Source organism: Triticum aestivum, chromosome 1A (genome assembly GCF_018294505.1).
Source record: "Triticum aestivum cultivar Chinese Spring chromosome 1A, IWGSC CS RefSeq v2.1, whole genome shotgun sequence".
Lineage (NCBI taxonomy): Eukaryota > Viridiplantae > Streptophyta > Magnoliopsida > Poales > Poaceae > Triticum > Triticum aestivum.
In genome coordinates, this window is record NC_057794.1 from 495,732,037 (window position 1) to 495,876,215 (window position 144,179).

Sequence of the window (144,179 nt, forward strand, 5' to 3'; positions counted from 1 at the left end):
GAGTGTTCTGGGCCTTGCCGCATATGGCATTTTAAATTATCCTGAATATGTAAGATAATTATTAAGAATTATTAACCGTTGCCATTGTAAATTTGCTTCAACGGCGAGCAGAGCGCATGCAGGGCCGCCAGAGCAGAGCGCGCCGCGGCTGCCTCAATGGCAAGCAAAACACGCGGACGGATGTGAGCAGAGCGCGCCGCGGCCGCCTCAACGGTGAGCAACCACGTGGTCAACCTTCTATCATCAATAAATGTTGATCTTGTTTCTCGTCACATTGCAGATTACAACGCAATAAGTAATTGCAAATCTGTTCACACCTATCAAACTAATATGTGCTCACACTTAGCACCGGGCTATAGAGATATATTATATATCTATAGTGACCTATCATGGCAATTATATAAACCTTGGGATCCTTGTTTTGCTAATTTGTAGACTATATTTTTATTGGTTATTTTTAGCTTAAAAAAATTAAATAATGATTGACTTGACCTGTCATGGCGATTATATAAACCTACTATGTTTTTATGGGTTATTTTTCCTCTAAAAAATTAAAGAAGGATTGACTTGACCTGTCATGGCGATTATATAAACCTTTTTCAGGTTGCATGCAGGGTATAGGGGGCTGGGCGTTGATACGTCTCCAACGTATCTATAATTTTTGATTGCTCCATGCTATATTATCTACTGTTTTGGACTATATTGGGCTTTATTTTCCACTTTTATATTATTTTTGGTACTAACCTATTAACCGGAGGCCCAACCCAGAATTGCTGTTTTTTTTGCCTATTTCAGTGTTTCGGAGAAACAGAATATCAAACGGAGTCCAAACGGAATAAAACCTTCGGGAACGTGATTTTCTCACCGAACATGATCCAGAAGACTTGGACCCTACTCCAAGGAGTAAAAGAGGAGGTCACGATGGTGGGGGGCTTGCCCCCCTGCCTCGTGGGCCCCTCGGTGCTCCACCGACGTACTCCTTCCTCCTATATATACCTACGTACCCCAAACGATCAGAACAGGAGCCAAAAACCTAATTCCACCGCCGCAACTTTCTGTATCCACGAGATCCCATCTTGGGGCCTGTTCCGGAGCTCCGCCGGAAGAGGGCCGTCATCACGGGGGGCTTCTACATCATCCTAGCCCCTCCGATGAAGTGTGAGTAGTTTACCTCAGACCTTTGGGTCCATAGTTAGTAGCTAGATGGCTTCTTCTCTCTCTTTGAATCTCAATACATAGTTCTCCCCCTCTCTTGTGGAGATTTATTCGATGTAATCTTCTTTTTGCGGTGTGTTTGTTGAGACCGATGAATTGTGGGTTTATGATCAAGTCTATCTATGAATAATATTTGAATCTTCTCTGAATTCTTTTATGTATGATTGGTTATCTTTGCAAGTCTCTTCGAATTATCCGTTTGGTTTGGCCAACTAGATTGGTAGTTCTTGCCATGGGAGAAGTGCTTAGCTTTGGGTTCGATCTTGTGGTGTCCTTTCCCAGTGACAAAAGGGGCAGCAAGGCACGTATTGTATTGTTGCCATCGAGGATAACAAGATGGGGTTTCTTTCATATTGCATGAATTTATCTTTCTACATCATGTCATCTTGCTTAAGGCATTACTCTGTTTTTAACTTAATACTCTAAATGCATGCTGGATAGCGGTCGATGAGTGGAGTAATAGTAGTAGATGCAGAATCGTTTCGGTCTACTTGTCACGGATGTGATTCCTATATACATGATCATGCCTAGATATTCTTGCTCAATTCTGTTAGTTGCTCAACAGTAATTTGTTCACCCACCGTAGAATACTTATGCTCTTGAGAGAAGTCACTAGTGAAACCTATGGCCCCCGGGTCTATTCTCATCATATCAATCTCCACCACTTTAATCTTGCTTTGCCTTTTACTTTGCCTTTACTTTTTACTTTGCATCTTTATACCAAAAATACCAAAAATATTATATCTATCAGATCTGACTCTCGTAAGTGACCGTGAAGGGATTGACAACCCCTAATCGCGTTGGTTGCGAGTAGCTATCGTTTTGTGTAGGTACGAGGGACTTGAGCGTGGCCTCCTACTGGATTGATACCTTGGTTCTCAAAAACTGAGGGAAATACTTACGCTACTCTGCTGCATCATCCCTTCCTCTTCGGGGAAAACCAACGCAAGCTCAAGATGTAGCAAGAAGAATTTCTGGCGCCGTTGCCGGGGAGTCTACACAAAAAGTCAACATACCAAGTACCCATCACAATCCCTATCTCTCGCATTACATTATTTGCCATTTGCCTCTCGTTTTCCTCTCCCCACTTCACCCTTGCCGTTTTATTCGCCCTCTCTATCTATCCTCCTTCTTTATTTGCCTCTTTTGCCCGTCTGCTCTTGTCTGCTCGTGTGCTAGTTTGCTTGCTTGTCGTTATGTCTGAAATTGGGGAAGTTATCGCCAATATGGGCGATAACAATATCATGGAAAATTCTGATACTCCTGCTAAAGAACCTACCATCTTTCATACAAAAAATTATGTGTTGGTAGTGGTAATATTATTGGAAAAGGAGTTATTCAAGATTTCTTTACTTGTGCCGGTGCTTTACCTTCTATGGGTAGTGTAGTGACCCGACCCAAAATTGGTCAAGTCTCTGTGTAGCTGTACCATCCCAAGATCATGCTGGCACACACAGTACAATGATGAAAAGATTCAAAGTTGAATCACACCTGAATTTATTACACGATTCTCATATCGAGTCTTTATTACAATAGAATAAATTCGGCCGAAGGCCAACTCATGAGAAATAAACTAAATAAAGATGCGGAAGCATAGACGAATAGCGAGTCCATCCGACTCCATAGGGCAATCGCCAAGCGTAGATCGTAGCCTCACTCCTGGTCGGAAAACTCCTCTGCAACATAAGACGTTGCAGCCATGTAGGTCAGCATTTTTGAATATGCCGGCAAGTCATAGAGAGAACAACAATAAAATATCTAACACTATATGCAATTTGGCTATGGGGCTCTAAGTTTTATGTTCTTGCGAAAAAGCCAATTTTTCCCTATAACAAAGGACTTGCTTGCAATTACTACAAAATGTTGGTTGTTATTGAGATGGTTCCGCCAACCAATGTCTCATTCCCAATTATTAAATGACCCCTCAATTAATTTAGTTCGGTGTTGAGATTTCCAAAATACTCCAATTTCCAGAGGCTCATTTGTCCATAACCGGGGACACGGCTAATCGATTAGGTTGTTACTCTGTAGAGTCTTGTGCACTTTACCCGCAAGAATCGTTCCCTCCTTTATGTCCTCGCACTGCCTGGTGTTTGAAGACGGGATGAACGAAACAGGGTCTTCCATAGAGTTTCTCTGAGCACTGCCGGTACCCATCCATGTCCTACCGTTCTTCTACATCTGCTGGCACCGTCCGTCCAGAGTCACGCCTAGGGTCAACCCAGCCAGAGCCCATAATGGCTTGCGGCTGCACAGGTAAGCTTCCGGTCAAAGGGTATCCATCCGTCTCTTCGTGGCTGGGTGAAGCTTTCCGCAAGATGTCATGGCGCACCTCCATGCATCCCGGCCATCCGCTGGTTCCTCCAGGGTGCCCGTCAACCGTCCTCCACCCAGTAGTGAATTTGAAGTCCATCTTGAGCTTGAAGTCATGGGGTTGTCATCATCTTGACTCTCACATCTCCCTTATGAAACACTCAACCAACCCCGTCTACGAGCATAGCAAAATAAACTACATCGTCCCGGGCAATGGTAACAAGGGGAAGTGGGTTCATCCTACCTCATGATACTACTCAAGAACATAACTTAAAATTCTCCTACTGCATGCATGGTGGGGAGGAATAATTCTAATGCAACAAAATCATAGGTATTGTAAAACATGATCAAATAACTTGCCTGACTGACGGTGTTCAAACGCTAGTGACTCGAGATAGCAAGCTTCGCACTCCGGAAATTCAATTGAGTCAAACAATAGCACAAATAAGTATTTCACTAATGACATATCAACAAACTGAAGGAAAACACACAAGCACTCAACCCAAAATCAAAGAAAACTCGAGGAAAACAAAATCCAGGTTTCCATCACATCAAGCTACAACAAAGAAATAGTTTTAACCTACTAACACTTTTCTTTACAGATCCAAAACAATGGTTTTACTAACTAACATAAAGGAAAACAACGTACAAACTAGGTGCAAAAAGATTCAAACCAATATCTATTATAGAACTCCTGGTATACCTAAAACAAAACTATTAAGAAAATAAAATAAAACTTTTTATTTTGCTGTAAATAAATGTTCACTATCTGTAACTACAGAAACTAACCTAAAATAAATTATAACATAGGAAAAATAAAATTTAAAAATAACTAGAACAACAGAAACTAACAACAAGCTAAATAAAGTAGAAACGCTTGTTTTCGCATAAAAAGTATTTTTAATAAAGACTAAAAATGCCCAAATAAATTCCTACTGCTAGACAAAGTCAAAACAAAGCAGTGACAAAAAGAATGACTAAAAAAAATCCTAACTCAACTTATAGCAGAGAAACTAATCTGATTAAAACTAATATAAAACAATTTTTAAAAACCTAAACATGTCCGAATCTAATTTCTACAGCAACTATAGGAAATTTGCAAACTAGAGGAAAAATAATCAACTAAAAATATTAAATAACTTAAAAGATATAGATTTTTCAAGACTGGATCTATTATGTTTTAAAAACAAAAACTAAAATAAAACTAAACAAAGCTAACGCGCTAATGGGCCGAGAGGTGAGCGATCGGAAACTAAATAGCGTTCGGGCGATAAATAGACTAAACCGTGCACGCGCTTGATAATAGAAAACCGACCGGTTCGATCTAACTAAACCAGGTAAATAAACCGGAAACAAACCGTGAACTAAAACCGGTCTAATAAAAATAACCTAACCCTTCGCTACTCTAATCTAAGCCGTGCCTTGCAGATCGAACGGTGGAGGGGGCCGGTGGCTTACAGCGGCGACGATGAACGACGGCGGCTCGGGCGACGGTGGCGGGGGGTCCTCCGGTGGTCCGGGGCGGCGGCGGAGTCGTCGGGCGGGTGCGGCAGCTCAAGTGGAGGTCGGGGATGGAGTCAGGGGAGCTCGGGGACGACGGAGGTGGTTGGGGCGACATCGACTGCTCCCTGGTGAGCTGCATCTCCGGCGAGCGGCGGTCGAGCTCGGGGGCGACGGCTTCGGCGGTTCCTGGGTGATGAAAAGGTGTCAAAGAGGTGCGGAAGGTAGTGGAGGTTCGGGTGAAGGTGCTGGGAGGGGCGGAGAGGGCTCACCGGCGTCGGGTGTGGCGGCGAACCGAGGCGGCGGCGGCGAGATGCGTTTGGCGACGGCGGTGGCTGTGGTGGGTTTTGGAGTAGGGTTTTTAGGGGAATCGATAGAGGAGGCCGAGTGGTATTTATAGGGCACCTTCATGGAGTAGGGGGCGACTCGGGATCACGATCCCGAGAGGATCGCGGTGTTGGGCTCGCTCTGCGCGTGCTCCGGCGCGGCGTGTCGTGGGCGAGGGGTTAGGGATAGGGCGGGCCCCGCGGGTCAGTGGGACAGAGAGAGAAGGGGGCGAGCGGGCGACCGAGGGGAGAGGGGTTCGAGCGTGCGCCGCGCTGGGGCAGGCCGGCTCGGTTGCTGGTGGGCTGCGGCTCAGCGCTGCTGGGCCGGCTGGCCTAGCTCGCGCCTTGGCCTTTCCCTTTTTTGAATTAAGGCAGAGAGGGAAAAAAATAAGAGAAGTCTATAATATTTTTATATAGGACATATATATATCAAAATTCTTAGGGGAATTAATCCTATAGCATGGACATTTTTATAGAGGCAAAACAGAAACTAAAAAAAAAACATTTTTTGCAAACTCCAAATAAAATTCAAATTTGAATTCAAACCTTTTGGCAATATTTTCTTTTGACATTTTTGGAGTGTCATGTTAGCTCCTCTCATACTTTTTCTCAAGTATTTGTCAGGGATATTGAGGTAGATTTTTAAATGCCAAGTTGAATCCAAATTCAATAAAAATTCAAAAGCCTCTGAAAATTTCCAAATGCCACTCAATTCAAACAAAATGCATAGATGCTTAACTAATAATTGTAAAACAAACCAAATTGAAAATTTGGGATGTTACAGGTAGTTCTATCCTTCACAGAACTAGTAGTCTTGTGGACGCTATTCCCATGCTTGTAGTTGAACTTGAAAGACAATTCATGCACATGCATCCTTCTATACAAAGGATTTTTTTGGAATTTTCTAATATTGAGCATTCTTCTGTTAAGCGTGCCGCTACTATCTTTTTGGCTCGTGAGTTTAGATTCATAATAAAAGAAGCCAAAGAAATCTTTGCGCATTATAGGGTGGACGCTTGCCGTCCTCCCATAGAGGCTATCCTCTTTGATCAAGAAGAAATAATGCATTTTCAATCTCTAGATTATGTTGCTTTCAATGAAAATCTTAGAAAAAGGGTTCCTACAAATGTTTTAGTTGATAGAATTTCTGAACTTAATGATGATTTGGCTATTCGAAATAATGAACTAGGATATTCTCTTGAATATAGGCTTACAAAGTTCTGTCAAAAGAATGCTTATAATGATGAATTGGTTGTGCATTATGAAGGACCAAAGGAGGAACCTATACCTCCCAAGGTTGATCTTGGGGACTTTTGTCCCGTTAAATTTAGTCCTTTTGATTACTTTTTCTTGCCTCAAAGAAAACTTGCTGCCGAATGTAGAGAATATGAAATGAGTTTTAATAATCTATCTTACTATTATGGCAATACCTAGATCTATCCTCGCTTTTATGCCTAGCTAGGGGCGTTAAACTATAGCGCTTGTTGGGAGGCAACCCAATTTTATTTTTATTCCTTGCTATTTTCTCCTGCTTAGTAATAAATAAATTATTTAGCCTCTGTTTTGGTTGTGTTTTTTGTGTTTAATTAGTGTTTGTGCCAAGTAAAACCGTTGGGAAGACTTGGGGAAAGTCTTGTTGAACTTGCTGTAAAAAAACAGAAACTTTAGCGCTCACGAGAACTGCTGTCATTTTTATTTGAAGAGTGCCATTTAGTTAATTCTTTTTGCAGATGATTAGATAAATTCCTCACGTCCAGCAATTTATTTTAGAATTTTTGGGGTTACAGATCTTGCGCTAGCTACAGATTACTACAGACTGTTCTGTTTTTGACAGATTCTGTTTTTCGTGTGTTGTTTGCTTATTTTGATGAATATATGGTTAGTAAAATAGTTTATAATCCATAGAGAAGTTGGAATACAGTAGGTTTAACACCAATATAAATAAATAATGAGTTCATTACTGTACCTTGAAGTGGTCTTTTGTTTTCTTTCGCTAACGGAGCTCACGAGTTTTCTATTTTGAGTTTTGTGTTGTGAAGTTTTCAAGTTTTGGGTGAATTATTTTGATGGATTATGGAACAAGGAGTGGCAAGAGCCTAAGCTTGGGGATGCCCATGGCACCCCCAAGATAATCCAAGGACACCAAGAAGTCAAAGCTTGGGGATGCCCCGGGAGGTATCCCCTCTTTCGTCCACTTCCATCGGTAATTTACTTGGAGCTATATTTTTATTCACCAACATGATATGTGTTTTTCTTGGAGCATCTTGTATTATTTGTTTCTTTGTGTATTAGTATGCCACAATCATCCTTGCTGTACACACCTTTTGAGAGAGCCATACATGAATTAAAATTTGATAGAATACTCTATGTGCTTCACTTATATCTTTTGAGCTATGTAGTTTTGCTCTATGTGCTTCACTTATATCTTTTGAGCTAAGTAATTTTGCTCTATGTGTTTCACTTATATCTTTTGAGCGTTATAATTTTTCTCTATGTGCTTCACTTAGATCTTTTAGAGCACGGTGGTGGATTTGTTTTAAAGAAACTATTGATCTCTCATGCTTCACTTAAATTATTTTGAGAGTCTTAATAGCATGGTAATTTGCTTAATAATAATATGCTTGGTATTCAAGATTTGTGAAACTTTCTTTTGAGTGTGTTGAATAATAAGAAAAGATTGAAGCATGATAATTGTTTTGAGATATGGAGGTGATAATATTAAAGTCATGCTAGTTGAGTAGTTGTGAATTTAAAGAATACTTGTGTTAAAGTTTGTGATTCCCGTAGCATGCACGTATGGTGTCGTGGAATTGTCACGGCAGATGTCCTCTTGCAAGGACTTGATCGTGGAGCCATCGCAACTAGGAAGCTTAAAGGGGTTAATCGGGACAAAGGACACGCAAGGTTTATACTAGTTCAGCCCCTTACGGTGAAGGAAGGCCTACGTCTAGTTAGGTTGGGTATTGCTTGAGGTTTTGATGGCTAGGGAGCAAGATACACTATGCCCGGTTTTCGATTGGTTGTTTCTTACCTAAGCCGCCAGCGGGTCGTCCCCTTATATACACGGGTCGACGCCCTACAGCTTATAAAGTCCCGGCCGGCTCATAAACAGTGTCCGGCTCGGTGACTAGTTACTTCTACCTTACAATACAAGTCATGCCCTCATGGTGGTTTATCACCATGAGCTATAAATCACCTGTGGGCCTTTAGACCCTTTACTGAACCGCCATCTTCACGTCTTGGTCTTGGGCTTCAGATGGGCTTATTTTAGTACAACCCGGCCCCTCCTGGGCGGCTTACGTAAATAGTTATATCCCCAACATTACGCCCCAGATTGATTTGAACCGGTTCATGTCAATCTTTGAAAACCTTATGAACTGGCCTTTAGTCTTCTGTCTTGTGTGAAAATTGTAACCCGCCGTGACGTCATCATCTGGATCCGGGTTAAATCATCGTGATGTCATCTTCAATAAAACTTATATTTTAATTCGTCATATCCTCAATGGATCTCTGCCTTTACTGACCCTCCCGAAAATCGAGGCGTCGGGGCCGCTGGATAATGATGTCTTTGGTCTCCTTGTTTCTCGCGCCGTCTCGGTCAGTCTTTCCTTATAAATAGGGCGACCTAGGTCTTCCATTCTTCCCTCTTTTAGTCGTCTCCTTCCTCTTGCTCCCTTTTCTGCGACCCGAGCTCCGCCGCCGTCGCCGCCGTCGAGCTCCTTGTCTTCACCAACTCAGGCCGCTGCATCGACCTGAATCTGATCAGAGAAACGCGACGAACCTCTGCCGCAGCTCCGCATCTGTAAGTCCCTTTTCCTTTCTGTCTTAGATCTGCATTATAGTGTTCATCGAGTTCGCCGGTGTTCATGCCGCCCGCGGCGAACCCTTGATGTATTTCATCTCCAATGACCTGTTCAGATCGTGAAATGACATAGAGCTGCTGCGGTGACTGTTTCATGCTTATCTCGAACACAAACAGATCTCTTTTCTTTGTTTAGAGGCTTCCTTCGAGTGCATGAACTTCACTGTACTGTTTTTTAGGTCTAGAAATTTTTCCTTTCCAGAGCATCGTTTGATCCAAAGTAATATTTGCAATTTGTGAAACCTGTTTGCTCCACACTTATCCAAAAACTGCGTTTGTTGATTCTGTTTCAGCCATAGTAGTTTGCGTAACCGGTTTAAGATAACACCGGCTGTCAGCACCGCTTGCTTCTGGCGACTTAAGAAAACCTTAATCATCTTAATACCTGCAGCTGTTAAACATTATCATATAGTTACCTGTATGTCATTAGGCCCCTTCTTAAGCCGCTATCCTAAATAACCCAATAACGCTTATTCTCCGGGTTATAATAAACCGGAAAATTTCCTTTATCTTGTAGTAGGCTTTCAATTTACACAATGGCACCCAAAGCTGTTAAACCTCCGATTACCTGCAACTAGGTCCCATCCATTGTTACAGAGAGCAAACTATCCGAGTTTGTAAAGTCTGGCCATCTGCCCAAGAAGGACGTCATGTCTTATCGTGCTCCTGACCCGTCTGAAGAGAAACCTCAACCCAAGGAAGGGGAGGTGATCATTTTCACCGATCACATGAGCCGGGGATTTGCTCCTCCCGGTTCAAAATTCTTTAGAGACATTTTGCACTTCTTTGACTTAAGACCTCAAGACATCGGGCCCAACTCCGTGTCAAATATCTGCAACTTTCAAGTTTTCTGTGAGGTCTACCTTGGAGAAGAACCCAGCCTACTTCTGTTCAGGGAATTGTTCTATTTGAACCGGCAGAATGAACGGGCCAACGGGCCCAGTCTGGAACTTGGTGGCATATCAATTCAAAGGCGGAGAGACTACCTGTTCCCTTATGCTGAATTGCCAAGTCATCCAAAGGACTGGAACCAGACATGGTTCTACTGCCAAGATACCTCTCCGGCTGGCGAAAATCCACTGCCCGGCTTCTGCGCATTGCATCTTGAACCTACTCACCCGCTGCCGGATAAGTTGACAGCTATTGAACGCCTGCCACTCACCCCCAAAATCAAGAGGATTAAAGCTCTTTTAGGGAACGGCTTAGATGGCATTGACCTGGTCCGAGTCTGGGTTGCTTGGAGAATAATTCCATTAAGCCGCCGCCCCGGCTTAATGTGTAATTATTCAGGCGAGAAAGATGACCCTCAGCGTCACAGCCCTGACGACTTACCAGACGACGTAGTGGAAGCTACAACTCAGTCCTTGTTGAAGGAGGGCATAGTGAATAGTAACGCCTTCGGCTTATTACCTTTTTGCCAGAAGAACCTGGCCCCTGCAGTAAGTTTCCAGCCGTCGGGTTATGTTTTATCATGTTAGGCTGTATTCTTATGCATAACCAGTTATAACCTTTTACAGGCAAATGATAACTTCTGGAACATGCAATATGATCATGAGGCGGCCAAGAAAGCCAGGGCGGCCAAGAGAGCCGAAAATAAAACCACCAAGCCCACCACCTCAAGGAAAAGGAATCCAAGCACCTCTGAGCTGTTTCAGCTTGATGATACTGATGATAACGAGGAAGAGGTAACCTTTGAATTTCCCTTCCTCCTTTATTTCTACCTTACTGATGCTAACCTTCTTTCAGGAAGACACGGGCAACAGCCAACCCGTCGAGGAAGAGGTAATTGTAATCTCCTCCGACTTCGAGCTTCAGCCGCGTCAGAAAATTCGAAGAGTAACCCGAAAAGTAAGATTTTCACATCCTTTGGCTTACCAAGATCCTGACTTTCTTTTGAGCGACAGATTTATGAGAGCCGGAGGCAGACCTGGACCAGCAAAGACGCGGAACTCTCCTCCGGCTTACCTGATGTGACCAGGAAACGCTAGGCTGAGGTTATCTCCGATTTACTCCTTCTTTTTCCTTTGGCGGGCTTCATTTGTTAGCCTCTCAATTATTCTGACTCCATCTATCAGGATATTTCACCTTCCTCCGGTGAGTCTATGCAGTCCAACATGCCAGCCTTCAAAACTGCTCCCGGGTAACATAAACTTGTTGTACCTTATGCCTTATTTTACTCATATTTGTTGTATTTAACCTGTCTACCTTTTCCACAATGTGCAAGTAAAGCCCAGCAAAAGGGCAAAAAAGAATAAGCCGCCCCAAGAGCTGGTTGTGATTGAACCAGAGCTGGGCACAGCTGCTCCTGACACCTCTACTCACGAGCCGCCGCCTCAACTGTCTCATGATGTTCCTATCTCTTCCTCTGACCTGCCTACTGAGCAAACCTTCAACGATTCTGGTAACCCAGAGGCTCCTAGCCCCGCCAAGAAAAATTATCAGGAAGTTGAGATTCTCAAGACTCAGTTTGTTGAGCCGGCACAGCCATCTGTACTTGCCAAGTGTTCTAAAGAGGAATTGGTAGAACGCCGAAAAGCCAAGCTGGACGTCACTGACTATACTCATTTGAGTATTGGAGAGATCGTCTCCGGCTATATCAATCAAGTACAAAGCAGCCGTGACCTAGAAATTGACATGGTGAAGCAGATACAACAAAAATCTGAGGTATGACTTATGCTAGCTTACTTTCAATCATACTTACTATACCAGCCCCCAAGTCTATTGCTTATGAATAAATATGTTGTAGACTTAGAAAAATTGTTAGAGCTGCTTGCCCGGCTTAAAGAAAAATACTTGAATCGGATGTAACACAATACCTTTAACTTGCGATATAGATTGGCCCCCAAGTGCCAAAAATCTTTGCTTGCAAGGTATTTGGGACTTAATATCCAGGACCGGCTTAATAATTTAGAAAGCTTCGGTATACATTAGCCCCCAAGTGTCAAGTATCTTTGCTTGCAAAGTGCTTGGGACTTAATATTATTTACCGTAATTTTGACTACTATCCGGTGCAACGCAGGCCACCATAAGTAAATTTGAATCAGAGATTGCTGACTTGAAGAATCGCCTGGTAGCCCAGGAAAGTGAAATTGAAAAGGCCCACTCCAAATTTGAATTCATGTCTCTGAACAAGAGAAGCTGAAGCAAAATTTGAATCGGAGAAGAAAATTTGGGCTGATGAGAAGGCCGCACTGGTGACCCGGGCCGAGACAGCAGAGGCATCGCTTGCGGAAGCAACGACCGAACTGTCCGACCTAAAGCGCCAGATATCTTGAATGGTCTCAGAAATCTTTGGTGAGTGACTTACTCAAACCTTAAACACTGCAAAACTCCTTGAATGACCATTTCAGTTGTCTCCTCTGACTCACCTTATGCCTAAAAACACAGGCCCCAGGAGCACAAATCTCAAGCAGAACATGGTGATCAAGCTGAAGGCGGTTTATACTCTGGTGGAACAACTCTACACCGGGTCACGACGTGCTCTGGCCGTTGTGGCTTTATCAAATGATGTTCCCTATCTCCTGCAAGATGTGCTGAAGCGGCTTGCTGTGCTACCTCAGCGAATCCAAGAGTTAAGACGAGCATCTACAAGAGTCGGAGCTATAGCCGCATTGAGCCGGGCCAAGGCCTGGCTTCCAGAACTAGACCCCGCTGATATTGCTCTTGGGTATCCAAGTTTAAAGGAAGATGGCACCGTGTTTAATGATAAAGATTTCACCGCCTGTGTGAAGGATATACATCCGGTGGCTACTCTTATTGGGAACGATACTGACCTCACCAAGTGTCAGCCAGGTTATGACAAGGAGAATCGGAGAATCCCCACGCCGCATTATGACGATGTCAGCTTGATCCCTCCAACCCGTAAGCACACCTTTGCTCCTGAAGTCGACCCAACTGGTTTAATAGATGATGAAGCTGAGTTTGAAGCCTTGAGTGGCATTGACTGGGCCTCATCATCCTTCCAGGACAAAGCAGCCAGCGGAGAGACGGAGAAGGATAACCCAGAGGCTTCAAATCAACCCCAAGAGTAGCTTGTCAGGCGCCACCTGCTTATGTCATTGTAGAAAACAATGTTGCATCATTCAGACTCGGGGAGTCTTGTAACAAAGTAAAAGATACCTTGAGTTTTGCTATGCCTTTGTGCATGCTTATGGCCCTTAATAGTTGCATAAGCCGCCGCCACTATTCTCTTTGTAGTTTGTATGAATCCGTTATGTCTTTTGCAAAAATACCTTGCATCGCCCTGTGATGATTACAACTACTTTTCTGGCTTATATAAACCAACCCCCGAGGGTAAGTTTAACTCTTGAAAATTGGCACATACAAGTTCACCTGGTACTTAACAACCTGATGTAACCAATATTAATCCTGGAAGATTGTAATGTATTGTATTTTCAAGAAGGTCACAAGATATGCAATGTTGACACTTGTACAATATGATGAACAAATTCAAGGGTCTCTGATTCGAATACGATCAGTGAACCGTTCCAAAGGGGTTGAGCTAAGATTCGGATACGACTTGTTATCCCCCAGTGGCTGTGGCGATGCCGATCAAGTGGGTATCGATAGCTATGTTCTCTTTGGTTCGAATACGACCTATGTTTGAACAGGAAGCCCCCAAGTGACCATAAGAGTTGTTTAATGACGCTGATTCGAATACGACCCTTGTCAGACCCAAAAGGGGTTAAGCTATGATTCAAATATGATCAAGAAGCCCCCAAGTGGGTTTGGCAGTATGTCGATCAAGTGGGTATCGACAGCTATGTTCTCTTTGGTTCAAATACGACCTATGTTTGAACAGGAAGCCCCCAAGTGATCATGGCTAGATTCAGATATGATCATAAACCAGACCAAAGGAAAGCCGGATTCAGATATGATCCGCTTCTCCTTGGTTATCTCCACCACCTAACAAAGAAAACACATAAACCTTTTTGGGAGTGGCAAAAAAGGACAGAGGTCCTGCTTTATTGATTTATGTAATATACATAGTATAAGTATATACACATTAGAGCCGATGGCTCAAGTATAATAAGGCCGAAGATGAGCGATATTCCATGGCCGACGGGTCTCCTCCTCCGACTTACGTGAGTCTTTGTATTCCCGAACGTCGATAAGGTAGTATGACCCGTTGTTGAGATTCTTGCTAACCACAAAAGGTCCTTCCCAAGGAGGGGATAGCTTGTGCATGTCAGATTGATCCTGGATGAGTCGGAGCACTAAGTCGCCTTCCTGAAAGGTTCTGGACTTAACCCAGCGGCTGTGGTAGCGACGCAGGTCTTGCTGGTAAATCGCTGAGCGGGCTATTGCCAAGTCTCGCTCTTCATCCAATAGGTCAAGTGCATCTTGCCGAGATTTTTCATTGTCTTCCTCAACATAAGCCGCCACACGGGGTGAATCATGACGGATGTCACTTGGCAGGACTGCCTCTGCTCCATACACCATAAAGAAAGACGTGTAACCCATAGATCTGTTAGGTGTAGTATTGATGCTCCAGAGTACAGAAGGTAACTCCTCCACCCAACACCCCGGCATCCGCTGTAAGGGGACCAAGAGCCGGGGCTTGATACCCTTCAAGATTTCTTGATTAGCTCGTTCTACTTGACCATTTGATTGAGGGTGAGCTACAGCTGAAACGTCAAGCCGGATATGCTCTCGTTGATAGAACTCTTCCATAGCTCCTTTGGAAAGGTTAGTATCATTATCAGTTATGATGCTATGTGGAAAACCAAAGCGAAAAATCACCTTTTTCATAAACTGGACTGCTGTGGCTGCATCACACTTACTGACTGGCTCCGCCTCCACCCACTTTGTAAACTTGTCAACCGCCACCAAGAGGTGAGTCTTTTTATCCTTAGACCTTTTGAAAGGCCCAACCATATCAAGCCCCCAGACTGCAAATGGCCAGGTAATTGGAATCATCCTTAATTCTTGAGCCGGCACATGGGCTCGTCGTGAGAATTTCTGACATCCGTCACATTTACTAACCAGGTCTTCCGCATCAGCATGAGCCGTCAGCCAATAAAACCCATGACAGAAAGCTTTGGCCACAAGAGATTTTGAGCCGGCGTGATGACCACAATCGCCTTCATGAATCTCATGAAGGATCTCCTCACCCTCTGTAGGTGACACACAACGTTGAATCGCTCCAGTGATGCTGTAATGATGTAACTCGCCATTGACAATTGTCATGGACTTGGACCGCCAGATGATTTGTCTTGCCAAGGTCTCATCTTCAGGCAATTCTCCCCGGGTCATGTAAGCCAAATAAGTCACTGTCCAATCCGGGATAACGTGGAGAGCCGCCACCAGCTGTGCCTCCGGGTCTGGTATTGCCAGATCTTCCTCTGTAGGTAACTTAACAGAAGGATTATGCAAAATATCAAGAAAGGTGTTAGGCGGCACCGGCTTACGCTGAGACCCCAGCCGGCTTAAGGCATCAGCCGCCTCATTCTTCCTTCGATCAATGTGTTCCAGTACGTAACCCTTGAAGTGTCCAGCCACAGCATCGACTTCACGACGGTAAGCCGCCATAAGGGGATCTTTAGAGTCCCACTTGCCTGACACCTGTTGATCTACAAGGTCTGAGTCTCCTAGGCATCTTACCCGGCTCAAGTTGATCTCTTTGGCCATCCGGAGACCATGGAGCAGGGCCTCATACTCAGCTGCATTGTTAGTGCAAGGAAACATAAGCCGGAGCACATAACAAAATTTGTCACCTCGAGGGGAAGTTAACACAACTCCAGCCCCCGAGCCTTCCAACTGTCTGGACCCATCAAAGTGAATAATCCAATAAGTGTTATCGGGCTTCTCCTCAGGTGCATGTAGCTCTGTCCAGTCGTTGATGAAATCTACCAAAGCTTGAGACTTAATGGCAGTACGCGGTACGTATTTCAGACCATGAGGCCCGAGCTCGATGGCCCATTTAGCGACTCGTCCTGTAGCCTCTCTGTTCTGAATAATGTCTCCCAAGGGGGCAGACCTTACCACATTTGGTATTTAAACACATCACACACCACTGTACCCATACATATTTTCGGGCCGCATGCAGTGTATACAGGGTCTTCTGGCCGACCAAGTCTCCCTTGTGCGGTTTTTTTGTGATGACACGCATATCTGTGGGCTCCCCGAGTGTATATATATATCATCCCTTTGACTGATAATGAGGGGTATGTGTTGGCCATGAATAGATTCCTCCTAGTTCGTGTTAGGGCCGGTCACCGTCACATGTCGCTCAACCAAAGCTCGAGCTCATGTGTTGTCAGGATTCCCTCCCACATACTTGGATTGCTAGGTTCGACCAACATCGTATCCTGCGTATCTCGTTTTTAACTACCTTGCCTTCATGGTTGTTGTCTGTATCGAGAGGTAGGCACCACATATAAATTGTACATTATTCTATATTGAAAACACACATCACCCCTTCTCAACGTACATCATTTTGGGCTGCATGCAAGTGGTGCTGGTTTTGTGGTACCTCTCGTGTGATTTTTATGATGGTTCAATCTATTGGCCTAAGAGGTTTATTGACAACAACAACAACTGTCGTTTGACCAAATGGTAGATTCATTGGTCCGTCTTATGGTAGGTCATGGCGATATGCATGTATGACCAAAGTATCGATCATTACGTGCATCCGCCCCGCTGACACGAAGTGGGGGGTGGTGGGCCAAGCATCCTAGCTAGGTACGACATTATGTCATTATAGACACACACACACACACACACACACACACACACATATATATATATATATATATATATATATATATATATATATATATATATATATATATATATATATCCAACGGTGCTTTTCGGGTTTGTGAGGCAGGTGTCACCAAAGTTATGTGTTGTGTATTTAAAGTTTTAAACATCCCTAATATTCCTACATATATTTGGCCACTTCCAGGTGGTTCTTGACTTCTGGCCCCTCTCATTGATCTTTGACGACGCGCCCAACCGTGGGCCACGTAGTCAAAGTTGTGCATTGGAATTTTGAACATCACAGACCACCCTTTTCACTCATATATATTTGGGCCACATGCTGGTGTGGCTCTCTTTTGACCCTCTCTAGCATTGTTTTTTTGCTGCAAAGACTCTGATGACGCTTAATGGACACGGGTGTAATATCTTAACCGTGTGCAATACAAGTGAGCTGTGAATCACCATGCCTGCGCAAGCACGAGCAAAGGTGGAGGTACTGGCTCAACCATGTGCGATGCAAGTGCGCTGTAAAATCACCATGACCGCACAAGCGCGAGCAAAGGGTGGAGGTACTGGCTTAACTGTCTACGATGCAAGTGCGTTGTAAAAGCACCACCTGTGCAAGCTAAAGGCGGGTAAGTTTATTTGGAAATTAGGATGAACCGTGTGCGATAGACTAGCTAGCTAGAAATATAAAAACAAACTACCCGCCTTGAGCGTTGCAAAAATCGGCGGTTCCACACCACTTTTCCTTATTATCATAAACACATATTGTTATTGGACCGTGCATGATCTTGGGCACTCCCGCCCCGCATCAATTCCTTTAACCAAATTTTAGTAGCCGTCGTACTTCAACCGTCGCCCACACTCCTCCAGCACCGACCTTATAGTAAAATTGCAGTAGCCGAGGCATTTGAACCGTCGCCCTCCCTCGTCCACCACCATCTCCACCCACCGTTACTAAAATTTTCAGTAGTCGCGGCGTATCCTCAACCCCCCCCCTCCACAGTCCCCCACCCGTTCCTCCCCCCCTTGAACCCTAGCTCGTGGCCGCCCCCGCCAACCCCTACCGGTCTGCCCTTTCCTCCTAGCTTAGATAATAAAGTTTAAGTTACCTAGTGATTCCAATACCGTCGCCAGATACTCCCTGTGAGTTTTTAGATGAGGCCTGCGGTATCCCTCCTCGCCAGATCCACATCCCCTGCTCCATAATGTCGCAGCCTAAGTTCGGCCATGTACCCCGGGAGCCCGACGAGCGTTCAGCCAAGAAGAGGTTAATCATGGCCTCTCCGGCGGACGTTGGCGAGGTGGCCGCTATTCGCCCCGACCTATCGATCCCGGAGCAACAGGTCACCGCGGAAGGCGGCGAAGACATTGACTACGTTGCCATACCGAAGGCTTCATGTCAGTGGGCTAGCGTATTACTGTATCTCGGGAAAGCTGGCTACGACATCAAGCTCGTCCACAACGACGACTTCACGTGGGCCATGTCGCAGGTTAAGTGGTCCATCCCCAACCCCTCTGGTTCAACTGCCGTCGATCTCTTTGACGGCCCTGCCACTGATCTCCTCCACCAAGCGGTCAAGGATTTGCGAGCTTTATATGCCATCGAGCCCATTTTGTCATTTTCGAAGGACACGTTCTACGGCGGTGGCTTGGGATCCTCAATTGCCAAGTCAGATCTCATCAACCACGACCGCGACCACGACCACGACCACGAGGAGGGCACCCACAAAGGTTCTTCCAAGGTGAAACAACCCATCTGTGACATCAGAGAGCGCACCATGGGTCTGTGCTCTTCCAACTAGAAGGATCCCGGCCATGAAATGTGAGGCAACATTCTATCAGCAAATCTTACCTTTTCTAGCTTGCCAGCCCGTACCCTTTGTTGTAGTAGCATTTGTGGTGTGGTGCTTAAACTGTGCCGTATTTAATTATTTCAGTTATGCAGAAATGTATTGTTTAATGGGGCTATGTGATGTTTAAGTATGAATTGTCCACTTCAGTTTCACGAATGGCTATATTTGGTTGTTTATAGTGAGTAGATGCCTTGTTTATCTGTATTTGGTTGTTAGGTTGGTTGGAGTGAGCATTTTTTCAGTTATCGAGCAGATGCCTTGTTTATATGTATTTGGTTGTTAGTTTGGTTGCAGTGAGCATTGATCCAGTTATCAAGCAGATGCCTTGTTTATCTATATTTGGTTGTTAGGTTGCTTTTTTAGTATTTGTCTAGTTATCAAGCAGATGCCTTGTTTATCTATATCTGCTTGTTAGGTTGGTTGCAGTGAGCATTTGTCCAGTTTTCAAGCATATGCCCTGTTTATCTGTATTTGCTTGTTAGGTTGGTTGCAGTGAGACTTTGTCCAGTTTTCAGTGTCTATATTTGGTTGTTATACTGGTCATTTATGCCTTGTTTATTTCAGTCATTCAAAATGTGTTGTTCATTATGTGCAAGTCGGAATTGTGCCGCTCGACTACATCAATACCAGTTTGAACGGCTATATATGGTTCCAGTTATTCCTGGTGTAGTTAACACATGCCCTTTATTTCAGTTTTACACATTTATCCAGTGTGATGTTTAAGCATTACCTACGTTTTATTCATTTTCAACAATACCAGTTTGAATTGCAATATTTTATGGTTGTTAAGCCTGCTGTCGGTAACATTACCTTCCATTTTATATCTGCTTTAACAGCATGCTAAAACCAACACAGTAAAGCTATCATTTGGAGATGATGTTGTTTATCTTTGCTATATTTGTTTGATGTTAAGGTTGTTGTACTTATCATGCCTTTCCACTACTTATGTAGGACAACAACGGGAGTGGCCACCATTTTCCACCGAGGTTAGCTTCATCCCTTGGCTTGTACTCCCCCGTCGTTCCATAATGTAGAGCATATAGATCCAGGCATGGACACTTCTTAGATTCTAATATTGACTTGTTGCTTTTAGGTACATATGCCCTTGGAAAGGATCCACGCATCGACCCTTTTCGCGTATGGGGCAATGAGATATTCATGAACAAGCATTAAGTGAGGAAACTGATAAGGATTATTAGCAAAAAGATACTAATGGTGGCAAGAAAATTATTTGTTTACACTCTATCCAACACAACAGTGAGCTATAGGATGGTAACTACAAACTCTGCAATCTTCTCTTTTTACTGCCCATAATGAGTTGTTAGACAACAATGTATGAATCTTTTTCGTTCGCAGTGGTTCCTGAAGCAGTTCACTCAAGATTAGCTCGCAAAGTACATGATTGGTGGACACACAATGAAGGTCAAAGTCTTTGATCCACACTACAATGAGCATCAAGAAGTCGTAATGAGGACAGTGAAGGATGGACGGGCAGCCATCACAAGGGGTTGGCCTAGATTCCTACGCGCATTACGCATGGAGGAGGGCACAATATAGGCATTCCGCTTCACCTTCTCCAGCGACCAGAATGTCTTTCACCTCTCTCTTTATAGTCTTTAATTAGTACAACTGTGGTTCATCATTCTTTACTTGGTGCTTCTATAGTTCTTCAGTATATGTACCTGTGCATCGAATTATGCATTCGTGGTTGAACCTATATTTGTAACAAACATGGTTGGATATGAAATAAGTGATTGCCTACTTTCAAATTCAAAGCATGTGATTTTTAAATTAGGGATTAATTAGGGATTAATTGGGAATTAATTAGGTATCACACTACACACGATTTGCGAAAGCGAAATGTCTGCGATAGACGTGGAGATCAGAAACGTTTCTAGGATCTCTATGTGTGCGATCAATCTCCATTGCACACACGACATCCTCTTGAAAACTGTTTTCGTTAGGCCACCTTGCGCAAACGTTTACCACATAAAAACTGTGTGTGATGGACAATCTTTGCCACACAGTTTCTTCTATGCACCGTGTGTGATGCATTCAATAACACAAACGATAAAATTGTTAATATCGTGTGCAATGGCAACACTATCACAAACGATTTAACGGGGAAAATTGTGTGTGATGTACCTGTGAACGGAAACATTTTCCTTTGAGCGACTATGTGGGACGTATATACGAACGAAAACATTTAGCGGGGACTCACTTTGTGGGATGTACTTGCGACCGGAAACAATTTCGATTGTATAATTGTATTTTTTTTAGCTCTACTGTACGTATTTCCATATTTGAGCGCTCATCGGTCGCACACGACCTCATTTTGCCAAGAGTGTGTGCTAGGAGGGAATATCCCCGACGGTTTCTGGGTCATGTGGGAAGGACCCCCCTATCGCCGTCACGCACTTGGCGACGGTTCTGAACACCGTCGTGGAAAGGGGTTAAAAAACCGTTTGTATAGCACCAACACGTACCAGTGTGATAACCCGCAAGTATAGGGGATCGTTTGTAGCCTTGTTCGATAAATAAGAGTGTCGAACCCAACGAGGAGCTAAAGGTAGAACAAATATTCCCTCAAGTTCTATCGACCACCGATACAACTCTATGCACACTTGACATTTTCTTTACTTAGAATAAGTATGAAACTATTTTGCAAGAATAAAACTACGAGTACTTTGCGAGAATAAAACTATGAATAAATTGCAAGGTGATAAAAGTGGATATCTTTTGTCAACAAGAAAGTCATTTGTCCCTAGGCAACCGATAACAAGTACCGGTAATCATTCTTGCAATTCTACATGAGGGAGAGGCATGAGCTAACATACTTTCTCTACTTGGATCATATGCACTTATGATTGGACCCCTAGCAAGCATCTGCAACTACTAAAGATCATTAAGGTCGTGAAACCCAACCATAGCATTAAGTATCAAGTCCTCTTTATCCCATACGCAATAACCCACCTACTCGGGTTTAAGCTTCAGTCACTCTTGCAACCCACCATAAGTGAATCATGAACGTACACTACTAGGGAAAAACCCTAGTAGTAGCACTTGTTTTATAGCTAGCAGTAGCGCTTGTACGAGCGGTACCACTAAGGTGCTACAGCTAACTAGTAGCAGTAGTGCTGGAAAGGGAGCGCTACTACTATACCTAGTTAGAAATAGCGCTTTCATTGGGAAAGTGCTACTGATAGTAGTAAGTAGCAGTTGCGTTTCTTCTGAAAAGCGATGCTGCTAACTTTTCCTGTATTTTTAAAAATACAGCTTATTTTCATTGTGTTTTTCTATATAGCACTTTCATCATATGATTTTATGACCATGATTAGTTATTATATATAATAGTGGGTGAAATGAACATGGAGCAGATTCAAGTGGAGGCAACATGTGGTGCATGTCGAAAGTACTACTCTAATCCAAACTTGATCTAGTTTGGATTAGTAGTACTTTCGATGTGCACCACATGTTGCCTCTACTTGAATCTAATCCATGTTCATTTCACCTACTGATATATATAATAACTCATCGTGCTCATATAACAACTTAGCATCATGCATAATCGATCATAATAACAAATAACTCATCATTGGTATCATAATAACAAGTCATACTCATCATCATTTACAACTTCTACTCGATACAACATCATCATCATAGTCATCTAACCAATCCTACATAGTTGTTCTTAGCACATGATCATGAGTATTAGCTAGGACCTACTACCTTCTCTTAGGTAAAATAACATAAAACAAGATAGGCCCTGACTCTCCATTATGGAAAATGGAGATTATCATGTGTCCAATTCTTGCCTTTGGCACAATGTTGCTTCCAAGTACCTCCTTATGACTGTCCATACATTTTTTCCATTCTTTGATTTTCATGTCTTCATTGGTTTTAGAAATCCGATATGGACATGTGTGATTCATAGGATGACCTGGCAGTATGTTCAAAACATCATGGCGACTATTCTAAAACATCAGATGAGGCACACAATCCTTCGGGATTTTCTGTTGAAAAACATAGTAATAACTTCATAGTTAGCAATGTAGTTCAGTTATAGAAGAATTTATGCAAAACATGCACGGATGTTGTAATAGTAAAAAATCTTACCATGATATCTCCATGGATGTTATCGTAGTTTAACACGTGCACTAGTGGCACGTATTGACCATAATGTGGAGGAGTTTGATAATAGATATTGTAATTCTCAAGATCAGTACAAAATGCGATCAGATGATTTTTCTCCTGATAGATTAATTCTGATCCATCGGTGTAGTAGGTTCTGTCTACAATCTTCCGCACATTGTTTGAAGAATGAAAATAAGCTGTCAATGAAAATAAGTTGTCAACTATTTTGAAATAAACAATATAAATTAGTTAATAACTATGTTTGAGAAACTCACATAGCGGTAGAATTGGAAGCATGTCAACAGGGACCCAAATGTCCATATTGTCTTGGTCGATGTTAGGATCACCAAGATCCATGGTGAGAAGCATACCCTCATAAAAACCATACATCTTGCAAAGTGCTTCCCAATTTTTGCAACCAAAATGGGTTACACTCTCAGAATTGTACAGATTTACTTCAAAATCCATACCATGATGGGTCCTTAGGTGAATTTTCTTTTTTCGAAATTTTCATGGCCTTCAAAATCCATCCTCTCCAAGACATAGCGTCTTGCATGGCTTGGGATAAGCTACTCGAATTGTAAAAGATGAAAACTACATGTTTAAATAGTTGAAGTCATGCTTAATTACGAAAAAACACTTGTCGTTGTTGCGTACCATTTCAACATTGAAGGTCTCCTGGAGCTTAATGCTGAAGTGCCGACCTTCGTCCAGGTGAGGCCTGTCGCACAGACCCCGGTCGTCGTTGCACCAGTCAGACTCCCCCGGGAGACTTTCGTCGTCCGATAACAACATTTCCTAGGTTCATAATTCAAATATTAAACTTGTACAATTCATTATATGTACTACAAAAACTAAATTAGGTCATTATTATTCATCACGGGTTGACTATCGGTCTATCTAGTCTTTTTCTTGAAAACTGTCAGCTCGTGTGGTGTATACATTTGACCGTTGGTGATGATCGCTCCTCCTTTCGTCCCCGAGTGCATTACACCAAAATGTCTAGCACACAGGAACGAAGGAGAAGCGACCCCCACGACAACAGCCGGATTTTTCGTCCTCTCATATATGGTGGAGACTCTCACTCATTGATTCCTCTCTGACGTTTGCAACTATCGGTGATGGTCATTCCTCCTCCTTCCCCTAGTGCATAACAAAGGTCTAGCATCCCGAGAAGAAGGAGAAACGACCCCCACGACAACAGTCGGGATTCTTCGTCCTCTCTCGTATATGGTGGATACACTTCCTCGCAGATTTTTCGACCGTCGATGATGGAGCCTCGACAGACTTAAAGTCAACCCGAAATGTTGTTTAATTATTTTTCTAGAAAATCAAGGCCACTCTATATTTCCTACATATTCTAGCACAAGTCATGCCAGAATTCACGGAAAAATCCGGCATGACCTTTGCTAAAAAAGGACATATCGAGCGCCTGAAATTTGCCAGAACAGAAATTAATCAACACTACGGCAAAACATAGGCCACTCGGAGATGTAACCTGCAAACATGGCCGGCCACTTGGGCAAGCACATATCCTATTTGAGCAACACAAGATATATATGTTTATATCTACATACACCTAAAACACCTAAATTCTATTAACTACACCTAACTAAAAACCTACATTTTGAACATGATTCGATCGTAACTAGGGTTCATACTACATTGTTCTAAGATTAAACACCTAAAATACCTAAATTAAATTAACAACATGGGGTGGTTGGTCTCACCTCGATCGAGGTCGGAGGGGGTCGGTGACGAGGACGACAACGGGGATGATGTAGGGGCTCCTTGATTTTTGCAAAAAAAATATAAAGAAAAACATTATTATCGTCATCTTAGGACTTAGTGAAAACCCTAAATCAAAATATAAACAAAAACCTACATTTACTAAAAAAATCCTATTCTATTCAAAATACCTACATTTAATTATTCTTTTTAATTTCATATATTTTATTCCATTCAAATTTACTTATTCAAATTTTCTAAAAATTTCCTATTCTATTCAAGAGACTTACATTTACTTATTCTTTTCAATTTCATATTTTATTCTATTCAAATTACTTATTCAAATTTGAGGGGGGGAGGAGAGAGCAGGAGGGGGAGGAGGAGGAGGGGGCCGCCGGAGAGGGAGGAGGAGGGGGAGGAGGAGGGAGGACCTTGGGGGCAGGAGGATGATGACGACTGAGGAGGAGGGACGGAGGGAGTACGACAACGGCGGCCATGGTGATGGAGGCTACAGAGGCAATGAGAGAGTGTGAGGAGGAGGAGGGGGAGGAGGGAGGGACCTTTGGGGGGAGGAGGATGGCGACGGCGGCGACAGAGGCGATGAGAGAGTGTGAGGGGGAGAGTGAGAGGACGACGCACGTGGGCCAGTTTGGATAAAGGCCCTTAGTAGTAGCACTTGTCCGTAAAAGCGCTACTGCTAAAATCTATAGCAGTAGCGCTCTCTGTAAAAATGCGCTACTGCTAAAATCTATAGCAGTAGCACTCTCTTTTAAAGCGCGCTACTGCTAACGCTAAGCATGTAAAAATTTGAAAAATACATTGGTCATCAATGATCTTTTTGTGTAGAATCTAAATTGTCAATAGGAATCTTCTCCGGTTTAAGAACCGGCGAAGATTCCTATTGCGGCCACAGATCCTACACATAGAGTTCAATAAAGACCAAGTGGTTGTGATGGTTTGAGAAGCACCATATTTAAGGTGGTAAAAATTCTATTCACGGAGCGAGGTGGGACTAAACTTTGGTCTTATTTGGAGGGGACTGAATTTATCAGTAGCGCTGGTCAGGGGAAAAGCTCTGTTGCTAAGATCAATAGTAGCAGCACTTTATATGCATGAGCGCTACTAGTATCCCTAGCGTACCTGGAACGGTCTGCCAGTTTTAGTAGTAGCGCGTTTTCTAGCTTCAGCGCTACTGCTATGCTCATATTAGCAGCGCTCGTACTGCCCAAGCGCTACTGCTATTTAGCAGCAGCGCTTCTTTTGTAAAAGTGCTACTGGTGAGCTCCTGTGTATAAGCATTTCCCTAGTAGTGGTATTGCAACACCCTACAGCGAGGACCCCTCACGTTTGCGCGAGACAGAGGGCACCATATGACAGCACCATAAATAAAATATACAATCATACCAACCAAGATCACGATTAACCCATAGGACAAAACGGATCTACTCAAACATCATAGGATAACCATAGATTATTGGGAAATAATATATGGAGTTGAGCACCATGTTTAAGTAGAGATCACAACACGGAGAAGAGGTGTTACACCTCTTCATAGAGGGGGAGAAAGTTGGTGTTGACGGTAGCAAGATTGTTGATGTAGATCACCGTCATGATCCTTGCCCCGGCGTCACTTCGGCACCACCGGGAGAGAGGGGAGAGAGCCCCCTCCTTCTTCTTCCTTGGCCTCCTCCCTAGATGGGAGGAGAGTTCCCCCTCTGGTCCATGGTCTCCATGGTGGCGGAGGGGCGGGAGCCCCTTCGAGATTTGATCTCCCTCTCTGTTCTCTTCTGTTTCGCGTTCCCTAGATCTGGCCCTCCACGGTTTCTTAAATTCCCGGAGATCTGTAACTCCGATTGCGCTGAACTTTTTACACGATTTTTTCCATAAATTATCTTTCTTGCACCAGAAGAAGGGCACCAACATACCTTCAAGGAGCGCACGAGATACTTGGGCGTGCCTGGCACCCCCAGGCACGCCATGGTGGGTTGTGGGCACTGTGGGCCCCTGTTTGCGTTCATTCCACCTCCCAAAAATCATATGTATTCCAAAGTAATTCTCCGTAAATTTTTGACGCGTTTGGACTTCGTTTGATATGGATTTTCTGCGAAACAAAAAACATGCAACAAACAGGAACTGGCACTGGGCACTGGATCAATAGGTTAGTCCAATAAATCATATAAATTATTGCCAAAAATATGTAAAAGTTGTATAATAATGGCATGAAACAATCAAAAATTACAGATATGACAGAAATGTAACACCATCCCCAAGCTTAATTCCTGCTCGTCCTCAAGCAGGTAAATGATAAAAAGAGAATTTTTGATGTGGAATGCTACCTAGCATAAACTTGATCATATATCTAATCATGGCGTGAATATTACGACCCGAGTGATTCAAAGCAATGGTCTATAACTTCATATAAAGACATCAATACTCAGGCATCCCAACAAACAATCATGTCTTTCAAAATATCAACGCTAAAGAAAGCTATCCCTACAAAATCATATAGTCTTGTCATGCTCTATCTTCTTGACACAACGTATTTATCATGCACAATCCCGATGACAAGCTGAGCAATTGGTTCATACTTTTTAATGTGCTTCAGCTTTTTCAACCCTCACACAATACATGAGCGCAAGCCATGCATATAGCACTATGGGTGGAATAGAGTATTATGATAGGGGTAAATATAGAGAAGACAAAAAAGTAAGAAAGTCTCACATCGACGCGGCTAACCAACGAGCAATGGTGATGCCCATCAATCGATATCAAAGCAAGGAGTAGGGATTGCCATGCAACAAATGCACTAAGATCTATAAGTGTATGAAAGCTTAATATGAAACTAAGTGGGTGTGCATCTAATCCTATAATGAAAAATTCCCACTAGTATATGAAAGTGACAACATAGGAGACTCTCCATATGAAAAACATGGTGCTACTTCCCTAAAAAAACATGGTGCTACTTTGAAGCACAAGTGTGGAACTTTGCATGACCCTTCTCTCTTTATTTCATTTTTTTTATTTTTTTTTCTTTCTTTTCCTTTTTTCCTTTTTTTCTTATATATATTTTTCTCTCATTGTCCGGAGTCTCACCCCGACTTGTGGGGGTATCATAGTCTCCATCATCCTTTCCTCACTAGGGCAATGCTCTAAAAATTATTAATAATGATCATCATACTTCTATTTACTTATAACTCAATATTACAACTCGATACCCATAACAAAACTATGACTCTATATGAATGCCTCTGGCAATGTACCAGGATGTGCAATGATCTAGCATAACAACGATATCAAAAAATGAACAAGCCATGGAAGTATCATGCTAGCTATCTTACGATCATGCAAAGCAATATGACGGTGAATGCTCAGGTCATCAAAACGGAAGCGGTGGAAGTTGCATGGCAATATATCTCGGAATGGCTATGGAAAGGCCATAATAGGTAGGTATGGTGGCTGTTTTGAGGAAGATATAATAAGGCTTATGTGTGATAGAGTGTATCATATCACGGGGTTTGGATGCACCTGCGAAGTTTGCACTGACTCTCGAGGTGAGAAAGGGCAATGCACGATACCGTAGAGGCTAGCAAATTGTGGAGGGTAAGAGTGTGTATAATCCATGGACTCACATTAGTCATAAAGAAGTCATATACTTATTGCAAAAGTTTATTAGCCCTCGAAGCAAAGTACTACTACGCATGCCCCTAGGGCGATAGATTGGTAGGAAAAGACCATCGTTCGTCCCCGACCGCCACTCATAAGGAAGACAATCAATAATAAATCATGCTCCAACTTCATAGCATAACGAGAGACTATACGTGCATGCTTCAGGAATCACAAACCTTAACACCAATATTCTTACTAACCACAACTGTTTACTAGTACCTCCCACATATTCCATCTCTATACACTACTAGGGAAAAGGCTAGCAGCAACACGGGTTCTAGGTATATCAGTAGCACGGGGACTGGCGCTACTAATAAGGCGCTACAGCTAACCCGTAGAAGTAGCGCGTGCACACCCGCGCTATTGCTATACAAGTGTAGCAGCAGCGTGCTTCGTGGAAGCTCTCTACTGCTAATAGCTCTAGCGTGCTTTGCCTGGACACGCTACTGCTACTGTGGCGCTGCTGCTAACTTTTCTCCACTCGTTACTGCTAATTTTAGTAGTTTTTGTTTTTTTTCCTGCATATTTGTTTTGTATTTGAACAGGCTTTATACAAGAATATTTAGCAGATATAAATGTCATCATGATACACATACAAATGGCTGCGAGACCACAAATGTAATCATAGCATATACATACAAATAGTCTCATCATCATCATCATCCAACACAAAGTGGTATCTTGTCATCATCTCGAAAATAGCGATACATGCAAGTCTCGAATACTTGCAACTACAATGTCATCCATCTAAACAATGGTATACGCGAGAAGAGCTATCACTATGAGTGAGAGCGGAACTATGAAGTACATGAGGAGGCGGTTACGAGTCCTCCCTCGCGCTAGCGTGAACCTCAAGTAACTAGCTTCAGCTTCTTGTCTGGTTTTGAAGCCTTTATGGCTAGCGCCCGAGACCCCGTTCACTTGCGCCTGACACTCAGGCCACTCGTTGTACACCCCCGGAACCTTCCCTTTGTACACGACATAGCACCGCCATCTCGCCATCAAGAAACTAGGTACCTGTTAAAATGCATGTTCATCAAGAGGATGTACAATCATATGCAACAAAATATATTAGAGTAACATGAAAAAGAAAGGGTAATTAGCAACTAGCTGCAACATATAGTACGCAAACTAATTAACTAAAGGTATGCAGGTCATCATACCCAAACAAACAAAGTAGCGTTACGCAAGTTCGGCAGGGACCGTGGACATCACAAAGTTTCATCGCTACAGAAAGTATACAAGTTCAACCGACACATATCATCATCATCGGCATCGTAAATCACTAGAAGTTCCATCCTTCCATATCATCAAGGATGGACACTAGCTTCTTGAACGGCATGAGGTCTTGACGTTGAATGCCTATGCGAGTTCGGACGTCAGCTCGCGATATAGGGTCGTGGTGGAACATCCCCTTCTCATCGACGACTTCTTTCATGATGATCGTCGCAATGTCCCTTTGGATGCGAAAGAAGTTATCTCTAAGTTTATAATCCGCTTCTCCATGAGATTCTAGCCACTTGTGGATATGTTCATCATTTATGCTTGTCATGCGAAGCTTTTGGTGATCCGTGTTGAACTCAATCATGAGATGGAGGATGTAGAATCCATCCTTCTTGCTTGGTTTCGGGACATGGATGGAGCAGAAGTTAGTTTTATGCGCGAAACCCATCTTCTTGTTCCTTTGTTTCCTGATCTGCATGTGGCCACCTCTAATGCTGAAGCCTTGGAGAGCATCATCTAGAATATTCATTATGTGGGTGTAGTCCTTCTTCTCATAGTCTCTGGAAGGGTCGAAATACACGGCGTGGGAGACTCACGGGTAAAGAACGATAAGGACGGCGCGCCCGTTGCTGCGGGGAAAAGACACCTCAAATTATTCTCCATATGAGCGAGAAGGAATGATTGAAATGTACAAATGGGTTGTCTGGAACTGACTTACTTTGGATGATAAGGCAGGAGGACAATTTCCTGGTCCTTATTCTGTACCATGAAGTTCTGGAGGTAGTCCCTAGCAGTTTCACGCTCAAAGTTGCCGAGACTCAAGAAAGACCCGTGCATGTAGTATAGATCCGCCACACAGATTTGCGAGACTTCTTCTCTCTTCATGACGGAGCTCATATGTAGCGCAAAAAGGCGGACGATTGTAAAATCGAGCTGCCTTGTCAGAAACATCTCAAAGATATGGTCAAACCGCAGGAAGAACACCTTCGCGGGTCGTGTGTCGATGTACCACTTCCCCTCAGGCACACGAGCCGTGTATGTCGGATATCCTGGATCTTTCTAGGCTAGTAAGCTTTTCTCAGTCGACAGCACATGGTCGTGCAGTCTCCTGAGATCCCCTGATAGTGCCTCGAGCGGTTTCGACGGTAGTATCCGCTCGCCCGTGAGATGGAACATGGCCGCACCTTTCACGGGTACACGCTCTTCAGAATCCATCATCTGGCTGCTATGTGCTCTGGCTTGTTTGGAGGCAGCTATCTTCCCCGATCTCTTCCTGTCTTTTTTCTTGGGCACACCTTCCAGACCCTTCCTTAACCCCTGCCCTAGTGTTCCCGGGCTAAGCACTATATGACCCTCGGCTAGTTGAGCCTGTGTTGAGGCGGCATCTTCAGGCGTGTCCTATGAGGATTTCATGAAGAGAGACTTTTTGCAATCCCTGCTACGACCTTCCTGCCCGGGCAGATCATCCATATCCTCATTAGCATGCTGATAGCCCGATTCATCATATGGTTGACTCATCATATCTATGTCACATTCATACGCATTTGTATTGAGGAAACTCATTGGGCCGACCTCCGTCTCATCATCCATTCTATGTTCTACAGGACCGATTACATCAGCCGGTACCATTGCACCCCCTTCATCACGTCGTCCACCGCTCTCACCCAGCACTACAGGAGCTGGTTATTGCGTAGGCTGGGTGGTGGTCTCCGCACATGGGTGTTGATGTGTGGTTATTGGTGTGCTTGGCCGGCTCCAGACGAATAAGATTCTTCGGCCATAGCAGCACCCAACCCTTGCAGTTTCCGATCCGCGGTGGGGTCTCGTCGTCCTGTCCCACAGGCTTTACTGGAGGAGGCAAATGCTCGTGCCCTGATTTCACACTGGACAAGTTAACTCTTAAGTGCCCAGTGGGGATCGGGTGGTTGTGGAACATGGGCTGCAACGGTTTCATTATCATCCCCTTTTCCACGTCCACCTTTTGGCCTTTGATCAAGTAGAGTATGGTGCACGGGGTTTCTTCGGCCTGCAAACACATGTCTGTGGCGTAAAACATCTGAAAGGCAACGAAAATGGAATATTCTATGTTGGTGTGACATGTAATTACCGTGATGGCGTCGAGCTCAGCCAAAGATGAAGGCACACCTAGCACGCCAGAGACTGAGGACGGGCTGCTATGAGCGGGAGCGACTGCGAGAGGAGGCCCGGTTGCGTGATCAAGTGATGGTGCAGTGGTGTTGTTGTTCATGGAGTTGCTCCCGACGAAACTGGGCAATGGGAAATCATGTACTGTCTTGTCTGGATTTTCCTTGGTCCAGTTGATGATAGCTGGAACCAAGTTAGTAGCGAAATCATTTCTGCAGGCAGTTACAACTGCATTGATTGCCTGCAGTAGCAACTCATTTTTCTCCTCGGCTGTTTTTTTCGTATCCTCAGCTGCTTTTTTCTCGACCGCAAGCTTCACCTTCTCATCGATGTCGGCCTGACTAAACTTCTTTTTCTGCTTCTTGGCCTCCGGGCCCTTGTTGTAAAACACCTTCCACGTGGCGTCGTCTCTAGCGACGTGCACACGACCATATTGCGGCCGCTGGTCCAAAGGGAGTGCCTTAAGTTCGTTCAAGGCCCGGTTGAGAGGGGTGTCCCACTTGGGCCTCATCGGAGAAGTAGGGCTTTCGGCTGCAAGTTGGTGTTGCTTCTCCTGCAGAAGGAGCGTGAACCGTTTAGGAATGTGTAGTCGACTACATCTGGAGCTAAATGTAAGGTGGTAAAAGAATAAATACCAGTAGTCTAATCAATTTCCTCGTGATCTGGTCTGTGTAAAAAACCTTATTTTCCTTGTCCCACATGTAGCGGGCCCTGATGAAGTCATGCTCCAAGGGGTTGGTGAACTTCGCGAAGGGGTCTGGGATACCCGCGGCTTCATGTTTCGCATCCTCCTTATCCCATATGGGCCTTTTACCGAGATAGCCACGGCTTCCGAGGCGATGCTTCCCCGTGTTCCTTTGCTGAAGGCTCTTGAATTTCGCAGCCTTAGACTTGGCTGCCTCGGTAGCGCAAGTGTCCTTGAACTTTTTGAACTCCTCTACCGTATGTTGGATTTTCCTCCAGAATCTTGGACAGGGGTTCCTCAGCCTCAATAGCTCGTTTCACCCTCCCTTTCCAGGAGGCCAAATCATTGCTGAACGTGCCCATGGCATGATTGTTAATCTTTTTCATCTTCGGATCATCCCACGGTTCTTCTATGTTATCATCCCGGTCGGGGAACTTGAATCTCTTGTGCAACTTCGTCAGGAGCAACTGTGTCAAATGTTCTTTACTCCTTAAGTCATCATCGTTGATGCTCGCGCATTCCCGTAGGATGCATCCTACTTGGTTCCCATAGCACTTGCGAGGTTCTTCCGGCTCTAATGGCTCAAACTTGCCAGGTGCCATCTTTGTGATCACCAGTCGTCCAATCCCTAGGTTGTCAGGTTTTCGTATCCTCTGCTTCTTCTGCTACTTCTTTTCGGTAGCGGCATCAGTGTCGGTATCTTCCGCGCCGGTACCTTCCCCGCAGGTCTCGGCACCGCCATCGGTCTCGGCGCTGCCATCGATGCCGGTGCCGTCGGTGTCGATGTCGGCGTTAGTACCACCATCGAGGCCGACCTGCAAACCTTGACTTTGCATTTTCTTAGCAGTCAAATAATCGAGGTACTCTTGTTCACCCTCATAATCCATATCATCTGCATCTTGGTCAGAGGGCCCATTTTCTTTGTTGTTCGACATGTTTCCTATGATTAAGTCTCCTCGTTTAATTCTAAAACTATGAAAAAATGAGAAATGACATAAAAATAAATCTATGTTTGCTGGAATGTCGTTTCCGAGCACTTGATATGCCTACTATCTAGCACAAATCATGCCAAAATTCATGGAAAATTTCGGCATGTCCTTTGCTAAAAAATGGACATATCGAGCGCCTGAAATTCACCGGAACGGAAATGAATCAACATTCCGGCGTAACATAGGCCACTCGGATCATTTAGCCTGCACATAATCATCATGTCCAAATGACATGTCCAAATTTCCAAATATGACATGTCCAAAACATCACATGTCCACATATATAACCTAATTAACCATCTGCCCTAACTAAATTAACCAAAAAACCTAGCTACCAGAGAGAGGAGGAGAGGTGGGGGCTTACAGAGGGTGCAGGCCCGACGACGACCGAGGTTGGGAGGGGTCGGGGTCGGGGTCGAGAGCCGGGGGCGGAGCCGGGGTCAGGGTCGGGGCCGTGGGCGAGTGTCGGGTCAGGGTCGGGGGCCGTGGGCGAGCGCCGGGGTCGAGGTCGGGGGCCGGAGCCGGTGTCGGGGTCGGGGGCAAGCGCGGAGGCGCACCGAGGGCTCCGGCGGCGCGACGGGGGAAGAGAGAGTGTGGGGATTTGGGGGAAAAGAGGCAGGATGAAGAGAGGAGTGGGGATTTTCGGGGTTAACTGGGCATAGTAGTAGCGCGCTTAGGCAAAACACGCTATAGCTACTCGAGGTAGCTATATCGGTCTTGTGTAGAAACCGCTACTGCTACCATGACTAGTTGTAGCTCTTTTCTGAAAAACGCGCTACTGCTATAACCAGTAACAGTTTTCCCGTTTGTTTTCCTTTATTTTCTCTCACTTTTTTTCCAAGAGCAGTTAACTAAGTGTGTATACAAAATAGGAACATATATATTACATCATTTGACCGATATCATACGGTTCCTCAATGTTGACTTTTTCGTTTTTGAGTCAGCTTCTTTCCCTTCTTGTTCATTGAAGAATAATTGAGCCCTTCATTGTGACTTTGCCTTTTCCATGGAGTACGATTTTTCTTAGGTAATGTAGTATTGATTCTTCTCTTGATGTATACATCATCATCATCACCTTCCCTCATTGGGTTGCTGAACTGATCATAGTCTTCCTCGTTGGCAACTCCATCCATTCCAATGATGTTCCTTTTGCCTCTTGTCACGACAACACGGCTAGGATTGCATGGGTCGGTTATGAAGAAGCATTGTGTCACGTGCTTAGCCCATGGCTCATTTTTTGGGATAGCGTTCATGGTAGCGCTCTTGGCGTCGGGTATAGTCATGGTAGTGAAATTCTGGTTTTCTCTTTTGACATTCTTAGCCCATCTGGCATGGAACATCGTCGTCTTGTGCAGTCCAGAGTAGTCAAGCTCCCATATCTCCTCGACCCTTCCGTAAAATCTTTCAGTTGCGCCGTTGTCGCTGCCCGTCATGCATTCCATCGTCACCCCTAAGTTCTAATCATCACTGTCCATATCTTTGGCCTCCGTGTAGAACGTGTATCCGTTGATATCGTATGCCTGATAGGTTAGGAGGCTGGGCGAGGGGCCATCTGCTAAGGCGTATATGAGCAATCTGTCCTTAGAGCCCTCCTCTGGGGGATTAGCAATAATATGCTCTTTAACCAATGCAGGAAAGTGGAGTTGTGCTCTCTAGTAACTTCAGCGTCCGTCCTGCATACCCCCCGGTCACGATACTTCTTTGCGATAATTTCTTTGTGCAGTGCCACGAAAGGATCTACCTCATCTAGGTGTTGTAGCACTACCAAGTTTGCTATGTCAAAGTCGCTGTGTCGATCTGAGTATGCCACGTGCAGTTCCCTGTGACCGTTGGAGTGACCTTCTCCTTCGAGCCTCCCATCGTGCTTGTTAACGGGCAAACCAACACTAACATCAGGCGGCTGGTCTGCGCCATATAGAAAATTCTCGCAGAAAGAGATGCAGTCTTGTGTCAGATAACCCTGGACGATGCTTCCATCCGGACAGGACATGTTATGAACGAATCCTTTGATGATCCCATTCATCCTCTCAAACGGCATCATGTTGTGCAGAAATGACGGCCCAAAGTCTATTATGTCGTCCACAATATGGACACATAGATGCACCATCACGTCAAAGAACGCGGGAGGGAAGTACATCTCAAGCTCATTCAGTATGACAATGATCTCTTCATGTAGCCTTCGGAGCTGCTTCAGACCGATCGACTTTCGAGAGATGACGTCGAAAAAGTTGCAGAGACCAATAAGTGTGTCACGGACATGCTTGCCCATTATCCCTCTAAGGGCAACAGGTAGTATCTGCGTCATCATCACATGACAGTCATGGGACTTCATCCCGCTGAACCTTTTCTTGTTCGTGTCTAGATATCTGCTTATCTTGCCACAGTAACCGGAACTAACTTTGACTCTGGTAAGGCACTTAAAGAATTGATCGATCTCAGCCTGACTTAAGGTGAAGCAAGAAGGGGGGCAATAATCCTCTTTCTTTGTTTTCTTGCCCTTCTTGTCCCGCGCCTCTGTCTCCGTCTCTGTCTCGTCTGACTGTTTACGGGGCGGCATGTGCAGATCTTACCTGATTTTCAAATCTTGCAAGTATTTTCTTGCCTTCGGCCCATCCATGGTCTTATCCGGCGTGTTCATCAGTGTCGCGAGCAAACTCTCAAGGACATTCTTACAGATGTGCATTTGATCAAGGCAATGAGTTGTATCGAGTTTGTGCCAGTACTCCAAGTCCCAGAACACAGACCTCGTTTTCCATACCTTCAGCAGTGGCTCCGGCGCCTTTTTCATCGTCTTTCCTGGCGCGGGGAACTCCTTCCAGTTTTTCATAAGCTCATCGATTTTGGCACCGCTCCGCTTACATGGAGATCCTCGGTGCTTAGCGTGACCATTGAATAGATCTCCACGGTTTCTCCACGGGTCGTCATGTTCGAGCCATCTTCGATGCCCCATGTACACGATTTTCCCAGACCCGCCATCTTTCCTTGACGTTAGCTACTAAGACATCGTATCATCCATCCACCGCGTGCATCTGCAATATCCATGGCACACCTGGCCTGCAACATATCCATAACCGAGATAATCGTGCACCGTCATGATCAGCGTGGCTCTCATGTAGAAATACTCGCCTTTGCTGGCGTCCCATGTCTTGGCCGGTGTTTTCCATAAAGTGTCTAACTCCTCTTGAAGTAGCCCCGAATACAAATTAATATTATTTCCTGGTTGTTTCGGCCCTTGAATAAGCATGCTCATGTGAATGTACTTCGCCTTCATGCACAACCAGGGGGGAGGTTGTACACCCATACAAACACGGGCCATGTGCTATGGTTGGTGCTTTGGTTGCCAAACGGATTCATGCCATCGGTACACGCGCCAAGCACAATGTTCCTTGCATCACATTCAAAATACCTATAGAAGCTGTTCAGCGCTCTCCACTGGCTCCCATCCTTGACGTGTCTCAGCTTCAGATCATCTCCATCGTCGGGCTTCTTCCTCTCCGCGTGCCAGCGCATTAGCTTTGCTTCCTTCGGATCTACGAAATACTGCTGGAGACGGGGAGTGATCGGTAAGTACCATACAACTTTCTGGGGACATTTCTTCTCGGCCTTCTTGTATCGAGAAGCATTGCACACCGGACAACTTGTTTTTTCCGCGTGCTCCTTCCGATAAATTATGCAATCGTTGATGCATGCATGGTATCTAACATGCAGCAGATCAAAAGGGCACACGATCTTCTTGGCCTCATCAACACTAGTAGGACATAGATTCCCCGTGGGAAGAACATCCTTTAGGTACTTGAGATGCTCATCGAGGCTAGCGTCGGTCCATTTGTTTTTAGCCTTCGTCTTCAGGAGTTGGAGCGTGAAACTCAAGTGGGTCACCTCAGGATTGCAACCATCATACAATGGAGTGTTAGAGTATACCACCAGTTGCTCCAGCTTATCCTCCTCTCTAGAAGCAGCTCTCTCAGTACTTGTCTCCTTGCGCGGTGCTTGAACATGAGGGTCCCGCACGATTGTACTTAGTACCGACAAACTCTACTGCGTGGAGTCCACATTCTCTCCGCCGCCATGTCTGGCCCCTTCTACTACGCCATGTCCGGCCCCTTCTCCGCCGCCATGTCCGGCCTCTTCACCGCCGCCATTATCGATCATCTCTTCGTCTTGCCCTGTGTCATCACTGCCTGCCCCGTCGGCGTCCTCAACATCGTCATCCTCATCTTCAATTATCCACCGAGTATAGCCATCCATGAAACCAGTCATGAGCAGGTGCTCTTCGACACGACCATCGTCATAGGGTCGAGCCAAACTATTCCTTTGCATTTTCGACACGGACATAAAACCTTTGTCCGGTTGTTTTCTTTCATGTCTTGCACCGCCGACCGCAACCACCTGTCCACCGTCGTTCCACTGACCATCATGAACGCCTGCACGGTAATAATAAGCAAATTGATTATAAAAATGCGTGCATGCATCAAAGTCATACAAAAATTCGGCATGACCTTCCCTAAAAATAGGACATATGTAGATCTAGAGAGTTTGCCCGGAATTCGCAGAAATGGAAATAAATCGACATTTCGGCAAAACATAGGCAACTCAAAAGCACAATTTGGCGTCAACACATGCCACACACACAATTTCCATCATATTGCCCAATTATCATATCACACACACATACACATATTTCCATTTTGCAAAAGCATGAAATTTTAATCACCTCTATCTCGAGATCGAGCACACGGTGGAGATTATGATGTACGGAGATCAAAAGTGCACAAAGCTCTTCTTGACAAAGAAAGATCTAGTTAGGGGGCAAATAGGTCACTTAACTAAATGCCACATCTACCTAGCTAGCTAATTTGGGAGGAGACAACTTCAACTAGTGGAGGGGAAAGGAAAAAGAGAAAGGAGATGCATTAATGGAGGTGGTGTAGTTAGCTAGGAGTAATGAAGAGAGAGAAAGGTACGTAGAAGAGGGAGAGTAATGGGGGAGAAGTATTGAGGAAGAAGAAGAGTGAGAGATGGAGGATGTGGGAGGTAGGGGAAAGGGAGGAGAGGAGATGGGGAGAGGGGAGGTGGAAAAAGGTGGTGGGTAATGCGTCTTAGCAGTAGCACGGGAGGAAAAATGCACTGCTGCTAAGAGCATAGCAGCAGTGCGCTTTCCCACCACGCGCTACTGCTAAACGAGCCAACTGTGTGGACAATTTCAAAATTAGTAGCAGCGACGTGACTAAAAAGCACGCTACTACTATTGCATTAGTAGTAGTGCGCTACTACTATTGCATTAGGAGTAGTGTGCTTCGCGACACCGCGCTGCTGGTAAACTTAGGTCGTTGTGTTCTGTCGGTGGATTTTTGTAGCAGCGCGGTTTAGACATCACGCCTGACTACTAAATTTACATCAATAGCGCGCTTTTCCTAACCTCGTTGCTACTAATTAGTAGCAGCGCCTCTTTTTGTGCCGCACTGCTACTAAGATTCTGTCTATAAGGTTTTCCCTAGTAGTGATATCACAAAACTATTGCAAGGAATCAAACATATCATATTCAGTGATCCACAAGTTTTATGTAGGATTTTATGACTAACCATGCAATTGACCAATTCCTTTTGACTCTCTAAATAGATATAAGTGAAGCATGAGGGTTTAATTCTTTCTAAAAAATATCATGCTCTAACAAATATAAGTGAAGCAAAAGAGCATTCTACAAACAACGGTTTTCTTTGTGAAGAGAAACAGGCAATCCAAACTTCAAATGATATAAGTGAAGCACATGAAGCATTCAATAAAGTGATACGTCCATTTTGCATCATGCTTTTATATCGATATTTATTGCATTATGGACTATTAGTTCACTTTATGTCACAATACTTATGGCTATTCTCTCTTATTTTACAAGATTTACATACGGAGGGAGAATGCCGGCAGCTGGAATTTTGGGCTGGAAAATGAGCAAATATTAGAGACCTATTCTGCGCAACTCCAAAAGTCCTGAAACTCCACGGAACATCTTAAAATAAATAAAGAAAAATCCTCGCCAAAGATGAAGGCTAGGGGGACCACATCCTGCTCACGAGGGTGGGGGCGCCCCCGCTGGGGCGCGCCCCCTACCTCGTGGGCCCCCTGGTGGCTCTCCGACGTCCAACTTCTCCTATATGAAGTCTTTCGATGAGAAAAAAATCGGAAGGAACTTTTTGGGACGAGACTCCACCGCCACGAAGCGGAACCTTGGCGGATCTAATCTAGAGCTCCGGCAGAGCTGTTCTGCTGGGGATACTTCCCTCCGGGAGGGGGAAATCATCACCATCGTCATCACCAACGTTCCTCTCATCGGGAGAGGGCAATCTCCATCAACATCTTCACCAGCACCATCTCATCTCCAAACCCTAGTTCATCTCTTGTATCCAATTCTTGTCTCAAAGTCCGGGATTGGTGCTAGTAGGTTGCTAGTAGTGTTGATTACTCCTTGTAGTTGATGCTAGTTGGTTTATTTGGTGGAAGATCATATGTTCAGATCCTATATGTATATTATTACCCCTCTGATTATGAACATGAATATGCTTTGTGAGTAATTACGTTTGTTCCTGAGGACAAGGGAGAAGTCTTGCTATTAGTAGTCATGTGAATTTGGTATTCGTTTGATATTTTGATAAGATGTATGTTGTCTAGCCTCTAGTGGTGTTATGTGAACGTCGACTACATAACACTTCACCATTATTTTGGCCTAGAGGAAGGCATTGGGAATTAATAAGTAGATGATGGGTTGCTAGAGTGACAGAAGCTTAAACCCTAGTTTATGCGTTGCTTCGTAAGGGGCTGATTTGGATCCACATGTTTCATGATATGGTTAGGTTTACCTTAATACTTTTGTTGTAGTTGCGGATGCTTGCAATAGAGGTTAATCATAAGTGGGATGCTTGTTCGAGTAAGAACAGCACCCAAGCACCGGTCCACCCACATATCAAATTATCAAAGTATCGAACGCGAATCATATGAACGTGATGAAAACTAGCTTGACGATATTCCCATGTGTCCTCGGGAGCGCTTTTCCTATTATAAGAGTTTGTTCCGTCTTGTCCTTTGCTACAAAAAGGATTGGGCCACCTTGCTTCACTTTATTTACTTTTGTTACTTGTTGCTCGTTACAATTTATCTTATCACAGAACTATCTGTTAGCACTTATTTCAGTACCTGCAGTGAATACCTTGCTGAAAACCGCTTATCATTTCCTTCTGCTCCTCGTTGGGTTCGACACTCTTACTTATCGAAAGGACTACGATAGATCCCCTATACTTGTGGGTCATCAAGACTCTTTTTTGGCGCTGTTGCCGCGGAGTGTAGCGCCTTTGGTAGGTGGAATTTGGTAAGGAAAAATTTATATAGTGTGCTAAAATTTACTGTCAATTGTTACTATGCAAAGTAATTCTCTGAGGGGCTTGTTGGGGGTATCTTCACCCCGTCCTGTAGAGCTAAGAGTGGCTCCTCAACCTACTGAACCTATTGAAAATGAAACTCCTTTTGAATTTCCTTCGGGTATGATGGAAAAACTGCTAGCTAATCCTTTTACAGGAGATGGAACAAAGCATCCTAATGATCACTTAATATATCTGGATGAAGTCTGTGGATTATTTAAGCTTGCAGGTATACCCGATGATGTTGCTAAGAAGAAGGTCTTCCCTTTATCTTTGAAGGGAGACACATTGATATGGTATAGGCTATGTGATGATATGAGATCATGGAACTATAAAAGATTGAAATTGGAATTTCATCAAAAGTATTTCTGGCCTCGCGAAGGAGAAAGCATCACTCAAGCTTGGGGGAGGCTTAAATCAATGTTATATTCATGCCCCAATCATGAGCTCTCGAGAGAAATAATTATGCAAAGTTTTTATGCTCGGCTTTCTCATAATAATCAAACCATGCTCGATACTTCTTGTGCTGGCTCTTTTATGATGAAGACTATTGAATTCAGATGGAATTTATTGGATAGAATTAAACGCAACTCTGAAGATTGGGACCTCGACGAAGGTAAGGAGTCAGGTATGACACCTAAGTTTGATTGTGTTAAATCTTTTATGGACACTGATATTTTCCGTAAGTTTAGCACTAAATATGGACTTGACTCTGAGGTAGTGGCTTCTTTTTGTGAATCTTTTGCTACTTATGTTGATCTCCCTAAGGAGAAGTGGTTTAAATATCATCCTCCCATAGAAGTAAAAGTAGCTGCACCTATTAAAGTTGAAGAAAAGACTGTCACTTATAATGATCCTATTGTTCCTACTTCTTATGTTGAGAAACCACCTTTCCCTGTTAGAATAAAGGATCATGCTAAAGCTTCAACTGTTGTTCGTAAAAGCAATATTAGAACTTATACACCTCGTGAGCAAGTTAAAGTAGAACCTAATATTGCTATTGTTAAAGATCTCTTGTCTGATAATATTGATGGGCATGTTATTCGGTTCGAAGGTGAAACTGCTAGAATTGCTAAACCTTGTGATAAAGATAAACATAGACCTGTGGTAGGCGTGCCTGTCATTTCTGTTAAAATAGGAGATCATTGTTATCATGGCTTATGTGATATGGGTGCGAGTGCTAGTGTTATACCGCATACTTTATACGAAGAAATTAAGAATGAAATTTCACCTGCTGAGTTAGAAGGTATTGATGTCACAATTAAACTTGCCAATAGAGATACTATTTCACCAATTGGAATTGTTAGAGATGTTGAAGTCTTGTGTGGGAAAACTAAATATCCTGCTGATTTTCTTATTCTTACTTCTCCGCAAGATAGCTTTTGTCCCATTATATTTGGTAGACCCTTCTTGAACAATGTTAATGCTAGGATAGATTGCAAAAAGAATGTTGTTACTATTGTCTTGGATGATATGGTTCATGAGTTTAATTTCCCTAAATTTAGTAAACAACATCATGAGGAAGAATTACCTAGTAAGGATGAAATTATTGGTCTTGCTTCTATTGTTGTACCTCCTAGTGATCCTTTAGAACACTATTTGCTAGACCATGAAAATGATATGTTCATGAATGAAAGAAGGGAAATAGATGAAGTATTCTTTAAACAGGAACCTATTCTGCAACACAATTTGCCTGTTGAAATTTTAGAGGATCCTCCTCCACCCAAGGGTGATCCCGTGTTTGAGCTTAAACCGTTGCCTGATAATCTTAAATATGCTTATCTTGATGAAAAGAAGATATATCCTATTATTATTAGTGCTAACCTTTTAGAGCATGAAGAAGAAAGATTATTGAAAACTCTGAGGAAGCATCGTGCTGCTATTGGATATACTCTTGATGATCTTAAGGGCATTAGTCCCACTCTATGTCAACATAAAATAAATTTGGAAGTAGATGCCAAACCAGTTCGTGATCCTCAACGATGTTTGAATCCTAAAATGAAAGAAGTGGTAAGAAAAGAAATACTCAAGCTTCTGGAGGCAGGTATAATTTATCCCATTGCTGATAGTCAGTGGGTAAGTCCTGTCCATTGTGTCCCTAAGAAGGGAGGTATTACTGTTGTTCCTAATGATAAAGATGAATTGATTCTGCAAAGAATTATCACAGGTTATAGGATGGTAATTGATTTCCGCAAATTAAATAAGGCTACTAAGAAAGATCATTACCCCTTACCTTTCATTGATCAAATGCTAGAAAGATTATGCAAACATACACACTATTGCTTTCTAGATGGTTATTCTGGTTTCTCTCAAATACATGTGTCGGCTAGAGATCAATCAAAGACTACTTTTACATGTCCTTTTGGTACTTTTGCTTATAGAAGTATGCCTTTTGGTTTATGTAATGCACCTGCTACCTTTCAAAGATGCATGATGGCTATATTCTCTGACTTTTGTGAAAAGATTTGTGAGGTTTTCATGGATGATTTCTTCGTCTATGGTTCCTCTTTTGATGATTGCTTGAGCAATCTTGGTCGAGTTTTACAAAGATGTGAAGAAACTAATCTTGTCTTGAATTGGGAAAAGTGCCGCTTTATGGTTAATGAAGGTATTGTCTTGGGCATAAAGTTTCTGAAAGAGGTATTGAAGTTGATAAAGCCAAGGTTGATGGTATTGAAAAGATGTAGTGTCCCAAGGACATCAAAGGTATAAGAAGTTTCCTTGGTCACGCCGGATTTTACAGGAGGTTCATTAAGGACTTCTCATAAATTTCTCGGCCTCTGACTAATTTATTACAAAAAGATATACCATTCATCTTTGATGATGACTGTGTAGAAGCATTTGAAATACTTAAGAAAGCATTGATCTCTGCACCTATTGTTTAGCCACCTGATTGGAATTTACCTTTTGAAATTAGGTGTGATGCTAGTGATTATGCTGTGGGTGCTGTTCTAGGGAAAAGAGTTGATAAGAAATTAAATGTTATTCAATATGCTAGTAAAACTCTAGACAATGCTCAGAGAAATTATGCCACTACTGAAAAATAATTTTTAGCAATTGTATTTGCTTGTGATAAGTTTAGACCTTATATTGTTGATTCTAAAGTAACTATTCACACAGAATGCTGCTATTAAATATCATATGGAAAAGAAAGATGCTAAACCTAGACTTATTAGATGGGTTCTCTTGCTACAAGAATTTGATTTGCATATTATTGATAGAAAGGGAGCTGAGAACCCCATTGCAGACAACTTGTCTAGGTTAGAAAATATTCTTGATGACCCACTACCTATTGATGATAGCTTTCCTAGTGAACAATTAAATGTCATAAATGCTTCTCACACTGCTCCATGGTATCCTGATTATGCTAATTACATTGTTGCTAAGTTTATACCACCTAGTTTCACATACCAGCAAAAGAAAAAGTTCTTCTATGATTTGAGACATTACTTTTGGGATGACCCACATCTTTATAAAGAAGGAGTAGATGGTGTTATTAGACGTTGTGTGCCTGAGCATGAACAGGAATAGATCCTACGCAAGTGTCACTCCGAGGCTTATGGATGACACCATGTTGGAGATAGAACTGCACACAAGGTATTGCAATCCGGTTTTTATTGGCCTACTCTCTTCAAGGATGCCCGTAAGTTTGTCTTATCTTGTGATGAATGTCAAAGAATTGGTAATATTAGTAGACGTTAAGAAATGCCTATGAATTATTCACTTGTTATTGAACCATTTGATGTTTGGGGCTTTGTTTATATGGGGCCGTTTCCTTCCTCTAATGGATATACACATATTTTAGTTGCTGTTGATTACGTTACTAAGTGGGTAGAAGCTATTCCAACTAGTAGTGCTGATCATAACACCTCTATTAAGATGCTTAAAGAAGTTATTTTTCCCAGGTTTGGAGTCCCTAGATATTTAGTGACTGATGGTGGTTCACATTTCATTCATGGCGCTTTCCGTAAAATGCTTGCTAAGTATGATGTTAATCATAGAATTGCATCTCCTTATCACCCACATTCTAGTGGTCAAGTAGAATTGAGCAATAGAGATCTTAAATTAATTTTGCAAAAGACTATTAATAGATCTAAAAAGAATTGGTCCAAGAAACTTGATGATGCATTATGGGCCTATAGAACTGCATATAAAAATCCTATGGGTATGTCTCCGTATAAAATGGTTTATGGAAAAGCATGTCACTTACCTCTCGAACAAGAACATAAGGCTTATTGGGCTATTAAAGAGCTCAATTATGATTTCAAACTTGCTGGTGAGAAAAGGTTATTTAACATTAGCTCACTTGATGAATGGAGAACCCAAGCCTATGAGAATGCCAAATTGTTTAAAGAAAAGGTTAAAAGATGGCATGACAAAAGGATACAAAAGCGTGAGTTTAATGTAGGTGATTATGTATTGCTATACAACTCCCATTTAAGATTTTTTTGCAGGAAAGCTTCTCTCTAAATGGGAAGGTCGTTGCGTTATCGAGGAGGTCTATCGTTCCGGTGCCATAAAAATCAACAACTTCGAAGGCACAAATCCGAAGGTGGTGAACGGTCAAAGAATCAAACATTATATCTCAGGTAATCCTATAAATGTTGAAACCAATATTATTGAAACTGTAACCCCGGAGGAATACATAAGGGACACTTTCCAGAACGTTTTAGACTCCGAAAAGGAATAGGTATGTGGTACGGTAAGTAAATCGACTCCAAAACAGTTTTAATGGCAATTTTTCTCTATTTTGGAATATTTAGAAAAATAGAAAAATAAGAAGTAGTCCGGGAAGGACACGAGGGCTCCACAAGGGTGGAGGGCGCACTCTACCCCCTGGGCGCGCCCCCTGCCTCATGCGCACCTCGTGCGCTCTCTGGACTCTGTTTTCTTGCACGATACGTATTTTGGTCGGTAAAAATTCATTATATAATCTCCCGGAGGTTTTGGCTCTTGTATCACGCAAAAATCTCCTGTTCTTTTTTTGAGCTATTTCTGCTATAGATTAGAGCAATATGTCGTCCCAGGATTCGGAAGGAGAAAGCTATGTGGCTGATTATCTTATAGATCCTAAGGTCTATGGGGACGTGGAGCATTGTGGTTGGACTACGGAAGAAGAAGAGGACTACGAATCCATGGGAAATGAGGAGTAGAGTTCATATGAAGACGAAGTCCCATTACCTCAACCTGGGGACATGCATGTGGAGTTCAAAAAGTCAAGCCTCCCTGATATAGCAAAGAAACCTAAGATCGAGTTTATCCCTTTTCGCCTCTTGCGGGAAAACAAACATGAATTATTCAAGAAGATATTAAGCCTTGAGCAGGAGATTGATGATCCGAGGGATCAAAATCCTGTCCTCAAGCGCAAATTAAGGAAGAAGCCCACGTCATCAACAACTCCACTCTCTCCACCAACAAAGAAGAATTGAGTATCTGGTATGGGCACTCCCCTTGCCAACTGCCAAGCTTGGGGGAGTGCCCCAGTATCGTATCACCATCACTTCTATCTTTACCGTTTTTCTTAGTTCGATCCTTTTGGTAATATTTTGATCTAGTAGCATAAAGTTTTAGTATGATCTAGTTGTGAGTTTTGCTTTATGATCCTTCTATGTCATCGAGTCCGTGAGCTATATATAATAAAGATTAGTGTTGAGTCAAGGGCTTGATTATTTTTCCATAATCTTGAGTGAATAAAAGAAAAGAGAAAGAAATAAAAAGAAACAAAGAGATCATATGGATCTTATGGAGAGTAATGAGCTCACATAGAAATAGTATGATGAATAAAAGTTGTTGAGAGTTGACAAACATAGTTTTGGTCATCATTGCAATTAATAGTAAGTAATAAAGAAAGAGAGGTCTTCACATATAAATACACTATCTTGGACATCTTTTATGATTGTGAGCACTCATTAAAATATAACATGCTAAAGAGTTGACGTTGGACAAGGAAGACAACGTAATGGGTTATGTTTTCTTACATCTAAGATAAATTATATTGTCATGGATCATCCAACATGATTGAGCTTGCCTTTCCCCCTCATGCTAGCCAAATTCTTTGCACCAAGTAGAGATACTACTTGTGCTTCCAAACACCCTTAAACCAGTTTTGCCATGAGAGTCCACCATACCTACCTATGGATTGAGTAAGATCCCTCAAGTAAGTTGTCATCGGTGCAAGCAATAAAATTGCCCTCTAAATATGTATGACTTATTAGTGTGGGAGAAAATAAGCTTTATACGATCGTGTGATACGGAAGAAATAAAAGCGATGGACTGCATAATAAAGGTCCATATCACAAGTGGCAATATAAAGTGACATTCTTTCGCATTAAGATTTTGTGCATCCAACCATAAAAGTGCATGACAACCTCTGCTTCCCTCTGCGAAGGGCCTATCTTTTACTTTTATCTCCTACCTTACATAAGAGTCATGGTGATCTTCACCCTTCATTTTTACATTTTATCTTTTGGCAAGCACAACATGTTGGAAAGATCTTGGTATATATGACTAATTGGATGTGAGTTTTCATGAACTATTATTGTTGACATTACCTTTGAGGTAAAATGTTGGGAGGCAAAACTATAAGCCTCTATCTTTCTCTGTGTCCGATTAAAACTCCATACCCATAAGTATTGCGTGAGTGTTAGCAATTGTGAAAGACTATATGATAGTTGAGTATGTGGACTTGCAGAAAAGCTCTTATATTGACTCTCTCCTATGTTATGATAAATTGCAATTGCTCCAATGACTGAGATTATAGTTTGTTAGTTTTCAATGAAGTTTATGATTCATACTTGAAATTGTGATTGAATTGTTACTCTAGCATAAGAGATATATGACAAGAATTATATAAGTTGCTATTCTAAGAATGAACATGATGCCCTCATGTCCGTATTTTATTTTTATCGACACCTCTCTCTCTCTAAACATGTGGAAATATTTCTCGATTTCGGCTTTCGCTTGAGGACAAGCGAGGTCTAAGCTTGGGGGAGTTGATACGTCCATTTTGCATCATGCTTTTATATCGATATTTATTGCATTATGGGCTGTTATTACACATTATATCACAATACTTATGCCTATTCTCTCTTATTTTACAAGGTTTACATAAAGAGGGAGAATGCCGGCAGTTGGGATTCTGGACTGGAAAAGGAGAAAATATTACAGACATATTCTGCACAGCTCCAAAAGTCCTGAAACTTCACGGAAGTCATTTTCAGAATATATAAAAAATATTGAGCACAAGAAGTTCCAGAGGGGGCCACACCATAGCCACGAGGGAGGGGGGTGCGCCCCCTGCCTCGTGGGCCCCCTGGTGGCCCTCCGATGCCCATCTTTTGCTATATGGAGTCTTTCATTGGGAAAAAATCATAAGAAAGCTTTCGGGACAAGACTACGCAGCCACGAGGCGGAACCTTGGCGGAACCAATCTAGGGCTCTGGCGGAGCTGTTCTGCCCGGGAAACTTCCCTCCGGGAGGGGGAAATCATCGCCATCGTCATCACCAACGATCCTCTCATCGAGAGGAGGTCAATCTCCATCAACATCTTCACCAGCACCATCTCCTCTCAAACCCTAGTTCATCTCTTGTATCCAATTCTTGTCTCTAAGTCTGGGATTGGTACCTGTGGGTTGCTAGTAGTGTTGATTACTCCTTGTAGTTCATGTTAGTTGGTTTATTTGGTGGAAGATCATATGTTCAGATCCTATATGCATATTAATACCCCTCTGATTATGAACATGAATATGCTTTGTGAGTAGTTACGTTTGTTCCTGAGGACATGGGAGAAGTCTTGCTATTAGTAGTCATGTGAATTTGGTATTCGTTCGATATTTTGATGAGATGTATGTTATCTCTCCTCTAGTGGTGTTATGTGAACGTCGACTACATGACACTTCACCATTATTTGGGCCTAGAGGAAGGCATTGGGAAATAAAAAGTAGATGATGGGTTGCTAGAGTAACAGAAGCTTAAACCCTAGTTTATGCGTTGCTTCATAAGGGGCTGATTTGGATCCACATGTTTCATGCTATGGTTAGGTTTACCTTAATACTTTTGTTGTAGTTGCGGATGCTTGAAATAGAGGTTAATCATAAGTGGGATGCTTGTCCAAGTAAGGACAGCACCCAAGCACCGGTCCACCCACATACCAAGTTATCAAAGTACCGAACGCGAATCTTATGATCGTGATGAAACCTATCTTGACAATAATTCTCATGTGTCCTCGGGAGCGCTTTTCTCTATATAAGAATTTGTCCAGGCTTGTCCTTTGCAACAAAAAGGATTGGGCCACCTTGCTGCACTTTATTTACTTTTGTTACTTGTTGCTTGTTACAAATTATCTTATCACAAAACTATCTGTTACCTATAATTTCAGTGCTTGCAGAGAATATCTTGCTGAAAACGGCTTATCATTTCCTTCTGCTCCTCATTGGGTTCGACACTCTTACTTATCGAAAGAACGACGATAGAACCCCTATACTTGTGGGTCATCAAGGGGCATAGATGAAGGCCATGACAATGCCTCCAAGAAGGAAAATGACACACGTGAGAGTCGTCGCCACCAGCATCGGCAAGCCAAGCAGAGATTTCTCTCTGACATGTCACTAAGCAATCCCATAGGCTCGGATCCGCAATCTAAAATGAGGAAGCTGCTGCTGGTTGGAACCAGCCATGTCAAAAGGGTTGGTGGAGTCACACTAGCCGCCGGAAGGTGGCAGGCATGGAGGTGTACATGGTCGAGGGTGCGGCAAGGCCGAGAGGACCGACGCAGGGGAAGTTACTGCGGTACAACACCAGCAAACTCAGACTGGAGAGACCGCAAATCTGTGTTGCTAGGCCATATCCATCAGCCCATTGACGAGTCGATGGAGCTGGAAGGAAAACAGATACCAAATCGCCAAGGCCGAAGCTGCACCTGCAGAAGGACACCAGCAAGCCACGGACACGGGAAGAGAATGCAGGTCCATAGTCCACCAGGGCCAAAACAACGCTAGCTAAGTCCCACCATGCCAGGCCGATGTGTCACCTGGATTCAACTAATATTGCCTCAACAAACACCATTCCGGAGTCGCCACCGCAACACGAGGGAGGTGAGCGCCGCCGGAGCAGAGGGCCGCCTGCACGAGTGATACGTTCATTTTGCATCATGCTTTCATATTGAAATTTATTGCATTATAGGTTGTTATTACACATTATGATACAATAATTAGGCCTTTTATCTCTTATTTTACAAGGTTTACACAAGGAAAATGTCGGCAGCTCGAATTCTGGACTGGAAAGGAGCAAATCTGAGAGACCTATTCTACACAACTCCAAAAGTCTTGAAAATTTACAAAGATTTATTTCAGATTATATAAAAAATATTGGAAGAAGAAATACCAGAGGGGGACTGTCGGATTTCGGGTTCCGGCAGACCCTTGAGGTTCGAACACTGGGGTGCGCGCGGAGATCTCTCCCCTACCGATCTACGTCCAATCTCCTCGCGTGATCTAAGCTGGAAACAACGAACAACACAAGGGACACGAGGTTTATACTGGTTCGGGCCACCATTGTTGTGTAATACCCTACTCCAGTGTGTGGTGTGGTGGATTGCCTCGAGGGCTAATGATGAATAGTACAAGGGAAGAACAGCCTCGCGAGAGGTGTTCTTGAGCTGGTGCGATGAACTGCTTGGGTGAGTTCAATCGTCTCTCTCTCTCTATCCCTCTTTTTTCGGTCCCTCCTTGTCTCCCCTCCACTCTATGGTGGCTAGCTCTATTTATAGAGGCCCTGGGCCTCTCCCCAAATAATGAGCGGGAAGGGCGCCAACAATTGGCCATTTTGAAGGGGAACATCTAGTACAAGTTATCCTGACCAAAGGTGGTCTTCGGCTGCCAAAAGCACTGGTGATGACGCCGTCTTGGGCTCCACGGTGACCTCCGTCCTGCCACTCTACTGGTCTTGGTCTTGTTGCACCGGAATGGTAACCTTTGCCTGATGCCTTGGCATGTGCTTGCCCCCTTTGCACCAAAGGGGAAACAAGGACACTGCGCAGGCCGGCGCCCGCCTGGTCTCGATCGTCATGGCTTGCGTCACAGGCTCCTCGCGAGGTACCCCTGCCTTGATCTCTCCGCCTTCTCGTGAGCCTGCCTGATGAGGCTACCTCTGAGGAAGCTTCCGGTCGTCCGCCCCGCGAGGCTTGGCCCCTCGCGAGGGTCTTGAGCTTCAGCTGATGAAGATGGGCCGCGCTGGGCCCCCACTTGAGCCACGCCGCAGGCCGCAGGCAGGCAAGTCTGGGGACCCCCGTTCCCAGAACGCCGACAGTAGCCCCCGGGCCCAAGGCGTGCCCGGGCTTGGCCTAGCAGGGAAGCGAAGGGGCGAGCGCGAAGCGTCGCGAGCCCCAACAGCCTACGGCCTTGGGCGTCGTGTGGCGATTGATTGGACGTGGGCGTCTGCACTTCCCCACGATGCCTTGGCGACGGCACGACTTGATAAGTCCCTGTATGCAGAGAAACCGGTCATGATTACCTGTGATCATGGTGCTCGACGGTTGGCCTCCTCCGGCTATAAGTACGGGGTTGCGCGAGTCCCCTCAGCCCGTCCCTTCTTGTTGCTCCTTTTCTTCTTCTTGGCTACTCGCCGCTCCCATGGCTCCAAAGAGATTCTCGGCCGCGGAGAAAGGAAAGGCCCCCCAGGCTGGGCCTGACTCCCCCCGGCCAAGCGCAGCCGAGGCCGCCCTCGCAAGTATTCCACAGTCCCCGTAGTGGCTTCCTGCGGCCATGGACGCGGTTCCCTGCGCGGTGGTGAGTGCCCGACCGCCGATGGGGGGCACGCCGTGGCTGTGCGCCCCCCTAGTCCATGCTTTCGCTCTGCAGAGGTGCTGCCGGAGTTCGTCGTGTGGTCAGCGGACCCAACCAGCACCCGGCTTCGGCTCCCCTGTTTCTTCGTAGGTGATCTGCCGGCCAGCGCCCGGTGCGGCTTCTGGCTCCAGGCAGACGGCTGCTACAGCAAGGCCTCTTGGGCTTCACTAGAGGTCTTCGTTTCTAAGAGTGGGGCCCTGACCCGCGGCTGGCAAACGTTTGCCCGCGCGTGTGGCCTGGGCCGGTGGTGCACCCTGCACTTCAAGTTCGATGGCGACGCCACCCTCTACGTGAGGGTGTTCAGGGAAGACGGTCGCCGTGCTGGGTGCTGCCCCGAAGACGACGACCGCGGCCGCCTGCCCAGCCCCGGTACTGACCAGGATGAAGACGGCGACGGGTGTACAGGCGGCGGTGCTCGGGGTTCACTGAGCTTTGGCGACTCCCTCTCAGGAAGCAGCTCCTCCAGCGGTGGCCGTGACCAGGCCCCGCGTCATCGCACCCACCTAGGTGAAGGTAGCGAGTTAGCCCGCCGTCGTGCCCCGGCGAAGAGAGAGGAGGGATCCGCCTGAGCCTCAGGAGCAGCTCGAACCTTCGCTGTGGGTTGGTGCACGACGAATCGCGCCCGTTTTGCTTTCCTTCTTTTCCTACGCGGAAACAAAAGGTGGTATAGGGCCCCGCGGGGGCGTGTTCGAACTGCTGCTGTTAACCATCGTGCTACTTCCGCTATTTCTGCGTTGTGTTCCCGCGTCGTGCACCCGTGTGCGGGAATTATTTTAGCTCGGTGGGGCTTGACGCGGTCCTCGCCTCCCGAGGCCGTGGCCTCGCCGTGCGCTTTGTGCCCTGCAAGGATCAGTAGGAGGGGTAACTTTCGGTCTTGGTTGTGGGGGCGATCGGCCCAGGTCCTGCGCTCGTGTCGCGATGCCCGTGAGGCACGGACTGGGAGGGGTGCTCCCACAGAGGACTCGAATAGGAAAGCTCCAAACGATCAGGGCAGAAAACACTCGCGAGGGCACCCGCGAACCTCCCTCGCGAGACTTGTGCGAGAGAAAACGAGGCAAGCGAGTGAAAAGGATAAAGAGCCACAAGCCAGGAACGTCAACAACTCCAATAAAACTTCAAACGGGGATAAAGAAGCCAACTGCAGAAAGCAAATGGGAAAGCCGCGTCCGGCACCTATTCTAGTATTCGACGTCTTCTCACCAACGCGGAGCTAAGTGCTACCACTGGGCGTGGGCGGGAGCCCCCGAGTCCCGAGGGCGGCACTTCGGAGACTCCGGGGTGTGTACAGCCCCACTCATTATTACGTGAGAGTGTCACGGGCGGCGAGCTTCACAGGCATTGGCCTTCTTCACAGGCACCGGGCTTTTCCCGAAACGCGGCAGCTTCACAGGCATTTGCCTTCTTCACAGGCACCGGGCCTTTCCCAAAACGTGGCAGTTTCACAGGCATTTGCATTCTTCATAGGCACCGGGCCTTTCCCAAAACGCGACAACTTCACAGGCATTCGCCTTCTTCACAGGCACCGGGCCTTTCCCAAAACGCAATAGCTTCATAGGCATTCACCTTCTTCACAGGCATCGGGCCTTTCCTAGGCGCTAGGCCTCGCTCAGTGATAGAACCTCCGGAGATGTTGAATGTTCCACGCGTTCTGGATGGGTACCCCCTCCGTGGTCTCCAAGCGCGCGGAGCCAGGCCTGGAGACATGAACAACCTTGAATGGGCCCTCCCACATGGGAGAGAGCTTGTGCAGCCCCTCCCTGGAGAGAACCCGTCTGAGCACGAGATCCCCTACCTCAAGAGTTCTGGGGCGGATGTTGCGGTAATGGTATCGTCGCAGCGCCTATTGATACCTTGCCGCTTGCAGCGCGGCTTCTCGATGGCGTTCCTCCCCTAGCACAAGATCCGTCCCCCGCATGGCGTCCTGCTATGTCTCGTCGAATGCCAGGACCCGTGCGGAGCGACGCCTGACCTCGTGAGGGAGGACAGCCTCTGCTCCATAGACGAGCAAGAACGGGGTCTCGCCAGTCGGCTTGGTCGTAGTTGTGCGGATTGACCACATCACGGACTGGAGCTCGTCATACCAGCCCCTGCAGCAAGCCTCCAGCTTCTTCTTGAAGGTCCTGGCTTTGAGGCCCCTCAGGACCTCCACGTTGGCCCGCTCGGCCTGGCCGTTGCTCCGGGGGTGTGCTACCGAAGCGTAGCATATCTACGTTCCAAGGTAGCATAGTACGTTTTGAAGAGATTACTGGTGAATTGCGAACCGTTGTCGGGGATGATGCGGTTGGGCACCCCAAATCGGCTCACGAGGCCCTTGATGAATTTGACCACAGAGCCTGCTGATACGTCTCCGTCGTATCTACTTTTCCAAACACTTTTGCCCTTGTTTTGGACTCTAACTTGTATGATTTGAATGGAACTAACCCGGACTGACGCTGTTTTCAGCAGAATTGCCATGGTGTTGTTTTATGTGCAGAAAACAAATATTCTCGGAATGACCTGAAACTCCATGGAACATCTTAGAAAAAACAATAAAAAATCCTCGCCAAAGATGAAGACCAGGGGGCCCATCACTATGAAGAACTTGAGAGATCCAAAAACCAAGATCTATCCCTCAACTACGAGGGGAGGTAAGGAACTGCCATCTAGCTCTGCACTTGATTCACCTTCTGTTATGAGTAAGTTTGCGACAACTACACCTGCTTCTGCTATTCGTTCTGATATGTCGCGTGTTATTGATGATGTCACTTCTGCTATGCATGATACTTATGATGAAACTGCTTCTATGCCTGATACTACCGTGCCCCTTAGTGAATTTCTTGATGAACAAATTGGTAGGGCTAGAGAAAAATAAATTATTGAATCTGAATACGATGATGATAGTGATGATGAAAATATGCCTGTTATTCCAGAGGGCTATCTTTTTGATATGGAATCTTCTGCCGCTATTTTAGCTTGCAAAGATAGATATGAGCTTAAGAGGTTATTAGTTAAATGGAACAAAGAATCACTTAGAGATAAAATGAAACCTGACCCTGCTTTTGCTACTTCACCTATATGTGTTCCTGATAAGGATTATGAATTCTCTATTGATCCTGATATAATTACTTTGGTTGAATCTGATCTGTTTTATGGTTATGAATCTGAAACTGTTGTGGCACATCTTACTAAGTTAAATGATATAGCTGCCCTGTTCACTAATGATGAGAGATCGCGTTACTTTTATATACTCAAAATATTTCCATTCTCATTAAAGGGTGATGCTAAGATATGGTTTAATTCTCTTGATCCTGGTTGTGTGCGTAGTCCCCAGGATATGATTTATTACTTCTCTGCTAAATATTTCTCTGCTCATAAGAAACAAGCTGCTTTGAGGGAAATATACAACTTTGTGCAAATTAAAGAAGAGAGTCTCCCACAAGATTGGGGGAGGCTTCTCAAGTTACTTAATTCTTTGCCTGGTCATCCTCTTAAGAAACCTGGAATACTTGTTATCTTTTATAATGGACTAACCGATGCTTCCAGAGATTACCTGGATAGTTGTGTTGGTTCTCTTTCAGGGAAAGAACACTGGATGAAGCTGAAATTCTATTGAATAATATGTTGACAAATGAAAATAATTGGGCACCTCCTGAGCCAACTCCTGCTCCAATTACTGAACCTATTCCTAAAGCAACTCCGAAGAAGAGAGGTATTCTATTTCTCAGTCCCGAAGATATGCAAGAGGCAAAGAAATCTATGAAAGAAAAAGGTATTAAAGCTGAAGATGTTAAGAATTTACCTCCTATTGAAGAAATACATGGTCTTAATATACCGCCTGTTGAAGAAACATATGATCTCAATTCTTTATTTACTGAAGAACCTCCTGATCCCGATATCCTGACACGGGTAGTAAAGGTAAATTCTCTCTATAGATATGATAAAGCTGAGATCCCTACTACTAAAATTTCTAGTCAGTGCTTGGATGAGTTTGATAACTTTATGTTTAAGCAAGACGACTTCAATGCTTATTTTGGTAGACAATTAAAAGAAAATGCTTATATGATTAGACGCTTGGGTGATTATATGGCTGATATTAAAGGTGAACTTAAACGTGTTAGCAAACATGCTTCTATGGTTACCACTCAAGTAGAACAAGTACTTAAGGCTCAAAAAGAAGTGCTTGATGAAATAAATAGTAAGAAAAATGATTATGCCGTTAGACTGGCTACTAGAACGGGTAGAATGACTCAGGAACCTTTGTATCCTGAAGGCCACCCTAAGAGAATCGAGCAAGATTCTCAAAGAAATAATATTGATGGTCCTAGTTCTTCTAAAAAGAAGAAGAAGAAAAATGATAGAACTGTGCAAACTTCTAGTGAACCTATTGCTGAACCACCTGATAATCCAAATGATATTTCTATGTCTGATGCTGAAACACAATCTGGTAATGAACATGAACATAGTAAAAATATTAATGATGATGTTCATGATGATGCTCAACCTAGTAATGATAATGATGTAGAAATTGAACCTGCTGTTGATCTTGATAACCCACAATCAAAGAATCAGTGTTATGATAAAAGAGACTTTGTTGTTAGGAAACATGGTAAAGAAAGGGAACCTTGGGTTTAGAAACCCATGCCCTTTCCTCCGAAACCATCCAAGAAAAAGGATGACGAGGATTTTGAGCGATTTGCTGAAATGATTAGGCCTATCTTTTTGCGTATGCAATTAACTGATGTGCTCAAAACAAATCATTATGCTAAATATATGAAGAATGTCATTACTAATAAAAGAAAGATATCGGAAGCTGAGATTTCCACCATGCTTGCTAATTATACTTTTAAGGGTGGAATACCAAAGAAACTTGGAGACCCCGGAGTACCTACTATACCTTGCTCCATTAAAAGAAATTATATTAAAACCGCTTTATGTGATCTTGGAGCCGGTGTTAGTGTTATGCCTCTCTCTTTATATCGTAGACTTGACTTGAATAAGCTGACACCTACTGAAATATCTTTGTAAATGGCTAATAAATCAACTGCTATACCTGTCAGTATCTGTGAGGATGTGCCTGTTGTGGTTGCAAACGTTACTATTTTAACGGACTTTGTTATACTTGATATTCCCGAGGATGATAGTATGTCTATTATTATTGGAAGACCTTTTCTTAATACTGCAGGGGCTGTTATTGATTGCAACAAAGGCAATGTCACTTTTCATGTCAATGGTAACGAGCATACGGTACACTTTCCGATGAGACAACCTCAAGTTCATAGTATCAACTCTATTGGAAAAATTCTATCGATTATATTTGGAGGTTTTGAATTTCCTCTTCCTACTGTCAAGAAGAAATATGATATTCTTATTATTGGGGATGTGCATATCCCCGTTGTCAGGACCCCGATTCTAAGTCACATCGATCTAGCCGGTAACACCTCATATCACTTTGCGGCCTCACGCACGGTATTCCCACGGTGTCGCCTTACCATGGCCCGGGACGGTTTGCGCCTTTTGGCTCACGTATATGATAGTGTCGCTAGCATCCATATGATAGAGAACCTGGGCCGACATGACTAGTCGTGAACCCAAAGTGGCACTAACTTACGGGGACAGGCATACATGAATCAACATCGAGCATGTCGGTCAGCAGCGTGCGAATCCGGGCTGTAGCACTGGGCTAACAGGACTCCGGTGAACCGGGCTGTAGCAGGCTAGGCAGGACTCCAGATGTCACCGCGTGACATTTCCCCGAAGGGACAGACACAGGAAAAAGTGAATCACATGCCAGCCAGTCAAGTGCTCCGGAGCAGTAGTGCTGGGCTAGCAGGACTCCGGTGAACCGGGCTATAGCGGACTACTATGGCTCATGGAAGCACAAGACTACATTTCCCCATAAGAGAGGCTACCAAGGATAAACAACTAGGTTGTCGGATCCCACACATACCAAGCATTTCAATCATACACACAATATGCTTGATATGTGTAAATACAACATGGCACCACAACATAACTCTACGACTCAAGTATTTATTCATTAGGCTCCGAGGAGCGAGATATTACAAACATGGGTCTCATGACCCAACATTCAGAGCATACAAGTCAAAGCACATGCGGAAGCTTAACTTGTCTGAGTACAGACAACTAAAAATGAAGAAGGCTGAGGAGCCTGACTATCTACCAGACCCTCCCAAGGGTACAAGATCGTAGCTGAGGTAACAAGCTAAACGTCGAAGTCCACGTGGAACTACTAGCGAGACTGAAGTCTCTCTGCAAAACATAAAATAAGCAAACGTGAGTACAAATGTACCCAGCAAGACTTACATCAGAACTAACTACATATGCATCGGTATCAACAAAGGGGGTGGTGGAGTTTAACTGCAGCAAGCCAGCTTTGACTCAGTGGCTAACCTGAACTACGACTGCAAGTAACTCTTTTGAGGTGGCGCACACGAGTCCACAAATTCACCATACCAATACACCACTATGGATCCGCTCCCGTCTCCCTGCGAGAACGCCATCCATAGCACTCACGCTTATCTTGCGATTTTAGAGTATCCACTTTCACTTGTCTATGAACTATGCAAGGGGTCCAAGTTTCCATATCCGAGGAATCCGGCTATTCGAATAGATAATGATAACCCTGCAGGGGTGTACTTCTTCACACACGCTCTCGCCACTTATCGCCCTGTACACGTCATGTACCTCGGCAACCTTCAAGCGGAAGCCGGGCGAGGGAGTCGGCCACGACCTGACTAACCAACAAGTCTCTAGTCCAGGTTTATCGCCTATTCGGGTTCCATCCGCAAGGAGATCCGGCCGGGGTGTCGCTCACGGCCCCAAACGATGTGTGCAGGGTTCCCAAGCCCACCATCCGGGTGCCACTTGGTACACCGTGCCACTGTGCCTAGTCTGTCCCAAGCCCACCTGTACCGGGTGCCACTTGGTAGACTACTAACACTACCTACAAACACCAGAAACTAGTTGCAACTCCTGGACAGAGATCGAGTTGATTAATAAGCCGAGAGGGGCCGAGTTACCGGAACCCAAGGTGTGGTAGTAACTGTTCATGGATCACAAACACAGAACTCAGTTCCGGAGAATGGCTACAATGAGACAACCCACCATGTACTCCTACATGGCCTCTCACCGCTACCTTTACCAAATCGTGTTCACACACTTAGCTCTCAACGGTAGGACATGTTCACCACGTTCCAATTCATTCCCGATGAATCAGACCTGACTCAACTCTAAGCAGTAGCAGGCATGACAACAAGCATGAATGAGTAGGCACATCAGGGCTCAAACAATTCCTACTCATGCTAGTGGCTTTCATCTATTTACTGTGGCAATGACAGGTCATGCAGAGGAAAGGGGTTCAGCTACCGCAGCATGTAACAGTTGAAACGTTGTTGTCCTAATGCAGTAAAAGAGAGCAGGAGCGAGAGAGTGGGATTGTATCGGAATGACCAAGGGGGTTTTGCTTGCCTGGCACTTCTGAAGATAGTATAGTTCTTCATCGGTGTCATCGATCAAATCGTCGGAACGTCGTCTACTGAGAGGGGACAAACACCGGCAATAGAGAGGAAACACAATCAATGCAATGCAATAATATGATGCATGAATGTGACATGGCAATAATGTTATGATTTGCACTAATGCATCTAGCAACAATTTAAATGAAGTCCATATGGACCAAGGGTTCATATGCAAACTCCATATTAGGCATTTAAAATGCCATTATCATGTTTTCACTTATACAGTGGGTATAAGTTGGTTGATCATGCATGAAAGTATCATAAATGGATAGATTGGATTTTTCTGATAATTTTTCATATATAATTTATTTCATTTGGAGTTACGGTTGATTTTCTATGATTTTTAGAAGTTTTAACTATTTTCTGGAATTTCTAAATTATTTCTGAATAAGAAAAACCATAAAAGCATTTACTACGTCAGCATGACGTCCGTGTGACATCAGAAAGTCAACATGACCGTTCCTGGTCAAATCTGACCAGTGGGTCCCGCGTGTCACTGTCTAGGCTAATTAATAAAGTTAGTTAACACTAAACTAATCCTAAACCCAGGTTAATTAGGGGCCTGGGCCCACACGTGGGTGACTCAGGGGAGTCAAACCCCGGGTCAATGGTCAAACACGTCGGCGGCTTGACGGCAGCGACGGCAGGCGCAGCAGAGTGCTGCGGAATTGCTGCTCCGGCCACGGTTTGATCCGTGGAGGGGTGCTACGCAGAGCTGGAACCCGTTCGCGTCATTTGGTGCAGGTGGCGTCACCGTAGGTGACTTAGAACGACGGCGGTGTCCTCAAATGCGGCGGCCGGAGTTCGGGCGATGATGCAAACGTCGCTATGGTGCACGGCAGGAGCAACGGGTGGTTGCTCTGGGCCCGTGGAGCTGTGCTGAGCACGATGGTGATCGGTGGCGCCCGAGGTGGAAGACGAGCTCGAAGGCGTCACCACGGTGCTCTTGGGTTCGTGATCTTCCGCGTGGAGGAGTTGTGCGTCGTCACGGAGCTTTTGGACACGGGGAAGGGGTGAGAAGACCATGGTGGTCATGGTGGCAGCGAACAGCCGCGACGGACCCGTTCGGGTGAGTGAGAGGGAGAGGTCCAGGGGAGGGGAGAGGCCACGGGTGAGGGAGAGGGGAGAGAGGCCTCTGGGCGTCTCCATGGCGCGTCAAGAAGAGCTGGCGTCGCAGTGGAAGCAGGAGCTAGCGCGCGCAGCGACCACGCGCCCCTGCTCCTACTGGCAGGAGGTAGACGACGCAGTGAGGAGGTGGGCTGGGCCCTTTACAGCGCTGGGCCGCAACTGGGCTGCTAGATGGCCTGCGTCAGGTAAGTCCACTCTCTCTCTCTCTCTCTCTCTCTCTCTCTCTCTCTTTACTAATTTGTTCTGCTTTTCTATTTTTGTTATTTTGTTTTGATTTAGTTTATAACCCAAATCATTTTAATAAATCCTAAAAATAATTGTGGGCATTAAATGAATTATTACAGAGGCCCTTAACTATTTTCAGAATTATTGGGGCATTTAAAAATATTAATAGTATTTAAATGCCCCAATTCAAATACAATATGGGTTATTCAAAAATCCAGAATGGCCTAAAAATATGTGCATCATTTTTGGCAGAGGTTTTCACCTTTATCAAAAAAATGAACTTTTCTAAAGGGCATTCTGGGTTCATTGGAAATATTTTTATTTTGATCCTAATTGCATTTCCTTTAGTGCTAGGGTTTGTCATCCCTATTTCAAATTTCAAACAAATATAGACATGATGCATGGATGCTTATGAAACTAATTACAATCAAATTCTAGGGCTGTGACAACTCACCCCCACTAAACAAGAATCTCGTCCTGAGATTCAAGACGTGAGGTAAGAAGACAGAGGGAACACAAAGCTAATAACACGATCTTCATGATCCAACTGCCCTTCTCGGAGATGTTGATCCACTACATCATATTGATTATGACATCCTTTCCTTCGAGAACTTCATCCAACATGGAGACAAGAGAGCAAGACAACCTCACAAGAATGGATCGTCGGTCTTAATGAACACAAGATCAACTCACGGAATGAGGCATAGAAACATCCCTTGAGCTGAGACGAAAAACACACATCAGACATGATGGATGAGAAACATATGACAAAGGTTCAAATTGGTAGGCAACAATTCGATGCTTAAATAGATGGTGAGGGGGGTTTCAAAGTAGCGAGGAGTTAAGTTGCCCATGATACCATAATGGAACACCTCGGGGAAGGTGACTCGTAGAATTATTCCCTTAAGTGGCAAAAAGTATTACTTTTGAAACAGAGATTATTGAAACTCTCTATACCAGCCTGAGGTAATCACAATCAATCATTGGAAGGGGTTCGAAAGAATGGCATACTCCGACTAGAATGGATGATGTGGACTACCTTATTGAAGACAACGTAATGGATGAATTTGCTTACGCGTGCTCTCAAGAACTTGAGCATTTCCATATTCATCAAGGTTCTACCAACATCCGAGTCGAGGATCCTGGCAACACATCTTACTACCTTGACGAATAGTGGTGGACAATGCAGATGCATAGAAAGACAACCCTTTCTCAGATTTCACCTTAGCGAGGCCAAGGGAATGAAATCTGGATGATCGGCCGAGAGACATTTAGTACTCCGCTTCTAATGTTCTCCTTGATGTACTGGTTACCACGGTCATGCTTTAAAGCATCAACATAGTCATCAAGTAGTGGTCGGACTTTGGAATACAAAGGATCCATAAGAAAGAACTCCTGGAGTAAATCCTAGGAAATCCTTATGGGGAGGTGGCCAACTTCCTCAATCAAGATACTACAATAATAGGTCTTCCGGCTGGGTGTGTTGGCCACGACATCCACTTTACCGGTTATAGAGACCCAATATTATAGTTCTTGGAGTGTGTTCCAACCATCATATTTGCCTGAGATTCAGATCTGGTTGGTGTCAAGATATTCCAGACTCATCAAGTCTAGAAAGAAAAATGAAAGTTTGCAACACAATTCGACGATATGACGTTGCGAGATACTTGGGGAAATGAACTACGGTAGTAAGCTCCAAAACATGAGCTGGTTCTGCTAACACATGTGAACATGTTGTCCCATACAAGCATGACCATGTGGTAGTCTTATAATAAAAACACTACCGAGTTCAGGTGGGGAACCATTATCAAGGATAACAAAGTCCTTGCATAAGGCATGCTCTTAAGAAGGAACTTCTTCTCCTTGAACAAATCAATCAATGGCTTGGTGTGCTAGGGAATACATATGGAGTGGAGGTAATTAATCTACCAAACCATATAATACATTCGCACATGCATAACTAACTTGGGATGGTACCAGAGGAAACAAAACAATCTTTCTCGAACTTATGGCGGCAACTTGCTCCAAATGCACATGAATTTGAGGAAGTCACTTCTTCCATCCAAGCATAAGCTTCATGAACGGAACACGAATGCATTGCTTACAAAGTTTCCAATACTAGGTTGATGTTCAACATGAATTATGGGGGAGACAAAATGCTGCTAATGGGTTCAACAGCAACTCATCGGAATTTCAATATCACTGGACTTCCACCATCATGAGAACACGGTGATAGCATTGGTCAGACCCAAAGGATGTAATGATGTATGCTCGAGGGATCAACCACGAGTAAGACAACATTATGAACATCGTTGGTTCTGATTTGATTTGACGATAGCCCATACTCAAATCAAAGTTGATAAGATAATAGGTCCAACAACTGATCACAGGGACCAATCGATGAAGATATCATCTTTCTTCAACACACACACACACACACACACAAAAAGATATCCCTTATCATGAACTAAGTCAGACAAGCTTCCATCTTCCAACTCTCCGAGTTGTTGTTTAGCTTAACCAACTAGCTCGGGGGTATCCAACACAGATTCTTGGAGAATGTATGGTTTAGAGAAAAACCAACATGATCACGAACTCAACATAGCGATCAGGGAACAACCTGGTAATACTTCCGAGAAGATATTTGGAAAATCACGAACCATTGATATGTTACTAAGCTCAAGATCAATCTTGCTTTTCAGGGCAAGATGATATGATCAAGGGAGCGAGGGATTTACACAATCCTAACTCATTGATCGAAGAGTGCACTAGGAAATATGGACTAGGTAGCAAGATCAATCTTAGAATGGTAGTTCAATAACCAACACGCTAAGAATGAGAATATTGTCCATTTACTACCAAGCAACGAGTTGCTCGGAGTATTGATTTCACACATCATGATTCACTTGTCGGCATTCCGGTTACAATAACACGGGAACCGAGGAATGAACAATGATGGCAAGAAGTATCACTGCAACAAGAATTTATAAGAGATGGTGCAATTCTCATGATATACCTGACATCAAGAGGGCAATACTTCAGGTCAGAATAGAATCAAAAGCTGGATTGGCATTTTGACCTGTGGAATACAACTGCTTTGACCCAATCCTAAGTATGGATGAGGTACTGGAGTTTGTTTCTCCTAGTCATTCCAGAATAGAATGGCTTGACAGACCACAAGAATAAGAGGTATCGATGAGCATGAATGCAAGACATGCTCTTAACTATCAAGTGATAGACGGAGATCATGATACAACTAAAGAGAGGGACAACTCAAAGGAACATATTAACTTTCTGAGTTGTGGATGCATAGATTAGTATGTCGAACCAAGTTCAACATATTTCTTCCGAATAACCCATACAAATAAGGTAGAACTGCCAGAGTCACATCATAGAATCGAGAACTCGTCAAGAGCACTCTTATTGTGATCTTTTGGTTCAAAAGAACTTCTGCCATAAGCAGTTCATGGTACTTGAAAGAAGAAAATACCACGGACCTCGAGGACTATCGCAAAGGTTACTAATATTCTAAAGGAACTAGCAAACACTATCAACAGAAGGTAAGTGGAGTGAATCTTGGGTCAAGAACCCAAGAGTAGAATACCTACTACTAAATGGCATCACGGGATGCTTTCGAGAACAATGGCCAGAATCATCACACCGGGAATACAAAGCATTGCTAGATTACTAGGTGACTCTCTAAGACACCTAGGGTCATAATAATAGCTCCAACATATATGTCGAGGCAACAGAGTACCTGAACTCACTGGCTAGTGTGCTTATTCTGACCAAAAGGACATCGGGAACGGAGGAAGGATTTGCAAATGCATCAGATTATTTAGAAACCTGGAATGACTTGGACAACATAACGGCTGTAAATGCTCGAAAAGATTTGAGACATCCTGCAAAAATGGTGGCATAACCACTCAACATCGCAATATCAAGGTTCTGAGGCCAGCTATGAACATATGGAAGTAGTAGGAACTGAACTGAGGCTTGAACTCAACAATCATAGGCAACTACGGTTTAGTAACACGTCATCCTGAGAGATAGAAGAGAAGCCTAGTTCTTAACCCCGTAGAAAAGAAGAGGTGACTCAGATCAGAAGGTCATGAGGATAAGGAGTAAAAAGAGCCTTACGTTCCCATCCACAATCAATTCCCTTATATAACTAAAGCATTTCTAGACACGACTTCGACCGGTTTGGCTTGGTAATCCTACAGGCAGTCAGGCTCTGATACCAAAGCTGTCAGGACCCCGATTCTAAGTCACATCGATCTAGCCGGTAACACCTCATATCACTTTGCGGCCTCACGCACGGTATTCCCAGGGTGTCGCCTTACCATGGCCCGGGACGGTTTGCGCCTTTTGGCTCACATATATGATAGTGTCGCTAGCATCCATATGACAGAGAACCCGGGCCGACATGACTAGTCGTGAACCCAAAGTGGCACTAACTTACGGGGACAGGCATACATGAATCAACATCGAGCATGTCGGTCAGCAGCGTGCGAATCTGGGCTGTAGCACTGGGCTAACAGGACTCCGGTGAACCGGGCTGTAGCAGGCTAGGCAGGACTCCGGATGTCACCGCGTGACATTTCCCCGAAGGGACAGACACAGGAACAAAGTGAATCACATGCGGCCAGTCAAGTGCTCCGGAGCAGTAGTGCTGGGCTAGCAGGACTCCGGTGAACCGGGCTATAGCGGACTACTATGGCTCATGGAAGCGCAAGACTACATTTCCCCATAAGAGAGGCTACCAAGGATAAACAACTAGGTTGTCGGATCCCACACATACCAAGCATTTCAATCATACACACAATATGCTTGATATGTGTAAATACAACATGGCACCACAACATAACTCTACGACTCAAGTATTTATTCATTAGGCTCCGAGGAGTGAGATATTACAAACATGGGTCTCATGACCCAACATTCAGAGCATACAAGTCAAAGCACATGCGGAAGCTTAACTTGTCTGAGTACAGACAACTAAAAATGAAGAAGGCTGAGGAGCCTGACTATCTACCAGACCCTCCCAAGGGTACAAGATCGTAGCTGAGGTAACAAGCTAAACGTCGAAGTCCACGTGGAACTACTAGCGAGACTGAAGTCTCTCTGCAAAACATAAAATAAGCAAACGTGAGTACAAATGTACCCAGCAAGACTTACATCAGAACTAACTACATATGCATCGGTATCAACAAAGGGGGTGGTGGAGTTTAACTGCAGCAAGCCGGCTTTGACTCAGTGGCTAACCTGAACTACGACTGCAAGTAACTCTTTTGAGGTGGCGCACACGAGTCCACAAATTCACCATACCAATACACCACTATGGATCCGCTCCCGTCTCCCTGCGAGAACGCCATCCATAGCACTCACGCTTATCTTGCGATTTTTAGAGTATCCACTTTCACTTGTCTATGAACTATGCAAGGGGTCCAAGTTTCCATATCCGAGGAATCCGGCTATTCGAATAGATAATGATAACCCTGCAGGGGTGTACTTCTTCACACATGCTCTCGCCACTTATCGCCCTGTAAACGTCATGTACCTCGGCAACCTTCAAGCGGAAGCCGGGCGAGGGAGTCGGCCACGACCTGACTGACCAACAAGTCTCTAGTCCAGGTTTATCGCCTATTCGGGTTCCATCCGCAAGGAGATCCGGCCGGGGTGTCGCTCACGGCCCCAAACGATGTGTGCAGGGTTCCCAAGCCCACCATCCGGGTGCCACTTGGTACACCGTGCCACTGTGCCTAGTCTGTCCCAAGCCCACCTGTACCGGGTGCCACTTGGTAGACTACTAACACTACCTACAAACACCATAAACTAGTTGCAACTCCTGGACAGAGATCGAGTTGATTAATAAGCCGAGAGGGCCGAGTTACCGGAACCCAATGTGTGGTAGTAATTGTTCATGGATCACAAACACAGAACTCAGTTCCTGAGAACGGCTGCAATGAGACAACCCACCATGTACTCCTACATGGCCTCTCACCGCTACCTTTACCAAATCGTGTTCACACACTTAGCTCTCAACGGTAGGACAAGTTCACCATGTTCCAATTCATTCCCGATGAATCAGACCTGACTCAACTCTAAGCAGTAGCAGGCATGACAACAAGCATGAATGAGTAGGCACATCAGGGCTCAAACAATTCCTACTCATGCTAGTGGGTTTCATCCATTTACTGTGGCAATGACAGGTCATGCAGAGGAAAGGGGTTCAACTACCGCGGCATGTAATAGTTGAAACGTTGTTGTCCTAATGCAGTAAAAGAGAGCAGGACCGAGAGAGTGGGATTGTATCGGAATGACCAAGGGGGTTTTGCTTGCCTGGCACTTCTGAAGATAGTATAGTTCTTCATCGGTGTCATCGATCAAATCGTCGGAACGTCGTCTACTGAGAGGGGACAAACACCGACAACAGAGAGGAAACACAATCAATGCAATGCAATAATATGATGCATGAATGTGACATGGCAATAATGTTATGATTTGCACTAATGCATCTAGCAACAATTTAAATGAAGTCCATATGAACCAAGGGTTCATATGCAAACTCCATAAGGGGTATTTAAAATACCATTATCATGTTTTCACTTATACAGGGGGTATAAGTTGGTTGAACATGCATGAAAGTAGCATAAATGGATAGATTGAATTTTTCTGATAATTTTTCATATATAATTTATTTCATTTGGAGTTACGGTTGATTTTCTATGATTTCTAGAAGTTTTAACTATTTTCTGGAATTTCTAAATTATTTCTGAATAAGAAAAACCAGAAAAGCATTTACTATGTCAGCATGACATCGGTGTGACGTCAGCAAGTCAACATGACCGTTCCTGGTCAAATCTGACCAGTGGGTCCCGCGTGTCACTGTCTAGGCTAATTAACAAAGTTAGTTAACACTAAACTAATCCTAAAGCCAGGTTAATTAGGGGCCTGGGCCCACATGTGGGTGACTCAGGGGAGTCAAACCCCGGGTCAAAGGTCAAACGCGATGGCGGCTCGACGCCGGCGACGGCAGGCGCAGCAGAGTGCTTCGGAATCGCTGCTCCGGCCACGGTTTGATACGCGGAGGGGTGCTACGCAGAGCTGGAACCCGTCCGCGTCGTTTGGTGCAGGTGGCGTCGTCGTAGGTGACCTAGAATGACGGCGGCATCCTCAAATGCCGCGGCCGGAGTTCGGGCGATGATGCAAATGTCGCTATGGTGCACGGCAGGAGCAACGGGTGGTTGCTCTGGGCCCGTGGAGCTGTGCTGAGCACGGTGACGCGCTCGGTTTTGAGCCTGAGCAGCTGCGGCGACAGCGGTGATATGGCCGGCGGGCGGAAGCTTTCGGCTCCGGTGGAGAGCACGGTTAGGGGATGTGTTCGGCAGCAAGAAGAGAGGGGAAAGACGGCGGGGCTCACTGGGGGTCGGAGGAGAAGGTCAGCGGGCTCGGGGGCGCGCCAGACGTCATGAATCGACGGCGGTGATTGGTGGCGCAAGAGGTGGAAGATGAGCTCAAAGGCGTCACCACGGTGCTCTTGGGTTCGGGATCTTCCGCGTGGAGGAGTTGTGCGTCGTCACGGAGCTTTTGGACATGGGGAAGGGGCGAGAAGACCACGGTGGTCACGGTGGCAGCGAACGGCGGAGACGGACCCATTCGGGTGAGTGAGAGGGAGAGGTCCAGGGGAGGGGAGAGGCCACGGGTGAGGGAGAGGGGCTAGAGGCCTCTGGGCGTCTCTGTGGCGCATCCAGAAGAGTCGGCGTCGCGGTGGAAGCAGGAGCTGGCGCGTGCGCAGCGACCACGCTCCCCTGCTCCTACTGGCAGGAGGTAGACGAGGCGGTGAGGAGGTGGGCTCGGCCCTTTACAGTGATGGGCCGCAGCTGGGCTGCTAGATGGCCTGCGTCAAGTAAGTCCACTCTCTCTCTCTCTCTCTCTCTCTCTCTCTCTCTCTCTCTCTCTTTACTGATTTGTTCTGCTTTTCTATTTTTGTTATTTTGTTTTGATTTAGTTTATAACCCAAATCATTTTAATAAATCCTGAAAATAATTGTGGGCATTAAATGAATTATTACAGAGGCCCTTAACTATTTTCAGAATTATTGGGGCATTTAAAAATATTAATAGTATTGAAATTCCCCAATTCAAATACAATATGGGTTATTCAAAAATCTAGAATGGCCTAAAAAATATGTGCATCATTTTTGGCAGAGGTTTTCACCTTTATCAAAAAAATGAACTTTTCTAAAGGGCATTCTGGGTTCATTGGAAATATTTTTATTTTGATCCTAATTGCATTTCATTTAGTGCTAGGGTTTCTCATCCCTATTTCAAATTTCAAAGAAATATAGACATGATGCATGGATGCTTATGAAACTAATTGCAATCAAATTCTAGGGCTGTGACAACTCACCCCCACTAAACAAGAATCTCGTCCCAAAATTCAAGACGTGAGGTAAGAAGACAGAGGGAACAAAAGCTAATAACACGATCTTCATGATCCAACTGCCCTTCTCGGAGATGTTGATCCACTACATCATATTGATTATGACATCCTTTCCTTCGAGAACTTCACCCAACATGGCGACAAGAGAGCAAGACAACCTCACAAGAATGGATCGTCGATCTTAATGAACACAAGATCAACTCACGGAATGAGGCGTAGAAACATCCCTTGAGCTGAGACGCAAAACACACATCAGAGATGATGGATGAGAAGCATATGACAAAGGTTCAAATTGGTAGGCAACAATTCAACGCTTAAATAGATGGTGAGGGGGGGCTTCAAAGTAGCAAGGAGTTAAGTTGCCCATGATACCATAAGGAACACCTCGGGGAAGGTGACTCGTAGAATTATTCCCTTAAGTGGCAAAAAGTATTACTTTTGATACAGAGATTATTGAAACTCTCTTTACCAACCTGTGGTAATCACAATCGATGGTTGGAAGGGGTTCGAAAGAATGGCATACTCCGACTAGAATGGATGATGTGGACTACCTTGTTGAAGACAATGTAATGGATGAATTTGCTTACGCGTGCTCTCAAGAACTTGAGCATTTCCATATTCATCAAGGTTCTACCAACATCTGAGTCGAGGATCCTGGCAACACATCTTACTACCTTGACGAATAGTGGTGGACAATGTAGATGCATAGAAAGACAACCCTTTCTCAGATTTCACCTTAGCGAGGCCAAGGGAATGAAATCTGGATGATCGACCGAGAGACATTTAGTACTCCGCTTCTAATGTTCTCCTTGATGTACTGGTTACCACGGTCATGCTTTAAAGCATCAACATAGTCATCAAGTAGTGGTCGGACTTCAGAATACAAAGGATCCATAAGAAAGAACTCCTGGAGTAAATCCTAGGAAATCCTTATGGGGAGGTGGCCAACTTCCTCAATCAAGATACTACAATAATAGGTCTTCCGGCTGGGTGTGTTGGCCACGACATCCACTTTACCGATTACAGAGAGACCAATATTATAGTTCTTGGAGTGTGTTCCAACCATCATATCTGCCTGAGATTCAGATCTGGTTGGTGTCAGGATATTCCAGACTCATCAAGTCTAGAAAGAAAAATGAAAGTTTGCAACACAATTCGACGATATGACGTTGCCCCCCCCTAGGGCACGCCCCCTGCCTAGTGGGCCCACGGTGGCCCTCCTCCACTTATCCCAGCACCCATCTTCTTCCTCTGTCTCACACAAACCCGAAAAACCAACTCAAGCACGAGTTCCAGCCACTTTTGCTGTGATTTTCGATCTCCTTCCACAAAGCACCTCTCGCAAAACTGCTTGGGGAGATTGTTCCTTGGTATGTGACTCCTCCATTGGTCCAATTAGTTTTTGTTCTAGTGCTTTATTCTTTGCAAATTTTGTGCTGCATGGGTGACCATGTTCTTGAGCTTGCATGTCAAATTTATATGGTTCTAAGTAGTTCTAATGCTTGATATAGGCTCTAGGCACTTGTAGGAGTAGTTTCTATCAGTTTTATTAAAATTGGTTCACTTTCGTTTGAAGTTACTAAAAATTTCAGATTATTTCAGAAAAATAATGAGATTTTTGAGGGGCTCATCGAGCCAAAGCTCGAAGGAAAAGGCACCGAAGCCTAAGTATAATTTGCCGCGCACCACGGAGATTCGGGCGTGTGAATGGCCTTCTGAAGATTTCTTGAGAGCAGCCGGTATATACGAAGATTTTCATGAATTGGCTCACAATGCAGGCCTCACCACTTTCCTCCACGACCAATGTGATCAGTATCTCTTACTCACAAATACATTTGTGCAAAACTTTCATTTTCATTCTAGGAACTCACCACCTACGATGGAGTTTCATTTATATGATGAGCATAAGGAGATGTCACTTTATGATTTCGATTGGATTTGTTCAATCCCTTTTGAGAGCAAGACAGAAGAACCACATCATGATGATGTGGTTGGGTTTATTGATACTATCACTGTAGGAGAAACTAGAAAGGTTTCCGATGCACGAATCACTAACATAAATTTTCCTGTTTTACGCCACTTTGCATTATTTGCTAGTCATTGTTTAATTGTACGCGGAAACAGTGGAAACCTTAGTATCCCTGATATAATTATTCTGCACCACGGTTTATACAGTGATAACACTTTTAGTATGGGCGGTATTATTGCTAGACGGTTAAGTATGAACCGTACTAAGGGTCCCATCTTTGGAGGCGTCTATGCCACAAGCCTAGTTGCACATTTTAACATACCTATTAGGCATGCTGAGAAGGAAGAAAAGGTGATGCCCCGTGTTTATCTAGATCATAAAAGTATGGTGGCACATGATTTTATTGTTAAGAATAGGGAGGAGAGCTTAAATATCAATTGTTCTTTAACAAACATCATCTTGAGACTATTATACTGCCTGCTCCTTCTTTGTTTAATTTTGTAGGACCCTACCTCGTTACGTGGGCTGTCGTCCAAGCTTACAAGAATCCTGCACCAGCCCCGGAACAGGAACCACAAGATGAACCTCCACGACAATCTGTTTATTCTTGGGATCCAGAGATGACTATCAGCCAGTGGCAGTCAGAGTCTTCTTCTTCATCACAGTATGATCCCAACTATTCTTCCTCATCACAGTACGACCCCAACAATTATTATTATGGATATCCACCAGGCCAGCCGTGGCCATAAACCAACTTAGGCCAAAAGCCTAAGCTTGGGGGAGTACGTATTTCTCACCGACATTACATTTATGTTCACACACACTCATTGCTAGATGTCGGTGCTCATACTTTTTCACTGTAATATCCATGCTAGTTTATTTTCTTTTTCCTACTTTCTTCTTGTGTGTTTGCTAAACCTTAAGAAAAAACAAAAAAAAATTAGTAGTAGCTTATTTTTCTGCTGTAGTAGTAATAATTAAAAAGAAAACCCAAAAATATTTCCCGTTCTTCTTTTGCTTGTTGGGAGCTTTCCCGTGCAAATAGTTTTATTTCTTTTCTTTTCTTTGGGGGTCAGTAGGAGAAGACCATAATTAAATTGTTGAAGTGGGTCTTATATGCATTATTGTTGATTTAACCAAGAGCCCATATTGCCTTGTCTTCTCTTGTTTATTGAATGCTCGTAGATTCCAGCTTAGTCCAATGCACGTACACTCTTATTATTTTTCACACCGTTCGGTCGTGCAAGTGAAAGGCAATTATGATGATATATGATGGACTGACTGAGATGAGAAAAGCTGGTATGAACTCGACCTCTTTTGTTTTTGTAAATATGATGAGTCCCTCGTTCTTGATTCGGCTTATTATGAATAAACATGTTTGCAATGACAATTAGAGATCATAGTTGCTTGTGCCATGCTTGATTAGCTACGAGTTATAATGATTTACCTTGTGTGCCAACATGCTATTGAGATGATTATGATGTGGTATGATGGGGTGATATCCTCCTTTGAATGATTTAAGTGACTTGACTTGGCACATGTTCACGCATGTAGTTGAAACAAAATCAACATAGCCTTCACGATATTTATGTTCATGGTAGATTATATCCTACTCATGCTTGCATCCAATGTTTATTAATTTTAATGCATGTACATGGCTGTTGTCGCTCTCTAGTTGGTCGCTTCCCAGTCTTTTGCTAGCCTTCACCTGTACTAAGCGGGAATACTGCTTGTGCATCCAATCCCTTAAACCCCAAAGTTATTCCAGATGAGTCCACTATACCTTCCTATATGCGGTATCTACCTGCCGTTCCAAGTAAATTTGCATGTGCCAAACTCTAAACCTTCAAATAAACATTCTGTTTTGTATGCTCGAATAGCTCATGTATCAACCAAGGTTGTCTTTATCTTCCATGTTAGGCGGGTTATTCTCAAGAGGAGTGGACTTCGCTCCTCACTCACGAGAAAATGGCTGGTCACCGGGATGCCTAGTCCCATGCTTTATGCAAACTAAATCAAAATTAATTGCAAACAAAACTCCCCCTGGGACCTGATGTATGTTGGAGGCACTCGTTGTTTCGAGCAAGCCATGGATTGATGCGTGTTGGTGGAGGGGGAGTATAAACTTTACCGTTCTATTTGGGAACCACCAATAATGTGTCTAGCATGGAAGATATCGCCATCTCTTAGTTGTTACGTTGACAATGAAAGTATACCGCTCAAAATACAATTTATCTCTATTTCAAAACCGAGCTCTGGCACCTCTACAAATCCCTGCTTCCCTCTGCGAAGGGCCTATCTATTTACTTTTACGCTGAGTCATCATCCTCTTATTAAAAAGCACTAGCTGGAGAGCACAGCTGTCATTTGCATTCATCACTGTTAATTTATATTGGTTATGAGCATGATTGGATCTCTTTTTACCATGAATTACAATGTCTAGTTAGTCCTTGATCTTTAAAGGTGCTCTGCATTTATGTTTTGCGGTCTCAGAAAGGGCTAGCGAGATACCGTCTTGTTATATCATATTATGATTGTTTTGAGAAAGTGTTGTCATCCGGGATTTATTATTATGGCTTGCTAGTTGATTATGCTATTGATGTGAGTAATTGTGAGACCTGAGAATTATTGCAAATGTGGTTAGTTATGATCTATGCTGAAAACTTGAATGCTAGCTTGACATAGTTACAACAACAAGAGCAAAGAGTTTGTAAAAGTTTTTCTTTCTTTCTTTCAGTTTGTCAACTGAATTGCTTGAGGACAAGCAAGGGTTTAAGCTTGGGGGAGTTGATACGTCTCCATCGTATCTACTTTTCCAAACACTTTTGCCCTTGTTTTGGACTCTAACTTGTATGATTTGAATGGAACTAACCCGGACTGACGCTGTTTTCAGCAGAATTGCCATGGTGTTGTTTTATGTGTAGAAAACAAATATTCTCGGAATGACCTGAAACTCCACGGAACATCTTAGAAAAAACAATAAAAAATCCTCGCCAAAGATGAAGACCAGGGGGCCCACACCCTTCTCACGAGGGTGGGGGGCGCCCCCCCTAGGGCGCGCCCCCTACTCGTGGGCCCCCTGGATGCCCTCTGACGCCAACTCCAACTCTATATATTTGCTTTCGGAGAGAAAAAATAAGAGAGAAGAAATCATCGCGTTTTACGATACGGAGCCGCTGCCAAGCCCTAAAACCTCTCGGGAGGGCTGATCTGGAGTCCGTTCGGGGCTCCGGAGAGGGGGATTCGTCGCTGTCGTCATCATCAACCATCCTCCATCACCAATTTCATGATGCTCACCGCCGTGCGTGAGTAATTCCATCGTAGGCTTGCTGGACGGTGATGGGTTGGATGAGATTTATCATGTAATCGAGTTAGTTTTGTTATGGTTTGATCCCTAGTATCCATTATGTTCTGAGATTGATGTTGCTATGACTTTGCTATGCTTAATGCTTGTCACTAGGGCCCGAGTGCCATGATTTCAGATCTGAACCTATTATGTTTTCATGAATATATGTGAGTTCTTGATCCTATCTTGCAATTCTATAGTCACCTACTATGTGTTATGATCCGGCAACCCCGAAGTGACAATAATCGGGACCACTCCCGGTGATGACCATAGTTTGAGGAGTTCATGTATTCACTATGTGCTAATGCTTTGTTCCGGTTCTCTATTAAAAGGAGGCCTTAATATCCCTTAGTTTCCAATAGGACCCTGCTGCCACGGGAGGGTAGGACAAAAGATGTCATGCAAGTTCTTTTCCATAAGCACGTATGACTATATACGGAATACATGCCTACATTACATTGATGAATTGGAGCTAGTTCTATGTCACCCTATGTTATGACTGTTACATGATGAACCGCATCCGGCATAATTATCCATCACTGATCCGGTGCCTACGAGTTTTCCATATACTGGTTTACGCTTATTTACCTTCCCGCTGCTACTGTTACAATCACTACAAAATACCAAAAACATTACTTTTGCTGTCTTTACTTTTGTTGCCGCTACCACCACTATCATATTACTGTGCTACTAAACACTTTGTTGCAGATACTAAGTTTGCAGGTGTGGTTGAATTGACAAATCAGCTACTAATACTTGAGAATATTCTTTGGCTCCCCTTGTGTCGAATCAATAAATTTGGGTTGAATACTCTACCCTCGAAAGCTATTGCGATCCCCTATACTTGTGGGTTATCACCTGCCAGGATTGTGCGGACTGCTTCCACCTCAGCCCACTTGGTGAATCTGTCAACGGCGACGTAGAGGTAGCGATAGCCCCCTGGCGCTCGAGGAAACGGGCCCAGAATGTCCAGCCCCCAAACTGCGAACGGCCATGAGAGGGGTATAGTCTGTAGACCCCCCGCATGCTGATGGATCTACTTAGCGTGAAGCTGGCAGGCCTCGCAAGCCTTCACAAGCTCGACGGCGTCGTTGAGCGCCGTGGGCCAGTAGAATCCACTACGGAACGCCTTGTCGACGAGGGTCCGTGACAACGAGTGGTGCCCGCAGTCTCTGCCATGTATGTCCGCCAGTAGCTCCTTCCCTTGCTCTCGGGAAATGCAACGTAGGGACACGTCATTTGGTCGCTTTCTGTAGAGCTCTCCATCCTTGATGCAATAAGCTGTGGCCTGCCGCACCACACGCTCCACTTCCTCCTCGATTTTTGGCAGAGTCCCTTGCATCAGGTAGTTCTTGAGCTCCGGGATCCAACACCCTTCCTGAGGCTCTAACGCCAGGAGCAGGCGTGCCCCTGAGGCCGAGCCGCAGACCGGGGCTCCTGAGGGAGCTCCTCCCTTGGTTGCGCCGTGCTCGACAGTGGCGGCACCGCCGGGGGTTTGAAGAGCCGCTCCTCGAAGACGCCAGGCTCCTGAGGCAGCCACCTGGACGCCCTCTTGGCAATGTCATCGGCCTCCTGATTGGTGCCACGAGGCACATGCTGCAACTCCAGCCCCCAGAACTGTTTCTGCATCTTGTGAACCTCAGCGAGGTAGGCTTCCATGTGCTCGTCCTTTGGCTCGTATATCTTGTTGGAGAAGTTGACGAGGAGCTGCGAATCGCCCTTAATGATGAGTCGCTTTACCCCTAAGGCAATCACGGCCCTCAGGCCTGCTATGAGGCCTTCGTACTCTGCTATGTTGTTGGAGACCTTTTCTCCGTGCTGGAAGCAGAGTTGTACGGCATAGTAGAGTTTGTCCTTGGTAGGGGATAAAATCACTGTGCCAGCTCCCGCACCATGTCGGGAGAACGCCCCATCAAAGTACATGACCCAGCCGTCCGGTGCTTCACTTCCCGGGGAAAGTGATCGGTCTTCGCCTGCCTTGAGACCCGGCGCTTCTGCCCATTCTGCCATGAAATCCGCAAGTGCGGCTCCCTTGATGACTCTGGTCGTACTGAATTCTAGCTGAAATGCCTGTAGCTCAATGTTCCACTCAGCGACCCTCCCAGCTGAGTTGGGGCTCCTAAGTACTCTTTCCAAGGGGTATGCTGAGACGACTTTGATGGGATGGCCTTAGAAGTAGTGGCGCAGCTTGCATGAGGCCACTAGTAGCACGAGGAGGAGTTTTTAAGGCATGGGATAACGCGCCCTTGCGTCCCGTACCACCGTGCTGACGAAGTACACGGGATGCTCGACGTGGTTGAGGGTGCTGGCGCAGCTTGCGCCCTCCAGAGGTCGAGGTGTTTCTTGAGACGACAGAGCCCCCAGTGCTTGGTCGCCTGAAGAGGCCCCTTCTGCTTCGGGTGCGTTCTCCTGCTGCGGCTGCTCCTTTCTGGCTGTGGTTGCGCCCCTCGCGACGCCCTCCCAGCTTTGCTTTGCTTTAGTCTAGACGGTCGATGCGGGGGAGCGGAAATGGATCCTGCGGGCAGGCCTGTTGAGGTTGGTGAAGTGGACGCACATGCGCTCCTTTCCTCCCTTTTTTGGCACAACGACCGGATTGGCCAGCCAATGAGGGTAGCGGACCTCGCGGATAACTCCTGCCGCCTCTAGCTTCCGGGTCTCTTGAATGATGAAAGCCTGTTTCTCAGTGGACTGCCGCCTCGCCTTCTGATTCACGGGGCGCACATTGGGGCACACGTTGAGGTGATGCTCAATCACTTCCCTTGGGACCCCTGCTAACTGATCAGGTTCCCACGCGAACACCTTCTTGTTCGCACGTAGGAACCTCACCAGGGCCTTCTCTTGCTCGGGCTCGAGGTTGGCCCCTATGGTGAAGGTGGCGCCAGCGGACCCGTCCTCGTCGAGTGGTACCTGCTTGGTTTCTACCTTGTCTTGGGTGAACAGCAGCTTCTTTTTAGTCGGCGTAGCCCCCTTGTGCTCAAGGGCATCAGTGCTAGTAGGCTGTGCCACCGCGGCCGCCCTGAAAACAAGCTGGAGCACCTGCAGCGCGTCCCTTGTGTCTCCTGACACGGTGAGGACGCCGCTGCTCCCAGGCATCTTCATGAGGTTGTACGCCGGGTGGGTTGCTGCCATGAATCGGGCCAAGGCCGGATAGCCAAGGATGGCGTTGTAGGGGAGGCCAATGGGAGCGATGTCAAAGTCGATCAGCTCTGTGCGGAAGTTGTTGTAGGTGTCGAAGGTCACTGGGAGGCGGATCTGTCCCAAGGAGGCGGTGGAACCGGCTCCGACACCCGAGAAAGGCTTGTTGGGTTGGCGCCACTCCAGCGGCACATGGAGGAGGCTGAAGGCCTCCACCGAGAGCACGTTGAGGCTGGCACCACCATCGATGAGGGTCCTGGTGACGGCCACTTGGCAGATGGTGGGGGTGCACAGCATCGGGAGCGCGCCCGAACCGATGGGGTTGAAGGGGTGGTCCTCTGAGTCGAAGGTTAGATCGGCCTCGGGCGCCACCCAGCCTGGGGGGGCTTCTCGACGCTTGGAGGTGGTGCTGATCCGGCGGGTGAACGGCTTGACGTGATGGCTCGAGGGTGGTGCCTGGGAGCTACCTAGGAGAGCTGGGACGACGGGCGGCGCTGGAGTTAGCGACGGTGTGGCGGCGCGGCCCTCCCGCCGCACCGAAGGACGCTGGGACGAGGCCTGCTGCTCGTTCCCCGCCGGGCCGGTGGTGGCATTGGCGGCAGGCAACGGGGAACGACGAGGGCGTCCGCCAACGGGTGCCGTCTGGGCGACGCGGGTGGCGAGAGCAGTCCGGCGCTCGGCGCGAGCCCGGCGAGCGTCAGCCATGGACACGACGGAAGATCGAACACGGACAGCGGAAGAAAGATTCTAGCGCACCCCTACCTGGCGCGCCAAATGTCGGATTTCAGGTTCCAGTAGACCCTTGAGGTTCGAACACTGGGGTGCGCGCGGAGATCTCTCCGCTATCGATCTACGTCCAATATCCTCGCGTGATCTAAGCTGGAAACAATGAACAACACAAGGGACACGAGGTTTATACTGGTTCGGGCCACTGTTGTGGTGTAATACCCTACTCCAGTGTGTGGTGTGGTGGATTGCCTCGGGGGCTGATGATGAATAGTACAAGGGAAGAACAGCCTCGCGAGAGGTGTTCTTGAGCTGGTGCGATGAACTGCTTGGGTGAGTTCAATCGCCTCTCTCTCTCTCTATCCCTCTTTTTTCGGTCCCTCCTTGTCTCCCGTTCACTCTGTGGTGGCTAGCTCTATTTATAGAGGCCCTGGGCCTCTCCCCAAATAATGAGCGGGAAGGGCGCCAACAATTGGCCATTTTGAAGGGGAACATCTAGTACAAGTTATCCTGACCAAAGGTGGTCTTCGGCTGCCAAAAGCACTGGTGATGACGCCGTCTTGGGCTCCATGGTGACCTCCATCCTGCCACTCTGGTGGTCTTGGTCTCATTGCACCGAAATGGTAACCTTTGCCTGATGCCTTGGCATGTGCTTGCCCCCTTTGCACCAAAGGGGAAACAAGGACACTACACAGGCCGGCGCCCGCCTGGTCTCGATCGTCATGGCTCGCGTCACGGGCTCCTCACGAGGTACCCCTGCCTTGATCTCTCCGCCTCCTCGCGAGCCTGCCTAATGAGGTTGTCTCTGAGGAAGCTTCCGGTCATCCGCCCCGCGAGGCTTGGCCCCTCGCGAGGGTCTTGAGCTTGAGCTGATGAAGATGAGTCGCGCTGGGCCCCCACTTGAGCCACGCCGCAGGCCGCAGGCAGGCAAGTCTGGGGACCCCCGTTCCCAGAACGTCGACAGGGACCCACCAGGTGGCCATAAGCCTAGGGGCGCGCCCTACCCCCTGGGTGCACCCCTAGGGCTTGTGGGCCCCCTGGCAGGTCTCTGGTGCCCATCTTCTTATATATGGTGTCTTTTGACCTGAAAAAATCAGAAGGAAGCTTTCGGGACAAAGCGTCGCGTCTCGAGGCGGAACCTGGGCAGAAGCAATCTAGGGCTCCAGCGGAGCTGTTCTGCCGGGGAAACTTCTCTCCCGGAGGGGGAAATCAAAGCCATCATCATCACCAACGATCCTCTCATCGAGAGGGGATCAATCTCCATCAACATCTTCACCAGCACCATCTCCTATCAAACCCTAGTTCATCTCTTGTATCCGATCTTTGTCTCAAAACCTTAGATTGGTACATTTGGGTTGCTAGTAGTGTTGATTACACCTGTAGTTGATGCTACACTACTGCAGGATGCTGCTAACGCGACACTACGATCAGAGACCCTTCGACGAAACTGTGTGCGATGCCATAGTCGCAAATGGTGGTGTAAATAACCGTCAAAAAGGTGCAAAATGTTTGCTATGGAGGATGCATCAAACACGGTTCAGATTTAGTTGCGTGTGCGATGCAGAGCATATGGTTCAGCTCAATTAATCGTTTGCGATGAGGAGGAACAAAAGAAACGGGCAGCCATATGAAGGCGTGTGCGATGTACAACATACAGTTCACTCGGATGAACTGTTTGTGATTAGGCAACACAAAAGAAACGGTCAGCCAGATCAAAGGTGTGTGCGATATATGGCATGCGGTTCACTCGGATGAACTATTTGCGTTGAGACATGAGAGCAGAAACGGTTCAAATGAACAAGATGTGTGTGATACGAGGCAAACAGGTTTGTAATCAGAAACGTGTGCGAAGACTGATAACAACACAGACGATTACTGCTAACAAGCCGTGTGTGTTGTGAGCAAACGATTGCTGGTATACAATTGTGAGTGATTCTTGAAAACATCACCGACGGGTTCCATTGTTTAGTCCATGTGTGATGTGATTTTCTTTGCCCGCACAACATCTACGCTCTGTCTACAGAGCATCAACATATATACTTAAAAAGACAGCATTGCATAACCAAATTAAGCATACAATTACACAAGTGACTACACACATAACATTTCCACACACCAAAGAAAGCAATTACATGCATACTAAAGTAGGAGAACGAGGATCTAATCAGCTACTTATTGTTGCGATGACGCTTGCCATTGCTCTGCTTCCGGCTGGATCCCTGGCCGTTTTTGGGAAGGAGGGACTTCCTCATGTCAACGATCCTCCTGTATATGACGTAGCTCGTGTACGCCTCCTTGGCCGCGTACACGACGTGAGCTTTGTCGAGTTTCTCCATCCAGCTCGAGTGCGAGGCACGCTTGTCCTTGTTGCACGAATCCTTCATGTCTTTGTAGTAGGGGTCGATGATGGCCTCGGCGAGGTGAACCAGTGAGTCCTTCTCATGCTCCTTGCTGCCCCAGATCTTGTATTGGCCCTGGATGTCGACAAGATTCCGACAGGCTATGCCCGAATTCTCGAGCGCCTTTACATCGTTGGTGATGTCCACCGTAGCGAAGATGTAGTGGGGGCTATTGACAAACCTGACGAAACGCTCACAAGGCCTTGTGGCCTGGCAGTAGTGGTAGACGAGGACGTGGTGGCGCACGCACATCTGGGCGACGGCGACCTTGGGACGAGACCCGGCACGAGCGCGGGTGTACTCGAGGTCGAACCCGACCACCTTGTACTTCTCCTCAGCAAGCAACAGCTCCATGATGTGGATGGAGTGCTCCACCCAAACCGGGTCGATGGTGTACACCACCGAGAGGTCCATGAACCTTCTATGGGTGTCCACCACGGCACGCATGGTGAACTGCTGCTCATCGTCGGCAGCCGCTCGGAGCGCCATTGGAGCCGCGCAGGATACCCTCTAAGAATTTCTCGTGGTGGGTGTGCTTCTTGCAATGGTGGGGCGCGATCGAAAGGTTGAAGAGACACAAGGGTAGGTTAAATGGCCGCTGTAATAAATGGGGGCCGGCCGGCCTGTAATCGTCACGTCTTGTCACGGCGTTCATAGCGGAGGATTCCAGAATCCAGTGCACGCTTGACAACACCGCACCCCAGGCGTGGGCTCGAAGAGGCGCCAAATGTATCGTCGGTGAGCCTGTTCCCGCGCTACCGCGCTGTTTACCGCGCAAGCTTCCCGCCCGGCTAGTTTGGCCACGCGTCGGCTAGAAGAGGGACAAATCGTGGGCGTTTATTGGCAAAAAGCTTTGTAAAAACGAAGTGTGTGGAATGACTTCGGTCATAAGTTTACCCTTGGGTGATGAGGTCAAAGTTACACAGAAGGGTGATGATGGACACTCGAGTGCGATAATTAATTCTGCGCTCTACAGTGCACACGGTGGAAGAAACCAACTGTGTGCAATAATGTCGAAGATCGCAGTCGAGTTAGCTATACAGATCGTGTGCTGTGAGATCGACAAGGTAAACTGATTCGAGAATGGTTAATAAAATCTAAGACCATTGCATATTAAGGTCAAAATAGTGCTAGCAATATACGAGTCTCATACGATGCCATTTCAACGATTGTACCACAAAAGCTCGAAATGTTACAAGGTTCAAATTCCAGAGTTATATGGCTCAAATTCGAAGATTACAAGGTTCAAACTGATATTAGAAATGAAATTCAGCTCATCAGCTGCAAACGCTCGCGCTGATGCGCTGAACATGGATATCAGAGAGGTTCAAACTAATATCACCGCTTCTAAGTCTGGCTTCGAAACCTCACAATTTTTGCAAAGGGGTCAGCCACTGAGAAGTCATGTATGGGGTTGACACGATGACTTCCGATTACTCTGTCATCTGAAGTTCCAAAATGAAATTCAGCATTTTTGGAGCCTACTCCATTCTGCCGCAGGCGCCGGCGCTGATCAACAGACCATTCATTTTTGCGAAATAAATGTAGGGCAAACCTCATTTCCTTCAGCACCCTTGCTCTGAGAACAAAGAACCTGGCGAATATAATCTCCGGTAAGGTCCCTCGGTAGGAGTTCAAAGTAATTTCTGAGAGATGCAGATCTAGGCATTCGACGTGATTGTTATATTGTATCACATTATCCACCACTGGGCCTAATCTTATCTGCAAAAGAAGAAAACGTGTTAGTGCCTACATGCAGTTTTGAACATTACTACAGGCCTAGCTATTTGGTTTGCAGGATTTGTAAAATGCACTAACATGCCATCTTCGATCTGACATGATTAACATGGGCATTTGATTACATTCTAGAAAAATGTAGCCTTCTTCACAAGAGGTTGGAGTGGATGAAAAGTTCCCTAAGAAAACTAGTACAGATGAATCCAAAGGAGAAATGCTTATTGATTGTAACCATATGGATCAAGCAACCAATATGGGGGGGGCATGTATGTACTGAAATCCTCCAAAAGAACCTTCAGAAATCGTAGTACATTGTCATTGTAAACTTGGAAAAAGGTGTCACAAATTGAACTCCCTTATGGTTAACATTTAACAGGAAAGGAACATCACCTCGATATATAGCTTCTCCAGGCACGGAAAGCATCTCAGGAAACTGACAACTTGCTCCAGGTCGGGCCCGATAGATTCTAGTGCCAAGACCTTCACTGTGCGCAGTTTCGGGGTCAAGCTTGTCGGAATCATTTTCTGAATGACAGACGAACAAACATCTTCAAAATTAGAAATAATGTTAATTTGTAGAAGGAGAGGTAGAAGGCGGCTGTTGTACCTGAACGGGTGTGGATCCAATAACAAGTTCGGAGTATTTGTCAGACGAGTAGCCCACCACTGTCAATTTCGGCGCAGAAATGACATTGATTCTTGTTGGACCTTCTTGATCAACTACAAGTAATCTCTCAAGTGCAGGTGTGTCCTGGATGACCATACCGTGGTCCACCTTTTGTGATGTCTTCCTGCCGCACCAGCAACACACATAAATAGTCCGGAGAGTCATGGAGGTGATGTGGAAGGTACTCAACCCATTGATCGCCTGAAGACGAAGGTACTCGAGTGCAGTACAGCCACGGAGCAGGCGCTCCATGTCACCCTTTGAGAGGCAGACGGCGACGAGCTCGAGGTGCTTCAGTCGTGGTAGAATAAGAGCGGGCGCGTCATTAAGGGGCGGGAAATGGCAGTTCCTGAACTTGGCGACGCGCAGCGTGGGCGCGAGGCGGAGTGCGGACGTTGGCAGCGACCGCATATGCCCATCATCAAAAGTGAGCTCCTCGAGCTGATCTAGGGCGGGGGATCGGAACCAGTCGTCAAGCTTGGCTCGGTCCTTGCCGTTGGAACGGAACTTGCCCATTCTAAGGCCTTTGGTTGGGCCAAGGTGACTGCCGAGGATCTTGGAGAACGCATCCAAGCTTTTGCGATAGCCATGGCAGAGCTCGTGGGTGTCGATGAGGTCGAGAGGGCTGGAGTTCCATAGGGGGCGCCACCGCCGGGAAAGGAGGGTTGTCCGCGCCCCATATTTGATTGGGAGGAGGGAGATGATGACTCTCAACATATCATCGGGGAGGCTGCTGATTAAGTCTAGGCCTGCTGGAGTCGCTTGCGGTTCTAGCTCGCCCCGCCTCCGCTTGTTGGCAGCCCCGTTCTCCACCTCCGGAGTCTCCTTGTCAGCGGCGCTTTCTGATAGAAATGGGAGTACAGGGAATATTTAGTTAAAACAGGGCAATAGAAAAGTGTATTGGTAACTAGAAGTTATTAGGTAGGAATATAGTAAGAAAAGGGAATAACAATTGGTTGCTTAAATACTACACAATTCATTTGACATTGCTGGGTAAGTCAACATATGCAGATAGTTGAAAAGAAAACTTACTTCGAACAAAGTCTGGACGGATGATTTTGTCGGGGAAGTTAGCATATATCTCATGACCAGGCCCTTCTATGTGCAGTGCAATTTTAGTGCCAGCTTTCAGTACATAAAACTTTGCAATTTCATTCCAAAAGCCAGTGCCAAAATAGGAGTCACCACGTTCATCAAGTCTTACAGTAGCAACGATTGTAAATCCATGGTTTGTGTGCAGTATGACATTCGTGGAGCCTTGATGTATGTAAAGGGAAAAATTGTGCACTACATAATCTGTTGCATAGCGAGGGATGTCCTGCAGAAAATGGTAGGATTGTTAAAGAAAATATGGTAACATGCAAATATGGGCCCAAATTGAAAGAACTGTACAGCAGTTGAAATCGAAGGACAAAAGTCTATAATTAAACAGATAGGGTAAACATGATGTCATGGAAATATGAGAGTAATCGAAAGAACAATACATCATTAATTTGCCTAATATAGAAAGAAGAGGGGAAAATCCCCTTTGACGTATATGGTGCATGTGGCACCTTTTATCCAAATGTAGCAATATTTAGAATATGTTCAGGAAAGTAGGCCATGCCAACCGATTTAGGGTGAGATTGAACATACCGCGCGCGTCCTCAAGTTATCTGGTACGATGAGATGGAATCTCTGGCGGCGGTCGCCAAGTCCTGAAGTGTCGGCGCACTGTACATTCTATGAATGAAAGAAAACCCTCAAATCAGCTCGAATAAAAATGAATTCACGGCGATTTCCGCCGGGTGATTAAAGGAGGCAGATGAACTGGGATAAGAGATGAGATAATATCTCGTTAAATTAGTTACCTTGTCGTCCATGAGAAAGAACCCTCAGTACGGCAGATTCCCCAACCGAGCGGAGTTGGGTCGACCGCGAGCAGCGTCGAGAAAGTCGATGGCGATAGGCAGCGGCAAGTGGAAGTGGCAAAATACGGTGGGCTTTGCCGGCAGCCTGGTGACGGTGGCAGGCGTCGAGCTAAGTGTTTACCGTCACGATAGGCAGTGCCATGGCATAGACGCGGAGGAGCTTGTGCAGGTGTGGATGGGGAACGTATCGGACGGCCGAGGGGGTGGCGGGCGGGGTGAGGGTTTTTGTGACGTGGGGATGGTGAGGGTTTTCTTTTTTCTTTTTTGAATTGGGTGGTGAGGGTTTTCTGCCCCACAAAGAATTTTGGGGACGACGGTTTGCTTGAGCGAACCGTGTGTGATTGATGTAGCAGGCAAAATGAAAGTCATTGCACAAGGTTCCAATTTTGGGAACCGTGTGTGATTGACGTACTACCTTTGTCCTAGTTTATTGGTCCCCCTTGTAATTTTTACCAAAATTTGGCGAAATATTTAACATACTCAGACATAGATAATAAGCGTACACATACATAAGCATAGTTCAACCATCATTAAGCATACTCAAGCGTACATAGTTTGATCCATCCCATATCTCATCTCACATGCGGCCGATACGATCCTGAAGCTTCTCCAGGTACTCGGCGTACGCGCCGTGCGCCACCCTGCGAGAATACTTCTGCTTGAAAGGGCCAACGGCCCGTCCTCTTGCATGCACCAGAACACTTAGATATGCTTCATGAATCTTGTGGTTGAAAAATAGGCATCCATAGCCGTCATTCCAGGTCCTAATACGCCTACTATGCATTCCCGCATAAAGCTCCCTCGGGATTCGCCTCTTGTACCTCCTCTGTGCATCTTCATCCTCGCTGTCCACGTCGTCAGACAGCACCTATACAAATAGTAAAATAAATTTGGCATCAAATCACTGATTACATGTCGTGAAGTAGGATTAGGAATTTATGGCTATTTATCTATACATATCCAGATATTATGGTTTGATTTTTAAGCACAGTCGTCTATGTACAGACCAATCTTGAAGAAAATAATGGCACAAACATATGTAGGTCATTCAAAATCAATTGTCAAGTCCTGGCTGGGAATTATTAGCACGAACACTAACCCTAGTCGGATTACTAGCAGAAATCATTTGCACAGATGAAACAAATAATCACTTATCACCTGTACCATTCAAACAATCAATACACTACACGGATCTAACGAAACTTACTCAGATTCCATGGATTGGGAGAACATAACCACAGGATTTCGATTCCAAAAAGGGGGAGGCAGGAGTAACCAGAGAAACCCTATGATCTATTTGACACATAAATGGGTATAGATGACTAACCAACTGTCCGTCGTCGTCGGAGTCATCGCTGGAGTGGTCGTCGGAGTCATCGCCAGAGTGGTCGTTGGAGTCGTTGTCGGAGTCGGTGTGGAACTCCGCCTCCGACTTTGGAAGCTCGATGACGTCGAGGTGCAGCGATAACTCGCCGGCGGTGACGGCAACCTCTGTCTCCATCTCCACGCCGTGCTCCAATGCTTTAGCAGCCCCGGCATCGCCACTCCCTCCGATGGGGTGCTTCGGCGGCATCCTCATACACTGACGGCTTTGAGGACTGAGAGTGGTGTCGAGGATGCAAGCGGAGAGAGAGGATTGTGTGTGTAGCGAGGATGGGGGTGCGGCCGCTCGGGCACACCATTAATAAGGAGTAGTGGGAGTAGTAGGAGAGAGGCGGGCGGCGGTCAAACCGATGGCTCGCCTCCCGGTGAGCCTGTGCACCGGACTGCTGGCATGCCCACCAAAGTTTCACATAGCTACTCGCACGCCTCCCGATGACACTGCGCAGCGAGCACGTCTCTGTCAATTCACACACCTGCACGCACACCTCCCCGTCTGCCTGTGCGGCAGACGCGTCCCGTCAACTCACGCCTGCTCGCACGCCACACGGGTCGCGCGGCGGCATGTATATTGTTTTTCTATTTGGATGATTAACAATGTCTCTTTATTGCTTAACCGAAGCATGGCACGTATCCATTGCTGGTCTAACGCTCACGGTTCGAATAAATAATCTGTTTGGGATATTGGTTCCCAATTATTAATAATATCCCGTTTGTAATTAGATAAAGATTACATCAAAACTGGTCTTAAATTTGACAAAAAAAAGTACAATGCCACTTTGTATTGGTGTCCATATGACAACACGATAAGTTTCATGAACTTCAAATAAGTTTTGCATGTACTCGAATTTAAAAATCAAGATTCTCAATGTTTGAAATTTGTTGCACGGGGAGTAAACATGCACCCAGTGAGACACATGTGGTTTTGCAATCCATTTAGGTGCACTGTCACGTGTGCATGTCGCTCAAATTTGATTTTTGCACATTATACCCATAGAAAATCAATCAATCAATGTACTAAAACGTCTTAATGATCTTTGTGATTTTTTTGAAATTAAAACGTTCCTCCTTTGGTAACATGTATGTTCACCGCGGGATAATTAATTTAACATGCATCGTAGTTGCGGTGGATTCGCGGTGTGTGTGTGGGTGTGTGCGTCTGGGGGTGGCGGGTGGCTCGCAGTACACTACGAGTTGTGAGCCACCGTGTGGGTTGGCCGTTTTGTTAGGCAGGCTGGTGCCACATCAGAGTCGTGAAATCGTTATTTAAAACATTACACAACCCTTTCATACATAAATGTTTTGGCCACATGCAGTCGATGGTTGTCCTACACGACACTCGATACTCGCGTGTGACGCTTTCTGTGGGCCCGCGAGGTCGTCGTCCATCACTTTGACGAACAGCCGGCAGTGAGGTTAATTTGACCAGCAAGGTAGAATCTTTTTTGTTTGTGTTATGGTGGTATATAGTACGCGTCGAAGAGGTGGGAGGGGACTAGCATATATACTATACGTATGCGTCCGTGAACAAGTACACCTCACTCAGTGTCGGGACTTTTTGGTTACCGAGGCACGTGCCACATCAAAATTGTGAAATTGGTTATTCAAACATCACACAACACCTTTTTGGGCCACATGCATATATATCCTAGCTAGGACACTCACGTGTGACGCTTCCATCTGTGGGCCCACGAGGCCATCGTCGATGCATGCATGCATGCATCACTTTGACCTACATCGGGAGAGGTTAATTAATTTCACCATCGATGAGGATTCTTTTGGGTTGTACATATATTACGGCAGGAGCATATAGTATGCGGTGAAGAGGGGGGAAGGGGACCATCATATGTAGTACGCTTGATATGAACCTCGCTCTGTGTGGGTGCATGGTTTACGGTTTTTGAGGCATGTGGCACATCAAAGTTGTGCATTTTGAGTATTCAACATATATATGTTTGGCCCACATGCAAAGCGGTGGTGGTTGTCCTCTCGCACCCACTTAAGCGGTTATCAGCGATATCGATGCTTTCCATCTGTGGGCCCGCTTGGTCCATCACTTCTTTTTGCCTGACAACAAGAGAGGTTAATTTGACTTAGGAGGGGATTATTATTTTTGCTCTGGGATGACATGCATGATACACTTTGAGCACACACACCTGCATGTGTACGCATGAATCCCTCCCATCGAGTCGAAGTGGCTAGTACAACGACACCATCATGAACCGATCTCGCTCTATGTGGGGAGCTAGTGTATGATTTTTGACACACGCGCCAGATCAATGTTGTGTATTCAAACATGCATGCACGCATCACCTCCATACATATGCATGTAGTGGTTGCCTTCGAATGATACACTCCCTCGCGTGGTTATCGGCGACAAGCCTATATATTCGTGGGCCCGCGTGGACATCCGTGATCACCATGACAAACAAAAAGATAGGTTACCATGGTGGATTCTTCATTTGGTTCATGTTATCATAGTATAGGTCATGGTGAGATTCAAACCTAATTAAGTTTGAGCGCATATACTATGCAAGCATGCATGCATATATGAATCACTGTCGTTGGCTTGAAGTGTGGTGTAACATACATATGCATCGTCAACCTAACCCTCACTCAGTGTGGGGATTTCTAGTTCGAAATCACGGTGCCACATCAAAGTTGTTCCATTGTTACTCAAAAACACACCTCTCCATACATATGTTTGGGCCACACGCATGCAGTGGTTGTCTTCGGGGACTAGCTACTTGCGTGATTATTGGCGAGCTAGCCCATCTCCGGGGTCGCATGGACGGCCATCACTTTGACCAACAACAAGAGAGAGGTTGTACGACCAAGGTGGATTATTCTTGGTCCGTTTTACGATCCATCTTGGTGAGATATATGCCTCTCTGGCCCGCCGACTGAAAGTGTGTGTGGGGGGGGGGGTTGCTACATCGCACTTTGCTAGGTGAACCTCGGTTGGGGGGCATGCATTCATAGCTTAGGATTCCCTTCGTGGCGACACGAGGGGGGTGGGGGCTGCTAGCTACTTCGCACTTTGCTAGGTGAACCTCGGTTGGGGGGAGGGGCATGCTCATAGCTTAGGATTCCCTTCGTGCCGACACGAGGGGGGGCTGCTAGCTACTTCGCACTTTGCTAGGTGAACCACGGTTGGGGGGGCATGTGCATTCATAGCTTAGGATTCCCTTCGTGCCGACACGAGGGAGGGGTGGCTGCTAGCTACTTCGCACTTTGCTAGGGTGAACCTCGGTTGGGGGGGAGGGCATGCATTCATAGCTTAGGATTCCCTTCGTGCCGACACGAGGGAGGGGGTCTGCTAGCTACTTCGCACTTTGCTAGGTGAACCTCGGTTGGGGGGGCATGTGCATTCATAGCTTAGGATTCCCTTCGTGCCGACACGAGGGAGGGGTGGCTGCTAGCTACTTCGCACTTTGCTAGGGTGAACCTCGGTTGGGGGGAGGGCATGCATTCATAGCTTAGCTAGGATTCCCTTCGTGCCGACACGAGGGAGGGGGGCTGCTAGCTACTTCGCACTTTGCTAGGTGAACCTCGGTTGGGGGGGCATGCATTCATAGCTTAGGAATCCCTTCGTGCCGACACGAGGGAGGGGGGCTGCTAGCTCTACTTCACACTTTGCTAGGTGAACCTCGGTTGGGGGGCATGCATTCATAGCTTAGGATTCCCTTCGTGCCGACACGAGGGAGGGGGGCTGCTAGCTACTTCGCACTTTGCTATGGTGAACCTCGGTTGGGGGAGGCATGCATTCATAGCTTAGGATTCCCTTCGTGCCGACACGAGGGAGGAGGGGAGCTGCTAGCTACTTCGCACTTTGCTAGGTGAACCTCGGTTGAGGGGGAGGGGGCATGCATTCATAGCTTAGGATTCCCTTCGTGCCGACACGAGGGGGGTGGGGGCAAGCAATACCGTGCTCTTTGCGAGAGAGGTGCCACATCGAAGTTGCATTTGGTATTTGAAAATCAAACCACCCTTTTGATACATAAATTTGGTCCACATGCAAGTGTGTTTGTGTTCTGACCCTCTCCCGCGTCATTTTTCGTCAAATTTATGAACATTAAACAAGTCGGATGACGCAACAGACACGGTTCACTCAAACTAACCGTGTGCCACGCCAGTGCACCTGTCATGCACACATCCCCACAGCACATTGGGCTCCACAAGGCTCCCCCTCTCAAAAATATCTGCCCGCCTCGAGGGTTTCTCTATTTCATAACACACGGTTGTTATCTCTGGATCGTGTGCGATGTTTCTTGTTTCCAATCCCTCCTGCATCCCTAGAAAATATCTGCCCGCCTCGAGGGTTTTTCTGTTTCATAACACACGGTTGTTATCTCCGAACCATGTGCGATGCACTATCATCAAAAATTTCAATAGTCCGACATTTCACTCCCGCGTTTGACTCCCGTGTAGTAAAATTTTCAGTACCCGCATCATTTCCTCAAACACCCCCCGTCCACACACACACACACCAAAACCTCCTTGGGCGTGCGGGCGCGCGCACACACACACACACACACACACACACCCTCCCTCGCCCGAAACCCTAGCAAAGTCCCCGCCACCACCGTCGCCACAAGGCCTCCATTGTCAACATCTGTCGGTATGTCCATGCAGCTTACCCATCGATCTCCATACCCAGGTCGCCCTGAGTTTCTTAGATGATGCCTGCCAAATGCCCCCTTTCGCACAGATCCCCATCCCCATCCCCCACTCCAGAGCACCGCAGCCTAAGCCCGGCTACGCTTCCCGTGGAGCTCGAGGAGCGACTAGCCCAAAAAAGGTGTATAGCGGTCTCTTCGCCCGACGTTGTCGAGGAAGCTGACGACCATTACTGGCGGCAGGCACTCAAGAAGTGGGCTAGAGTATGCGGGCATGTCTCGTCCACCAGCTACGACATCGAGGTCATCGACAGCCACGCCCTGAGGAGGGTTGTGTCACAGTTAAGTGGCCCACCCCCAACCCCTCGGGTTCAACCGCCGTCGATCTCATCCATGGCCCCGCCGCTGATCTCCTCTAGCTCGCTGTCAAAATTTTTCCATTCTACATTGCCATCGAGCCCCTTTTGTCATTTCTGAAGGACACGTTCTGTGACGCTGGCTTGGGATCCACATCTTCCAAGTCAGACCTCATCGACGGCGACCACGAGGAGGGCACCCTCTCCGACTCTTCCAAGGGGAAAGCGCCCATCTGTGACATCAGGGAGGGAACCCTACAGCCGTGCTCTTCCAAGGCGAAGGAGCCCACCTGCGACAACATGGAGCGCATCTAGGGTCCGTGCTCTTCCCACGGGAACTAGCCCATCCGTGACAAGTGAGGAAACCCATGATTTGTTTTGTCGTGCCTCTTCACAGGGAGGGAACCCATGATTTGTTTTGTCGAGTCCATTTTGTAGTGTAGTGAGAATATGTCCAGTTTTAATTGCTATATATGGTTGTTTGCAGTATGCCTTGTTTATTTCAGTTGTTCACAATGTGATGCTCTATATGTGCAATTATTTACTGTGTAGAACATTTCATCAATCCAGTTTTAAACATACCAATAGGAATGCATATATTTGCTTGTTGTTAAGCCTATTATAGCTAGCATATGCCTCTTTTAAAGTTTTTGATTGTTCGGTTGTTTGTAGTTAGCATATGTTCAGTTTCAGATGCTATTTTTGATTGTTCGTAGTATGCCTTGTTTATTCCAGTTATTCACAACATGATGTTCTATATGTGCAAGTATGAACTGTGCAGTTCAATTTCATCAGTACCAGTTTCAACAATACCACTATGAATGACTACATTTGGTTGCTGCATCTTGTAGTTAACACGCCTTTCCATTTTTATTTAACCATAACCAGTGTACTTAGACCGGCACAATACTAGTTTGAATGACCATGTTTGCTTGTTGTTAAATCTTTGGCCTCTTGCAGTTAGCACACCTTTCCACTTGTTTTGCTTTACTAGCATGCTTAAACCTGCACACTGAAGCTATCTTTTGGTGATTATTTTGTCTGCCATGTGTAATTTTGGTTGATGTTTAGCCTGTTGTGCTTAACATGCTTCTTGATGTACCTACACAGGACAATTTTGGGAACGACTATTGTTTTCCATCGAGGTTAGTTTCATCCCATGGCTTATATCTGCTCACTGTTCAGGATATCGGTAGCTGGTACCATATAGGCCGGCGGCTGATAAGGGACTAATTGGTGAATTGGACTTTTAAGTGAATATATCTACAACCCATTTTTCCTTAGGTTACCTAGGGCCATACGTAATATATCTAAGGCTACATAGCAAAATGCACTGTACTTAATGTCTAAATATGCAATCCTAGGCTACATAGCAACAAGGAAGAGTGTTACATTAATGTTCTAATGATGTCTAGATATACGTAGAAGAGCAGCAACAGCAACAGCAACAACACAACCCTGTTTGGATACTCAACTTAGCTAGAGGTTAGAGTTAGCTTCTAGCTCATTACTAACCCTGAGCTAACTCCATCCAAAGAGTTGTTTGGATGGCAGGGTTAGATTGACAATAAATGCACTAGGAGAACTAGCTCCAATTAGCACCTCTTGGGTTGGATACTAGTTTTTTTGGGTGGGTTATAGATGCAACTAGCTCAAACTAGCCCTCATGTTGATATACTTTAGGGCTATTTGAGCCCGAACTAGCTCAAACTAACTGTAACATGTGGATACAGCAGTAGATAATTTGTAAGAATGAACTGAACTCCTTCCGGCCCATAATATAAGATGTTAATTCATCTAATATGTGAGTATATTGGATGTTATAAGATACTCCCTCCATTCCTAAATATTTGTCTTTTTAGAGATTTCAAATGGACTACCACATACGGATGTATATAGACATATTATAAAAGAGTGTTGTACTACATCATTGTGCAATTGTTGTTTAGCTTCTAATATTAACTTGGTGCTTTTAGGTACATATGTCATTGGTAAAGATCCGTGTTTCGACCCTTTCTGCGTATGGGGCAATGAGATATCGATGAACCAGCATCAAGTGAGGAAGCTGATAAAGATTGTTAGTAAAATGGGTCCAAAGATGGAAATTAAACTATTTGTTTACACTTTATCCAAGACAACAGCGAACTGCGGGATGGTAAGTAAGAACTCTGCAGCCTTCTTTTTACTGCCCATAATGAGTTGTGTTAGATGACAATGTCCGAATATTTTTCCTTTGTAGTGGTTGCCAAAGCAGTTTACTCAAGATTACCTCTCAAACTACATGATTGGTGGGCATGCAAATGTTAAAGTATTTATACCAGAACACGATGATTATCTAGATGTTTTCATAAAGAATGTGAAGGATGGGCGGTTGTCCATCACAAGGGGTTGGACTAGAATCGTGTGTGCCTTCTGCATAGAGGAGGGCACAATATGGGCATTCCGCTTCACCTTGTTCAGCAACCAGAATATATTTCGCCTCTTTCTTTACCTCTTTAATAGTACAAGTATACAACTATGGTTCATCATTCTTTATTTGGTTCTTATTAATTCTTGAACATGTGTACCTATGAATCGAATAATGCATTGGTTGTTTGAACCTGATGGATATGAATAAAGCTGTAGCATACATTCAAATTCAAATCCAAATCTGGTACAATTTGGAAAAGCACCAATTAAATTAGGGTGAAATTACGCTCTTCAGATTGTTACGGCGCACACGGTTGGTAAAACACAAACGTTTGCGATATGGACCATAATCCGAGATGGTTCACAGAGAGGAAACGTGTGCAAGCATGCACACAGTTGCCGTTTGCAAACTGTGTGCGATGTGAGACAATATCACAAACGGTGTGGGCAAACTAAACGTTTGTGTTAGTTGCCTTATCGTACACGATTCGCAACCATGAACTGTTTCTGATGAAGTATGCATCGTAAACGTTGCACCACATGATAGCGTGTGCAATAGTTTTCGTGTACGACAATGTTACGACGGTCCGACGTTTCGTAATCCTGTCTGACACTCCTACGACGATTAGCTAATCTTCTTAACGGTGAACCGTTTGTGATGGGCCGCGCATCATACACGTTCTATAATAGTGAACCGTTTGTGATGGGCCACACATCGTAAACGTAGCACCACAGAATACCGACTGCGATGGCAATGCGAGCAGAAACGAGTAGGAGTACTGTAGGGGCCCTATCCCCGACGGTTTCTGAGTCATGTGGGAAGGACCCCCCCCCCCTATCGCCCACACTCACTTGGCGACGGTTCTAAATGTCGTCGCGGAAAGGGGTTAAAAACCGTTTGCTTAGGACCAAGGCGCACCAGTGCTAGTTGGTTTATTCGGTGGAATATCATATGTTCATATCCATAACGATATTTATTACCCCTTTGATTATGAACATGAATATGCTTTGTGAGTAGTTATGTTTGTTCCTGAGGACATGGGAGAAGTCTTGTTATAAGTAATCATGTGAATTTGGTATTCGTTCGATATTTTGATGAGACGTATGTTGTCTTTCCTCTAGTGGTGTTATGTGAATGTCGACTACATGACACTTCACCATTTGGGCCTAGGGGAAGACATTGGGAAGTAAAAGTAGATGATGGGTTGCTAGAGTGGCAGAAGCTTAAACCCTAGTTTATGTGTTGCTTTGTAAGGGGCTGATTTGGATCCACATGTTTCATGCTATGGTTAGATTTATCTTAATTCTTCTTTCGTAGTTACGGGTGCTTGCGAGAGATGTTAATCATAAGCGATAAGCTTGTCCAAGTAAGGACAGCACCGAAGCACCGGTCCACCCACATATCAAATTATCAAAGTAACGAACGCGAATCATATGAGAAAGAGGACAACTAACTTGACAGTAATTCCCATGTGTCCTCGGGAGCGCTTTACTTTATATAAGAGTTTGTCCAGGCTTGTCATTTGCTACAAAAAGGATTTGGCTTGCTGCACCTTTGTTACACTTGTTACTTATTACTCGTTATGAATTATCTTATCACAAAATTATCTGTTACCGATACTTTCAGTGCTTGCAGAGAACACCTTGCTGAAAACCGCTTGTCATTTCCTTCTGCTCCTCGTTGGGTTCGACACACTTACTTATCGAAAGGACTATCATAGATCCCCTATACTTGTGGGTCATCAATGAGGCAGGCCCGCATCCGACCGCAACGCCCGTGTCCATGTCCCAGCCAGTAGCACCACCAGCAGCAAGGTTGGGATGCGTCCATCGAGGGGAGCGGGCATGAAGAGAAGAGCCGCCAATGTCGTAGTGTCGGTCGAACCAGCAAGGGAGGGTAGCCGGAGGGAGACGCAACGCCCATGCGAGACTCAATCTCGGGGAGGAGGCGCGGCGCGGGAGGGACGGAGCCGCCCCATCGCTGCCATGGAGAGGCCGCGATGCCTGCCAGACCGCCAACAGAGGAGGGGAGCGCCACCAGAGAGGGACACTTAGCCGCCATGGATCTTGGGAGAGGGGGCAGCGCGTAAGCGAGGCGAGATTGCCTCGCCCCTGCCATCCCCGGGCCCGGCGCGGCTTCGCTTGTCGGCCCTCCGGCGGCGGTGAAGCGAGTGTGTGCAGAGGAAGGGCTCCTGACGATGGCGACTAGGGTTCCCCCCGTGTCGCCAGCGAGGGCGATGCGGATGTGGGGGGCATTGGTATTTTGGCTGCAATATATATATATATATATATATATATATATATATATATATATATATATATATATATATATATATATATATATATATATATATACATACATACATACATACATATATAGGGTCACGTTATTCGTCACCCTGGGCGAGGAATAATTATTCTTCACCCCCCTTTATTTTACCATCAATGCACCGTAATTTTACGTTTCATAAGTTTTGTCTTATTTCTGACACAAAAAGAAACAGTAAGAAAATATATAATCGCCATAAAAATATTTTATGTTATGTAAAATTACAAACGTAAAAACATAGTCTAAAATACACATAAACTGCAAATTTTCTTGTCTTATGACCTATATTTTTTATTTTCTTATGTCAAATTTTACGTAATGATTCAATAGAAATGTAACTATTTAAATTCCGAACGTAATTTAATTATGAAATGATCATAAGATTATCTCAGGTGAAGAATAACTTATTCTGCACCCTGGGTGATGAATAGTAACACCACTATATATATATAGGGCTGGACTATTCTGTTACCGGTAACAGAATATTATTCTGTTACCCCCTCCCCTTATAGGCGCGACGCGCACAACACCGTAGGATCATCCCCGACCCCAACGCGCCTTCTTCCGTCGGAGGCTAGCGTCGTGGGCGAGCGAACGACGGCGGCAGCCGGAGCGAGGGAGCCCGCGGCGCCGTGATTGGCCGGCGACGGATCCCCTCGTCCCCAACACTCACCCCTCGACCACCAGATCACACTCTGTGAGCTTGCGGCCGCCCCATCTCTTCCCCAGCATGCCGCCACCCGGCCTTCTCCCGGAGCTCGCGGTCGCCCAGCCTCCTCCCCAGCGTGCCGCCGCCCATCCTCCTCCCCGAGCTCGCCGCCGCCCCGCCTCCTCCCCAGCGCGCCGCCGCCCAGCCTCCTCCTCGAGCTCGCCACCGCCCGGCCTCCTTCCCTGACGTTGACCACCTCCCTCCTCCTTCCCCGACGCCGATCGCCTCCCTCCACCACGCGCCACCCCCTCCTTCCCCAGCGCCGGCCACCTACCTAAATCATGCAGATCCACGCTATCCCCACACTCCTCCTTCATCCTACTGGCAGATCTCGTGCGCCGTGCTCTGGCAGCTGGTGAGGCTTCCCCGCCACCACTCCGCCCCCTACCCGATGGGGCAACATCACCGCGCATACAGGAAGTTCATCGCCGCCACCTCAGGCCGTTCAATGTTGACGTCGTGGATGCGCCCCGCTCCAACGCCATGGCTTGGACTTCAGCGGCAAACAATGGAGCCTGCAGGGGGAGTCGCTGGGTCGAGGACGTCCAGTTCGACAGTCCAACTGCTTGCTCGGCCGCCGGTCAATCAAGAAGGTGAGTGGAGGCCACCTCCGTGCGCTTCCATGGATGATGCTACCTAGTACATCCCCCTCTCTGATTGATCTTGCATGATTTCTGTAGCTTGTCATTCCCTACCGTGCAACCATCAAGCGTGTGCTAATTGTGACTGAGGTTGCACTGCCCACGGCAGGTCTCGGCATTTGAAACAATTAGCAGCAATACAGACAGCAGTTTCACACTACCGGTAAAATGACATTGCCTCTGTGAGACAATTATCATGCAAACGGTTAGCAAAGAAGATTAATAGTTTATTTATGTGTTTATTCTGCTTGTCAGCATAATTTACTAGGCAGAAATTATCATGCAAACGGTTTTGACTTGGTAAGCTTGTCAGCATAATTTACTAGGCAGAAATATATGCAACTTGTACATTTCTTTCCTGCCAATAAGTACTTAGGTCCACATAGTTTGAGCACCGAATGTCAGAAAAATGGTGCCTTTTCAATTACTGTACATTACTTGCATTTGAGCACACACTATTGTCAGAATGTCAAAGCTAGTGTAATCCTTGTTGAGTTGCTGCTCTTCTGAATTTTCGTTCCCACACCCAAGTTTGGTGGTTCAGATATTTCTTTTCAACATGTAAGTCTAGTAAGAGGAGCCGTGAGGTCGAGGACCTCCCTGTCGGCAGTCCAACTGCTAGCTCTGCCGCTGGTCGCTTAAGGAGCTAAGTACAGGCCACCCCATGCTCTACCCTGTATCCTGTTGTCTTGTGCCTCACTAACTCTCCCTCTCTGATCGATCTGGCATCGTTTATGTACCTTTCATTCCCTATTATGCAAGTATCGAGCGACTTCAGTTCTGAACCCTTTTTTCCGAGCTTACTGTTCTATTTATGTTACCTTATCATCCCATCAGCCTTATGATTTAGACTAAATTTCAGGCATGATTTAGACTTTCTTTTTGCAATTAGCCTTATGATTAAGAGGCTTCCTGGAGGTTCAAAACCTTTCAGTTCATCTTTGAAAGTTTTTTAGTTCATCTTATCAAAAGCAAAAAGAAAACAAAGTGTGTTTAGTTTCATCAAAGAACAAACCGCCACAAGTACTTAATTTTAAATCATTTTATTTTGTTTAAATTCAATCAGCTCTACTACATACGCTATTCAAGCTCAAAGCTAACGACATCATCAGTTCGGACATGAAACCAAATTTCAAATTAAAACCCCAAAATGGTTAACTTCTATAAGTCCATGTTCCCATACCGAGATCGTTCAAAAAATCTGATCATATAAGTCCACTATTTCATTTTGCGAGTTCAGAAAGAAAAATTGATGTTGTTTTTGCCATTTTCAAAATTGCTCTTAAACAAAAGGTTCAATATTAAACGTTATGTGTCTATCCTTACATTAGCTAGTCTTCACCATGTCCAGATAGTGCCTAGGAGAAGTGAAGAGAAGGTTTATATTTATGTTTATGATAGTTGAAAGATTATGTGTAAAAAATATTTTCTTGCAGGCTACTGAATGTTTCAATTCGTTATGTGTGAATTTTGTTGTAGCAAAATATTTTCTCTTCCTCTCTAAATCTCCTTCCTGTCACTAATTTATTTTCTCTCTGAATGCAGCACGAGGGAGGTTGGAGTGACTGCAGACCGGTGACAACAACCACTCTTCAGTTCTGCTATTCGTGTATTGGAAGTACATGTCCTCTATCCAAGCAGGAGGTAGAGGTAATTTCTCCCCTAATGCATGTGTCATGCGTGCCTTTTTTTGGCTACACAAAGTCACTAACTGTCCTCGTTAGTAACTGCAAGTTGAACCACTACGAAGTGGCATTTGCAGAAATATTGTGTTGCTACTTTTCTTAGTTGTAATCTTGTGAACCATTTAATTAAACGGATTGCCACTCCCTTTCCTATATAAAGGATATGATTGATGTGATGCAGTAATTCTTTCATTTCCATTACTAGCAAGTAAACAATTACTAGTTCATAGTGATGCATAACTTTATGCATATGGCAATTAAAAAAGAAACCATTTGGAGAACAACAGTCCACGGTCGTCAGCTCCTATTTCCACTATAGTGGTTGGGTTGCCGTTTTCCTCATCCTTCCCGGTGCGCGACAAACCAGCCCACATGTTGCTGCCGTTCGCACCCCAAAATAGTTTTGTTCCTGAAAATGCACTTATTTGGAGTATGCCAATATATAGAATTTTTGAATTTCGCTCTTGAGTAACAGTTCAACATGTATTACGCCATCAATTCATAATGGAAAGGCAGCAAAAATAGTTCAATACTTGTGTGTTAAAAACGTAACAGTATAGAGAAACTTTCGTAGTGGTTCGATGGAATAAATCACATCAATTCTGACTTGGATCCATTCTTGCCTATAATGCATTGAAAAGTCAATTTTTTTGCCTTCGCTAAGGCTTGAGAAGAATGTATCTCATTTATAATACGCTTTGCCATTTGGTCGATGATATTTATTGCATCCTTCATCACTGATCTTGGGGAGGAGATTCATTTGTGCATTTCTATATTCGTTGTGTAAATCTATTGATTTTTAATGTTTTAGGGATTTCGGGAGAGTGGAGACCTGGAAGAGCACTTTCAGGCGTTATTGGCCATGATAATAAATGACCAAAAAGAGCACTTTCAATAGTATGATTTTGTGCTCCTGTTTGTTATTATGTCAATGAGAAACCAATACTTTTTTTCTTCAGGTTTCGTGTTTTAGTTGGTGAGGGAGAAACAAATTTTCCTATTCAAGTGGAAGCCCCCAGTATATGATGGATGTGGGAGTTATTTTTACATTCACTGTTCGGTGCTTCTCTTTATGTAATGCTTTATGTTTTCAAGTGCTCGATGAAAATTTATGTTCCTAGTGGTTCATGTATTATTGCCTGAGGAGTTCATGTGTTACTGCCAGTAATGAAAAAAATGGGCAGTAAATTGATGAAAAAATATCATCGAGTTCAAAACACGCCGAGACACGCGACAGTCATCCTAGTTCGGGCGTAGTAAGTACCTTAGTACGAGTTAAAAACGGTGGTCCGTTCGGAATAAAAGAAATGGCAGAAATTCAAATTGTAAAGTTCAAGCAAAAAAAGAAACCCCATGAAAATCCTGCTTAGTAAGTACCTCAGTACAAGTCGTAAAATAAGAGAAGTTTAAAACAACGTTTTCAAAAAAAAATGTTGAGTTAAAAAAAAGAAACAAAACAAACACATTTTATTTTTGAAAAAAATATCATCCAGTTCGATGATACAACCATATAAGTACAGGGCGACGATACAGTAAACCGTTGAAAACTTACGAGAAAAATATTACCCAAAAAACAGAGCAAAGTCTAGTTAGTGAAAACACGCTTAGCACAAACCCATGCAAGCATCAGTACAAGTACACTTTTTCGGAACCATTCAAAATTACTCTACAGAAAATAGATCAGTACAAACATACACATATATCAGTACGACTAATCTGTTTTTCAGACGAAAAAACAGCAAGATCCGTCATACCGTATTTAAAATTACTCTTACACGGTTGCGAAGTAGAGAAAACGTTCAACATGACTAAGTTTCGCATTTTCGATAGCTATCCAACGGTATATTATTTGCCATATTTCGACAAACTTTTAAAAAAAATCGCGTTCAAAATCAAATTTGACCGTATTCGAATTCGTTTTTAAACCGTAAGGAATTATAAAAAATATTTCTATATGAAAAAGTTGCGCATTTTTCATAACTTTCCAACGCCGTATCATTTGCGTCAATCCGACATACCGTTTGCAAAAAATCATGAAAATACGTTTCGTCTAGAATTTCACCGTTTTTCAAATTACTTTTAAATCATATAGAATTAGAAAAAACAATACATATATGGAAGATGCGGATTTTCACCAGCTTTCCAACGCCATCTTATTTTCTCAATTCCGACAAACCGTTTGAAAATTGAGTCCAGAATACGATTCACGTTTTCGGTTTTGGAAAAAACGGTTTTTTCAAAACTGCTCTTAAATCATAATGATTTTGCAAAAACGTTCAATATACTTGAAATATGGTTGTCATGAGCTTTCCAACGATATATTACACGCCCCTTTCCGATAAAAAAATTATAAAAAGTTTTTGAACTAAAGAAGACGATATGTTAAACACAACTGAAAGCATCAGTTCAACCGCTTCGAAAACATCAGTACAACCACCTGAAACCGTCAGTTCAAAAAGGGTAACAGAATAATATTCTGTTACACGTAAGCCCAGATGTATGTGTGTGTGTGTGTGTGTGTGTGTCTATATATATATATATATATATATATATATATATATATATATATATATATATATATATATATATATATATATATATATATATATATATAGCTAATTAGCTAAGATCTTTGGCATGATCACATATATAGTAAGAACACCACTACATGTGCAGCTGGAAATGTGACATGAAGCAACCACCACTGGGCACTACCATGAAAGGTACACCTCACTTTAGGAAAAATGAAAATTGGAATGGACCAGCATGCACTATGTGGGCACCAACACAATGATTTCACCAGACTATAAGGAAAGGAAAATACATCTTCCCAAAAGCAACATAGAAAGCGACAATATATGTTTCTAGAGACACCAATGTTTGGTGATGCACCAGTGCCCCATTTTCAATAACCTGTCGATTCCAGAATATTGTGATGCAATAATATGTGTTTAACATCCACTAGATCTGATGTCTAAAATTCAGCATTATTTTTGCTTACTGTGATAGAATGCATAGCCATATGACTATAAAATATTGATTACGGTATTGGCATGTAATTGGGACAAGATAAGAAAGCTTTGAAGCATTGGAATCGGAGTGTACAAGGCACAGTGGACATCCACAAGAGACACACAAGCTGAGTCGACATTAGAATCTCATAAATGGAGATAAGTTGAAGAGCTCATTCTGCGTACACAAATTTTGTGTGTGCTTGCTCCCATTTTGGGAAGAACATTATACTAAAACAAAATCATGTTCATCAGCACTCTTTCTTGGAGCATCTCTAGCCGCGCCCCCAACAGGCCCCCTAGGGCCACTTTTTCACATTGGCGCCAAAAAAAGCCCCACTCACGCCCCCAAGACATAGAAATCCGCCGGCTCGGCCTGTTTTTTGGCCCGGCGAACCTAGGTCGAACCCAGCGCACTGGGGGGGTGCTCGGGGGCTCTGGCGAAAGGGAAACCCACGTCTGGGCCACACTGTCAGGCGAAACATCAAGACAAACGGCCAGATTCACCCCCCCCCACCCATCCCCCTCCCGCCACGTTGTCGATCCCGGCGCCGTCCACCACCCACCACCGCTAGATAGGCCAATCCCCGCCGGGAAAAGAGAGAGGGTTTCGCCGCGGCAACCTCTCCACCACCTTCATGGGCGAGTTTTACGGCGCTCCGGCTGCGCAGGGCGGGATACCGACGGCTGTGCGCCCACCACGCCCGCCAGGTGTTCGGCAATTTGTCTGCTCAGTGATGGACTCCGAAGACGAGGAGACACTCGCGGCGCTGCTGGAGGAGGAAGCCGATGCTGACGTCCAAGACGAAGAGCATCTCATGGTCCTCGCCGCCCTGGCCGGCCTGCTCGCGAGCAATGGAAAGCCATGGCGAGGTGGCTCGACGCCAGAGCGACTGAAAGCAAAGAACCGGCATCGACTAGAAAGCTATTGCATGCTCTACTCTGACTACTTCGTCGACGCTCCACTGCACGGCAACAAAGTATTTTGGCACTGTTATCGGATGAGTCAAAAGTTTTTCCTTAGGATTGTGAATTCCATCCATGAGTTTGATAGCTACTTCAAGTGCAACAAGGATTGCACCGGCAAACCTGGATTCACCTCAATCTAGAAGTGCACGACAACTATGAGGATGCTTCCATACGGAGCTCCCGGTGATTCATTCGACGACTATGGATGCATGGTCAAGTCCATGACCATTGACTGCTTCTACAAGTTCTCCAGGGCAGTGGTGGCAGTGTTTGGACCGCAATACTTGCGATCACCCAATGCTGAAGACACTGCTCAGATCCTAGCACAGAATGCAGTAAGAGGATTTCCTGGGATGCTTGAAAGCATCGACTGCATACATTGGAAATGGAAGAACTATCCATTTGCTTGGGAGGGGACGTACAAAGGTGCCAAAGGCGGTTATAGTGTGGTACTTGAGGCAGTGGCCACACAGGACCTCTGGATTTGGCAGTCCTTCTTTGGTATGCCAGGAACTCACAATGACATCAACGTCCTGCAGTGCTCTCATGTCTTTGCCAAGCTGGTTGAAGGTCATTCTGCCCGGTGAACTTCGAGGTCAGTGGGCGACACTACAACAAGGGATACTACTTAGTAGTTGGCATCTATCCGAGATGGTCTACATTTGTGAAGACTATCTCAAACCCTGTGCCAGGAGGCAAGAACTCCGACTTTGCGAAGGTTCGGGAGGCTTGTAGGAAGGATGTCGAGCGGGCATTTGGTGTGCTTCAATCTCAATTTATTGTTGTCCGGTACCCTGCTCAGACCTGGTCGAAAAATCAAAATCAAATATGGGAGATCATGACTTGTTGTGTCATCTTGCACAACATGATCATTTGGAGCGAGAAGGAAAGAGCCATTGTTTGACACTGAACCATATTACAGGCAGGCTCCTCTTGCCCAAGTTGATCACCATCTACCGGCAACCTGGACAGCCTTCCTCAATATGCGTCAGGAGATCCGAGACCCACAGGTGCATCAACAACTGCAGCAGGATCTGGTGGAGCACCTATGGAGGCTCAAGGGCAACGCCTTGCTCGACTTGTGATGAAATATGAGTTTTTATTTGTTAAACTATATAATTTGTATTGAACTATTTATTGTTGAACTATTTGTTGAACTTTTTGATTTCTATTGATTTTCTGTGATGAACTATGTAATAGAAAAATAAGTTTTGTTGAATTTGCGTCGAACCACGTCGTATATGGGCTGATTTGCGGCGATAGCGGGCCAATTTTTCACCGAAAATGGGCTGAAAAGCGGGCACATTTGCGCCAAAAATTGGCCGATATCAGCGCCTGGGGGCGGCGGCTGGGAACCCAATCATCCCCCAAAGCTGATTCTAGCGCTGGCTCGCCCCTAGGCTGCGATTTTTAAGCCCCCTGGGGGGCCAACGGCTGGAGATGCTCTTAGTCCCTCCCATATCTATATTTATCTATCTATTTCTCTACTAATAAAGCAAAGTGCATTTCTCCAAAAAAAAAATCCTTCACCACCTAAAAGATTTTTGTACAAGGTGGTACTAAATTTTTGTGCGTCCATATGTTAAAAAAAGGAAAAACAATTTTGTCCCAAATTTTGTACGTGGGTCGTGCACGTTGCGTCCCAGCAAAGCAAAACCATTGGTTTCCTACCCATGCATCTGATAAACATTATTTACTGCATGGGGCGGCAAATAGTCAGAAATTCGCACATAGCACCGAATACTGGGCCTGCCCATTTCCGGCTTTTCTCCATTCTTTTCCTTTTTTAACCTTCTTTTCAATTGTTTTCTTTCCAATTTTATTTTTATTTTTTCCTTTTCCACAAATTCTATTTTTCAGTTTTTTAGGATTCCTTTTTTTTATTTTTTTGTAAAATCATCAGAATTTCAAAATTTTGTTCCCATTTTGAAATATGTTTGAAACTTTCAATTTTTTCTTCTTGTTCCATTCTTTTCGAAACTAAAAATGTTTTTAAATATGTTTACATTTTCCAAAATTGTTTAAAATTTTCAAGATAAATTGTATTTTAGAAAATGATAGAAATTTAAAAAATATTCATATTTATTTAAATGTTTAAAAAATTAAAGTATTGTTTGTATTTAAAAAACATGTTTTAAAAATTGTTTTCAATGTTCAAAATATGTTTCCATTTTCACAAATTCAAATAAAATTGTTTTCTTAAAAAGAGGTTCATATTTTCAAAAAATGTTTTCTGAATTTCAAAAAAACTATTTCAAATTTTCTTTTTTTTCCAAATTTAATGAAATTGTCAAAAAAACTTGCATTTTTTAGAAATAGAATCAGGATTTTAAAAGTTGTTTGAATTTCGAAGAATGTTCAGAATTTCATAAATAATACTTTTTTAAAAAGATCAGAAAAGTGAAAAAAAAATTGAATGTTACACTACATTATGTTCTTAAACATTCGTGTTGGTCATTTTTTAGCAGGAGTTGTTTGTTCGAATGGCTATCAGCATGTGGTCGAGATATTGAGGTCATGAGTCTAATCCTTCAATTCGGCGGTTGTTTTTCATTCGTGTCTTAGAAACACACGTTGTTTTGGTAACTACCAGTGGCCTAACCCAGACGCGAACTATTGTGCATCTCACATGCCATTTGACAATAAAAGAGAATATATTGGTTGGCTATAATTAAAAGGAACTGTAGGCACATGCCAATAAAAGAGAATATGCTGGTTTGGCTTTGATTTAAAAAATTTAGGCAAGTAAGCGCTAAAATAATTAAAGAGAATAAACCCTGGTGAAGCAGGGACTACAATGCCCTGATTATGACAATGAAATGGGATTCACTGAATTAGTAATCCATCCGGTTACATCATCATAGGAGAGAGTGGTCGAATCAACTATGCCCTAAAGGTCAAAATGCAGCCACAAAATAAGGAGGCAATCATAACTTAGACATGAAGGCAGGCCCAGAGAGAGAAAAAAGGCACGAGTTGAGTGGTGGCCACCACACCGACCAACCCCACCACTATCAAGATCTCGCGGGCCAAACATGACCCCTCAGAACACCGCAACTCCTCGCTCTGTCGCCCCACCGCTGCGGAGACCGTTTTGATGGACACATCAGTTACCTCTTGCGATTCTTCACGCAAAAAAAAAATCTCCCGTTGCAATGCACGGGCATATGTGCTAGTTGTCTACAATGCGAAGTTGTGAACACGGGAGCCTCTAGCAAAAATACTAGAGTTTGAAGGAAATTCCACTTGTGAGACACGTATTGCCTATAAACGCCTACCATCAGCTACATGATTGCATCTGTAGTAAAATATGAGTATCTATTAGAAAAAAACCATTGCACCCACCACCAACCAGGTTACATGAGAAATAGTAACATGATATATACTGATCATGTATAACAAAAGTTTTGCGTCGGTTCTTGCGCCAGAAAACAAAAGTGGTATTTTTTTCCTAATGGCGACACAATTGCAGTGGACTTTTATGCATTTCACTCCCAAAAGAGCTATAAAATCCAACCTTTGTACCATCGAAGTCTCGGCTAAGAACCGTCTCTTAGCCAAGTCCAGTAGACCTCTTCTATTTCAAAATATGCCTCTCATAGTTTATCATGAAATTTAATTGTAAATTTATTCCTAGAACTATGTCGACCTATAGAAAGATCATGTTGTTTGAATCGTGTATAGACGTTCTTTTTCGGGGGAACGGGCATGTCTGCATGACCTTCCTGCCCCCCGGAGTAGAGAGGAAGAGGGCCTATGTACAGTACTCAAGAGGCCATAGTTACTAACTTAAGAAGGTAACTTCTATATAAATACAACATAATATATTATCTTGAGCCGAGGCTTTTGAGAGTGTCCGTGCAGAAGTAGTTTCTTTTGTACTAGGATTTAGATAAATGATTGGCCAAAATAATTATATGAGTTTGGCTGGTTTCAACCTAATCATTGCATCCAAAATGTACGAAAATGTGGATAGGTCATAGCTACCTAACTTCAAACTACTTAATTCACTTGTTAAATTTCTTGGCATACACCAAATTAGTTTCTTGTCAGATTCATCAGCGCCATGTGTACATCTGTTCATTTGCATGGCCTTGTAAATGCATCCATGTGCAAGAGCTCCACGGAGACTTCACTCATCTCATAAAAAGGCTCAACGAATCTTATAACTTCCTCCAAGGTGTCTCTCTGTTCTTAAATAACTCCAGCTTCTAGGTTCTATTCCTAAATTATTATGTTGCTACTACACACATGCATTCATTTTCCCCTTGTGTAGAATACAAGATCGATAATCTTGGCCAGAGCACGACACTGCCTTGTATGTCGAACGGGAGGCAAACAATAGAGAGGGAGTTGTTTGTGTCGATGAAATGGGTGGCGTCAGAAAGCATGTTAAGCCACATATGGTGATCCTTAACTCTAAGCACACAAAAATAGGCTCCGTCTACCCAGGTCATCAGGCTAGCCGGGAACATCCAGGGGTGAAATGAAGCGGTGAAACTAATCGACAATATTTATCTAGCTAAACAGCTTGGTATGGGGCATGTCGTGCGGTAACTTCTTCAACTTCATCAAATTATGTTCCTTTGCTGATAGGGACCCTGTTTAGTGAAGCAAAATTCCTTCTTAGACTTGCAAACTTTGAATTACATGTAATGTTTATTTAGCCCAAGGGCATGCAACGAGGCATCACATTTAGGGGGAGCAAGACTATACGGTAATTATGTATTTTGGTCTATGGACTTCCCTAACTTTGTATCTTGTATGTGGTCGACAATCTAGTCGTACGCACAAGTTCTTGGAGTACATGTATTCCGAGCTGCTTTGGTACACTTGATAGAAAATATTGTGAATCTTAAAGGCCATGCACCCGTATGATGAAAAGTAAAATCTAATACAACTGTAAAAGGACAAAAAAAATCTGAATTGTTTTTGTCACACGTGTTTTAATGTTCTACTCCCATGCAAAATTTGGTGCAGAAATAACATTTGTTGTCCTCATGAAAAAAGTTTGATACTTTCGTTTCGAAGCATTTTGGAGTGCTTGTTTTTTTTTTACCTAAAGCATCACAAATGTGGTCTGTTCACGTAGGTAGAACACTCAAGAATGTTTATCTAAAAAAATCAGATTTTTTGAAATTGTTTTGCTATTTTCAGGATTTACTGTGCAGATGCACCTAGGAGCAGAACGACACTTTTGAATCTGAAATAACTTCTTCGGCTCCATCCAAGGCGTTTTTTAGCTCTCTCCTCTTTTGCTTGAGGATCACTGCTCTGGATCTATGTATCGAGCTCCCTATTTGTGGTTTCCCTCGTTTCTCTCTGTCACTGTAGCTTCAGTCTACTTCCAGATCCCGTTTTGACATTTTTGTGGCTGGTTTGCTCCATAGGGTGGGAAGTCCCATATCTTGTCTTAGCCTCGCCTCTATTCTGAGGTCTGTGTACATGTTGGTGGGTGATTCCCCTTGTGATAGGTCGATTAGTTGTTGGTTTATAGGGATCTCTTGAGCTGTGCTTCTGCAATCCGACAAAGAATCAGTATTTTGGTGATGTATGCACCAATAATCTGAAAAATATACAACTAGGCAGCTGAATGGAACACCAAAGAGTAGAAATAGAGATAAGAAAAAACACTGGCCCCTGACTGACTGATTTATAGTTAGACACTTTAACCATGTATGACAAATTGAATTACCTTCTAGTGCAATTGTTAGAATTATTATCAATTGATTTCTTCACCATGCATCATAAAAAAAATCCAATATGATCACCGATTGGTCTCTACAGTGAAGCCATGTGCACTTATAAACCAGATGCCACATGGGCATACATAGACCCAGAATAGGCCATTTTGGCACGATGGGCATACAAATGGCTACGAGCGGAGTCACAATTTTCAGATTGTTAGAACAGTTGTCTTGCCCATCCATAGGTCCAGTCCAAGGCCAATGTGGCATTCTTCGCTGTGTGGAGATCTCATCTTGCTGCTATTGAGCTTTTTGATTGTCACCTATAATTAATGTACCGTTCAGGTTCAAGCAAAAGCAGAGGCGCATGCTCAGTGGCAGCTGAGTAAACATGCGAGTGAGCCATTCTAGGGGAACAGACCACTACGCGATGAGACGGCGGTCGTCCAGCGCTACGTGAAGCTGCTTATTTGAACAATTGACCGGTTTGAAGATTAACTTTCATAAAAGCGAGTTGTTCTATTTTGATAGAGCCAAAGAATAACAAGATGCTTATAAGCAATTGTTTGGATGTGAATTGGGAACACTATCTTTTACATACCTAGGTATTCCCATTCATCATCGTAAGTTAACAAACAGAGAATGGAAGTACATCGAGGATCGGTTAGAAAAGAAACTGAGCTGCTGAAAGGGTAAACTCATGTCTTATGGAGGCCGATTGATTCTTATTAATTCGGTGCTCATGAGTATGCCTACGTTTCTTTTATCCTTCTTTGAAGTCCCAGTTGGGGTTAGGAAAAGGTGGACTTCTATCGGTCTCGTTTCTTCTGGCAGAGTGATGAACTTAAGAGAAAATACCGACTAGCCAAATGGGATATTATTTGTCGACCGAAGGACCAGGGAGTCTTGGTATTGAGAATCTAGAAGTCAAGAACAGATGCCTTCTCAGTAAGTGGCTATTTAAGCTATCAGCTGAGACTGAGGCAACTTGGTCGCAGATTCTACGTAGCAAGTATTTGCACTCTAAGACTTTGTCACAAGCGACAGTGAGACCGACTGACTCGCCGTTTTGGAAGGGGCTTATGAGAGTCAAAGCTGCTTTCTTTAATAGAACAAAGTTTATTGTCGGTAATGGCAACAACACTCGATTCTAGGAGGATACTTGGCTGGGTGAAACGCCGTTGGCTCTGCAGTATCCGTCCCTGTATCGTATTGTGCAGCGACGTGATGCTCTGGTCGCAACGATTTTGCAGTCAACGCCACTTAATATTCAGTTTAGGAGGGTGCTTACTAGTGATCGATGGGAAGCATGACTTCATTTAGTGAGTAGACTGATGGAGGTTTAGCACACTCATCAGCCCGATCAGTTGTGTTGGAAGCTTACTACGTCTGGAGTATTCACTGTCAAGTCGATGTATATTGATGTCATCAACTCTAGTGTTATTCCTAGTTCCAAACATGTTTGGAAAGTCAAGGTTCCTTTGAAAATCAAAGTGTTTATGTGGTTTGTACATAAACAAGTCATCTTAACAAAAGATAATTTGGTTAAGCGCAACTGGACAGGATCTACTAGGTGTAGTTTCTGTGATTGGGACGAATCTATCAAGCACCTTTTCTTTGATTGCCTGTTGGCGAGAGTGTTGTGGCGCACGGTGCAAATTGCCTTTAACATTACTCCTCCGATTTCGGTCAGTTCATTATTTGGAACGTGGCTTGTTGGGATAGAGTCCGAGACAGCTAGATAAATCCGCGTAGGAGCATGTGCGTTGTTATGGGCAATTTGGAATTGCATAAATGATTTGGCTTTTAACAGAGCAACAACTATTCATTTTTTGCAGGTTTTGTTCAGGGCTACTGCGCTAATCCGTATGTGGTCCTTACTCACTCCGACGAAGGCCAGGGAGTGTTTGGTTACTGGATCTGTCCGGTGGGAGATGGTGGCGCGGGATATCTTCAACCGGTTTGGATGGCGGTCATGTAATAGGATAGGCGATTAGTTTACCTATTTTTATTTTGCCAGCCGGTTGTGGCTTTTGAGCCTTTTGTTTTTGGCTTTGTGGCTCTTTGTGAGCTAGCATTTCATTTGTTTCCAGACTGCAAGACCTTGTTGAACTACCTTATTTATTTATAATTGTGGCCGTATGCAGCGTTCTGATGCAGAGGCCGGGGAGTCCCCCCTTTTCGAAAAAAAACGTGGAGCTGCTGCCGCGGTGCCGCGGCGACGCGGACGCGCGGCCGATGTCGCGGCAGACCTGGTCACGACGGGTCTGCTTTGACGCGCTCATCCGGGCGCACACGAGCTCTGGGAGGCCGCACGCCACGCTCCCACTCCATGCCCACCTTCTCCGCGCGGGACTCCTCCCTTCTCTCCTCAAGTCGCTCGCCCTCTTCGTCAATAATACATCCATCATATTCCGCACCAATTCTCTCACTCCCTTCTAAGGCCAACTCCACCGCGTGACCCCATCTTGTCCGGGTACGTCCGTTTGGAATAAAACGAACGAATAGCGCGGCCCAACACGCGGCCTCAAACGAACAAATGTCCGGATTCCGTCCGTTTTCGATCCATCCCTGGCCCAAACTTGTGCTCGGTTTGGGGTGAAACGGACGCGCGCGGACGGCTTGGACGCACGCCCTTGTCCCTCCCGCGGCCCGCCTGTCAGGGACACTAGCAGTCCTTCCGCTCCCAACGCTTCCACCCTCTCTATCCCGCCCCGCCCCGCCGCCGGCGCCGCCGCTATTCTCCGGCCGCCTCCTCACCGCGCAGCCCCCGGCCGTCCCTACCAAACCACGTCTCGACATGGCCGCCACCATGCCCGCGCTTTCGCCGTAGTTTTGGCCGTCGATCAAAGGAGGTTTGGCCATCGCCGTCTTTGCCGGTGGCAGAGGGGACACGACCGCCGGCGACGTACCACGGCGGCCTCGGCAGCTTCCGACGAGAGCTCTAGAGCGGTTAGTAGCCGGCCGACAACCACCCCTGCTGTGTCGAGGTGATCATCGTGGCCTCTTCGCCACCATGACCGCAAGGTGTTCGATATTTTGCCCACAAAGGTATGAACAGTGGAGACGAGTTTTTCTTCCAGGCATGCTGTGATCAAGGTGTTTGGCCCAGAGTACTTGAGCCAGCCAACTGCCGCTGATACAGAGAGATTGTTGGCGACCAACGCAGCTAGAGGCTTTCCAGACATGCTTGACAGCATAGATTGCATGCACTGGGAGTGGAAGAACTGTCCATTTTCTTGGCAGGGCCAGTACAAGGGGCATGTCAATGGGTGCACTATCATATTAGAAGCGGTGGCATCGCAGGATCTTTGGATATGGCATTATTTCTTCGTCATGGCAGGTTCTCACAATGATATCAACGTGCTGCAGCGTTCTCCGGTCTTTGCGAGGCTTGCAGAAGGCCACTCTCCACCTGTCAACTTTGAGATCAACGACCACCAGTACAACAAGGGATACTATCTAGCTGATGGTATATATCCTCAGTGGTCAACTTCTGAAGACAATCTCGAAACCACAAGGTGAGAAGAGAAAGAGATTTGCCCAAATGCAAGAGAGTGCTAGAAAGGATGTGGAACATGCTTTTGTTGTGCTTCAATCCCGGTGGGGTATCGTTCGAAACCCTGCACTGTCATGAGATGAAAGGAAGCTTTGGGAGGTGATGGCTGCTTGTGTGATCATGCACAACATGATCGTCAAGGACGAGCGTGATGAGAGTATCTTCGACCAAGGATTTGATTATCAAGGTGAAAATATTGAGCCCCTGCACCAAGACCCGGTCACATTTGAACAGTTTGTCCAATTCTACCGTGAGATGCATGATTGGCACACTCATTTGAATCTTCAAAATGACTTGGTTGAGCACGTGTGGGATCACGTTGGCAACCAATACATGTATTGGTTCATTTTATGTTCGGTCAAGACAATTTTGATTTGGTTGTAAAACTATTTTAATTTTCAGACAAATATTTGGGTGTAAACTAGTTTTGATGAAAATATAAGCATTTTTGTCCCTGACGGACAGGATGGGGCAAACGGATGTGGCCGCGCGCTGGGCGCACGGCCACTGCATCCCAGGACACTCCCGGACACGACCACATTGCCCTACCCAAACGGATAAAACGGACGTCCGTTTGGGGTCACGCGGTGGAGTTGACCTAACGTCCCGGGCGCGCATTGCCTCGCGCTCGCCGTCCATGCCCACGTCGTCAGGCTCGGCCTCACGGGGTTCCTCCTCGTGAACAACGCGCTGCCTATCCGATGCACACCTCGGCCACCGTGGACGCCTTCCACGGTCAACACGCTCATCACGGCACGCTCGCTGTTCGACCAAATGCCTGCGAGGAATACTGTGTCTTGGAGCGCCATGGTGAATGGATGGCTACGTGCAGGCTCGAGACGGGAGGGAGGCGCTGGGGGTGTTCTCCCAGATGCAGACCCAAGATGTCCGCACAGACGACACGGTTCTTGTTGCGCTGGGGGTGCTTGCTGCGTGCGCGCAGCTGGGCGCTCTGGAGCAGGGGAAGTGGGTACATGGCTACCTCAAAGCAAACAATATTTGGTTGATATGTATGCCAAATGTGGCGAGGTGCAGCTTGGAATGGAGTACTATGATCAAGGGCCTGGCTATGCACGGCCGAGGCTCGGATTCGTTGACGCTCGTTTCCCACATGAAGAGCTCAGGTGTTGAGCCGGGTGACATTGCCTTCATTGGCGCGCTCTGTGGGTGCACACACACTGGGTTGGTTGACAAGGGTCGGGAGCTTTTCAATTCCATGGTCAGCAACTATGGTATTAAACCAAAGATTGAGCATTATGGGTGCATGGTAATCCTCCTGGCACGGAATGGCTTGCTTAGTGAGGCCAAAGACATGGTTGAGAAAATGCGCATAAAACTGGATGCCTTAATATGTTGTAGCCTTGTAGGTTTCACAAGAATGTGGAGTTGGCTGAGTAAGTTATAAAGCACTGGATTGAATTGTAGCCAGACAAAAGTGGTGCCTGCTTCTGATAGGCATGCTTCTGCGAAGGAAATTAGGCGCCTAATGCGCGAGAAGGGAGTTGAGAAGACATCTGGATGTAGCAATGTGGAGATTGAAGGAGTTATTCACCAATTCATTGTTGGAGATCTGTCTCATCCTCGAATAAAGGATATTTTGACAAAGTGGTATGAGATATATATTAGGATAAGGCTGGAGGAAGGTTTATGTGCCTGATAAGAAAGAAGTCCTGCTTGACATTGAAGCACAAGAGAAGGAAGGTGCACTCAGCCGCCACAGTGAATAGCTAGCGATCGCATTTGCTTTGATAAGTAGAAGTGATTATGTGCCCATTCGGATTGTCAAGAACCTCAGAGTCTGCCAAGATTGCCATCATGTCACCAAACTTATATCCAAAGTATATGGGAGAGAAATTATTGTTAGAGATCGAACATGTTTCCATTTGTTTAAGGATGGCACCTGTTCGTGCAAGGACTATTGGTAGTAACTAACAAATTTGTGTATTAACAGTGTGCCTGTTTCATTATAGAGCATGGCTTGTTGAGCCTCAAAAAAGGAATCTCCCTTTCATGATACGTCAGTGATGCATGAGTTGAGGGGATAAAGTTGGTGAAAAACAAAAGTTACTTGCTAGTAATTATAATGTACATATATGTAATCATGCAGTTATTAAGTCTATCAATAGATATTCATGTTCACAACTAAAAAAAGATATCCCTGTTCATCTCATAGAAAATACATATTACAGGGATATATTAACCTTCTTGTTACATTTAGTTCTGAACCAAGGATACTATTTTTTTTTGAAAAGAAAACAAAAGCAATGCACTATGTATATTAACCTTGTCCATGGATTTAGCTGGAAAACATCATTAACCACAATATCATGCCTACACGATTATGGCACTACTAGCAAGAAATGAATCGCGGACGGTCGTTTCAGGTTGAACCTCTGTTCAGAGAGCCGCTGGCACAAGAAGATGGTGAATAATAGCTCTGTAAAAGAAACAACTGAATAGCTGAAACATTATAGTAGTAGAAAACTCTGTATGTTTATTCTGACATAACAATTGCATGATTTCTGCTGGGTAAGAAAAACATAATAGTTATTTTGTCGTCAACACCCAGAATTACATCTACATACAACAGTGGTAAAAAAACACATCTATATGTATCAGAACCAGGATAAAGAATAGTTATTCTATCCCCCTCTATTTTGAAGTCTCTGCAACAGCTTTTTTACTTCACATTAATTTATCTTATGTCGAGAGAGATGCAACTCGGAAAATATATAATGGACGTATTGTTTTACGTGATACAAAATTACAACAGTAAAAACGTAGCATAAATACATATATGATATACAGATATAATTTTTGTGGTTTTGCATTCTTATTTTTCATCTCCTTATGTGGTTTTTTGCATTATGAGTCAACATGAATGTAACTATTTGACCTAACATAAACTCAGGATGTAATAATGTAGAAAATAGCTGGGTGAAAAACAACTTATTCTGCTCCCTCGGTGTTGAATAGGGTGCATAGGGTACTAAATTTGCCCCAAGTTTTGTTCAACCGAGGAAAGTTGGACTTGTTAGTTCTCACAATTGAGCAAGTTTTCTAATACTCCCTCTGTTCCATATTAGTTGTAGTTGATTTAGTACAAAGTTTATACTAAATCAGCGACAACTAATTATGAATGGAGGGGTAATATGTTTTTGCACACCGAAGGACGTTCCTAACATAAAGTTTTCTAATATAAAGATGTTCCGAATTTAAAACTATCCATGAATTTTGAAAACTGTTCATTTTTTCTGATAATGTTCATGAATTTGTTTTACAGATTGTTCATGCGTATATTTTTCAAATATTTTATAAAATTTTCAAAATAAAAAGGGGAAAGTTCATATTTCTAAGAATGTTCATTGCTAATTTTTTTAAAGTGAATGTGTATATTATTTTCAAGTGAATGTGTACAAAAATAAAAACATAAAAAGGAAATACTCCCTCCGTCCCGTAATGTAAGACATTTTTTCACACTAGTGTAGTGTCAAAAAAACATCTTATATTATGAGACAGAGGGAGTAATAAAATTAAGAAAATGCTAAAAGGAGAAATAAAGGCAAAAGGCGTAAGAAAAATTAGAAAGAAATAAAGAAAAAAATGGTAGTAACAGGGAATAAAAACGAAGAAATATAGTCAAAAACCCATAGCCAAACACGAAAAGGAAATGGAAGAAAAAATCTGCCACAGCCAGCACACCAAAGTGAGCGAAAGAAAATCATCAAAAATATAGGAAAAGGAAAAGTAACCAAAAATAAAACTAGAGCCCTGTTGTAGGCCGGCCCAAACTCGCCATGTGGGGTGCGTTTGTGGGCCTTATTAATCGATGGGCCTTGCAGATTTAGCGTTACCGGGTGATACTCGTTGGCACTCAAATGAACAAAAAATCATTTAAACGGAAAATCGGGCGATGAAAACAGAAATCATCTAGCTCTAAAAAAATCTGAAACGCCTGGATCTGGAAAATTATGTTGCAATATGTTACATAATTGCATTCGAAAATAGTATATTTTTTAATGATTATGAATTTGTAGGTTCATGAATTTTCAAATATGTTCGACATTTAAAAAAGGTCATGCATTTTAAAAATGGCCAGGGATTTCATAAATATCCCAAAAATCAATTATTCATTAAATTTTTAGAAAGGTTCAAGAATTTTGGAAAATTTCACAAATTCTAAAATTATTCACCTACTTTAGGCAATACATGATTTGTAAAAATAGAATCGCATGGGAATTTTAAAATGATCACGAATTTAAAAACAAATTCACCGAAATTTCAAATGTTATGAATTTAGTAAATATTAACAACTTTTTAAAAATGTTCACAAAGTTTTAGAAAGGATCGTCAAAATTTTAAATATATTCATGATTTTTTAGAATACACATTTTCAATAATTATTAATGAATTAAACACAAAAGTAAAAAAATAAAAAGAAATAAAACCGGACGAAGATGAAAGTCGCTTTTCAAAACTAGAGAAAAAAAAGGAAAAACCAATACATGGGTTGGCCCATTGCCGCGCTACATTATGTGATTCTTGCTGGTTGAATTCTTTGTTATGAGTAATGTTGTACCGTGTCACCCATTGTGTCAAATTTGAGGCCAGGCACAGTCGATGCTGGCAAAAGTTGCCAATGCAGTACTTGGGCATGCTTATTGATGACAAAAGACTAAGAAATGCTCACTAGAATCCTGTAGAGGAGAATATAGGAGACATTAGGGCAGGTTGGATTGATAATTGTTATTTATACGTGACAAGGTTCTATTTACAAATGCATGTGTGAGTTGTGTGCCTCTGTGTGTGCTTTAATTTCTTGAAACTCCAAAAGACTTGTGAAATTATGAACTCCACTATAACAAGAATGGTTTGGCAAGAGTCAAAGAATAGAAGGAAATGTCAATTGATTAATTGGAAGAAAAGTGTGCTTTCCCAAAGATTGTGGAGGGCTTGTGGTACTTGATCTTCAAGAAGTGAACCAGTCGAGTGATCTTCTTCACGCCAGGGGAAAAAGCACAATAAACTGATTAAGTGGGCCGGCCCAATAGCATGCATCATCGTGCGCGTTCGCTCGATGTCCAGTGCGCTACGCGCTAAATAGGAGGTCCCATCGCGCGTGGTCACATTTATGAGCTAGAGACTTCCTAATCGTCCCGTGGTCCCCCCCCCCAACCACCTCCAATGTGTTGTTGCCTGTGATTGAGGTGTTGGACTGTACCATGTCGTTGTGCCCAATCCGGTGGTCTTCCTTGGATAGAAATTCTTAATTCTTATGTCTCTATGAATTACAACATGGCCTCTTGATTGATGGTACTCTGTAGTATCTGATAGTGGAAATTTGGAAGATGGACAAATACCGGCATAACATCCATTAGATTTAAGTCAAATTACAAATTATATTAATTTAAGGGTATTGTGAAAGGAGTTTGTATATTCCAGTATGTGTTCAACTGCAGACAATGCATGGATAGACATGGTGAAATTGATCACGAGTATGAATGGATAACACATGACATTTTACTCTTTAGGGCGGGTAAACAATGTGGGTTTGGTTGGTCTCAACCTGGTTATCCCATCCAAAGTGTGCCAAAATGTGGATTTACATCACAAGAAGCTAAGTTCAAATTACTTGATTCACTTGTTAAATTTTTGTTATGATTTTCAAGTTAGTTTCTCAACCAACTCCTCTATGTGAATCGTATGTTCATATGCGCCATGTGTGCATCTATTTTTTTGCATGACCTTGGAAATGCATCAATGATTGGACGTGCAAGAACTCCACGAAGACTTCACTTGCGTCATAAAAGGTTGAAGAACTCTTACTACTTCCTCCTATCTCTCCATTCTTAAATAACTCCATCTCCTCTATACAATTCCTAAATTTCTATGTTGCCGATATATATGTGCATCGCTCGTTTTCCTCTTGTGTGGAACAGAAGATCGATAATCCTGGCCAGAGTATGAAATTGCCTTGGATGCCGATCTAGAGGCAAACCATAGATGATAGGTTGTTTGTGTCCTTGGAGTAGGTGGCATCAGAAAGCATCTGAAGACGTGATTGAAGAAAATAGGCTCTATGCGGCCCAAAATAGGCTCCATAATGGTGCTTTCCAAGTGCAAATGAAAGGGAGCATTGTGGTTTAGAAGCTTGCTTTGTTATACATGTGCACTACATGTTAGAAAGAATTGAGAAGTGTTGAGCCTCTTGGGCCTTGACACGTCACATCCCTTCATTTCCCACTTGCTTCATTAATCCAAGACTTAAGAGCTAGAAAAGTTCAAATAAAATGTGGACATGAAGAGAAATTTGAATTGTCGAAGTTCATGTATTTGAAGAAAAAATTCAAAAAATCATGAAAAAATAACAATAATATTCCAAGAAAGTGACGCCACCCTCGCCGTCATCTACCTCCTTTTCCAAATGTAAATCTGAAAGTATTATCAAATCGAACAAGGAGTTCACTTGTAGGGAACTTCAATATGTGGAAAGTTGCACATGTGAAACTATTGAATTACGTACTGATTGAGATGCTTGTCAATAATCTCTTACAGACGGATACTACATGGTCCATTGCATAACACTCTTAACTTAATATTTGATCTACTTGCTCATTTAAACATGCCTACGAATGAGCTCACGGCCTAGAAAAGACTATGGTTGTTTAGCCTCACTATCCTTATTCGATTCTTAGGATTGATAGTGTGCTATTGTAACATCCCAAATTTTCAATTTGGAATGTTATACACTAGATCATCATGGCATATCATATTTTATTTGATTTTGGTTTTGATTCTAGAAATTCTACGCAACTCAAGGACCCACGGGGAGAGTTGGGGATTTCAGTATTTTCATATTTGAGTTTCTCAAATTTTGAGAATAGGATCATTTGATTTAATTATTTTATCATCAATTATTTCTATTACAAAAATATGAGAGAGGGAATAAAATGACTTTCCCAAAATAAAGAAATATTGAGGATTTAATAATAAAATCAAATAAGATTTTATTTCGGAGTTTTTCGTTATTTTATTTGTATTTAGGAAAAATATGCGTTTTTCAAAATTGCATTTAGGCCCCAAATAAATGTTCACCATGTGCGCCTTGATTTTAGAAGTCGGGGAAAATTTATTTCGGAATTTTTTAAGTCCATTTAGTATTTCTTTTATTTTTTTTTCTGTGCGGAATAGTTAAAAAAACGAAACCGACCTACGGGCCGTGTTAGGCCCGGACTCCTCCGGACCGGCCTTTAAAACCGGGCGCCCGACCCCGCAGCCCACCGAGCTGCCCCGCAGCCCCGACCCCTAGCGTCGCCCGCGACGCGCCGCCGCCGCGCGCCCGCGCCGCGCTGCCCCGCCGCCTCGCCGTCGGATCCCGCCGCCCGCCAGCGCCCCGCCGCCCGACCACCCCGCACCGGAGCTCGCCGCCGACCCCGCCGTCCCGCCGGCTGAGGTAGCCGCCGTCGCCGGCGGTTTTCCTCAAAAAACCGCCCGGTTTTTTATTAACCGCGGTTTTTTAGATCCGTTTTTTTATTAGATCGGTTTTTTCTTCCAGTTTAGTTTAATTAGCGAGCGATCGCCCGTTCGTTCGTTTTAACGAACACGTTCGTAGTTTAGATCCAGATAACGAACGTTCTTTCTTTAACCTGTTCGTCGTTTTTCTTTTTCTTGGATTTTCCGTGATTATTTCTGATCGCGATTTCTGACCCAATTTTCGTTTTAGTATAACTTTTCGCTCGTTTATCGGAATCAGGCGATTCAAGCGCCCGGAGTTTCATCTCGAAACCCTCTATCCGTTTAACCAACTTAAACAAGTTTTTGCCACTGTAAAAAATTGCCCTAGATCCAGAATAGTAAACGAAGCCTGTTTCTTTTGCCGTTTGACTTTCGTTGCTTTCCACCAGCCAAATATGCATATAGTATAGCTGTTTCATTCCATTACTCTCTATGTGTTACTTTGCCAGCATATTCCATGTGCTGACCCGTTTCGGACAGCAACGTTAATGTTGCAGACTTTTCAGACAATGATTAAGGAGTTTTTAGGTCATGGTTCTATACTCAGTGATGCCGTTGGAGTTGATGGACTCACTTATCTTCCATGCCTTCCATTGTTATCGTTATTAGATGGCCTTAAGCCATATTTATTGTAATAAGCTCTCTATTGAGACAATCGATGTAATAAGTGTGTGATTGCTACTTTGTTATAAATCCTTCAAGTACTGTGTGGTGTCAGCATTACTGATCCAGGGATGACACCTGAGCACAGAGATCAGACTGTTTGAGGTCTGGTCGCTACAAAGATGGTATCAGAGCACACACTGACTGTAGGACACGACCACTAAGCTAAAGACCTAGACCGCTATTCACTCTCTTCTTTTCTGACCTCTCATCTTTTCTACTATTTAGGATGGCGGATGCAAGGAACAAGTTCACGTAACCGGATGAAGATACACCCTTTGGACGTCACCTGAAGGAAGTCACTAGATACCTGAACATAGGAGTACCAAGCTTCACCGGAACCTACAACGCCACTTTACCTGAAGAAGATCGCTGGATAATTCAAGTTCAAGTTCCAGGAAGGACGTTCATGCCAGTCACTGAGCCCATAGAGTTTTCTTTTGATGCACCAACTTGGAGTCTAGGAAAAAGCATGGCAGCTCACATCGCCATGGGACGCATTGGAGAAGTCTACCGCAATGATCTCAAGAATACTATCTACCAGATTTGTGGGTGCCGAGATGAGCACTGGGAGATGATCAGCACCAAAAAGGATAGATCAATTGCGGCTTTTATCCAGGAATTAAACCAGCACATTCGACGATAGGAGAACCAGATGTGCGCCGACATGATAGACCTGAAGAAGGCTATGACAAGAATCAAAGAACTGGAGGAAGAAATCAAGGCTACACGTGAATATTACGAAGAGGAAATCGAAGTATTGGTGGAGAAGAATGACGATCTGATCAAGAAGATCGAGATATTTATGGGAGGCCCTACACCAGTAGATGAAGACGAAGAACCCAAGGAGATTCACCCGGAAGACTACATCATCATCGACAACACCGACTCGGACCCAGATGATAGCGATGATGACTATATTGATGAAGCCGGAGCAGATATCATGTAGTCTGCAACCGAAGAATATTTCTAGTAGACCACCTCATCAGTAGTAGTAGTCCACCATGTAAATATAGTAGTCCGAAGCACTTTTGCGATAGTTAGATCGATTGTATGCCCTTGTTTGATTGAATGAAGTGAATTGTTTGCTTTTGCCTCATGTGCATATGGGTAGTGTTTTCTCTTTAGACCCCCTCTATTCTTAAATCTCATCTTTTCTAAACCCTCAAATGCCTCCTAGACGTGACCCTGGATTTACCTTTCCACCGGAGCTCACCCAGTTGATCCAGCAGCAGAACACATTGATGCAGTTGCTAGTCCAGAATCAGAATCAGGGGAACAACAACAACAACCCACCACCACCACCACCTGTTGATCACTTAGCCCGTTTTCTTAGGCTGAATCCGCCGGTGTTTTCCAGTAGCACCGAGCCGATAGTAGCAGATGATTGGCTCCGCAAGACAGCTAGAGAGTTGACCACAGCAGGATGCACAGATGCAGAGAAGGTGAAGTTTGCCGCACATCAGCTTGAAGGACCCACAGCATCATGGTGGGAGAATTTCACAGCCACTTTCCATGTCGACACTGTCACTTGGGACCAGTTTCAGCAGGCTTTTCGAACTGCCCATGTTTCAGCAGGAGCTATGTCCATGAAGAAGCAAGAGTTTTGCAACTTGCGCCAAGGAGGACAGACAGTTGGCCAGTATGTGGAGGACTTTAGTAAATTAGCACGTTATGCCCCAGATGACGTTGCTACGGATGCAGCTAAGCAGGAGAAGTTTCTGGAAGGACTGAATGATGAGTTGAGCATGCAGTTGATGATAGCAACCTTCAACAACTATCAGGAGTTGGTAGATCATGCTCTTATGATTGAAGGGAAGCAGCAGCAAATTGAAAATCGCAAGAAGAAGTATGCACAAGGAAAGTACAATTTAGGAGCTCAGCAGAAGCCACGATTTACCCCTAGATCGGGAGGACATTTTCAGCATACCCATGGAGGAGGTACCTCGCACAACCACAATGGCACCAAGAATGGTAATGCTAATGGAGGAAGCAACGGCCAGAACTGTACCAACCCATCAACCCCAGCCAAGAAAGACCTGAGCCAAGTCACTTGCTTTAAGTGTCAGAAGACCGGACATTATGCCAATGAATGTCCTGAAGGACAGAGTGGCAATGGAAGCTCTGGGAAGAAGCCGAACCCTTTCAACAGGGGACAGGTGAACCACGTTAACGTGGAGGAGGTTGAAGAGCAGCCGGATGCAGTAATCGGTAAGTTTTTGGTTAAGTCATTTACTGCACTCGTTCTTTTTGATACTGGTGCATCGCATTCATACATATCAAGGGGATTTGTGGATAAGTATAACCTGCCCACTAAGGTTCTTAGAACACCTATGCTAGTAAGCTCACCAGGAGCAGAGTATATGGCCAGTCAAGGATGTTTTCAAGTGCCATTGAGTATAGGTAGGCATGTGTTTCCCTCGGATTTAATCACTTTGGAATCACAAGGATTGGGTGTAATTTTGGGTATGGATTGGATGTCGATGTATGGAGGAAACATCGATTGCGCCAGTAAGTCGATCTTGCTTACCATCCCGGAAGGGAGAAGGATCAAGTATGTATCCCGGGTTGCCAAAAGGGACTCAAGTAAATTGTTTAACAGGAGTTGTGCAGGAGGGAGTACCAGTGGTAAGGGATTTCCCTGAAGTATTTCCAGAAGAGTTGCCAGGCATGCCACCGGATAGAGATATTGAGTTTTTGATTGAGCTATTGCCAGGCACAGGGCCAATATCGAAGAGACCATACAGGATGCCCGCAAAGGATTTGGTGGAGATTAAGAAGCAGATTAAGGAGTTACTGGATAAAGGCTACATTTGCCCAAGTTCATCGCCTTGGGGATCGCCAGTACTTCTACTGGAAAAGAAGGATGGATCGTTAAGGATGATTGTTGATTATCGAGGTTTGAATGAAGTAACCATCAAGAACAAGTACCCACTACCAATGATCAATGATCTGTTTAATCGATTGCAAGGAGCTAAGGTATTTTCCAAAATCGATCTGCGATCAGGATACCACCAGTTGAAGATTCGAGAACTGGATATACCTAAGATAGCTTTTACCACCAGGTATGGGCTGTATGAGTATACCGTTATGTCATTTGGTTTGACTAATGCACCTGCTTATTTTATGAACATGATGAACAAAGTGTTTATGGAGTTTTTGGATAAGTTTGTCATGGTGTTCATTGATGATATTCTGGTTTACTCGAAGAATGAAGAGGAATATAAGGAACGTTTGCGATTGGTACTTGAGAAGCTCAGAGAACATCAGTTGTATGCCAAGTTCAGCAAATGTGAGTTTTGGTTGAAGGAAGTAGGATTCCTCGGACACGTTATATCCGGAGAAGGTATATCAGTAGATCCCACTAAAGTTGATACCGTGACCAAGTGGGAAGCACCAACCACGGTTGGAGAGATCCGGAGTTTCCTTGGACTCGCGGGATACTACCGGAGATTTATTGAGAATTTCTCCAAGATTGCAAAACCTATGACGGAGTTATTAAAGAAGGACACCAAGTTCATATGGACTGAGGAGTGTGAGGCTAGTTTCCAGGAGTTGAAGAAACGCTTGGTTACCTCACCAGTGTTGATTTTGCCAGACCAGACCAAGAATTATGAGGTGTATTGCGACGCTTCACGACGAGGACTTGGAGCAGTACTTATGCAGGAAGGGAGAGTTGTTTCATATGCCTCACGACAACTGAAACCCCACGAATTGAATTATTCCACGCATGATTTGGAGTTAGCAGCCGTAGTGCATGCATTGAAAACATGGAGACATTTCCTCATTGGAAATCATTATGAGGTGTACACGGATCACAAGAGTTTGAAATACATTTTCACGCAGAAGGAGTTAAACCTCGGACAAAGGAGATGGTTGGAGCTCATCAAGGATTATGATATGAGATTGCATTACCATCCCGGAAAGGCTAATGTAGTAGCTGACGCATTGAGCCGTAAGAGCCATGTCAATACACTAATGACGGGAGAAATACCAAAGGAGTTAGCCGAGGATCTTCGTGAGCTATGTTTGGAAATAGTTCCGAGAGGCTATGTAGCAGCATTGGAGATTCAGTCAACTTTGATGGATAGAATCAGAGAAGCGCAGAAGACTGACAAGGAGATTGCCTCTATAAAGGAGAAAATGAGCGAAGGAAAGGCTAAAGGATTTCGTGAGGATGAGCACGACACCCTATGGTTTGAAGACCGTGTTTATGTGCCCAATGACCCGGAGATCAGGAAGTTGATTCTACAAGAGGCACACGATTCACCATATTCGATTCACCCAGGAAATTCCAAGATGTATTTGGATTTGAAGGATACTTTCTGGTGGACTGGAATGAAGAAAGATATTGTGGAGTATGTAGCAGTTTGTGATGTATGTCAGAGAGTAAAGGCAGAGCATCAGAAGCCAGCAGGATTGCTACAGCCATTGTCGATACCCGAATGGAAGTGGGATAAGTTAGGCATGGATTTTTGTAGGATCTAGAAGTAGATGTGTCTATAGGGGGGGTGATTAGACACTTAGTGCTAAAGTTGCAATTTTTAGGCCTTTTTGGTTTGAGTGGAGTTTTAGGCACAATTTCAACATACACAATACATATCAAGCAAGTATGCAAAGAGTATATGAGCAGCGGAAAATAAAGCATGCAACTTGCAAGAATGTAAAGGGAAGGGTTTGGAGAATTCAAACGCAATTGGAGACACGGATGTTTTTCCCGTGGTTCGGATAGGTGGTGCTATTCTACATCCATGTTGATGGAGACTTCAACCCACGAAGGGTAACGGTTGCGCGAGTCCACGGAGGGCTCCACCCACGAAGGGTAATGGTTACGCGAGTCCACGGAGGGCTCCACCCACGAAGGGTCCATGAAGAAGCAACCACCCACGAAGGGTCCACGAAGAAGCAACCTTGTCTATCCCACCATGGCCATCGCCCACGAAGGACTTGCCTCACTAGCGGTAGATCTTCACGAAGTAGGCGATCTCCTTGCCCTTACAAACTCCTTGGTTCAACTCCACAATCTTGTCGGAGGCTCCCAAGTGACACCTAGCCAATCTAGGAGACACCACTCTCCAAGAAGTAACAAATGGTGTGTTGATGATGAACTCCTTGCTCTTGTGCTTCAAATGATAGTCTCCCCAACACTCAACTCTCTCTCATAGGATTTGGATTTTGTGGAAAGAAGATTTGAGTGGAAAGCAACTTGGGGAAGGCTAGAGATCAAGATTCATATGGTAGGAATGGAATATCTTGGTCTCAACACATGAGTAGGTGGTTCTCTCTCAGAACATATGAGTTGGAATTGTGTATGTGTTCTGATGGCTCTCTCCACGAATGAAGAGGAGGTGGAGGGGTATATATAGCCTCCACACAAAATCCAACTGTTACACACAGTTTTCCAATCTCGGTGGGACCGAATCAACAAACTCGGTCGGACCGAAAAGATAAACCTAGTGACCGTTAGAGATTTTCGGTGGGACTGACATGCGACTCGGTAGGACCGATATGGTTAGGGTTTGGGCATAACGTAATCTCGGTGAGACCGATTACACAAACTCGGTGAGATCGAGTTTGGTAATAAGCTAACCAGAGAGTTGGTCAGGTAAACTCGGTGGGACCGATTTGCTCTTTCGGTGAGACCGAAAAGTTACAAAAAGGGAAACAAAGAGTTTACATTGCAATCTCGGTGGGACCGATTCGCTCTTTCGGTGAGACCGAAAAGTTACGAAAGGGAAACTGAGAGTTTGCAATCCCATCTCGTTGAGACCGAGATCCCTATCGGTAGAACCGAATTGCTAGGGTTTGGCAGTGGCTTATGACAAGTGAAACTCGGTGGCGCCGGATAGAAAGAATCGGTAGGACCGAGTTTGGCTTAGGGTTTAGGTCATGTGTGGAATGGGAAAGTAGTTGAGGGTTTTGGAGCATATCACTAAGCACATGAAGCAAGAGGCTCATTAAGCAACACCTCATCCCTCCTTGATAGTATTGGCTTTTCCTAAAGACTCAATGTGATCTTGGACACTAAAATATAAAATGAAGAGTCTTGAGCTTTTGAGCTTGAGCCAATCCTTTGTCCTTAGCATTTTGAGGGTTCCACTTTCACATCCATGCCATGCCAATCATTGAGCTTTCCTGAAATAGTCATCTTGTAATAGCATTAGCTCAATGAGCTATATGTTGTTATGAATTACCAAAACCACCTAGGGATAGTTGCACTTTAAATTTTATCACGGGATTACCCAGGACTCGTTCAGGCTATGACTCAATTTGGGTTGTAGTCGATCGGTTGACGAAGGTAGTTCATTTCATCCCGGTAAAGACCACTTACACTAGTGCTAAGTTGGCAAAGATATACATGACTAGGATTGTATGCTTACATGGAGTTCCGAGGAGTATAGTATCAGATAGAGGAACCCAGTTTACCTCAAAGTTCTGGAATCAGTTGCACGAAACTTTGGGTACCAGGCTAGAGTTCAGCACAGCTTTTCATCCACAGACAGATGGACAGACCGAGAGAGTCAATCAGATTTTGGAGGACATGTTGAGAGCCATTGCGCTAGATTATGGATCTAGTTGGGACGACAATTTGCCATATGCAGAATTCTCTTACAACAACAGCTATCAATCCAGTTTAAAGATGGCCCCTTTCGAAGCCTTGTATGGAAGGAGGTGCAGGACACCGTTGTCATGGGATGAAGTTGGAGACCGCCAGTTGTTTGGACATGATTTGATTAAGGAGTCTGAACAGAAGGTGAAATTGATTCGCGATAGACTCAAGGTAGCTCAATCCAGGCAGAAGAGCTATGCAGATTCTAAACGCAAGGAGACAGTTTACGAAGTCGGAGACAGAGTTTATCTTCGAGTATCCCCACTTCGAGGAATAAAGCGTTTTGGTGTTAAAGGAAAGTTAGCGCCACGGTTTGTAGGACCATACCGAGTATTGGAATGTATGGGAGAAGTGGCCTACAAGTTGGAATTGCCCGAAGGATTGTCAGGAGTTCATGATGTGTTCCACGCTTCTCAGCTGAAGAAGTGACACGCGGAGATGGCTGACATACCCTTGAGAGACACAGTGCCATTGAAAGCAATTCAGTTGGACAGTGATTTGACCTATGAGGAGAAACCAGTTAAGATTCTCGAGTTTGTCAGCCGAATCACCCGCAGCAAGGTTATCAAGTTTTGTAAGGTTCAGCGGAGCCACCACACGGAGGATGAAGCCACCCGGGAGCGAGAGGAAGATTTGCTCAAGGACCACCCTCACCTATTTTCTAGCCAACCCGAATCTCAAGGGCGAGATTCATCTTAAGGGAGGTAGGTTTGTAACATCCCAAATTTTCAATTTGGAATGTTATACACTAGATCATCATGGCATATCATATTTTATTTGCTTTTGGTTTTGATCCTAGAAATTCTACGCAACTCAAGGACCCACGGAGAGAGTTGGGGATTTCGGTATTTTCATATTTGAGTTTCTCAAATTTTGAGAATAGGATCATTTGATTTAATTATTTTATCATTAATTATTTCTATTACAAAAATATGAGAGAGGGAATAAAATGACTTTCCCAAAATAAAGAAATATTGAGGATCTAATAATAAAATCAAATAAGATTTTATTTCAGAGTTTTTTGTTATTTTATTTGAATTTAGGAAAAATGTGCATTTTTCAAAATTGCATTTAGAACCCAAATAAATGCTCACCTTGTGCGGCTTGATTTTAGAAGCCGGGGAAAATTTATTTCGGGATTTTTGAAGTCCGTTTAGTATTTCTTTTATTTGTTTTTCTGCGCGGAATAATTTAAAAAAAACGAAACTGACCTACGGGCCGTGTTAGGCCCGGACTCCTCCGGGGCCGGCCTTTAAAGCTTAAAGCCAGGGCGCCCGACCCCGCAGCCCACCGAGCCGCCCGCCGCCCCGAACCTTAGCGCCGCCCGCGCCGCGCTGACCCACCGCCTCGCCGCCGGATCCCGCCGCCGCCACCGCCCGCCAGCACAGCGCCGCGCCGCCCCGCCGCCCGACCACCCCGCACCGGAGCTCGCCGCCGACCCCGCCGTCCCGCCGGCCGAGGTAGCCGCCGTCGCCGGCGGTTTTCCTCAGAAAACCGCCCGGTTTTTTTATTAACCGCGGTTTTTTAGATCCTTTTTTTATTAGATCGGTTTTTTCTTCCGGTTTAGTTTAATTAGCGAGCGATCGCCCGTTCGTTCGTTTTAACGTACGCGTTCGTAGTTTAGATCCAGATAACGAACGTTCGTTCGTTAACCTGTTCGTCGTTTTTCTTTCTCGGATTTTCCGCGATTATTTCTGATCGTGATTTTCGTTTTAGTATAACTTTTCGCTCGTTTATCGGAATCAGGCGATTCAAGCGCCTCGAGTTTCGTCTCGAAACCCTTTATCCGTTTAACCAACTTAAACAAGTTTTTGCCACTGTAAAGAATTGCTCTAGATCCAGAATAGTAAACGAAGCCTGTTTCTTTTGCTGTTTGACTTTCGTTGCTTCGTTTGATTTGATTCTTTTTGCAAACCGGAGTTCTTAAGTTGAACTTTCTGGTTAGATCTCTTATTTGAGTTTACTTGTGCATTAGATGAATACTTATTATATGCTTGTTTGTTTGTCTGCGATAAAATACCCGGAGTGCGCCGCCTGTAACACTTTGATCATACCTCATACTACCCAGTTTTATTGTATTAGATCAATCCTCAAACCTTGCATGATTAGGATCTAATTAAATTATGGGTTTGGGAAGTAGTTGAGATAGTACCTATTACCTGTTGTATTATCAAACCTTTGGGAGTTACTTCTATGTTTGCTTACTATTGCTATGCTATGCTAGTAGACATGGATTGGGTGAGTGATATCCATGACAGATGTGGGTTTGTTAAATTAATGGTTTATCTAAGGTGGCAACTTAAACACACATCTAGGTGGATTGAGGTACCTGGGTATTCCAGGATTGCCTGTTTTTCTTTATGGACCGCCACCCAGGCCCAAAGGGATCATGAGATATTTCATACTAGAAACTTTCGTGTGCAGCCACAAGCTATTATGGGCTCTAGCATAGTTGATTAAGTCGTGCGAACTCTTACGGGGTAGACTAGCAGATGTAGGGGAAAGTAGGTGTAATAGTCTATCCATCGTAAGGTGCTAGCGCTTCTGAAAGACTATGTCTTGGTCATCCGTTTCTCAAACACCGTGAAGTGCGAGAAACCAAACGGAGGCGATCGAGTCTTGTGGGGAAAAGTGCGCAAACCTCTGCAGAGTGTATAAACTAATCATGGTTAGCCGTGTCCCCGGTTATGGACATCTTGAGTATCTAGTACCTGGATTATCATGTGAATCTCAACATGTTACCCTAAGATTTAATTTTGTTGGGTTTTGTTTAATGATGATGCTTAATTGAGATTGAGAATGTTGTCGACCATTCTCAATGTTTAACAACTACCATGATAGTTAAATAAAATTTATTCCTTTGCAGTAGGGAAAACTTAGCTTTACGCAAAACTGTAACCATAGAGCTTTCCACCAGCCAAATATGCATATAGTATAGCTGTTTCATTCCATTACTCTCTATGTGTTACCTTGCCAGCATATTCCATGTGCTGACCCGTTTCAGGCTGCAACGTTAATGTTGCAGACTTCTCAGATGGCGATTAAGGAGTTTTTAGGTCGTGGTTCTATACTCAGTGATGTCGTTGGAGTTGATGGAATCACTTATCTTCCAAGCCTTCCGCTATTATCGTTATTAGATGGCCTTAAGTCATATTTATTGTAATAAGCTCTCTATTGAGACAATCGATGTAATAAGTGTGTGATTGCTACTCTGTTATAAATTCTTCAAGTACTGTGTGGTGTCAGCATTACTGATCCAGGGATGACACCTGAGCACAGAGATCAGACTGTTTGAGGTCTGGTCGCTACAGCTATATTTAGTCGGAGTACATACACTATGTAAATGGATCCAATATATTCTTAGCATGCAATACACGCTAGTTTTGTGTGGATCATGTGCGTCTTCTCTATATTTTTTGAAATAAAAAAATTGCCTAACTGGGCTTAGAGCAACACATAGCAAAGAAATGATTATATTATACTCCCTCCGTTTCGGTCCTAAGAATAGAAGTGAAAAACTATGGGTAGTTTCTGCCTAGATGGTGGGAACTCCCAGATCCACAACGGAGCATGCTATGGCCAAACCAATGACTTCAAAACTACAGAACTGTGGAAAACACAAAGTAATCAAGCACCCCGGTAAGAATCGGCTTCTGTTATATACATTGTTCACTAGATTGTCTAAACCTGGATTTGTTCAATAGCCTCAAGAGATGATGCTCCAATTAGCCTAGCAAAATAAAAACAATGTGACATGTTGGCCTGAGGCCCTTTTGAACCTTTAGCAAGTGATGTGTCTGCTTCTATAGGCTAATAAAACTTGTTGGTTTGGTTTAAGCTCATGATTACAAATAAGAACACAACCATAAAATAAAATTTAGATGACAAGTTAAAGTAAACTATACTGCAGTGGCCAGGTTAGGGATGTGAAGTAGTGGGAGCTCGTACACCGGTGCTCGTGGTGTTATCGGTGCACCAAACTCACGCTGCACACTTTAATATGTCAAAAAATTATGAAAAAATTAGAACATTCACACAACATCAATATAAGTTGTCGCAAAATTTCAAGTCAAAATTCGAAACATGGCTCAAAAAACAAAAAAGAGAAATTCAACATTGAATAACACATAACATAAGTTGGGCTTTTGATTTGGCCCATTATCACACTAATGTCAAATTTGACACTTCTGTATCTCAAGAAATGTTTCAAATTTTGGTACGAATTTTTTTGACAACATACATTTTTTAATATTGTAACAACATACATGGATGTTGTCTTAGTGTGCTAGATCTTTTTTCCAGTTTTTTTTTTAAATATACAATATCTTGATGCACCGGTAGTAGCAAAGTGTGGGTTCACTTACATTCCCGTGAAGTAGTACAATACACTATTATCCTCTTAACAAACAGATCAAAGAGCCATAAGAAACCAACCTTTGTACTTAGGGGATGAATAACTAGTCTAAGCAAACATAACAGAAAAAAAGTGATTTAAGTACAAAAATTTGCTTATTAAAGTACAGAGAAGAGAGGCAGAATGCCTATGTACAGTAATCAAGACGCCTTATTTACTAACTTAAGAGGGTAGCTTCCATATAAACTGGAGATGATACCCCGCGTGTTGGTGCGGGAATTGGATGCAGTTATTTCTATAAGAATTGGCAGCATGAAACTTTAGTATTTGGATTAGCAATATGAGAACTAAAACTAAAGTGAGGACATAATTTATTATATTTGATTATTACATATATGTATATTTATTAAATATGAGCAGCATTCATGGTGCATATTAAGGTGGGTATATTTCTATGAGAATTGACAGTATGCAACTTTAGTATTTGGAGTAGCGATATGTGAATTCGAACTAAAGAGTACGCGTAATTTATTATATTTCTATTATTACATAATTGTACGGTTAAATATGAGCAGCATTCATGGTGCATATTAAGGTGGGCCTTTTCCCATGCATGGTGCCATGGGAATTGTTATAGTTGCATGTTGAGAGAATTAAAACTTGGTAGGGCATGCATGATAGCATGATGAGTTGGCATAGTTTGCATGTTAAGATAATTGAGTTAGTGGGGATCAATTATTTAGGTATATATATAGGATATGTTGAAAAAATAACTTTCAAATAAACAGAGCATAATTATGTGTTGAACCATGCCTTTTGAGATTGTCCGTGCATAAGTAGTTTATCTTGTAGGATGAAGATAAATGGTTGTCCAAAATACTTATATGAGTTTATTGGTCTCAACTTGATCACAACATTCAAAATGTACGAAAATGTTGATAAAGGTCATAGCTAGCTAACTTTAAACTACTTAATTCCCTTATTATATCTTTTGTCATAAATCCCAAGTTAATGTCTTGACCAGATCTTTCCCAAGAATCTTAGGTTCTTCCGCGCCATGTCCCATGTGTAGGGACGACAATTTTATCCATGGATCCATGTGTGCATCTGTTCATTTGCATGACCATGTAAATGCATCGACGTGTAAGAGCTCCACAGAGACTTCACTCATGTCACAGAAGGTTCAACGACTCTTAATTCTTATAACTTTCTCCTAGGTGTCTTTCCGTTCTTAAATAACTCTAGCTTCTCGGTTCTATACCCGAATTACTATGTTGCTCTTATATATGCGCACCACCCATTATCCTCTTGTTCGGAACACAAGGTCGATAATCTTGGCCTGAGCATGATGCCACCAGGGGTGTGGAATGGAAATGCAAACCAACAAGAGCATATTGTTGCCTCCATGGAATCGGCGGCATCGCAAAGCACGTTAAGCCACTGTTTATGGTATCTGGCTCAATGCAAACCAAAGAAGGCTTGATGTACCCAGAACATCTCGTGAATCAGAACATGTAGAGATGAAAGGAAGCCGTGTAGTTCATATGCTCATACATGCGCACTGCGGGTCAGCGAGAACTGAGCGACATTACGCAATGCCACTGGCAAACAGCTTCAGTATGGTTGACCAATTTGGTATGGGGCATGTCATCTTTGATACCGATTGTCAACTGTCAGCACTGGTTTAGGTCATTACTTGTTCAAACTTTAATCTCTCACTGACGGTGGCCCTGTTTTCCTGAAGTGAAACTCCTTAGCTTGCAAGCACTGGTTCAGAATGCCTATCTTCTGCAGCAGTGTGTAGGTTACAGAAAAAACGGTTTAAGCAAATGTAATAGAAAAAGTTATACAACCATATAAATTATTTAAGCACTACAGAGAAGATAGGCACACAGAGTGCCTATGCAATTTCCCTAATCAAGAGGCCATGTTTACTAACTTGAGATTACTTCTGTACCAGTACAACATAATTCGGTGTTAAACCTAGCTTTTTGAGTGTTCATACAGAAGTAGGAGTATTTTGTATTGTAGGATGGAGATAAATGATTGACCAAGCAAAATAGATGAACAGAAAGACACATGCATATACAGTAGCTAGCATTTTTTGCTTATACAATCAAAAAACAGATCAAACCTGCTTCCTGCAAAATTATCGGTCACTCGTTTTTTCTTGCAAAATATAGAAACTAGGAAACTACAGAGATATCTTCGAATTTTGCAGGCAAAAATGAATGGCCGATAATTTTGCAAGAAGCAGGTTGACATGGTCTATTAATCATGGATACCAAAATTTTAACCGTGCATTCAATGTTTTTTGCGCTAGAAAGCAAAATTCGTGTTTTTTTGCTAATGACAACACAATTGCAGCGGGGTTTAATGCATTTCACTCCCAAAAGAGCAAAAACCCAACCTTTGTTCCCTCGAAGTCTCCGCTAAGAACCATCGTTTAGCCCAGTCCAATGGACCTCTGCTGTTCCAAAATATGCCTCTCGTAACTCATCATGAAATTTAACTCTAAACTTATTCCTAGAACTACACCGTACTATAGAATGATCATATTGTTTCCATTAGCGTGTATAGATGTTCTTTTGGGGGGAATGGCCATGTCCACATGACCTTCCAGCCTCTCCCCCAGTATAGAGGAAGTGTCTATGTACCATAGTCAAGAGACCATATTTACTAACTTAAGAAGGTAACTAACATATAAATACAACATAATTATATGCTTTGCCGAGCCTTTTGGGAGTGTCCGTGTAGAAGTAGTTTATATTGTAGGATGGAAATAAATGATTGGCCAAAATACTTATCCGAGTTTGGATGGTTTCAACCAGATCATTGCATCCAAAATGTATGAAAATGTGGATAGGTGATAGGTTGATATTTACCTAACTTGAAACTACGTGATTCACTTGTTAAATTTTTTGTCATGCACTAAAGTTCTTTCTTGTCAGATTCGCCAGCACCATGTGTGCATCTATTCATTTGCATGGCCTTGTAATGCATCAACGTGCAAGAGCTCCACAGAGACTTCACTCATGTCATAAAGGTTCAACGACTCTTATATCTTCCTCCTAGTTGTCTCTCCGTTCTTAAATAACTCCAACTTCTCAGTTCTATTCCTGAATTACTATGTTGTTGCTTGATGTCTACTACACAACCTTCTTCTTCTAGACGTTGTTGGGCCTCCGAGTGCAGAGGTTTGTAGGACAGTAACAAATTTCCCTCAAGTGGATGACCTAAGGTTTATCAATCCATAGGAGGCGTAGGATGAAGATGGTCTCTCTCAAGCAACCCTGCAACCAAATAACAAAGAGTCTCTTGTGTCCCCAACACATCCAATACAATGGTAAATTGTATAGGTGCACAAGTTCGGTGAAGAGATAGTGATACAAGTGCAATATGGATGATAGATAAATGTTTTTGTAATCTGAAAACATAAAAACAGCAAGGTAACTAATGATAAAAAGTGAGCATAAACGGTATTGCAATGCTAGGAAACAAGGCCTAGGGTTCATACTTTCACTAGTGCAAGTTCTCTCAACAATAATAACATAATTGGATCACATAACTATCCCTCAACATGCAACAAAGAGTCACTCCAAAGTCACTAATAGCGGAGAACAAACAAAGAGATTATGGGAGGGTACGAAACCACCTCAAAGTTATTCTTTCCAATCAATCCGTTGGGCTATTCCTATAAGTGTCACAAACATCCCTAGAGTTCGTACTAGAATAACACCTTAAGACACAAATCAACCCAAACCCTAATGTCACCTAGATACTCCAATGTTACCTCAAGTTTCCGTGGGTATGATTATACGATATGCATCACACAATCTCAGATTCATCTATTCAACCAACACATAGGACCTCAAAGAGTGCCCCAAAGTTTCTACCGGAGAATCACGACGAAAACGTGTGCCAACCCCTATGCATAAGTTCATGGGCGGAACCCGCAAGTTGGTCACCAAAACATACATCAAGTGAATCACGTGATATCCCATTGTCACCACAGATACGCACGACAAGACATACATCAAGTGTTCTCAAATCTTTAAAGACTCAATCCGATAAGATAACTTCAAAGGGGAAACTCAATCCATTACAAGAGACTAGAGGGGGAGAAGAAACATAAGATCCAACTATAATAGCAAAGCTCGCGATACATCAAGATCGTGCCAAATCAAGAACACGAGAGAGAGAGAGAGAGATCAAACACATAGCTACTGGTACATACCCTCAGCCCCGAGGGTGGACTACTCCCTCCTCGTCATGGAGAGTGCCGGGATGATGAAGATGGCCACCGGAGAAGGATTCCCCCTCCCGCAGGGTGCCGGAACGGGTCTAGATTGGCTTTCGGTGGCTACGGAGGCTTCTGGCGGTGGAACTCCCGATCTATTGTGATCCCCGATAGTTTTAGGGTATATGTATATATATAGGCGGAAGAAATACATCAGGGGATCCACGAGGGTGGAGGGCGCGCCCCCCTGCCTCGTCGCTTCCTTGTTTCTTTCTTAATGTGGACTCCAAGTCTCTCAGGTTGCTTTCCTTCCAAAAATAACTTCTCCAGAAGGTTTCATTCCGTTTCGACTCCGTTTGATATTCCTTTTCTTCGAAACACTGAAACCAGGGAAAAAACAGGAACTGGCACTGGGCTCTAGGTCAATAGGTTAGTCCCAAAAATCATATAAAATAGCATATAAATGCATATAAAACATCCAAGGTTGATAATATAATATCATGGAGCAATCAAAAATTATAGATACATTGGAGACGTATCAGCATCCCCAAGCTTAATTCCTGCTCGTCCTCGAGTAGGTAAATGATAAAAACAGAATTTTTGATGTGGAATGCTACTTAACATATTTATCCATGTAGTTCTCTTTATTGTGGCAAGAATATTCAGATCCATAAGATTCAAGACAAAAGTTTAATATTGACATAAAAATAATAATACTTCAAGCATACTAACAAAGCAATCATTTCTTCTCAAAATAACATGGCCAAAGAAAGTAATCCCTACAAAATCATATAGTCTGGATATGCTCCATCTTCACCACACAACATATTTAAATCATGCACAACCCCGATGACAAGCCAAGCAATTGTTTCATACTTTTGATGTTCTCAAACTTTTTCAATCTTCACACAATACATGAGCGTGAGCCATGGACATAGCACTATAGGTGGAATAGAATGGTGGTTGTGGAGAAGACAAAAAGGAGAAGATAGTCTCACATCAACTAGGCGTATCAATGGGCTACGGAGATGCCCATCAATAGATATCAATGTGAGTGAGTAGGAATTGCCATGCAACGGATGCACTAGAGCTATAAGTGTATGAAAGCTCAAAAATAAACTAAGTGGGTGTGCATCCAACTCGCTTGCTCACGAAGACCTGGGGCATTTTGAGGAAGCCCATCATTGGAATATACAAGCCAAGTTCTATAATGAAATATTCCCACTATTATATGGAAGTGACAACATAGGAGACTCTCTATCATGGTGCTACTTTGAAGCACAAGTGTGGTAAAAGGATAGTAGCATTGCCCCTTCTCTCTTTTTCTCTCATTTTTTTATTTGGGCCTTCTCTTTTTTTAATATGGCATCTTTTCTTTTTTTGGGCTTCTTTGGCCTCTTTTATTTATTTATTTTTGTCCGGAGTCTCATCCCGACTTGTGGGGGAATCATAGTCTCCATCATCCTTTCCTCGCTGGGACAATGCTCTAATAATGAAGATCATCACACTTTTATTTACTTACAACTCAAGAATTACAACTCGATTCTTAGAACAAGATATGACTCTATATGAATGCCTCCGATGGTGTACCGGGATGTGCAATGATGCATGAGTGACATGTATGAATAATTATGAATGGTGGCTTTGCCACAAATATCGTGTCAACTACATGATCATGCAAGCAATATGACAATGATGAAGCGTGTCATAATAAACAGAACGGTGGAAAGTTGCATGGCAATATATCTCATAATGGCTATGGAAATGCCATAATAGGTAGATATGGTGGCTGTTTTGAGGAAGGTATATGGTGGGTTTATGATACCGGCGAAAGGTGCGCAGTATTAGAGAGGCTAGCAATGGTGGAAGGGTGAGAGTGCGTATAATCCATGGACTCAACATTAGTCATAAAGAACTCACATACTTATTGCAAAAATCTATTAGTTATCGAAACAAAGTACTACGCGCATGCTCCTAGGGGGATAGATTGGTAGGAAAAGACCATCGCTCGTCCCCGACCTCCACTCATAAGGAAGACAATCAATAAATAAATCATGCTCCGACTTCATCACATAACGGTTCACCATACGTGCATGCTACGGGAATCACAAACTTTAACACAAGTATTTCTCAAATTCACAACTACTCAACTAGCATGACTCTAATATCACCATCTTCATATCTCAAAACAATCATCAAGTATCAAACTTCTCTTAGTATTCAATGCACTTTATATGAAAGTTTTTACTATATCCCTCTTGGATGCCCATCATATTAGGACTAGTTTCATAACCAAAGCAAACTACCATGTTGTTCTAAAGACGCTCAAAATAATATAAGTGAAGCATGAGAGATCAATTATTTCTTCAAAATAAAACCACCACCGTGCTCAAAAAGATATAAGTGAAGCACTAGAGCAAATGACAAACTACTCCGAAAGATATAAGTGAAGATCAATGAGTAGTCGAACAATTATGTAACTATGTGAAGACTCTCTAACACTTAAGAATTTCATATCTTGGTATTTTATTCAAACAGAAAACAAATAAAATAAAATAAAATGACGCTCCAAGCAAAACACCTATCATGTGGCGAATAAAAATATAGCTCCAAGTAGAGTTACCAATGAACGAAGACGAAAGAGGGGATGCCATCCGGGGCATCCCCAAGCTTAGGCTTTTGGTTGTCCTTGAATTTTACCTTGGGGTGCCTTGGGCATCCCCAAGCTTAGGCTCTTGCCACTCCTTATTCCATAGTCCATCGAGTCTTCAAGCGTTAACCTCCCCGGCAACGATGCCAAAAAAGAGCTTAGTTGACGGGGTGTTAGTGCCGCTTTCCTCGCCTCCCTGGCAATGGCGCCAGAAAAGAGCTTGATGTCTACTACACAACCTTCTTCTTGTAGACGTTGTTGGGCCTCCAAGTGCAGAGGTTTGTAGGACAGTAGCAAATTTCCCTCAAGTGGATGACCTAAGGTTTATCAATCCGTAGGAGGTGTAGGATGAAGATGGTCTCTCTCAAGCAACCCTGCAACCAAATAACAAGGGTCTCTTGTGTCCCCCAACACACCCAATACAATGGTAAATTGTATAGGTGCACTAGTTCGGCGAAGAGATAGTGATACAAGTGCAATATGGATGATAGATAAAGGTTTTTGTAATCTGAAAATATAATAATAGCAAGGTAACTAATGATAAAAGTGAGCATAAACGGTATTGCAATGCTAGGAAACAAGGCCTAGGGTTCATACTTTCACTAGTGCAAGTTCTCTCAACAATAATAACATAATTGGATCACATAACTATCCCTCAACATGCAACAAAGAGTCACTCCAAAGTCACTAATAGCAAAGAACAAACGAAGAGATTATGGTAGGGTACGAAACCACCTCAAAGTTATTCTTTCCAATCAATCCGTTGGGCTATTCCTATAAGTGTTACAAACAACCTAGAGTTCGTACTAGAATAACACCTTAAGACACAAATCAACCAAAACCCTAATGTCACCTAGATACTCTAATGTCACCTCAAGTATCCGTGGGTATGATTATACGATATGCATCACACAATCTCAGATTCATCTATTCAACCAACACATAGGACCTCAAAGAGTGCCCCAAAGTTTCTACCGAAGAATCACGACGAAAACGTGTGCCAACCCCTATGCATAAGTTCATGGGCGGAACCTGCAAGTTGGTCACCAAAACATACATCAAGTGAATCACGTGATATCCCATTGTCACCATAGATACGCACGGCAAGACATACATCATGTGTTCTCAAATCTTTAAAGACTCAATCCGATAAGATAACTTCAAAGGGGAAACTCAATCCATTACAAGAGAGTAGAGGGGGAGAATAAACATAAGATCCAACTATAATAGCAAAGCTCGCGATACATCAAGATCGTACCACCTCAAGAACACGAGAGAGAGAGAGAGAGATCTAACACATAGCTACTGGTACATACCCTCAGCCCCGAGAAAGAACTACTCCCTCCTCGTCATGGAGAGCGCCGGGATGATGAAGATGGCCACCGGAGAAGGATTCCCCCTCCGGCAGGATGCCGGAATGGGTCTAGATTGGCTTTCGGTGGCTACGGAGGCTTCTGGCGGCGGAACTCCCGATCTATTGTGCTCCTCAATAGTTTTAGGGTATATGGATATATATAGGCGGAAGAAATACATTAGGGGAGCCACGAGGGGCCCACGAGGGTGGAGGGCGCACCCAGGGGGGTGGGCGCGCCCCCCTGCCTCGTGGCTTCCTCGTTGCTTTCTTGACGTGGACTCCAAGTCTCCCGGGTTGCTTTCATTCCAAAAATAACTTCTCCAGAAGGTTTCATTCCGTTTCGACTCCGTTTGATATTCCTTTTCTTCGAAACACTGAAACAAGGGAAAACAGGAACTGACACTGGGCTCTAGGTCAATAGGTTAGTCCCAAAAATCATATAAAATAGCATATAAATTCATATAAAACATCCAACGTTGATAATATAATAGCATGGAACAATCAAAAATTATAGATATGTTGGAGACGTATCACTGCTATACATGTGCATCACTCATTTTCCCCTTGTGTAGAACACAAGCTCAATAATCTTGGCCGAATCACAAAATTGCTTACGCCAAATGGTAGGCAAATCATAGAGGGTGAGTTGCTTGTGTCCTTGGAATGGGTGGCATAAGAAAGCATGTTAAGCCACATATGGTGATCCTTAGCTCTATGCACACCCCAATTAGCTCCATCTACCCAGGTCATCAAGCAAGTCTGGAACGTGCAGGGGTGAAAGCAAGTTGTGAATCTAATCAACCACGTTAGTCTAGCTAAACAGCTTGGTATGGGGCATGTCGTGCGGTGACTTCTTCTACTCCTTCGGATTATGTTTCTTTGCTGATAGGAACCCTGCTTAGTGAAGCAAAATTCCTTCCTGAACCTGCAAACTTTAAATTCACTGTATTGTTTATTTTGCCCAAGGGCATGCAACAAGACATCACATTGGATGCAAAAAGACTTTATGGTAATTATGTATTTTGCTATACGGACTTCCCTGACTTTGCATTATCTTGTATGTGGTCGACGATCTAGTCGTACGCATAAGTTACTGAAATATATACCCAAATGATAAGAGCCACACGTGTGGCACGAAGTAACACCGCCCTGACATTTTTTACAACTAAAATTGTCATCCGAAAAAACCTAAAAAAACTAAAACTTGCCATCCAAACAGAAAGTTGTCGTGCTTCATAACTAAAGTTGCTATCCTCGGGCAACTAAACTTGCCATCACAAAACGTCAGGGCGGAATTGCTTCTTGCCACACATGTCGCACTTATCAGCGTCCTTACATTTTTATTATTCATGAATTAAACACAAAAGTCAATAAATAAATAAAATATGATTTTAAAAAGGATCATCAAAATTTTAAATGTATTCATGGTTTTTTAGAATACATGTTTTCAATAATTATTCATGAATTAAACACAAAATTAAATAAATAAAAAATAACTAAACTGGACGAACAAGAATTGAAAAAAATGATGAAAATCGCTTTTAAAAACTAGAGAAAAAAAGGAAAACCCGATACATGTGTTGGCCCATAGCCGCGCAACATTATGTGATTCTTGTGGTTTGAGTTCTTTGTTATGAGCAATGGTCTACCGTGTCACCCGTTGTGTCAATTTTGATGCCGGGCACAATCGGTGATGCTATAAGTTGCCAATGCAGTACCTGAGCATGCCTATTGATGACAAAAGACTAAGAAGTGCTCACTAGTATCATGTAGAGGAGAAGACAGGAGACATTAGGGAAGGTTGGATTGATAACTGTTATTTATATGCGATAAGGTTCTATTTACAAATGCATGTCTGAGTTGTGTGCCTATGTATGTGCTTTAATTTCTGAAGCTCCCAAAAACTCGGCGAAAATATAAACCCCACTAGAACAAGAACAGTTTGGCAAGAGTCATAGAATAAAAGGAAATGGCAATTGGTTAATTGGAAGAAAAGTGTGTCTTCCCAAAGATTGTGGAGGGCTTGGGGTACTTGATCTTCAAGAAGTGAACGAAGCCCTACTATGCAAATGGTTGTGGAAATTATAAAATACATAAGGAATTTGGCGACAGGTCCACGGTAGGAAATATCTACATCATACATTGTTGGAAGTCTAGGGGGCACACAATGGATCTCACTTTTGGCAGAATCATATCAAGAAATAATTGAGAAGGAGTGAAGAAGATCATGTGATCAGGAAATCTTATGTGAAGAGTCATGGATGGAATTCAACGATATTGAGGATCATGGCGTGAAGGATGGTCTTTGTAGGATGACATGTCGATGGACAAAATCCTACAAATGAACTTTGCTCCTTGAAAAAAACTACTCATGATGCTTTTGTGGTTGTATTGGTTTGTTTAATATATTTTGTGATATTGTTGTGTTGTAAACCTATGATGCTTGTATGCTTTTGTATGTTGAGAACAATGGTTGACTGGGATAGGTGTCCAATATCGTTGTAGATCAAAATTCTACCATTTTGCATGTTTCTTTTTTGTTTTATTATTATGAACTTTGATGTTGCAAGTTCTGGCGGTTTCTATAATGGGAATCGATGAGGAAGCTCATTACTTCAAAAAACTATGCCCCTATTTCCCCCTCCTCAAATCCGTGCATGCATGTAAATCATTCGATAATAAATATAGCACACAACAATTCAAACAAGCCAACATGATCTACGAAAAATAAAATTCAATAATTCATACACAACTCATGAAAGGAATGAATCAACCATTTTTTTCTACGCATGTGTTGATGATCCACTCCTTGGCATCACCGTCCATGAGGCGTGTGTCGACCCAGCATGATGCCCAACTTCGTGATGAACCTCTCTTCCTCTCTCTCTCTCTCCCTCTCTCTCTCTCTCCCTCTCGCTCCCTCTCTCTCTCCCTCTCGCTCCCTCTCCCTCTCTCTCACTATCCATCTCTCTCTCCCCCCCTCTCTCTCAATATCAACGCTCTACATTGCCTTTGTCTTCTGAAGCTTCATATGCCTTCATGTCATCCATCTCCATGCACTCCCTCTCAATTATACTCCTCACCCTTTCCTTATGAAATTTTATCCTTCCTTTGAACATCGAAGTAGAGCTTGTATGTCTCCTCCTTATTCTCCCCCTCCATGTCTTCCTTTTTTTCAATTCCACGTCTTTGTTGGAAAGGAATTCCACCCACGTGGACGACATTTTGCTCGCTACTCCGTCATCCGTGACCCTATATTTCTCCAACTTATTCCCTGTCATATCCCTACTTCTCTTCAAATTGTTTCCAATTTTGGTTGTCGCGTCACTTGTATCATCATATTCATAAAATCCAATAGATTGGTGGGAGCTTGAGCAATCATTATTCCCTCTTTTTGTTGCTTGGGTTCTTGAATATGCAAAAAGGGTTTCCCCACTTGGGTTCCCGCTCAATTCCAACCAACAATTCGGTATAGTGAATGGCTTCTTGTCAATTTCATGCTACAATGTGGAGGCCAACCCCAGCTATAAATAAAGCACATGCAAACATATTACAAGAATTGAAGGACACAAGAAATATGATGATTGGTGTAAGAGAAAAAAACATGCCAACATACTGCAAGAATGGACAGAAGAAAGAAATATGACAATCAATGTAGAGAAAACAAAACTCACATGGCCTCCGACTCCAATGCAACTTTGGTTCCACCTCTTGAGGATACACACGAAAAAAATTGTTTAACGACTCTTGGATGAAAGACCATCTTGTTGGAGAGAGCTCGCATTGCCGACACTTGTGATTTGATGCGGTTGCACATAGTGCTTGTGTTTATGGAAGTACTCATGGATTTTTTCAATATTTTGAGCCCTTCTGCTCTAGTTACACATATCGAATCCATGCTCGTATTGAACCAAGCTTGACAAACAAAGTATCTTATTTGCTTGCATACTCATTTCCTCTCTTCATCATCCTCTTCATTCCCGATGATTGCCAAACGTCAAACTTCAGGAAAGTTTGATCACCCATCTCAAAATTTGGAGCCTTTTGACCAGTGTTGATCATCCCCATCATGTAATCTTCCTAAACATGAATCACAATGAGCCTATCATAAGAAATTTGGTCCTAAAACTGCATATGGGATGAAGAAAAAACTAAGTTGGAGATAATGACCTTGAACAATTGGTGTGTGTGTGTGTGTGTGTCTTTCACCGCAGCTTGTCATCGGCGCCAACCTCCTTCGGAGCCGTGGTGAGTCATAAGCCCTATCCGCGGAGACGTCCGCGTCCTAGGTGAAGCCCCGGGAAGCCTCGCCCTTGTGAAGCCATGCCGGAGTCGTCCACGAGCAAGGACGTCGGCATGACCAATGGCGCAATCGAGGACGGCGAGGACAAGACCATGTGCACATCTAGGTCGACGACCTCCTTTGTCACAGTCGCCTTCTTGATCGCCATTGGGGGTAGTGTCCTTACGAGCGAGGCTCTCCATGTTTGGCAATGACGCAGATGATAGGCCAACAAACTTTTCTGGCCAAATATCCATGTGGGCGGGAAAGTAGGACGAAAGGTCGCGGGCGCGGGGGGGGGGGTGGAGGGGTGCCGATTTGTGAAGGTTTGGAATAGAGCCTGATTGCCGGGT

The 144,179-nt window shown here is 44.2% G+C and overlaps 1 pseudogene; it reads left to right on the forward strand.

Annotated features, from left to right (window-relative positions):
• The first annotated feature begins 5,099 nt into the window (after window positions 1–5,099).
• LOC123190561 (pentatricopeptide repeat-containing protein At5g66520-like) lies at window positions 5,100–114,083 on the forward strand (annotated as a pseudogene).
• Window positions 114,084–144,179: the final 30,096 nt, after the last annotated feature.